This window comes from Myotis nattereri, assembly GCF_964212035.1.
Source record: "Myotis nattereri genome assembly, chromosome: 16".
NCBI classification, from domain to species: Eukaryota; Metazoa; Chordata; class Mammalia; order Chiroptera; family Vespertilionidae; genus Myotis; species Myotis nattereri.
The window spans coordinates 19,037,887-19,159,782 of NC_138091.1; the positions used below are offsets into that span (position 1 = coordinate 19,037,887).

The window sequence follows — 121,896 nt, forward strand, 5'->3', positions numbered from 1 at the left end:
GTGGGCAAACTTTTTGACTTGAGGGCCACAATGGGTTCTTAAACTGGGCCGGAGGGCCGGAACAAAAGCATGGATGGAGTGTTTGTGTGAACTAATATAAATTCAAAGTAAACATCATTACATAAAAGGGTACGGTCTTTTTTTTTTTTTAGTTTTATTCATTTCAAATGGGCCGGATCCGGCCCACGGGCTGTAGTTTGCCCACGGCTGTAAGCAGTGAGAGTGTACAGGTGCGTCTCTCTAGCAGCGTTGTCATAGCTCTAACTATGCTAGTCCATTCCTTGAATGGACATTTGCTGGGCATCTCCTCAGTGTCAGGCCTGTGTGGGAGCTGAGGACAGAGTGAATCCACAAACCCTGGTTCTGGTCTCAGGTGCTTCCTGTTCTCTGGTGGTGGTGGTGGTGGTGATGATGATGGTGAGACAGTTAAGGAAACAACAATGGCAACCGCATGTGCCAATTGCTCGGGCTGCGGGAGCAGACACAGAGGCAGGGCACAGACCCAGGCTGTGGGGGAGGCGGGGAAGGCGCCTAAGGAGAAACACAGACTGCATCCAGGCTGGGGTGTGTGTAAGCGGAGGCTCAGTTACCGCAGTGCCTGGGGTAGCTGGAACTCGGGGTGTGAGTGGGCAAGGAGATGGGGCTGGGGGGTGTGCAGGGCCTGCTCCATCATGGAGGGTCTCCTAAGTTACGCTAAGGCATTGGGGGTTTATCCTGGAGGCAACAGGAGGCTTTTAAACAGCGGGTGGTATGATCAGATTTGCAAAAGAGAAAGAGGGAGCCTCTGTGCCCAGTGATACAATAGGAAGGTCAAATCGAAGATCATCTCCACCATCCAGGCTGGAGGAAGTGTGTCCTGAACAAAGGCAGAGGCCCTGGGGTGAGGGCAGGAGGAGGAAGAGGCCAGAGCCATGGTTGGCAAACTCGCGAGCCACATGCGGCTCTTTGGCCCCTTGAGTGTGGCTCTTTCTAAGCCTTAGGAGTACCCTAATTAAGTTAATAACAATGTACCTACCTATATAGTTTAAGTTTAACAAATGTGGCTCTCAAAAGAAATTTCAGTCGTTGTACTGTTGATATTTGGCTCTGTTGACTAATGAGTTTGCCGAGCACTGGGCCAGAGAATAACGGGCTACAAGCTATAGGTCTTGGGGTTGGTGTAGTAGTTTGGGTTGGAATGAGGGAGAGGGCAGAGTCTGGGTGGGTAATAATGATTCTGATAAAAGTGCTGATGGAACATGAAACCACCTAGGGAGGTGGGCATTATTACCCACGTTTTAACGGGGGGGGGGGGGGGGAGACGGAGGGCGGCTGTGTGCCCAGGCCTCAGGGCTGTCTCTTCAGTTTGCCAGGTGTGCCTACGTCATCATCGTCATGGCCACTTACTGGTGCACAGAAGTCATCCCTCTGGCTGTCACCGCCCTCTTGCCTGCCTTGCTTTTCCCACTCCTCAAGGTTCTGGACTCCAAGCAGGTGAGCGACCCAGGGGAGCCTGGTGGCTTCCTGCTTCTCCCACGGGCTCCTCTCAGAGCCCGTCTCTGAGCAGCCTAGGCCCCAGGGCACCAGATCAGCTCCCTGTGGATTCTCTTGGGCATGGAGACATGCTGCTGGACCCTGCATCCCACTCCAAGCTGACCCTCACGTCAGCATCTGCTCTGCTCGCCTGTCTCTGGGGACTTGGGTGGGCCCCTGAGTTAATCTCCAGGAGAGACCCCAAACAACGTGTGGCCAGGAGGCAGCCCTGACGGGGCCCCCATGCCGCCACCTTCCAGGTGTGTGTCCAGTACATGAAGGACACTAACATGCTGTTCCTGGGAGGCCTCATGGTGGCTGTGGCCGTGGAGCGCTGGAACCTGCACAAGAGAATCGCCCTGCGCACACTCCTCTGGGTGGGGACCAAGCCTGCACAGTAATTACGCCTTCTCTTCTTGCCACGGGCTCCCCGCGGGCCCCAGGGCTGGGGAGGAGCTGTGGCACAGCCCAGTCACCCACTGGCAAGGGCTGCCCATGGGCTTACCTGGGCTTGGCAGGTAGGTGGACCCCTGGGTGGGGTAGGTGACAATCTTAGCTGAGGACACCAGATGCATGGGCAATGGTGGGGTTCTGTGGTGAGTGGCAGTAGGTAAGGGTTCTCTGAATCCAGAGGAGACTGGTCAGCAAGGGCCCCTGCATGTAAAGAGGACTTCCTGGGGGAGGGGCTGCAGGGTTCCACAGGGAATGAGGTGGGTGGAGGCTGGATCCAGCCATGCCTGATAGGGCATTTGTGGGGAAAGCAGGCCAGAGGTGGCTCAACCACCCCACTCAGGAGGAGCAGAAAGGTCATCCTTCCAAAGCTAGCAGCTTCTTACCTCATCTTCCCCATGTCATTTAGAACCTCGGCTTCTCCCCTCTCTCTAAGATCTCCCCTCCAACCACAGGCAGCTTCCAACCAACCCATGGAGTTGACATCATCAGATTCCCCTGGTACTGAGCACCTGCAGCGCCCAGGCACGACTCTGGGAGCTCATTTATCTCCTCAGTTAACCCTCACCACAACTCTGAGAGCTAGGTATTATCCCTCTACCAGAATCTATAGACGCGGCATTTGAGATAGAGAGGGGTTAAATGCTGTGAAATGAGGCCTTGGCCCCTGAGTTAATCTCCAGTAGAGACCCCAGGATGGACCTTCTTTTCAGGCAATGTGCTCCCTAAAAGACAGCGGTGTGCCCAGCCCAGCCCTGGGAAGGCAGCGGTTGGTTACTGCACAGCAAATCCCTCCTGGGATGTCCCTGTGTCAGGGACTGTGCCGGCCCCGCACACACAGAGCCTGGTGCACCCCCAGGAGTTGATGCCTGGCTCCCTTGGCACCTCAGGCTCCGCTGAGCAGAAAGCTTTGGGACTCTCTGGTGTCTGTTACCCTATGTGGTATCGATCCCCCCCCAGTGATTGGTCTACAGGGTCAAATCAAAGGCCATTGCATGTTCTAGAAGTGTGAGACCTCGGTGGCCTCAGAATTCTTGCTCTCAGGATCCTTTGAGCGGCCAGCCTTCCTCCACCAGCAGGTGGTCCTCATTCTGAAAGAGCTGAAGGACACTGGTTCCAATCCCAGGAAGTTCACGCAGGCTTCTCTGCTCCTTCCTGTCTCCGGGCTTCTCCTCTGAGCGTGGTTTCCAGCTCCATGGCACTTGCTTGCCCCGGGGAGACCTTGATGTTGAGGCCTACATGCTGCCTTGAAGCATCAGGTCAAAGCCTCATTCATGAACACTCTGCTCCTCCTTCCAGCCCGGACCCAAGCCTGTGTTCTGTGGGTCTGTGAAGTCAGCCTGCATGGACACCGGCGTGGACCTTGCCTTGGTGCAGTGCAGCTCCCAGATCCCTTCTCCAGGCGCATTAGTGGTCCCGGGGAGAGGCCTGGCCGCAGAGGGGCATGCAGACTGAGAGTGGTTTTATTCCATCCATCCAGCCCTCCCTGAGCTCCTTCTGTTCCTGGCCTTGTGCTGGGTGTGTGGAAGCCATGGAGAGGAACCAGCTTTTCTCCTCCCTGCTCACCACCAAGGGGAGAGCAGTCATGGGCATGGGTCCTCCAAATCCAGCCGTTGATGAGTGTTGGTGGGGCTGGAGGAGGGTGTGTCCACCCCTGCCTGGTGGGCACCGGGAGGAAGGCTACAGAGGAGGGACTTTGATTAGAAGAACCATGAGGGGTGCTCTAGGCAGATGGCAGAGGTGAGACAGTGGTGGAAGGACAGGTGTTATAAAGGAAGGGAACATGTTTCTGAATACTGTTTGATCTGGTCCATGGCAGAGTAGAGGGAGTACAGGTGTGTGCACAGAGAGAGTCGGTGGGGCGGTCAGCCATGAGAGAGGTCCCACTTTCCCAGGCTCACCCTACCCCTCAAGGCTAACTCTGTTATGAGAGGAGAAGCAGGGTCTGGGGTGGGTGGGAATCTTCTAGACAGAAGTGGGGTGTTGGGGCTGCTTGCCCATAGGGCTGCTCCATCACACCCTTAAGACACACTAGGGCCAACCTCCACCCTGGGTTGACACCCTCTGGATGCCTGTGCTTCCCCTGCTGGACAGGAGCTCCTCAGAACCATGACAGGTTCTGAGAAAGGCCTCTTGGTGTCCCCTCAACTCCCCCGCGCCATAGCCAGCGGGGTAGACATCAGTAATGTCTGTGGGAGAGAGGTAGGAGGGAGAACAGAAGGAAGAAAGGGAGGGAGGGAGAAAGGGTGGGAAGGAGGGAGGGACTAAAAGTATAATCCTCTCCTGGACTACCCAGTCTTGAACTGGCATCAGCACCTTGGCCTTGACCCCTGGCATCCCTGCAGGGGACCTAACCCATGTTGCTCCCTGAGGGCTTGGGGCAGTGAGGGTGGGGATTCTCTGCTTCCCTTCCTGCTCCTCCTCTGCAGGCTGATGCTGGGCTTCATGGGCGCCACCGCCTTCCTCTCCATGTGGATCAGCAACACAGCCACCACAGCCATGATGGTGCCCATAGTGGAGGCCGTGCTGCAGCAGATGCAGGCCACGAGCACAGCCAGCGAGGCCGGCCTGGGCGCCCTGGAGCTGGTGGACAAGGGCAAGACCGGTGAGGTGCCAGGTGAGCCGCTGCCAGGGTGTGCTGGGTCCACAGCTTTGGCCACCTCCCTGACTCCTGGAGCCCACATTTAAACAGGCATAAAGAGAAATACTTAGAAACTGCTGGGTTTTTTTTTAACCTTTGGAAATGCAATTATTGCAGGAAAGTTAATTTCGTTAGTACAGTGGGGCCTTGAATTACGAGTTTAATTCGTTCTGAGACCGAGCTCGTTAAGGAGCTTGTTAACTCAAATTACTCTATCAACTCAATGCAAAAAAATCGGCCGAGAGGCAGCTGGTATCTCAAAAAACTTGTTAGTCGGGACACTCGTAAGTCAAGGCCCCACTGTATTGCTTATAGCAAGTTTCAAATCAATAGGTGTTCATTTGATTATGCATTTGAGGATCTTTTGAGCACTCACTGGGGGGCCCTCACCTGTTGGTCTTCCTACTCATCCTCAGGGAGGCCTCCCCTGCACAGATCACACCTCTCGTCTGCTCTCTGCTCCCACAGGCACCGGGGTGGTTGTCCCATGCTGTCCCAGCTCAGGGAACTCAGAGGGTGCCTGTTTTATTATCCGCCTTGTTTGCACCCCGTCCCCAGGGCCCAGCACAGGGGAACTCAGGGCCCATGCTGATGGCCCGATCGCCAGATCCTGGGGCAGGTCCTGGGGCTGCTGAGATGAAGTGGACACACCCATATTTCAGACTCCAGGAGCCGGGTGGGGTGGGGTAATGAGGCCCCTCACACAGTTCCTCTGGCTTGGGGGATGCCATGGGATGCCATAAGCCAGACACCAAAGGAGCTCAGACAGGGGAGGCTTGCTAGGAGGCAGGGACATCTAAGATAGATTTGGACACACCCCCTGGATGGGCAGACCAGCTGGAGCAGCTAGGAAGCAGAGAAGAAAGGCATGTGTCTGAGGCAGTGCATTTGCCCTGGGCATGGAGGAGCCTGGGGAAGCTGTGGGAAGTGACAGGGAAGGCAGACAGGGCCAGACTACACAGTTGGGCTGTGGGCTGAGAGGACCCGAGAAGGGAGCCTGCAGAGCCAGCACGTCCCACCTCAGGTCAGCAGCAGAGCTAGGAGCTGGAGCTGAGCCGCGGGCCCCTGGACTGGCCCTGCTCACGGAGGTGTGTCACTACAGGGAGCCAAGTGGTTTTTGAAGGCCCTGCTATGGGGCCACAGGAGAATTGTGACAGGAAGAGCATGTGCAAGGCCATGACACTGTGCGTGTGCTACGCGGCCAGCATCGGAGGCACTGCCACCCTGACCGGGACAGGACCCAACGTGGTGCTCTTGGGCCAGATGCACGAGTGAGTCACTGGCCATGCCTTCTGGGGACAATGACTTGGGCCCTGGGTTGTTGGATGGACTCAGCCTCGTCTCCCATCTCCTGAGCAGGGCCCTGGCGCTGGGGCCTGGCAGGGGCGGGAGGCTGTGCCCCCATCAGCCTCTGCTGCACCTGCTCAGGTCTCCTCAGGGTGGGAGCTGATGACAGTCCCCAGGCCTGGCTGCTTTCTGTCCTGGGGGCAGGATTTTCACTCAGACAGGTCCTGTGATTGAACTCTGAGCTAAAGTCATGGGAAGTGACAACATTGTTTTAGATGCTGGGTCCTTGTTTAAAACTTGCAGAAAATAGACACCCTTATAAATGCTCTCCTCAAAACTGGCTCACCCACCTTGGTCGTGAATGGTAATGGCCCTATGATATTGGGAATCTGGAGATGCAATTAAGGGCTAGGGGTTGGGCCGCTCATTGCCTCACCAGCTTGTTCACTACAGCTCCTCTCACTGTCCTTGAGATGACGTGTGCCCTTGTGAGGCCCCAGGTGGACCAGAGTGGTGGTCTGGAACTTTCCTTGGCCACAAAGGGACACAGGCCTTGAGGACCCAGTTGTGTGCTGGCCTTGTGCTGGGTGGGGCTGGAATCACAGAAGTGGGGGAGACCTGGGCTCTGTCTGTAGGATACCCATGGTCTGCTGAGGGTAGCAGATGCCTGGAGAGTTCTAGGCAGGACATGTAAATGCATGAAGGAAAGTACAGACGCAGTGAGCGCAGGGAAGGAGAGAAGTATGACATGCCTGTCCTGTGCAGACAAGACAGGTGGGGTGGGAGGGCAGCTAGGAGGTGGGAGGGCAGGCCTGGAGCCTGGCCAAGCAGACTCTTGAGGTGGACAAGCAGACTATTCTGATCCTGTGATGTTTTCTGTAATGATAGCCTCGGGCTCTCCCTGGAGTTCCTGCTGAGTGCAGAAAGCTCTGTGTCTACTTTCATACCCTTGGGCTAAAGTGAGCAAGTCTGGGGGTGGGAGGTGGAGCCTGGTGTGGAAGAGACCCTCTTCCAGTCCCCAGAACCCTCTCTGGTCCCACCCTGGGAGGCCTGGGAGATTTGTTTTCCTAAGGGGGCCTTCCCTTGTAGGAGCCCACAGGGTGAGGGTTCTGGGGCATCTGTGGACCTCCTGATGCTATTGACCGAATTACGTGTGTACAAAGCTGTGTTTCTCTGGAGGGAAGAGCCATGACTCTCATGAGCTTCTTAACAGGGTCTGGACCCCCATGATGGTCAGTTGGTCACCCCTCCGGCTTGTATTGGGCATGACTGTTCTGGGGCCCCAACTGATTAGGGTAATGCCGGGCGGTGGGCATGCATGGCTGGACCTTAGGAGGATGGGACTCTGCTCCAGACCACCTCGCAGGGTCCAGCTACTGGTCAGCTGGTACCCACCCGGCCTGACCTGCTTGCTCTGCGGCTCAGCATCTGGTAGAGGCATGGACCCGTGTTTCTCTCTCCAGGCTGTTTCCTGAGAGCAAAGACACCGTGAACTTCGCCTCCTGGTTTGGATTTGCCTTCCCCAACATGCTGATCATGCTGCTGCTCGCCTGGTTTTGGCTCCAGTGTATTTTTATGGGATTCAAGTAAGTTGAACTGCTTCCAGAATAGTCTAACCTGCCACGCCCTTGCAGAACCACCAATAGGCGAGCCCACAGAGTTCTTCCTGTCTGGCCCCATTTCAACAGCCCCATCATCTGCTGGTCTGCCCTCTCATTTTGGCCACCTCGGGCTGCTCACCGTGCCTTTGCACATGCTGTTCCCTCTTTCTGGAATGCCATTCCCTATCTTCTCACCTTTCAATCTCCTCAGGCTTCAAGGCCAGTTCAAATGCTGCTTCCTTAGGGACATGTTTCCTGACTTCCCCACCCCATTTCCCCACCCCATGCCTGCTCCTCTGGGCTTCCCTGGGCACCCCATGGCCTTGACCCTTGGTACCTGTTGCCATGTTCCAGCACTGCCCCTGTCCCCTGACCCTTGACCTGAGCTCCTTTGGGGCCTGTGGTAAGTCCTCTCTGTCCCCTGCCCCCAGTCCGGCTCCCGGCCAGGGAGAAAGTGTGCCATCAACGTGAGTCAAAGCAATGACAGGGAATCTTGTCCCCATGAGCAAATCGATATTCTGGACCAACTCCCACTTGGCTGTGTGTCCATTGGGTCGGGTCACAGCACACCACCTGCCGATGTCCAGACTCTTCCTGAACACCTGCCACGTTCCCAGCAGCGTGCGCGTTCTGGGAAGTTTACCTTCCTCTTCCCAGTACACCCAACCCAAGTTCACCAGGAGTCAACCTTGACAGCAGCCAGGCTTTGGACAGAAACCATGGTGTGTGGCTGACAAATACCTCAAAAACACTCTTGTGATTTTAAAAGGCACATATCTATCTGTGGAGCTAAGGGGACCCTCTCTCAGTAATGTAGAAAGTGCTTAGCTGTGAGCGTGTGCTCTGTGCCTTAAATCATAGGCAGCTAGAGCCAAAGACAAGGGGCTATCTGGCCACAGGGAGATCTCAGAGCCGAGAGGCAAAAGTGTCCCAAAACCCAGGGAGTTAGCGGGAGAAAATGGGGTTTTTGTAAGTTTTCTTCTGAAGGAGGAACTGATTTGGAAACTGCAGTTAAAAGAAATCTCTATATAATCATAAGTAGTCATAGCAACGACATCATAATAGCAGTGGGCATCCTCATATGCCACCCGTGTGCAGGCCTCACGTGAGAGGGAAGCTGCTCCCATGGGCACTTGGGGCACAGCCTGGCTTGGAGGGAAGCTCTTTGCCCTGCTCTGTACACCTGCTTCAGGACCAGCGGGCCCCGGGAGACCTGCCCCTAACCTGTCACAGGCTGCAGGTGGTGTCCTGCCTCTAATGGGGCCATAGGAATAATAATGACCAACATCTGTTGCGTGTTTACTAAGTCGCTGACACAACTTTAATGACTCTACATATATTAATTAATCTTCACATCAACCTGTGAGGTAGGTGCTCCTATTATTCCCAATTTACAGGTAAGGCAACTGAGGCACGGAGAGGGGAAAGGGCTGCTCAGGGCTGTGTAGCTTGGAAGCCATGGGACTGAGCTTTGAACACAGGCAGTTTGGCACTAGAGAAGCGGTTCTCAACCTGTGGGTCGCGACCCCTTTGGCGGTCGAACGACCCTTTCACAGGGGTCGCCTAAGACCATCCTGCATATCAGATATTTACATTACGATTCATGGGAGCATCTTCCAGTCTGGGCATGTGCTAGCACACATAACAGGTCCTGGGAGGCATGGTGGGCAGGTGACAGACATGGAGTGGGGAAGGGGTGCACCCAGGCACCCTCCACCCCAGACGATGGGCAGCACCATAGGCCTTCCCACCACGCTCTGCTGCCCCACATTCAGGCTTCCATTTGACCAGCCCCTGAGCCAACCAACCTGCACTGCTGTTTTCTTTCTGTGTCTCCTCTAGTTTCTTTTGTTCAATTCTTTATTGTTGAAAGTTTTACATAGGTCTCCTCTTTCCCCCATTGACCTCTCCCTGACCGTTTCCGCCCCCCAGCACATGCCCCCACCCCGCTGTGGTCTGTATCCATTCGTCATGCTCATATGCACAGTTACAAGTCCTATGGTTCATCTCTTACCCCATCCCACCCCCGCCCTCCCGTGCCTTCCCTCTGAGATTTGATGGTCTGTTCCATGCTTCTCTTTCTCTGTATCCTCTAGTTTTAAAAAGGCTTGGGGCTGCGGTCTGGAGAAAAAGAGTAGCGAGAAAGCTGCCTACGAGGTGTTGCAGGAGGAGTACAGGAAGCTGGGACCCTTCTCCTTCGCCGAGGGCAACGTCCTGCTCTGTTTCCTCCTGCTGGTCACCCTGTGGTTCTCCCGGGACCCAGGCTTCATGCCTGGCTGGATGGCGGTCGCCTGGATGGAGGGCGAGACAAAGTAAGTCCCTGGTTCTGCAGCGCCTGCTGTGTCCTTTGTTCTGTAGTTGAGTTCTGTTGGTTTCCCGACTCAGTCATTCCTCACGAATCTTCAGGACAAGCCCACAGATATGCCCCTGTGACTCCTCCTTCCCCAACAGGTTGCGCAGAAAATCCTTGGCCAGGATGGTGGTCAAGAGAGACTTGTTGGGCTGAAGTGAGGCTCCCAGAGCTCTGGGTTCCAAATCTCTCCTCCATCCTCTCCCCAACCCCCACCATCTTTCTTTAGATCTGGGCAGTATCTAAAGACACAGATCCTGGGGTCCAGATGCTTCTTTAGGTAGAGACTTGGCAAAAAGGGGGTATATGTAGTTTCTCTCCAGGCTAAGCTGTTACATGGAAGAAAGGCTGAGAAACGTGCATATTCCTGGAAGTGGGTTGGGAGACAGCTGCCTGTTACTATTGATTCCATTTTTTATTTTTATTTGGTTAATCCTCAATCGAGGATATTTTTCCCATTAATTTTTAGAGAGAGTGGAAGGGAAGGAGGGGGGAGAGAGAAAGGGAGAGAGAGTGAGGAGAGAGAGAAATTTCAATGTGAGAGAGACACATCAATTGGTGGGCTCTGCATGCGCTCCAACCAGGTGGGGATGGAACCTGCAACCCAGGTACATGCCCTTGACCGGGAATTGTACCTGTGACCCTTTGCTGGGTGGACCAATGCTCTAACTACTGTGCAACAGGGGCCAGGGTTACTGATTCCTTTTGGAAGGTCTGCTGGTCATCACCCGGTGAACCCAGATTTCTAGAGAATCTGGCCTAGAAGAGGTCAGACATTCACCCATGGAACAACACAGGATGTGAGAGGAAAGTAAGGTGCCCAGAGTTGCCCAATACTGGTGACAGAGCCAGGCCAAGGATGTGGGGGTGGGGGTGTGTGTGTGGGGGGGTCTTGGTTTCCAGCCAGGATTCAGTCTACCGCACTACTCCTGACCTTGGCCTTTGGGGTTCCAGTTTTCATGCCCAGCTGAGCCTGCCTCTTCATGCAGGAGCACGTAGACGAGGCACAGGTTTGTGGCATGGCTTCCTGCAGCTGAGTTGGCTCATCCATGCCCTCTCCCCACCTAGGTATGTCACCGACGCCACCGTGGCCATCTTCGTGGCCATATTACTATTCATTGTACCGTCGCAGAAGCCCAAGTTCAACTTCTGCAGCCAGACTGAGGAAGGTAATGCTCCTGTCTTGGCCTTGCATTCATCAGGGTTGGGGGCCTGGTAGCAGAATCTCTCCATGGGAGTCCCTGGGCTTAGGGGGCGGGGGGGGGGTGGGGAAGCCCACTCCATCACAGAGGACTGGCAAGATTGCACAGTCTGGGCAGAGGGCATTTTCAGCCCTCCCTTGGTATTGTTAGTGCAACATCTCTTTTGCTTTTTAAACATTTGAAATCGTATTAATATAACATCAGGAACAGAAAAATGTTTTGCATTTCCCACACCACCGTCAGTATTATTTTGGTTTCTTGCTTCCTCCCAGTCTTTACTAATAAGCACGTATATTATATGGCTATAACCAAAACACACCATTTGAATCCTGTTGCTTTGTTGTTTCTGTTTTCATGTTTTTGACCGGGTTACTCTAGAGACATTTCTTGCTCTTGCCCCAGTCTTCAAACGTATCTTCCCTCATAACGACATTGTATTGAGTCAGGGGACTGTAATCATTCTCCTATTATGGGACATTCTGGCTCTTTTGAAATTTCATTATTATAAATTAAGATGTTTCTTCTTCAGGATAAATTTCTAGGGTGTCAAATTGCTTTCCAAAAAGATTGCACCAATTTATAATGCTGCCAGGAGTGTGTGATAGTTCTGCCATATTTTCACCAGCGATGGGTGCAGTAATTATTGTAAATTTTAGCTAATTTGTAGATATGAGATGGTACTCATTGTCCATACAGGCTTTTATTCCCCTGATCAGATGTCTTGGGCTTCATAAGGCTGCTCTGGGTTGTGTATGTGTGTTTTTCTTGTCTCTTCGCAGAAAGGAAGGCTCCGTTTTATCCGCCTGCACTGCTGGATTGGAAGGTGACCCAGGAGAAAGTTCCCTGGGGGATCGTGCTGCTGCTGGGGGGCGGATTCGCTCTGGCTAAAGGATGCGAGGTAACTTCCCCAGCTGTGGGCTGCCCGGGGCCTCCTCCTTTCACCAAGAGGGTGGCCAACGAACTGCTCCACCCCTGCACTCCTGTACCCCTGCTGGTTCTGTGTCAGTCCCCTCCACTAACTGCACATTTCTCAAGAACAGGGACTCTGTCTTGTCATGTAGGAGGAACCCTGGGCCACGATTCGTGCCTAGACTAGAGAGATACTCTTTGAGTGACTGTGGAAGTAGTGAATTTAGGCGACCTTGGGTTAGCCAAGAGAGGCAGAGGATGCTGTGAGGTCTCCTTTGGGATTTGGCAATAGGATCTTTACTCTGATTTCTTCTAGGGAAATCCTCCTTTCAAGTCCGTGTGGAAATCTCCACCATTACCTTTGGTTCTTTTACTCCCTGAACTCTTTGTTGATATGGCTGCCAGTTTAAATTTTTCTCTAGCTAAGTGTATAGCAGTCTAGAAGGAGAGGAACAGCCTTTGGGAAAAACCACCTCAAAAATGTAACCTTCTTACCTCTCCTCCTTCCATAATAGGGAAAAAGTGAGCCAGAGAGATAGATGAGCCAGCTATTCTCCACCCATTCATACATCCATGCACCTGTCCATCTGTCCATCCACCCAGGAATAGAATGTGATGGATAGACTGGGTCTATCCTGTTATTCTGTTTCCTTAGCATTTGGAACAGATCCTGGTGCATGGCAGGCGCATCAATATTTCTGGATGAACAAATCCGTTCATCTTCTCTATCCAGTCATCCATCCATCTAGCATTCATTCCTTTCACCAAATGTTTCTATTATGCCCCTGTTAGTCCAGGCATGGGACTTACAGAGGAGATTGAAATAGGGTCCTTGTTCACAGGACCATCACAGGCTAGAGAGGGGACATATACGGGAGAGTATTTAGGGAAGAAATGACACGTTGGCAAAGGAATAAGTGTGTGGTACCTCGCTGAGGATCAGAAGATGAGGCTGCTGAGGCTAGCAGATACTAGTCCATGAGGGTCTTGAATTCAAGATAGGGAGTGTGGACTTAATTCTGCAGGCACTGAATTCAGGGGGCAGCCACTGAAGGGTTGAGGCCAGAGAGTGACTTCGTCAGAACTCCAATTGGGGAAAATCACTTTGATGTCTGAAGTAGAGACCTAGGCAGGGCTGGGTTGTGGGAGACCATTAGACGCTCTATAGCTTTCATCCAATTCAGGCTTAGTACTGGACTCCATGGACCATTCTCTCCTTGAAACTCCCTCCTCCTTTGGTCCCCAAGATACCATTCTCTCCTGGCTTCCTTCTAACTCTGACTATTCCTGCTCAGGCTTCTTTACTGACTTTTCCTCTGTTCTCCCTTAAATATGAATGTTCCTCTAGGCCAGTGGTTCTCAACCTTCCTAATGCCGCGACCCTTTAATACAGTTTCTCATGTTGTGGTGACCCCCAACCATAAAATTATTTTTGTTGCTACTTCATAACTGTAATTTTGCTACTGTTATGAATTGTTATGTAAATATCTGATATGCAGGATGTATGTTCGTTGTTCGCGACCCACAGGTGGAGAACCGCTGCTCTAGGCTCTGTCCTTGGTATCTTCTCTGTTCATTTTTACATTCTCTCCCCTGGACAATCTCTTCTCAGCCCAAAGCACCAAATCCAGATCCCAGTTTCTGTCTCAGATTTCTCTCCTGAACTTTAAAGACTGTGGGAGACTGAGAGGAGACAGTGGACGTGAGATGTTTGGGGTGACTTGATTGAGTGGAAGGAATGAGGGGGATAGAGATCCCCAGGGTGATTCCTGGTCTTCTAGGACAGCAGGTGGATGGTGACTCCATGCACCAAACTGGGGAGCCAGGGGGGAGCGTAGGCTCTGGGCTAGAGAGGATGAATGCAGGTTGGGGCATGCTGAGTCTGACATGTTCATGGACATCGGGTTGGAAATTTTTAGAAGGAGTATGGATGTTGAAGTCTGGATAGTAGACCAGCTGGGCTAGAAACACAGATTTTGGACCCAGCAGAATGAGGATGGAGATTGAAATTGTGGGCATGGATGAGCTCACCTGTGGAATGTATGCAGAGAGAATATGGAGGAGGGGAGAGGCTGAGCTCCCTAGAGAAAGATGAGGGTCTCTCCTGGCTCTGGAGGCACTGTAGCCATTAGCCCCTCAGTGACTGCCCGCTGGTGCTTTCCAGGCCTCCGGGCTGTCTGAATGGATGGGGAAGCAGATGGAGCCCTTGCACGTTCTGCCCCCAGCAGCCATCTCCTTGGTCTTGTCCTTGCTCATTGCTGTGTTCACTGAGTGTACAAGCAACGTGGCCACCACCACCCTGTTCCTGCCCATCTTTGCCTCCATGGTAAGTAACTCTGCTGGGGGAGGAGGAGGCTCAGCCATTATTTCATAAGAAGCTATCAACCCAGGACTGTGTCCTAAGTTCTTAGCGAGGCTGCGAAATGAGGGGCCAGAGCCCTACCAGGGTTTTGAGCCTCTGATAGGACTTGTGTGCCTTTGGTGACGTGGGCCTACCCTCAATGTTTTGCTGGTTCTTTTTTTGTATCCCCCATGCTGGCCAAAGCACTAAGCATAAGCCAGGTTCTCATAATGTATTTATAAATGTAACCGCTTATTTTTCAAAATGGGTTGTCTGGACTTGGGCCAAGGCGGAGGGACCAGTGCCACGAGGGAGTGATAGAGGGTCTTTGAGAGTGTAGCACAGGTGTGCAGGAGGACTGCAGATCAGAGGGACACCACTGGCTGGGATTTGGGGACACCTCTGGCTGGGAAGGTGGGGCTTGGGGATGGTTTGGGGGAGAGGAAATTCTGGGAAGGTGAAGAGTCCAAATAAAGGAAGTGAGTGCATGACTGAAAACCCCTAAAAAGCCCCGCATTGAGCCCCGGGATCAGGAATCTGTGCACTGTGGTCAAGCATGTTGTTGAGCTGGGACTTAGAAGAAAGCAGAGCCAATAGGAAAATCAGCTGTGATCTTTTCGTGCATTTTCTCCTGTCACTCATGACATGGCAATACTGACCTCAAGGTGGTAAAAGAAGAGCCCTGGGCTTGGAGCCAGGAGACCTGAGTTCAGGTCCTGGGGATCCTAGAACATATGGCTTATGCTCTTTCCTCCTACACTTGTGCTGAAGGTCAAGAAAGATGATGGCTGTGAAAATCCTCTGTGGATTGCAAACAAGCCTGGGAGAGGCTGAGGTTGCCATTCTGGAGTTGGGAGACAGACTTACAAAACCTGAGCACAGGATTGTTGTTGGTAAACTTCACTTTGGCTGCCCAGGTGTCCATGTGTATAAAAAGCAAACCCAAGTGGCTGCTTCTTTCAATCCAAGTGAAGATGAAAGTGTTTGAAATAGCAAGGTGGCTCATCTCCCCCTCCACTAGGCAGGCTGCCCAGACCTATGCCAAGGAGCATTCTTTGTTGCTGGGCGTGGGGTGGTGAGGCCTCCCCTCTCTAGCAAAGGTTTGACTTTGTCACCTCCAGCCCCAGCATTGAGTCCTGAGGGCCCCAGCCCAGACAAACGAAGATCTTAACCCACGGGGTGGCCAGGCCCATCCAAACAAGTCTTCCTAAAGCCAGATGTATGTCACATAAATACTTATTTATAATAAATAAAAGGGATGGATGAAATAAGTTATACACTCATACGATGTACTATTATCAAGCCAAAATTTTAAAAAATCAGAGCTTTGAAGGGCAGTTAGTAAACTGGGAATGTGCATAATTTTTAAAATCTTCACCTGAGAATATGTTTATTGATTTTAGAGAGAGAGGAAGGAAGGGAGAAAGAGAGAAACATTGATCTGCTGCCTCCCACACATGCCCCAACTGGGGATCGAACCTGCAACCTAGGTATGTACCCTGACTGGGAATTAAACCCACAACCTTTTTTTGGTGTGTTGGGATATTGCTCCAACCAACCGTGACATCCAGCTGGGGTTAACACTTTTTTAAGTTGAAAATGTAATACATATACATAGCTTACAGATGTCCAATAATACCAAAGAGTATAGGTCCTACCCTCTAGCTTCCTCCTAGAGATAACTTCTGTTATTAATTTCTTAGGTATCTTTCTGGATGTATTACACACACATACACACATTTTTTTTAAACAAATGGTATCATTCTATGATCCTGTTCTGCACCTTAAATCTTTAAAAATCTAACGATAGGTCTTGGAGATCTTTGCATGCTAGCACATAAAACCAGTCAGTTCTTCCTTACAGCTGCGAACGAGCCATTGTGTGTATACATATTTTATTTAGCCAGCCTGCTGCTGATGGCCACTGAGTCCGTTTCCTGTGTGTTTTGCTGTTATGATGTTGCAATGGACATCTTTGCATATGTGTCTGCACTCGTGTGTTTATAAATCTGCATGCTAGTTATTAATTTTGATAGGCAGTAACTAATATTATATTATGATAGCATTCATTTATTTAGCAAATATTTAATGAGTGTCTCTGCTCTGTGCTGGGTGCTGTTTGCTACATGTGGCTGAATTTTAAGCTGTAGAGTAAAAAAGATGGATACCAAATTCCATATTCAAAATGTACAACAACACATGCAGACACAGATGTATTTATAGGTGAGACGTGGTCCCTGCCCGCTAGGCTCTGGCGGTCTGCGGCAGCACACATAGGTGTGTGCACGGGTGGGCTGCAGTAACACTTCCAGATGCAGTGCAGTCTAAGTGGCCAGCATGGCCTTTGGCACATGGTAGGCGCCCTAGAGCTATGTGTTGAATGAATGGAGGAGGTTCAGAAAGGCCTCCCGGGGAGATGGCTCTGAGCTCAGCCTTTGGGGTCCAGCAGAGTTATCACCAGAGACATGGCAGAGGGCAGAGCCCCCAGAAGGACCGAGGCTTGGAGGTGGGAACTCACACAGTACTTGAGGGGCATGTTTTCAAAGTGATGGTCCCAGGAGTGTTTGTTTTCTGTGTATGTGACACTGCAGTGCTGTGTTTCCCCCCAGTCACGTTCCATTGGCCTCAACCCGCTGTACGTCATGCTCCCCTGCACCCTGAGTGCGTCCTTTGCCTTCATGTTGCCTGTGGCCACCCCACCTAATGCCATCGTGTTTGCCTACGGACACCTCAAGGTTTCTGACATGGTAATGCAGCTGCTTTTATTTACTCCTATCAGCTCTGATGCTTTTGTCATGAGGGACACCCTATTCATTAATGACTTGTGATGTTATGTCATTTGGGAATACCACCCAAAGTCCAGCCCTATTCTCATTATTTGCATTTATGTGCAGTTTTTCTTCCTTTTTGAAATCATCTCGCATTTCATACTGTCCCGTCTCCCAAAGCTGAGAGGAGGGTGATAGGATCTCCCACCTGGAGGTGCCTGAGCAGCCACCAGGGGAGCCTCGCTGAGCACTTGGAAGGGGTGAGGGTGGGGGTGGGGCCCCACATGGCCAAGATGGACTTCACCAACTAGCAAGAACCCTTAAGGACAGGCAGGCGGGACAAGGCTGAGATGGGCGGTAGGGATGGATACTAATGACAGATTGACTGACAGAGGTGTCTGCAAACACAGAAGTGGGGACAGGGAGAGGCAGTGCCTGGGAAAGTTGGGGCGTTGGAAACAGATGCAGCTGGAGGAGGAACTCTCTTCGGTTCTACTTGGGCTCGACTGCCTCTGCCAGGAGAAGGGGCCGGTCTCAGAGGCGGACAGGCAGGAAGGAGGGTCCTCTCTCAGTCCAGTCAGGTGTGAGTGATCTCAGAGCCACCACTGGGTATCTTTGGGAGTCTGTGGAGCATTCTTAATAAGAAACATGGACCAAAACTTCAACTCCGATCCCCAGTGAAAAATCTACACAGGGCTTGAAGCAGTGGGTAGTGAGCGAAAACAATGAACTGGCATCAGGAAGAGCCAGGGAGGTTCTTGAGAAGCCAGCTGGTGCTTCTGGGACACAAATGTTCAGGGTGAGCACAGGCCCTAAAGTCAGACCTGGTCTCCCCCAATATTTCTCAGAGTGGCCTGGGGTGTTGCCTCATGTCCCTCTCTAAGACCCAGTGTGGCACATGTTCAAGCAGGCAGACAACCCGCCATCATGCCTGTTTCCCAGGGATGCTTGAGCACCGATGACACTTACTGGCTCTGAAATTGCTCTGTCTGTGGGGTAGGGTGAGCACAGGGCATGACCCAAGGATGGGGGCCCCGCAAACCAGCCTGCAGCCCCTTCTCCAAGAGCACTAGTTCCCAGGGTCCCTTTCACCTCTCTTCTGAATCCTGCTGACTCTTGGCCCTGATCTTCCCCAGGTGAAAACTGGAATAATGATGAACATAATTGGAGTCTTATGTGTGTTTCTGGCGGTCAACACCTGGGGACGGGTCATGTTTGACCTGGACAATTTCCCTGACTGGGCTAATGTGACTCATATTGAGACTTAGGAAGAGCCTCAAAGAGCATAACACAGCCCCGCCTTCCTGAGGACTCCCGAAGCTTCCGGCACACCGTACAGCAGAGCTTTGGGGTAGACACCCCAAAGTGACCTGATGATGCCCTCACCCCACAGAGACCCCAGGCCCAGGTCCCAGCTGGGGACAGGTGGCGGAGGGCCGGTTTGGAAATTAAGGGAGCGTCCCAAGACCCAGATGGCTTCCATCTTTCTGGGGTCATGCCACGAACTCTGGGACAGGCAGCCTGCACTCTGGGTTCTGGTGTCCACTTGCTTAGTCTCAGGGTCATCTAAATGGGGATCAGATCCCAGCTTGGGAGGTGAAAAACGACCTTCCAGAGCCTGCATCTCCTGCTGCTGAGCTTGTGCTGCCTCTGATCACTCCTGTCACTTGGAAGGGACAACCCAGCCCAGGGACAGAGCGTCTGGTCCCGGGAAGCTTCCTGCTGCTGGAGTTCGAGTGGGACTCAGAGCTCCTGGAACCACCAGGAGGATAATGCCAACACCCAAGGATGAGGAATTTGAACCGATAACTTCTGGATGACATCCCCCATGGTACACCACTGGCCAACCGGCTCCCCTCCTTACCTTGCTCCATTGAACTGACAGTTCAGAGCCCTTTCCCAGCTCTCCAGAGCACCTCCTTCAACTCCTAGGTCCCTTTGTTGTCTGGGCCAACATTCACTGGGATCTGGCTGGGGCCTTCTGGCACCCCCTGTTCTCCCAGGCAGGTCAGCTTGGCTCTTCTGGGAGTTGGTCTTCCTGCCACCCCACACAGCTGGGATCACACTCCAGGGATGGGCACGATGGCTTCTTTGGAACACAGCCGGGTATCTAGGTCCTCCCTCACCTGAAGGCCCAGAGGGGATACAGCCGTGAATTGCCTAGAGCAGCGTCCCTTCAGAGGTTGTCCTAGATCTAGAGTTTGATCTCCCCTGGGGACGGCCTTCCCTTTGCTGACTGGCCTTCACAGCCACGCCTGGTGGGGACGGAGCATCGCTGAGAATGAGCAGTGCTTAGTGGTCCCTGAGCAGACAGTCCCTTGCCCATGAGTGAACCTGCATGAAATTGCTGGAGCAAAGACCCCAGAATGACGGTGGGAACCCTCAGAACCCCTGTGAGAGAGACGTGAGAGACACCACCCCCTTGCCCAACAGCCCCGTTTTCTGTCCTTGTGCTGCTTGGAAGAAAGGCCAAAGCAGATAAGTGAGGCCCACTGACGGCGTTTTTCAGGGCAGGAGAAAGTACGGGAACCCAAGGAAACCCCCTCAAGGGCCGAGCATGTGCCTGGTTCCTTGGTGGGTAGATTCTTGGCCACCACATCTGCCTCCCACAAAAAGGTGCACGGTGCTGCCTGTCTGGCATTCGAGGATGGGGAGGGGCAGGTGGATGAATGAACACTTACTCACCGCCCACCTCCCGTGTCAGCCTCCCTGGTGCAGCCACCACTTATCTCATTTGATCTTACCCACTATTTATCTCATCAGCCCTCTGAGACAGGCAGGTGTTAGTATCCTTGTTTGTCTTTCAAGAGCCCTGAGGCTCTGAGAAACCAGCAAGTCATGTGTCCTGTCACACATCTAGTTAGTTAGTAGCACTTAGGTCTTCAGCCTCCGTGACCACTGCTCCTTCCCCAAGTCATTAAGAGCCTTGGCCTTAGAAGGCCTGGGTAGAAAAGTGAGTGGCCAAGAGCAAGTCCACCCAAGGCCCTGCCTATTCAGGGAAGATCACCCAACAGGAGCCCCTTTCTGCCACCTCCTCAGAGAAGGGCTCAGGACACTGTTGGGGCAGAAAGGGCTGATCTTTGCCCGAAGAAGCAAAGCAGTTCATCCATCCTGTCATTTCTGCTCTCTACACGGCTGCTGCGGACGTGTCTGCCATACCAGTCTGAGGGCTCCTGAGGACTTACCCTGCCTGCTGGTCCAGTGCCAGCTCTGTGACTGACCCAGAGCAGGCCACCATGCGTGTCATTGGTAAATAAACAAGTGATCAGTATGGTCTGTTAGCTGTATGTTTTGTGGTAATGGGCAAGGTCAGTAAAGGCCATCCAAGGTTCGCATTGACAGAGGCGTAGGACTGGCCAGGCTGCTGAGGGCATGTGGTGCGGTGGGTGGAGGGCTCTGCTGGACTCCATGTGCTCCAGCGATGACAAGCAAGCTGTGTGGGGGCTTCAGGACAGCAGATCCCATGACTGGGGAGGCTGACCAAAGGCTGCTTCTATACAACTTCTCTTGCAGTTGGTTGGAGTCACACTAACAGTTATGGCCAGTGCCAATCAGGATTGCTTTTGGCTACAAGTAAGAGAGAAACCCAGCTAACGGCAGCTTAAACCATAAGGGCTTTTAATGTCTACTTAACAAGAAGCCTGGAGGCAGACAGCTGCTGATATTGGTCCGGCTGCGCACTCAGGCCACCAAGGGCTTGGGCTTTGCCGTCCACTCTGCCATTCTAAGGGTGTTTTGCCTTTCTTTACTCTCATGCTTGACCCTCATGCTACATACACATCTGTATTGAAGGCAGGAAGGAAGAGGTGTGGGGTGAGGGCATGACAGTGTCTGCTTCATCTTTCCCTTTTATTAGGAAAGCAAAAACTTTCTCAGAAGCCCCTACAGACTTCCCTTCACGTCCTATTTGCCAGAACTAGGTCATATGCCCACCCGTAGCCAATCACAGACAAAGGTAATTGGAATGCTATTGGAATATCATGAGGCTAATTAGGACTCATCTCTTGGGCTTAGGGAACTGACCTGTTTCCTAACATGAAGAGATTTCCACTCACTACAAAACCTGGGTTCTTCTGGAAAAAAGAGGGGGAGCTCTTGGGTAGGTGATGTCCACAGTCGGGTGCTAGGACCCTTTCAGAGGAGCCCTTACTCCAGGCTGCCTGAGTGGCTCCTTTTCCATGGGACTCAGAGAAACATGTGCCTAGGAGGGAGGAGACTACATGGTTGCCTGGTCAAGGGCTTCGCTTCAGCTCTGCTTCCAGTTCCCAAAGGCCAGGACTCCCCAGGAGACCCACTGGAATGGGAGGCTAGAGCCCGAGTCATGAACTGAGCTTGGTCCTGACACCTGACACCAGTCAGTCCACGCTCTGGGCCTCAGGTTCTTTCAAGACCAGAGGATGTGTAAGTCCTGTCCCCCTTACCCCATCTGCTCCTCCATCTGCTTGGGCCGGATGCAGCCCCCATGCTGTCTCATGGGGATTCTGTTGCACAGCCCGCCCTGTGCCCATCCGGGTCTTAGCCATTTGCTGAAAACCCTTTCAGACCTTTTCCTAAGGACCTGTCTTGCCTCTTACACTTTGTAAAGAGGTCCAACCCAAGTTCTCGCTAAGGCAAGCGTGTCAAACTCAAAGGCAAACAAAGGCCAAATAAACAAGGGAGCTGCGAGTTTGACATGCTTGCTCCAAAGCAGTGGTTCTCAGCCTTCCTAACGCCGCGACCCTTTCATACGGTTCCTCATGTTGTGGGGACCCCCAACCATAAGATTATTTTTGTTGCTACTTCATAACTGTAATTTTGCTACTGTTATGAATCGTAATGTAAGTGTCTGATATGCAGGGTGTATTTTCATTGTTACCAATTGAACATAATTAAAGCATAGCGATTCATCACAAAACAATATGTAAGTATATATGTGTTTTCTGATGGTCTTAGGTGAACCCTGTGAAAGGGTCGTTCGACCCCAAAAGGGGTCGGCGACCCACAGGTTGGCGACCCACAGGTTGAGAACCGCTGCTCTAAGGCATCTGGATCAGGCATTTGGCCCAAGGTAGGCTGAACACACAATCCTAACCAGGACTGATCTCAACTGTGTTGCCAGGAGCCCACACGATCCTATGCCGTCCAAAGATCAGGACCCGGGGTTCCTTCAAGTGGGATCCTTCCCTGACCCTCTGACCTGAGAACTTCCTTAGGGAAAGGCCTGGGCCTCCTCCTGCGGGAGAACCAGGGAGCAGGGCACCTCCTGGGACACATGAAGTTCTCTCTCCTCCCTCTCATCTCACACACCAACAAAAATAATGGATAGCGAGGTGTTTGCTCTGGACTCCAAGCAGGGAATGGTGTCAGTAGCGCACTCCAGTTCTCAAAATCAATACGGACATTCCTGGGTAAGGCCCTCAATGGCACATTCCTATTTGCAGAAATAAAGACCAAATGCTGATCAATTAAAAACCAGACCTTGCATCCTAATCTTACCTAAGAACCCTCTCCCCTAGTCCCACAGGGTCTTAAAAGCTTTGTCCCCCAACCCACCTGGGAAGCGTCTTTTCATATTAAAAAAAAATATTGTATCCAGATGAATCTTCCTCACCATGGGATGGGTTTTCACATTCCTTCACAAAAAGCTTGTCATTTCAGGCTGAAATCCTTGCAATTAGATCTTCCGTTTCTTTCCCCTGGTGTCATGATTCAGGGCTCTCGTTCTCATTTCCCAGCCCAAGGAATGTTCTCCTGGATCTGCTTGTCCAAACACCCCCTCCACCCTCAGAGACACAGGCCGCGACCCCTGGCAGTTCCAGAGCAGCATGTAGCCCCTGCTTACAGCTCCGGAGGGGAGGGGAATACTCCAATTCAATCTCGGAGAACCCTGTTATCCTATCAAGAAAGTTAAACTAACTAATATATATATATATATATATATATATATATATATATATATATATTGATTTTTCAGAGACAGAGGAACAGAGAGAGATAGATAGTAACATTGATGAGAGAGAAACATTATTGATGGGCTGCCTCCTGCACACCCCCTACTGGGGATGGAGCCTGCAACTCGGGCATGTGCCCTGACTGGGATCAAATGGGTGACCTCTTGGTTCCTGGGTCGATGCTCAACCATTAAGCCACACCCTCTGGGCTTAAACTAATTTTTATATTAAAAAAATATGAACAGGGTCAAAGAAATGCTAACAGTACAAGAAGTACTGAGACATGGCCCTCCCACTTCAGGCCTGAGGCCTCCATCCCCCAGAGAGACAGGCACCGTCAGCAGTGCCTTCCGCGTCCTCCCGGAGATGCTACCGTCTGCGAGCTTCTGGAATAGGCGCACATCCTCTGTCACAGACGGAGCACCATGCACATTTCCCGCCCTTGCTTCCACCGCCCACCCCAGGCCCACACCCCAACCCTGCTGCATTTATTCGGGGATCGTTCCATTTCAGGACATGTGAAGTTTGACTAGGGTGTGTTTTGTTTTAATTCAATAAATTTTGTTAAACGGAGCCAGAATTAAATGCAGTTCCTGTGTACGATTCAGTGATGTAGACAACTGTGTCCATTGTGTCAGCAACACCCCATTTCCATCTCCTCCCCCCGCCAACCCCTGAAAGTTCTGCTGCCCCTTCCAGGAATCTGCACCTTCCCCAGGCAACCGCTGTTCTGACTTCTGTTTCCATGGCTTAGTTTTTTTGTGTTTTTTAAAAAAATATATATTTTATTGATTTTTTTACAGAGAGGAAGGGAGAGGGATAGAGAGAGTCAGAAACATCAATGAGAGAAACATCGATCAGCTGCCTCCTGCACACTCCCCACTGGGGATGTGCCCGCAACTGAGGTACATGCCCTTGAGCGGAATCGAACCTGGGACCCTTGAGTCCACAGGCCGACGCTCTATCCACTGAGCCAAACCGGTTAGGGCTCCATGGCTTAGTTTTGCCCATTAAACCTTCTATGAATGGAACCCTACAGTACATACTCTTTTGTGTGTGATTAACAAAATGCTTTTGAAATCCGTCCTGTTGTGGTGTGTATCCACTCATGCCTTTTATTATTGTTGCTAAGGAGTGTTCCATTGTATGGATAAGCCACAATTTGTTTGTTCTCCTTTCATGGGCATTCGGGTTGTTCCAGTTTGGGGCTATTATGAAGAAAGATGTTAATAAATTCTCTGAACAAGTTTCTTTGAGGACATGTTTTTATTTCTCTTGTACATATGCCCATGAATAAGCCTCAGTCTTTTTAAGAGCTGCATAGCATTCCATTGTGTGTCTATACCATATAAGAAACAAGTGCCTACTGATGGGTATTTGGGCCTTTTCCAGCCTTTTGCTAATCTCTACTTATAAAAGCTTAGGTGGCCCTCACACCCTCATGTGACGCCCTCACGTCATCACAAGATGGCTGCTCCCATGTAGTCACAAGATGGCTGGCAGGGGAGGGCAGTTGTGGTTGATCAGGCTGGCAGGGGAGGGCAGCTGGGGGTGATCGGGCTGGCAGGGGAGCAGTTAGGTGTCAATTGGGCTGGCAGGGGAGTGATTAGGGGGCGATCAGGCAGGCAGGCAGACGAGTGATTAGGAGCCAGCAGTCTCAGATTGTGAGAAGGATGTCCAACTGCTGGTTTAGGCCTAATCCGGAGGGGTCCCAGATTGGAGAGGGTGCAGGCGGGGCTGAGGGACACCCCACCAGTGCACGAATTTCGTGCACTGGGCCTCTAGTACTGTAATTAAACACGTCTGTGTTTGCTTCTGTGTGTGCGTATGTGAGGACAATACTTTCCTAGAATGAAGTGCTGGCTCAGGGAGTGTGTGTATTTACATACGGGACAGATATTGCCAAACTGCTCTCCAAAGATGTAGTGCCAGGATATATTCTCAAAAATTGTGCCTGAGAGCTTACTCTCCCACACCCTTAGCGACTCTGTGTGTATCAAACTTCCCAGTCTCTGCTGATAGTTGAAAAATGCCATCTCATGATTTGCAAATAACATTGAACATTTTTCACATATTCATAATCCATTTGTGCATCTTTTTTTGGTAAACTCCCTCTTTTTCTCATTTTTGAGAGTTTTTAAAAGGCCTTTTCTTACTCATTTGTAAGAACTCTTTATATATTAAGGAAATTAGTCATTTGTCTGTCATAGGAAGTTATAGTTTATGTTAAGCTCTGGTGAAGCTAGTTACTGTTTATTCTTTTTAATTTATTCCCCCTACCTTTTCTCACATATTTTTCCATAAGAATTTCTGAATCAGCTTTCTCTAGTTTCAAAAACAACCTGCTTGGCCTTTACCCCTCTGGCGCTCTCTCCTACTACTGTTTCCTTCTCCCTCCAGGATTTCTGACCTCAGCACTATTGGCATTGGGACCTAATAATTCCTTTTTTGTCGGGAGCAGTTCTGTACACTGGGGGGTATTCAGCAGCATCTTGGCTTCTATTCACCAGATGCCAATAGCAACCCTGCACGCCCCACGCCCCCCTCCCCGGTTGTGACAATGCAAAATGTGGGCAGGCAGTGCCAAACGTCTGAGGGACTCGCTCTGATTAGCTGCACGGCTCTCCTCAGCGTTCCTAGAGCGGGCAGAGAACACTCCTGCCTCCTCTAAATCTCTGCTCCAATGTTTCTTCTCAGCCTATTTCAGACCACAGTTCCCCTGCCTGCCCCACACTCTCTATACTGTTCCTGATGTTCCTTTATTGCGCTTTTTACCTTCTAAAATAATATAATTTACTCCTTTAGGCCTTTATTTTGTCTGTCTCTCCCCTTCCTTTAAGAGTGTAAGTCCCACAAAGGCCAAGATTTTTATCTATTTTGTTCTCTCCTGTGCTGAGAACACACCTGGTACATAAGGTGCTCCATAAATATTGAGTGAATGAATGAGTTGAAGAATAGACTTGTGGGTTGGCTTAGGGGAGAGATGACATCTTGGCTCATCCTACACAGTAAAATGGTGTTTTCCAGATATTAAAGCTTACTTTTACGTATGTCTTCCTGTACAATTTTAAAGTTTCTTACAAATAAGAAATTCCAAATGATATTTATAGTAAACTTCTGCCCAGACTGGTTTTTAGTGTTCTTACTAGTGGACTTGGTAAGTGGAACTGCCTGACTTACGTGGAATGGCTGTCAGCAGGGTGCCAGGCCCCAGTGGCCTCTCTGGGAGGGTGACCCTGGGGCCTGCAGTGATGTCTGGGGGCCCCTTGTTCCCCACCACCCAGTCCAGAGCTCTTCCTCAGTCTCCTGGGAGGGCCTCTGCTGTGGCTGATGGAGCCTCCCAAGCATCCATCCCCCTCTTGCTCCCCAAGGGGGCTTACCTGTCCTGGCTGGTTCGCTAATCTGCTGGGAGGGGCTGTGGTAGGCACGGGCTGTTCAGTGGAGTAGGCTGTTGGAGGAGAGATGTCCCTTGGCAGCCTCTGAGAAGACCGAGAACGAGGGCCTTCCTTCCCTGCCTCTGTTTCCCCAGATCCTGGCAGATGGGCCCCTGCTCCCCACCTCGCACTACACTCTCGCCCAGGCCTAAGCTGGGAGTGATGGGGAGACGCAAGGCAGAGGCCAGCTCTGGACCCTCCTCCTGGGAAATGGGCACAACCCTTCGAGGTTCTGAGGACTCTGGGCTGGGCACACACTGGGCACTTTTTGGAGAGGGCTGTCCTTATTTCGTCAGCCATGGATGCCAGTCTCCAGGGTGTCCCTTCCAGCAGTCCCTATGAGGATGCTGGAAGGACCACGTTAGCTGCAGTCCACCCCCAGCCCCCTGACTGTGCCTGAGGCAGCCTCACAAGGGCCTGAAACCGTGACCCAGAGCCACCCGTGCCAGGAGGAAGACCCGTAGAAGCACCCAGCTCCCTCCTCCTGTGTAAGTCAACATAAAACAAGATATGCTGGGGAGGCAAGACCTTAGGTGCTGACTGTTGGTGTACAAAGCACTGTGTCATGTCTGCCTGGGACCATGGGGGCCCCAGTGGCCCTGCTCAGAGCCCAGGCAGGACACGCAGCAGGCAGGTCTGGGCTGTTGGGAGGCTTGGCCGGGGCCCTGCGGCTCCCAGGGCGGCAGGCGGCAGGCCCCATGGGGCCATGGCAGTGTCCTGCGGTTCGCCACTTCACATTTATAGCTGCAGGCTTCTCAGTTTACTGTCCCTGGCGGAGGCCTGGCTCTCTGCGCCGCAGCTGTGGTGAGCTGGGTGCCTGCCTGAGCGCTGAGCTGAGGGAGGCTCCGAAGTTTCCCAGGAACCCCCGCCCAGGGCTGGCCCTGCTCTCTGCCCAGAACCTGGTTTCAGGCTGGAGGAGCTGCTGGATGTGGAGGGTCCCCTGGCACCCCTGCCGCCCGGGCCTCCATGAGCAGCGGGAACCTTGCCAGAGAGCGGGTGAGGGTGAGGGTGAGATAGGAGAGGGGCTGACAGCCAAGGCTGGGTGCCCGGGGGTTGCTACCCAATAAGCACACGGGACACATCCAGCTGCTGTTCTGCAATGTGAACCCTTACCCCGTGGGGTTTCCCATGCAGCCCCTGCCAGGGCAGCCTCCCCATTCTCGTGGTGCTCCTCTCAGCGGATGGATGTGTCTCTGTTCACCCGGAGGGTCCGAGGCTGGGAGAGGTTAGGGAGGGAGGCGAGTTGTCTGAATGCTGGCAGCCCTGGTGGAGCCTGGAGCAGGACCATGAGCCTGACTCCAAAGCCTGTGCCAAGGGGACCCCAACTTTTGTCGAACTGGAGACTGGGGTCCTGCTGGTTTGCCAGAGCCCTGGGAGGAGCGGGGCCTGGCTCCTGGGCACCCAGCGGCAATCTGCCTACTTGGACTCAGTTTTGGGGTGTGGGGGGCCCAGTGCAGATGGACTCCTGCCCTGTCCTCCCCACCTGGGCCCAGGGCCCTGGGTCTGCCTGCTCTTTGGGAACTCTGGGAGTAGGAGGGCAGGTCTGAGAGGGAGGGAATCTGGGGTCAGGCATGAGACAGGCCTCTGGGCGTCTGGAAGCTCACACCCTGCAATCGAGGGAAACCCCAGAGAGCAAACAGGGGAGGGGTGGGGGCAGGTAGGGCCATGATTACTGGGTGGGGTGTGGAGGCACCCATGGGAGGGAGGCTGGGCCCACCTTGGGGAGGTGAGGCAGGAGGGCAGATACCTAAAAACGGAGCCGATGTTCATATAAATAGAATACCTGTTGGGTGTGTTTCCTTTTAAAGCTGGGATTTATTTCAGGGTTCCCTTCCTCAGCAAACACCCAGCGGGCCAGTCCGTGGTGGTTTCAGCCTGGCGACACGGGCGGCTGACCAGTCAGGTCATGGTGCCCTTCCTCTGGTGTCAGATGCAAAGGGCAGTTCTGTCCTTACTGACTGCCCGTGGGGGCCTGGTCTGTGCTGAATGGGCCATGGGAAGAAGCAGGTCCTGTCCCTGCCCCCGAGGGTGAGGCAGGCCTCCTCCAGATTGTGCAGGGGGGACAGGTTAACTCGGCCTTGCCAACCAGGAAAGTATCCAGGGCCTTGTCTATGCAGAGCTTTGAAGGATGAATATGAGTTTTTCAGATTCTCCTTTTTTTCTTATAACAAACAGTAAGCCCCTACTATGTGCTGGGTGTCAAACTCTTAACAGAGAGACAGGACACAGGCCCTGCCCTGAGAAGTCCAGCAGGACAGTCATGTGAGTGGTGACAACAATGTCTTAAATGTTAAAATAGAAGTGAGTGTAAGATGCATCAGGGACTGAGGAGGGACCCATCCATTCTTTGTGGGGACATAAGAATAAGGGTCTGCACAGGACACTGGCTGGCTTGTCCTGGGCGTGGCTGAGGCCAGGGGAGCTGTGTGCAGCAGGAGAATTATGCTAAGAAATACGTACTTGGGCCTGTTCGGACTGGCTCAGTGCTTGAGCAACGACCCATGAACCAAGAGGTCACAGTTTGATTACCAAGAAGTCATGGTTTGATTCCTGGTCAGGGCACATGCCTGGGTTGCAGGCTTGATCCTCAGTGTAGGAACATGCAGGAGGCAGCCAATCAATGATTCTCTCTCATCATTGATGTTTCTCTCTCTCTCCTTCTCACTTCCTCTCTGAAATCAATAAAAAATATATTTTAAAAAAAGAAATAGGTACTTGGATTGGGTTTTCTTAGGTTCAACTGCTTAGCGAGTTGCCCCAGCAGCCAAGAGTGTGGGACTCGTGTTTCAGTCCACTTGTCCGTGGATTAGCCGTGTGCTTTGAACAATGGGATTCCAGCTCCTACTCCTTCACGTACAAGCTGGGTGGCCTTGAGCCCCCTGCTTCACCTCTCTGAGCTCCATGTGCTCATGGTAACAGTGGTCACACCGACTCGGCAGGAGTGATGTGAGTAAAGGAGATGTGTGCACAAGGTCTCCTGCAGTTTGCTGATAAAGTGATGCTGTTCTCTCTCCTCCACAGGAGGCAGGACTGGTCCTGGGAGAGCCCGTGGAGGAAGGGACGGTGGTCTATACACCCAAGCCCACCCTTGCTGTCAGCGGTGTCTTTATGGGGAGGAGAGGTGGCGTTCTCTGGTGGGTCCCTGGACAGGGAGGGGTGCACCCCAATGGGAGGGTTGCCTGCCTTGACTCAGGCCTGGTTGTCACAGGGGCTGTCTGCGTAAGCCTGGCTCCCCTGTCTTTTTCTCTTCTGAATTTGGGCAATGACAGCCTGTCTGTGACAAGTGTACCCCAACAGCCAGGGCTTGGCTCATCTGACTCCGGACCCCAGTTAGTTGGGGAGGAGGCTGAAGCTCTGAGATGGGACTGACCTGAGAGGCTGGCCTGTTCCAGGGTATGGAGCTTCCTCCGATCTCCAGACTCCCACTCCTCAGGGCGAAGCTGCAGCACCCCAATTATTCACAGCACCGGTGGTCTCCTCGAGCGCCGGTGCTGACTTGGCCCTGATGCAGGCTGCCCAGGAGGACCGCCAACAAGATGGGCCTTGCGAAAGGCCCGTTACCTGCCAGTGCTCGGCATCCAAAATAGAATCTCGCGCGGCAAAGCCTTTAATTCCACGTGTCCCAACAGCAGGTCAGTGTAGGGATAACTATGATCTAACTGGTCTCGAGCTATAATTACGGAGTCAGGATAAAAAATTACAGGCATTGTGTGGGCTTGTTTTAAATATAACGTAATCCATACCGTCCTCTCTCTTATTTGCTAGACTTGAGGTGGAGTCTTTGGTGGTTGGCACAGGTTTTGCCTGACGTGTAGCAGATAAACATGGCCCTTGCCAAGTGGAAGGGACACAGCGGGAGGCCTCCCCGGACCCCTGACTGCCCACAGCCCACAGCCCACACGCGTCTGGGAAGTCTCTTTGTTGTTCACATCATCTGCATGTCGTATCTCTCCAACTGGCCGCCCTCTCTCCAGCCTCCCCCGGCCAGTCCACCAAAAACATCTTTGTAAAACACAGCCTTGATGCTCCATGGCGCCCCTCTGCCTACAGGGTAAATCCAAACCCAAGTCCCTTCATCTCTTGGCCCCAAACCACCTTCCAGCACCTATTTGGGGACAGCAGCTCTGAGTACGTGGGACCTGGGGTGGCCCAAATGGGTCACACTCAGACCTCTCGGCTGATGAGCTGAGGGTGGGTCTGGGCAGGTGACCTTGTCCATGTGTTTCAGCTCCTCCACTACGACTACAGGCTGTCGTGAGGGTGGAATGAGGTCACACACTCCTATGGTGACCCTAGGCATGTCCCCTTCCCTCACCAAGTCTCCGTTCACCTGGTAAAAGGAATCAATAGTCTAATTGCCTTTCTAATCGGTAAATGTTTTTAAAGTGGTGTTTTTTTGGTGTAGTTGGTTGTGTTGTAAGGCGGGCAAGCATTATTAGTTCAGCCTCTGGGAAATACACACGCAAAACATGCTTATATCCTAGGAGTAGGAATCGAACCTATCGGAAAAGTCAAACTGTGGACAAAGATGTATGTTTCAAAGATGTTTACTTCAATGTGTGTTTATGCTCTTGAAGAACTGAAAATATAAAATGCCCAATATTTAGGTAACAGTAAGTATTCATGGTGTATCCACTCAAAACACATTTATGCACTCATTAGAAGTGTTTATAAAGAACATTTTTTATGTTGAAAATGCTTATATTTAAAGTGAATAAGACAGATACAAATTGTATGTGTTTTTATGATAATAAAAACATACACGACCACAGGAAAAAAGTTGAGGTGGAAATATAGTAGCAGTTATCTTTGGTGACCTTACAGGGTTATATATTTTCGTCTTGTTTTCTGTATTTCCAAATATTTTAGAATAGGCATGCACTACTTTATAATCATTTTTAAAAAAGATGAGTGTTAAAAATCGTCTAAATAAAATGAGAAGCTAGAACTCGATGTCTGAGTTTCTAGCTTTTAACAGCCTCCAATTGCAAGGTCCGTGGTATCTGAGAGGTGACAGCGGAGACCGCCTGCCTCAGTGACGAGCAGCAGGTCCAGTGCCCAGAGTCAGCAACTCGCCAGCCACAGGCTCCCACGTGCATCTGCGCCGACTTCCCGCAGGGTCAGCTGCCTTTCTGAAGTCTTCCTGAAATCTCCCCAGGTGCCTAGGAACCTTCAACGCCACTGGAAGTGGGCAGTGCGCCAGCCCGATCTGTCTCTGCCGCACCATGGAGTGCTGGTGGCCACGGATCCGTGCATCCACCGGAACAAGTGGGTTCCGCCTGAGAAGGAAGCTCTTTCTGCCACCTCGGGCCAGGGGCTCGGAGCAGGAAGAGAGGCTGAGCTGCGGTCACCACTGTGGGCCCCGCTGCTATCCACATCTGGACTTTGGGGACCCACATCCCCACTGCCAGGACAAGCAGGTCCATTTGTTCTGAAGGTGGAGAGCTGGGAACACTTCACTGGAGGGGGTCACTGAGGGACAGCCTGGTCACTCCCACCATTTCTCGGGAGATCAGCCCAGATGAGGCCACCTGGAGAGATAAAAGGGGTTCTTGAAGAGCCCCCGGAGGAAGAAAGGGGCCCATATGAGATCGGTGGGGGAGAGAGGCCCTCTAGGCCAGGGGTCTAGCCAGCAGCTTGTCAGGGCCTGTCCAGGACCGCCACGAACCAGCCATGTGCCTGCCCAGTTAGAAACCAGAGCAAGTCCCCGAATCAGAAGCTGAAAGACCATGGCAGACAGACAGGCTTAGGGAGAGAGAGCAAGATGGCACGCAGCAAGGGCAGAGGTGGGGAGAGGGACAGGCTGAGGCCCAGTGCGGGCAGGGAGGCCATCCCAGGAGTGAACTCCCAGGAGGAGACCAGCGCCCAGAACACTCATCCTGGCTGCAATCAGGGAATCACAATTAGAGGAGCCGGTGTGCCACTTTACGCCTACTAAATTAGCACCCATTAACCAAATGATACCATCTCAGCTGCCAGGCTGTGGGAAAATCAGCTTAGACACACCGCCCGTGGCCCTGTAAATTAGCTTGGCCTTTTAGGGAAGAAATTGGGCAATACGGCTCCAGGGCTATTAAAATGCTCATCTCTCATTCTGTGGTAATTCCACTTCTTGGAATGTGTTGCGAGGAAATAATTCAACAGAAAAATGACAGGCTTGTACATCAGAGATGATGAGCGCAGTGTTATCCGTTATGGTCAATGGGCACCGGGAATGTTGTTTAAAATAGGGAATATGAAGGCTAAATAATAGCATTTAAGGATCCTTATGATATGTGCAAAAAGCAGAAAATAACACTATCCATATGAAATTAACAATGACACAAAACAGCCGCCTGGATGCCCGGCAGCCCCGCCCTTGCTGGTGACCGGTGGTCCTTGACGCCCGCTGGCCACACAGACACTCCTGTCTTCCCTAGGGGCCTCCCTGCCGCTCCCCGTCTGGAGCTCTCTAACCAAGAGGCCTAACCCACAGACCTCAGACTGGTGGGGAGACAGTCCTGGCCAAGCCTGCCCACCTAGGCAGCTGACGCTGGGGCCCTGGGGCGTCTGGGTGATGTCTGCTGGGTCACTCCAATGTCACACCTCACGGAGCCGAACCAGAACAGACACGGTGGAGTCGGGTCCTCATTTAAGAAAAGGGATGAAGTGATGTTTCAGCTTTGAAATGTCTTGCTATGTGGGAGCACAGCACTCTGTGTAAGCCAGCTGAAGTCTGGGCTCCCAGCTGGGCATCCTGGAGTGAAGGCACTTTAGAACAGACTGCAGGCAAAGGAAGGAGTCGTGGGGCTCCCCTCCTGGCCTGCCCCCGAGGAGGCACAGCTGGGATTCTGAACTTGAACCACCAGTTCTCCCTCTTCCCCTCGTTTCTAGTGGCCGTCCCCGCAGTGGCAGTGACTGAGAACTCACTAACTCGAGGGTGAATGACAAGAAAGGGAAGAGACCATGTAGGGCAGTGGTTCTCAACCTTCTGGCCCTTTAAATACAGTTCCTCATGTTGTGACCCAACCATAAAATTATTTTCGTTGCTACTTCATAACTGTCATGTTGCTACTGTTATGAATCGTAAATATCTGATATGCAGGATGGTCTTAGGCGACCCTGTGCAAGGGTCGTTCGACCGCCAAAGGGGTCACGACCCACAGGTTGAGAACCCATGACGTAGGGCATGAATGAGCATGTGTCACCAAACAATTCTTATTCAAAGCCTGTCTGGCTCTCCAAACGTGCCCTTAATGGCGCTCCAGAGAAACCACGTCCCTGCCTCACAGGGGCGGAGGCCATTCAGTGGCCATGCCTGTGTCCATGCACAGGACTGAACACAGAGCCTTCATCATGGTCCCTGCCCTTGACGTGCTTTCAATCTCAGGGAGAGGCAGGAGTGAACAAGGCAGAATAATTCAAGGAGCGATCACGTGGGTGCTGTGAAGAGGTGGCCGCGGTGGGGAGTGAGAACACCCAGGAAGTGGGCTCAGGATGGGGTGGAGGGCCCAGCAAGGCTCCCTGGGGAGGTAGAAATGGAGCAGGGCCTGGAGAACAGGATTTTACCTGGAAGAAGGAACATCAGGGGCCAGGGGCAAGTGCAGGAGTCCGCCTCAGCCTCCCCAGCTTCTCACCTGGGGGCCTGCCAACGACCCACCCTGCCCAGACCTCTGAGGAGAGTGCAGTGGTGGTCTCAGCCTGATTCAAAGGCTGAGGGTCCTGAAACTGACCGTGACCGTTCATTCATTCCTTAGTTTGCTCGTATCACAAACACTTACTGCACACCTGCTCTGTGCTAGGCACTCCTGCAGGTTCTGGGGATACAGTGACGAGTCGAGGTCTGTGCCCTTCCAGTGGGGAAAATAGACAACAGACAAGTGACAAATAAATTCACACTGGAGAAATATATAAGAAGGGTTAGTGGATAAGTGTGATGAAGGTGGGGGAGGAGGTATTTATTTTTTTTAATTTTTTTATTTTTAAAATATATTTTATTGATTTTTTCCAGAGAGAAAGGGAGAGGGATAGAGAGTTAGAAACATCGATGAGAGAGAAACATCGACCAGCCGCCTCCTGCACACCTCCTACTGGGGATGTGCCCGTAACCAAGGTACATGCCCTTGACCGGAATTGAACCTGGGACCTTTCAGTCCGCAGGCCGACTCTCTATTCACTGAGCCAAACCGGTTTGGCATGGGGGGAGGAGGTATTTAATCAATAAAATCAATATCTGATTTAACACGTAAATGATGTGAAGAGGCAAACATCATTAAAAGAATCTGGGGGGGGGGGAAGAATCTGGGAAAGAGCATTCTAGGCAGCAAACATGGAAAGTGCAAACACAGAGATAAACTTGGCCCATTTAATGATTAGCATGAAGGCCAGCAAGGTGGAGAAGGCATCAGGGGCTGGTGGGGTGGAGGGACAGGAGACTGGGCCGCAGTGCAGGCGCATGGGAACCACCGGAGGAGAACATTTCAAGGAGAGGATGGCTCCCAGTTTCAAATGCTACAGAAGGGTTGGCGAGGACGGGGCTGAGAAGAGGCCATTGGAGTTAAGACTGGGCACCATAGGAATAGACCTTGGGAAGGACAGCTTTGGTGCAGCGAGGCTGCAGGGGTAGACAAGACATCAGGTGGGGAAGCTTAAGCAGCAAGGGCAGACAGCTCTTGGAGGAAGTCTGGGAGAGAATAAAATAAGATGAAGCATGGCTTAGGGGTAGGGTGGGTCGGATGGGGAAGAGGGAGTCCAGGCTGGGAACAGGGGAAATATAGCCAGAGAGGGAGAGGTGCCCCATGGACTTCCCACTTCATTCTTCTTTCCCCGCTCAGACCTCAGGCTTCTTGCGCCCTCCTGCCCAACAGGCATCTCTTCCCTAGTGGTGGCCTGGCCTCCACCTGTCCTTTGCTCAGGGAGACAGCGCACTACTGCACGGCGGGCAGGCAGCCTAGTCCATCCTGGGGCTGGCTCCACAGTTAGAAAAGCTTTCCTTGGAGATCGGACACAGACGTGGCACAGTGTGGGGACTTCAATGGGGCTGGGCTTTCTGTGTTTGGCTATAGATCTCATAATACGTTTAAGCTGAGCCCAAATGCACCTCCTTGTAGCTTTTACCCTTTGATTCTTATCCTGCTCTTGAGGCTTCCTTCAGACAGCGGAGGGCAGCGGGCCCACCTTGTTTTCCTGTCTCAGGCTTTACCATCCCTGCTCTTCTGGGGTCTCCAGGATTTCTCCTGAACACCCTGCAGCCTCACTGGCCTTTAACATAGATACATTACTAGGGGAACAGCTACCTATTCCTCTCCTACCAGCAGACGAGTGGTTAAGAGCCAGCCTGGGTTTGAATCCTGGCTCTGCTCCTCCCTAACAGGTAACCCTGGATAAGACACTTAAGTTCTCTCTGCCCCAAGGTCACGCGGATGCGTGGGTTAAGAATGTAGTGCTTCCAACGGTGTCCAGGGGAAGGTCAGTGCTCAGTGCATGTTTACTGCTCGCAGGTGTCAAAGCTCCTTTAGGAAGTGAATATAAAGCACAGGAGTCCCCCTAAATCAGCGGATCTCAGCCTGTGGGTCGCGACCCCTTTGGGGGTCGAACGACCCTTTCACAGGGGTCGCCTAAGACCATCCTGCATATCAGTTATTTACATTACGATTCATACCAGTAGCAACATTACAGTCATGAAGTAGCAACGAAAATAATTTTATGGTTGGGGGTCACAACATGAGGAACTGTATTAAAGGGTCGCGGCATTAGGAAGGTTGAGAACCACTGCGCCTAAACCGACGTGGGCATGCCACGTGGCGATGCTTCGATTTCCCCAGAGGGACCAGCATGGCCAGGGCCCGCTCCTGAATCAGAGGAAGCTGGTCTGAGAAAAACAAGGCCCGGGAAGCACCCCCAGGGTGTCTGAAAGTCAGAGACCAGAACCTGGTCCCGGATGGAGAATGCAAAGTGGCCGCAGCAAAGCCATCTGGAGAGTCCCCTCAGAAGCTGTCATTCCTGCGGGCAAGTGAGCGGGACCTTCTGTCAACAACTGTCCCCTCGGGCCTCTGTCCTGCTTGGCACTCGGCCTAGGTTTCTGGTCGTCCAAGAATCAGCCTTTACTGCTGTGTGCAAGGGTGGTCTGACCTCTGCTGTCCACTGAGTGTCATGGCACCAACGTGAAGATGGCCATGACTCGGGGCACTGTAGTGGGAGGAGACCTCAGACATGCACTTTCTCCAACTGTTTTGACAGTTGTACTTCAGCTCCAGGCCCAGAAAAGCAACAAAACCAGCCACTGCTGACCTCAGGACCAGCTGCGTGGCGTAATGACCCCCTGGTGCCGGCCCATCAATCAATAGAGACCACAACCCTGAATGGACATACCTGGAAAGCTACTGGGTATTCTATTGAGATCTTCCCCTGGGACCTCCCCTAAAATCTCCACCCTTAAACCCTTAGGACAGAGGACCCAGTGGGCTCTGCCTCGCAGGGGCACGCCCCCACCTTCTCCTTCCCTTCCCCTCCACACCCAGGCACGGCACCACTAGCTCCCTCACTCCCAAGCGCCCTCCTTTACCTCTATCACTTGTTTCCTAAGCCCATTTCTTCCAGGAATTACTTTTTCTACCTCTGTAATTTACCCAATAAATGTTCTCTTGCTGAGAAAAAAAGAAAGAAAAAAGGACTTTGACACGGAGTTATAAATTGTCTTAAGCTTCCCCCCTCCCTCCATTCATTCCATTAAGAGCCCAGCCTGTTTTGTCTTCAAGACGGGAAGTATAGTGTCAGTCACTGGTAACTGACTGGGTGCTTAATGTGTTAATGGTGTGATGTACTCTGATATTTTCTGCTCTGTTCTATTTTATTTTTAAAAATGCTAATTGTGACCCACTAAATTGAGTTCACCAGTATTTAATGGTTTGATTCTTGGTCAGGGCACATACCTAGGTTGCAAGTTCAATCCCCAGTTGGGGTACATGTGGGAGGCAACCGAGTGATCTCTCTCTCTCTCTTTCCCTTCCCCTCTCTCTAGGGTCAATGATGCATACTCAAAGGTGAGGATTTAAAAAAAAGTCTTTGAAGCAGAAGGAAAATGCTACCAGATGAAAATCTGGATCTACACAAAATTAAGAGTACCAAAATTGCTAACTATGTGAATAAAGAGCTTTAAAAAAATTATTTAAATTTCTTTAAAAGCTAATCAACTGTTTAAAGCAAATATGCTAACAGTGTACTGTGAGGTTTATAACATGTATGACAACAATAGCAAAAAGGTCAGGAAAAATGGAAGTATACTTTTGTAAGGTTCTTGTACTATACTAGAGGCCCAGTGCATGAAATCATGCATTGGGGGGTGGGGGGGGGGAGGCCCCTCAGCCTGGCCTGTGCCCTCTCACAGTCTGGGACCCCTGAAGAGGGAGGCCTGAGGCCCTGCCCACCCACCACAGCCCACCGGTTGGTGGCCTGGGCCTCCCTCTGCAGGGCAATCATGGGGCGATGGCCATGTTCCGACCAATCGCATCACACCCACCTTGGCTGGCCTGGCGCCGGTGGGTGTCATAGCATGGTAGTCCGACGGCTGTTCCACTGTTCAGCCATTTGGTTGATTTGCATATTACACTTTTATTATTATAGATGTCAAGTAACATAACATCATGTGAAGGTAGAAGATGATTTTAAAAATGTATACTATAAACCCTACTGAAACTACTAAGATAAAACAAAAAGCGTAAATAAGCCAACAAAGGAGATTAAATAATTACAAAATATTAAATTAACACAAAAGGAAGAAAAGGAAACAAAGACTAGAGTGAACAAATAGAAAACAAACAGCTAAATTTAAACCCAACTATGTCAATAATTACAGAAAACATAAATTGTATAAAGATTCCCATATTAGCAAAAATTACTAGGTTGGATTTAAAAAGCACCAAGATCCAACTATATAATACAACAAATCCATTTTAAATATAAAGATATAAGTAGGCTGAAAGCAAAAGGGCGGGGAAAGGTGCACCACCCTAACAATAATAGAAAGAAAGCTAGATGGGGCGGGGCAGAAACCAGGTGGAGGGGGGCAATGGGGGAAATAGGAGAACATCTGTAATACTCTCAACAATAAAGATTTTTTTTTTTAAATATTTTTATTGATTTTTTACAGAGAGGAAGAGAGAGAGACAGAGAGCCAGAAACATCGATGAGAGAGAAACATCGATCAGCTGCCTCCTGCACATCTCCCACTGGGGATGTGCCCGCAACCCAGGCACATGCCCCTGACCGGAATCGAACCCGGGACCCCTCAGTCCGCAGGCCGACGCTCTATCCACTGAGCCAAACCGGTTTCGGCAACAATAAAGATTTTTTAAAAAGGAAACTGGAGTTCCTATGTTAATATCAAATAGAATAGACTTCAGAGTAAAGAATATTATCGGGAAACAAGAAAGTCACTTCAGCCATGGCCAGATTGCTCAGTCGTTAGAGTGTCAGCCCTCAGACCGAAGGGTCCTGGGTTTGATTCCCAGTTAAGGGATTAAGAGCATGTACCTTGGTTGCTGGGAGACAACCAATCGATGTGTCTCTTTCATGTCGATGTTTTGTGGGGGCTTTTTTTTTTCTCTCTCTCCTCCTCCTTCCCCCTTTCCACTCTCTAAAAATCAATGGAGCTCTAGCTGGTTTGGCTCAGTGGATAGAGCGTCAGCCTGGGGACTGAAGGGTCCTGAGTTCGATTCTGATCGAGGGCACATGCCCAGGGTTGCAGGCTCGATCCTCAGTAGGGGGCATGCAGAAGGCAGCTCATCAATGATTCTCTCTCATCATTGATGTTTCTATCTCTCTCTCTACTCCCCCTTCCTCTGTGAAATAAAAAAATATATTTTTAAAAATCTCTATATATAAAAGCCTAAGTGACCATCACAACCAAACAGACGACCGAACAGGCTGTGTGGGGAGAATAGGCTGGCAGGGGGGTTAGTGAGGGATGACCAAATGACTGAGCAGCAGGCTGTGTGGGGCGACCAGGCCCTCAGGGGGGCAGTTGAGGGAGACCAGGCTGGCAGAGGGGGGCAATGAGGGGTGACCAGGCCGGTGGGGGAGCGAAATGGGGGTGACCAGGCTGGCATGTGGGGCAGTAAAAGGCGACGAGGCCGGCGGGGAGCCAGTTAGGGGCGACCAGGCTGGCGGGGGGGGGGGGGGCAGTAAGGGGCGACCAGGCTGGCAGGGGGGCGGGCAGTTGGGGGCGACTAGGCTGGCAAGGGGTGGGCAGTTGGGGGTGACCTGGCCAGCAGCGGGGGCAGTTAGGGGGGATCAGGCAGGCAGGCAGGCAGGCAGGTAAGTGAGCAGTTAGGAGCCAGTGGTCCTGGATTGTGAGAGGGATGTCCGACTGCTGGTTTAAGTCCAATCCTGGCAGTCGGACAGCCCCTGAGGGGTCCCGGATTGGAGAGGGTGCAGGCTGGGCTGAGTGGGGACCCTCCCCCCCCCCCCCCCGCATGAATTTCATGCACCGGGCCTCTAGTAAAATAATAAAAATCAATGGAAAAGTATCCTCAGAGGAGGATACAAAAAAAGTCATTTTGCAGAGGCCGGTTTGGCTCAGTGGATGGAGCGTCGGCTTGTGGACTGGGGGGTCCTGGGTTTGATTCCGGTCGGGGGCATATGCCTGGGTTGTGGGCGCATCCCCAGTGGGAGATGTGCGGGAGGCAGCTGATCGATGTTTCTCTCTCATCGATGTTTCTGACTCTCTGTCTCTCTCCCTTCCTCTCTGTAAAAAAATCAATGAAATATATTTTTAAAAAAGTCATTTTATAATGATAAAGGGGCCAATTTATCAAGCAGAAATGATGATGCTAAATGTTTATGCACCTGATAACAGATCTTCCAAATACTAATGAGGTGTTTTTGGGGCCTCATAGGAAAGACAGTGCTTTGTAGGATTCCATATAAATAGAGTCTCTATTTCTTCTTTTTCTATTTTCAGTCTCATCTATTATGCTCACTGTAAATTAAACGTAAGGACACTATACCTACCTTCATATGGTTATCAAAAGAAGCCATCCTGAGAGGCAGTAAATAGTGGCTGCAAGAGGATAGTGGTGGTAAGTTATTTTGGCTTCTCTGGACTTCAGTTTTTCCATCTGTACCATGAAGGTCAACTGTTTTGGAAAAAAAAAAAGTTTAAACAGTGACTTTTCCCCCAGCCTATTAACATGTTGAACCCATATAAGCACGTGGAACCATGGAGGCTGGGTCAACTATCCAGGGCTTGGGCACTGGTACTAGCCATCCTGGGATGGGAGCAATAGCAAGGATGGAGGACCCAGAATCCTAGGAGATCTAAATGAGAACTTGAGCCAAATGCCTTGCTGGTCAGGCTCTTAATTCTTCCCCTGACTTGTGTGATCTGGGGAAAGAGTATTCTATTAACAACAGTCTTTCACTTGAAGCATTTTCAACAACTGACAGCAAATATAGATGTGAATTTTGTAAGCTGCCCTCAGCTTATATGTAAATGAACGGATTATGGGGAGAATGACAGGTGCTGACTTGTACTTATTTAATTTTTCCAAGTGACCTGATTGGCAACAACCGAAGGCAAATGACAGCTATTGCCTAGCTCAACACATCCGAGGGATTAGCAGATGGAGCCATTAGCGGCTTTCTTAGCGGGCAATGGAGGGGACAGCATTGCTCTCTGCTCTTCTTCGCACACAAGTGCTCAGCATTATATACCAGGTCACAGGCACCACAGCACCTGGGCTCCTTTGAAGCTTCCGAGAGAGGACGCTGTGGGGAGGATGCTGGCACACAATATGCGCAGCACACGCTTATCATATGCAGCAGCTACATAAAACTGTGACAGATATAAGCTGCTTTAACATACAGGATCATCTCGAGCTGTGGGATCTGATGTGTAAACCAGTGTGTATGGCAAATATCTTGTCAACATCCTTTTCTTCATGTCTCTTGTCTTTTTGCTTTGAAACATGGATAAATGAAATTTGGAGGGAGAAACCTAGGTAACAAGGATAACAGAAAGAAAGAAGGTACCATAGTTCTGTATCCTCCCAGGAGAATCAATCACCTAGAAACCCAGCGTTTGGCTTTTTCACGGAAACCTTCCAACCGGTCTTACAGGTACTATTAAGAAGGGGGGCCGAAACTGGTTTGGCTCAGTGGATAGAGCGTCGGCCTGCAGACTGAAAGGTCCCAGGTTCGATTCCGGTCAAGGGCATGTACCTTGGTTGCGGGCACATCCCCAGTGGGGGGTGTGCAGGAGGCGGCTGATCGATGTTTCTCTCTCATCGATGTTTCTAACTCTCTATCTCTCTCCCTTCCTCTCTGTAAAAAATCAATAAAATATATTTAAAAAAAAAAAAAAAAAAAAGAAGGGGGAATCAAAGCAGTTAACACAGTAAAGTCTAGAAGGATATACTCCAGGTTGCTGACACTCTTTCCAAAGGATGAAAATGCAAAGGGATGATGACAAATTATTAAATTTTCTTTACACATCTTTGAATTATTTCATCTGTTACATTAAGCACATATCACTTCTGTAATATACATTAATAAAGAACATTGATACAGAAAGCAACTACCTTATTCATTTAAAACACACACACACACAAACACTGATCAAGAGAGTGTTTGTATATAATGTACATGGTCTGTCATATTTACAAGAAGCAGTAAGCTCACCAAAGACTAAAATGCCAAAGTCTAATTATTAGTTTATAGCAGAAGTTTTACGAGGCAGGAGCATGAGGGGAGCCTCTGGGTTTGTAACTTTCCTCTTGCCTGAGCCCCTATTCTACTGGGCAGCCCTGTGCCCACCCCTGTAATTAAATGAAGTCATGTGGGTGATGACTTAGCAACAGTGTCTGGAACCAGCTAGTACTCTACCTCACAAAAAGGTCCCACAGAATCAAGGTCACTTACCTCCTGTTAGATGGGATCAGCTTCCTCCTGGGGTAAATATCACATCAATTATTGAAAGCAGAGATGTATGATCTCCTCAAAGGGCAACATATCCCTCTCCTCTGAGAGCTCCTGCCTGAGATGTGACATAGGTCACTACCTCTAAACCAGTCCCACAGCATAATCCTATGATTAGTGGGGTGCTTCCTCAATGGATCATGCTTTAGAATCTTCAGGGTTTTTCAACCTTGGTCCTATAGAGATTTCGGACCCAGTGTTTCTTTGTTGTCAGGGGCTGGGTAGGGGGTAACCTGTGCATTGTAGGATGTTTGGTGGTATAATACAACATATACCAAACTGCTCAAGCCAAAACTTTACCCACTAGATGCCAGCAGTATCCAACCCCCACAGTTGTGGCAAAAATATCTCCAGACATTGCTAAGTATCCACTGTGGGGCAAAACTGTCCCCATTTCAGAACCACTGTCATAGATCAATTTCGTTGTTCTTCAGCTATCCCATAAGAACCTGGGGCTAGGACTACACATTAATGTCCATGTGCCCCACCTCCACCACCAAAAACCCCCCAACAAAACGTGAACTTTTAAACTTTGTTTTAAGACGCGTGAAAGTCAAGTTTCCTGAAGCATTTATCTAACATTTTAGTGCAAATGTTCTCACTTATAGGTGGCTGCCAAAGGACAATAGGCAAGGAAAAATTAGGTAGGTCAAGCCAGGCCCTGTGGGGATGAGAGGGAGGGATGAGGTGTTCAGTTTTTCCTGATGAACAAGATCTCAAATTCACTCGGGCAGCATAAAATGAGTGAGACAGGCTGGCAGACGATAGCTGCTTAGTTGTACGGCTTTAAATACCATCTTCGTACTGATGACCCCACATTTTATATTTCTTTGTTGTTGCTAATCCTCATCTGCCCTTTACCAGGAATTGAACCCGTGATTCCCCAGTGCTCCAGCCAACACTCCAACCACTAAGCCACACCAGCCATGGCCCACATTTTATATTTCCAATCCTCACCTCCCTCATGGTAGCCCGCTTCTTGCACTCAACTGCCATTCAATGTCTCTATTTGGGTCTTATACAGGAATCTCAAACTCAGCACGGCCAAAACGGAACTGATTTTCCCTCCTAAACCTGGTCCTCCTCCGGCATTTCTCATAAATGGCCAGACCACCGCACAACAAATTGCTCAAGCCCAAACTGAAGTCATCCTTGATTCTTCTATTCCTCTTTCCCTCACCTCCATATCCACCGGTCATGTCAGCTCTGTCTCCAAACCCATCCCTAGTCTGCCTCTTTTCTTTAGCTCAGTGATGGCGAACCTTTTGAGCTCGGCGTGTCAGCATTTTGAAAAACCCTAACTTAACTCTGGTGCCGTGTCACATAGAGAAATTTTTTGATATTTGCAACCATAGTAAAACAAAGACTTATATTTTTGATATTTATTTTATATGTTTAAATGCCATTTAACAAAGAAAAATCAACCAAAAAAATGAGTTCGCGTGTCATAGGTTCGCCATCACTGCTCTAGCTCCACTCCTGCCACCCTAGTATGAGCCACTATCATATCTTACTAAACCACGGCATTAGCTTCCTAACTAGTTCTTGTTTTCTTGCTTGTCCCCTACATCAGGTTTTCTCAATATCACACTATTGATATATTGGGCTAAGTCTTTGTTTGGTGTATATGGTGGGGAGGGGCTGTCTCATGAACTGTAGGATGTTTAGCAGCATCCCTTGCCTCCAACCACCAGATGCCAGTAGCAAAACTCTCCCCCATCCCCCGCCCAAACTGTGACAAACAAAAATGTCTTTAGACATTGTGAGGGGACAGAACCACCCCCCGAGCTGAGAACCACGGTCCTGCATCCTACACACAGAAGGCAGGGTATTTTAAAAATATAAATTGCATCATGTCACTCCCGGGCTGAAAACCCTCCAACGTCTCTCCACTGACCTTACAGTAAAACCCCTCCTTGCCTGGCTTACAAGACCTCTATGAACTGGCTCCTGCCTACTTCTCTAACATCCTCTCTTCCCTACCATGACTCTCCCTCGTTAAACTCCAGCCACATGGGTTTTTCTGGTCCTTAAACATTCCAAGCTTGCACCCATCCACTCTTCGCACTTGCTGTTCCCTCTGCCTAGAATACACTCTTTCCAGGTCTTTGCATGGCTCACTGTTCATGCACAGAAATCTCAGCTCCAACGGTGCTTAGTCAGCGAGGCCACCCCTGACCATCCTATCTGAAGAGCCACTGACCTCCACTCTCTACCACATTACTGGTTCGTTTCCTCCACGGTGCTAATCACAACAGGGAACTGTCCTGTTCTCCTGGAGAGCCAGACCCTGTCTATCTGGCCCTCTGCTATAGCTCTAGTGAGAGAATACCATCCGGGATAGAGTGGGTACTCAAATGTCCTCCCCTCCACCTCCTCATATTTCAGGTCAAGTTTCCCTTCTATATATTTCAATGCCATTTAACAAAGAAAAATCAACCAAAAAAAATGAGTTCACGTGTCACCTCTGACACGCGTGTCATAGGTTCGCCATCACTGCTCTAGCTCCACTCCTGCACACATCCCAACGAAGGATCGAACCGGCAACCTGGGCATGTGCCCTGATTGGGAATCGAACCAGAGACCCTTTGATGCTCAACCCACTGAGCCACGCCAGCCAAGGCTCTAAGACAGCGGTTCTCAACCTGTGGGTCGCCAACCTGTGGGTCACGACCTCTTTGGGGGTTGAACGACCCTTTCACAGGGGTCGCCTAAGACCATTGGAAAACACATATATAATTACATATTGTTTTTGTGATGAATCACTATGCTTTAATTATGTTCAATTTGTAACAATGAAAATACATCCTGCATATCAGATATTTATATTATGATTTATAACAGTAGCAACATTACAGTTATGAAGTGGCAACGAAAATAATTTTATGGTTGGGGGTCGCCACAACATGAGGAACTGTATTAAAGGGTCGCGGCATTAGGAAGGTTGAGAACCACTGCTCTAAGTTTATTCTTTTTTTTTTTTTTTTAAAGAAAATATCTTACTTTGTTAATTTTAATTTAATTGGCTTCAGAAAGGGAGGGAGAGGGAGAGATAGAAACATCAATGAGAGAGAATCATTGATCGGCTGCCTCCTGCACGCCCCCTATTGGGGTTCGAGCCTGCAACCCAGGCATGTGCTCCTGGACTGGAATCCAACCCGGGACCCTTCAGTCTACAGGCCGATGCTTTAGCCACTGAGCCAAACCAGCTAGGGCTCTAAGATTATTCTTGACTGGTGACCTTCATTTCTAACTATACTAGAACTATGTTAAAAAGTACAGCTGGGGTTACCATGTACAGGGCTTAGTACAAAAAAAAACAAACCCCAAACCTGCTTATTTTGAAACAAACAAAGGCCAATTACTGAATGAGTGAAAGTCTGTTCCACGCCCCTCAGGTTTTTAGCAGGCATAGAATCATCCTACCGGCATCATTTCTGGTTGCATCCTGTCCCTAGGCAGTGAAGGGACTATGAATCTCAAACTCACCTGGTTCAGAGGTTCAAACAGCCTCTTATCCATCAACTCAGTTTCTACAGGAGAAAGGACCTGGACACTTGTGCTGGCTTCCCGTTAAAACAGTTGCCTGGGTCAAAGGCAGGAGGGTCCAAGGTGCAGCGTGCGCAGTAAATGTTGGCTGAGTCCGGAAACTGCAGATTGGCCTTTCTTAGGCTGATGTACAGGCGGGTGCTCTGATCGGTCCACCTGGCATTGGTGGCTGCAAACTGGAGGCAATGTGGTCCTGGCCGAGGGCCATGGCCCTTCCGTGGCCTTTGGGAAGTGTTTCATCGGGACATTTTTACATTCTGGCTGGCTGCCGTCTTGTCCCTCCGGGGAGGGCTCTCCACGCGGTGCAGAGACGTCTCCACGCGCAAGGACGAGGCCCTGACGTGGCGGGAGGACGTTTCTGTGCGCTGCGAGGAGGTCTCCACGTGCTGGGAGGACACCTCGAGGATGCGAGGAAGCCGCTTCCCAGAGGGGGCCTGGGAGGTCTCCATCTCCACCTGCCGGGAAGACGTGTGCACCCGCCGGGAGGAGGTTTCCACGCGGTGGGACGAGGTCTCCACGCGGACCGTCGATGTCTCCTTGTAGCGGGTGGTTTCCACCAGGGGCGAAGCGGCCTTTCCCCGCAGGGGTGAGGCCATTCTACGGGTGGAAAGGGGGTGGGAGGCCACGGGACCCGGGGAGGCCCCACAGCCTAACACTCCCCGCGAGTCTCGCCCCTGGGTTACATCACAAGGGAAGGGATGATGTCACAATGGCGTGTCACGTCACCGCAGGCACAAGGGTGGACGAGAGTGCCCCAACACCATGGCATGCAGGCACCGGGTTCTGTCGGGCTTTTCTCTCCCTTGCAAATACCGGACCCCGCCCCGCGCCCTCGCCTTTAGGGGTCCGCGCAGGCGTGTCGGCGGCTGAGCCCGGGCGAGCCTGGGCGGGCCCGGGATGGGCGGAGCCTCCCGCTCCCACGCTAGGCTGTGCCCGCCCCCACATCCCACACTGCCCCGCGACAGGAAGGCGGAGCCGCGGCTTCCGGAACCTCCTCCTCCACTCCTGGCGGTGGCTGTGTGGGGCTGGAGGCAGCTGAGCTTTTTAGCCGGTGATGGCCGCGGCTGTCGCTATGGAGACAGGTCAGTAGCGCTCGGAGCCGCGAGTCTCCGCGGACAGACGGGTCCCGGGCCGGGACGCCTGCTCCAGCTCCCGGGACGCCGTGCAGGCCTCATCTCCGCGGGGTGACAGTGCGGACCCGGGGGCGCGAGGGCTCTTGTCGCGGCTGGAAAAGCTAAGGGAGTTTGGCCTTTCCAGAGGCTGATTTGTTCGCAGGCCTTTTCCCTCACTTGCTGGTCAAACACCCACCCCGTGGGCTTTCTGGCGCGGGCGAGACTAACCCGGAGAAGTTCGATTTGTTTTCTGCGTCTCAGATGAACTTGTCTACGTTTGAAATGTCGCGGACACACGTGTGAAGTTTTCTGCCACTGACGCTCCTCACATACCCACGCGCTCCCTGGTCTTGCACACGTTCCGTCTCTTTTTCAGCTTGAATTCTAAGCTTTCTTTTCTGATTGACTTAGCATTCGCGTAGCTTTTGTTAATTTAACCCCACTAACATTTTAACGCAGGATTCGTATAGGGGAAGGCACAGTTATTAGCACGTACCCCTGTGGTCACCGTCAACATCTCTACATAGTGGCTCACAAGTGATAATGCCCTGCCCCCTGTGTGTTCCTGTTTTCTTTGAAGACTTTAGACTTTAGAGAAATAATCACTTTAATCAGGGCTTTTCTTACCCTTGTGAATGTTTATCCCCTCTTAGAAAAACAATCATCACCTGCCCTTCATGTAGAAATACGTATCAGCATTAGTCGGGCTTCTTTACTGCTGTTTTCTTTCCACAAGTTAACATTATATAAAGTGACCTTTATTTTGGGTGATTTTCGTTATCTTCTCTCCTAGATGATGCTGGAAATCGACTTCGGTTTCAGTTGGAGTTGGAATTTGTGCAGTGTTTAGCTAACCCAAATTATCTTAATTGTAAGTTGTTGAGCACCTCATTGAATGAATGGTTTCTGACAGATGAGTTGCAATTCATTAGTGTCTGCTTTTATACATTCTCAATTGAACGGAATTATTGCTGCACTTATACTGGTGTATATACTATATATAATTGAGCAAACTGGGACTTGTTTTATGAATTCAGTGTGTGTTGGTGGTGGGGATGTTATGTGTGTAAATTCTTTGTTAGAAGTCACAAATCAGTGGTTCAAGGATTGGTTTGCTCTACAGATGCATTTTTTTTTTTTTATGCCTTTCAGTTCTTGCCCAAAGAGGTTACTTCAAAGACAAAGCTTTTGTTAATTATCTTAAGTACTTGCTTTACTGGAAAGAACCAGAATATGCCAAGTATCTAAAGTAAGTTTAATTTTAATAGTCCTAAATATGTATATACTTGATTATACTCGAAAACACTGATATTTAACAGACTTCTTGGTTTTACCCATCTCTCCACTTTTAGTTGCCACCACCTTACAAGACACACTTATCTCGGATTATTGCAGTGATCTGCCCACGGGTTATCTTTGCTTCCACTCTTACCTTTTTTTCTCCACCCCACCCTCTCACCCCCAGCCAAACAAAGCAAAACAATTCTTTATGCAGAAGCCAAATTGACCTCTTGAAAATGTAAATCACAACGTGTTACTTTCTTGCTTAGAATCTTTCAATGGCTTCCCAATGCATCCAGAATAAAATTCAGTCTCTTGAGCTGAAGTTCTATATGATCTGCCTCTGTCTTATCTGACCTTATCTTGTACTATTCACCCCATCTCACTGGTTTTCTGACCCCAAGGAACCCACATTCTATAAATGCAGGAACGTAGCTATAGGCTAAAAGTTTAAGAATGTAGAAAGGAGTACTTGTAAGGACGGTTTTCTGGAGGAGGTAACCTTACCAGAGTCTTAATAGCTACTGGTTTTTTAGGGCCTCCTATGTGCTGTACTGTGCCCATTTTAAAAATAAATGAACACCCCCCCCCCCCACACACACACACACATACACATAATTTAGGTTGTGCAAAAGATGTTGTCATTTTAATGGTTACTAAATTGCAAAAAGCATATTATAATCACAAGCATTCCTTTTTACTGGTAAAAAGTAAACTTTGAATTCACACCTCTTTGTCTTAACTAGGCAGTAAAAAAAAGCAGTAATGAAACTTTGTTTCTTTCTAAGCAAAGTTTGAGAGGAAAATGTTTCAAACTTGCACTTGTTATCCAAGTCACTTTTCTGATCTATGTCTAATGCAGTGGCTCCCAACCTTTTTTTGGCCATGCCCCACCTAAGCATCTCTAAAATCCTAATGCTGCCCCCCCCACTCCCCCCCATATAATTCTTACTATTCAAAAAGTGAACTTCTATGGAGGAAGCCTAAAGACCATTAAGTCTAGATAAGCTTCCAAAGAACATGGCGTCCATGAAAGAGAAAAATAAAAGGACAGTTGAATACTGAGGAAGAAGTCACTAAGAAATTGTTAAAAAAATAATGTGAAGTGATATGAAAGAATAGCAAATAGTTTCAAAATATATAATAGAGAACTGAAATGCATAAATATGTCACAATATATATTTATATACTGTGAGGCCCCTAGAACCATAAGAAATGCAAAAAATTCACTGTTAATAACTCCATTCTTGAATTGTTCTCCTTAATCAAAGGGGCATGTGCTTCATGTTGGGAACCACTGGTCTAATAGTTGATTCATGAAGCTGCCTGCAGGATCCTCTGTACCCTTCCTGGCTCTTTATAAACAACCACTTATTCATTTAATAATTCACAGAAAATACTTTTTTATTAGATATGAACATGTATTTATGTGGATTAGAGACTCAGTGATGGACACTGAATTAGACACCACAAGTTTAATTTCAGTCACCACACTGCTGAGATGGTCATCTAAACTATGGCTCGAGGTTCCCCGTGAGCACTGCAGGAGTATACTGTTTCCCAAACGTGTCATTTCTACCGCTTGTCCAGTTTTGGCTCTGTGTACTCCCTATATGATTTACTTTTTAAAAATATATATTTTTATTTATTTCAGAGAGGAATGGAGAGGGAGAGAGAGAGAAACATCAATGATGAGAGAGAATCCTGCACAACCCCTACTGGGGACTGAGCCCGCAACCCCGGTATGTGCTCTTGACCAGAATCGAACACGGGACCCTTCAGTCCACAGGCTGATGCTCTATCCACTGAGCCAAAACTGGCTAGGACTGATTTAGTGTTTTTTAATTTACTCATTTAAACTTTATCTCTTTTCTATTTGAAATAATTTTACTTACAAAACAGATTGGAAAAATAGTATAGAGCATCCCTATATATTCTTCACCCATATATTCTAAATATTAAAAATCTTATGTAACCACAGTACAATGATCAAAATTAGAACATTAACAATATACTGTCTAACCTTATCTAATCTACAGACTTCAGATTTCACAGGCTGTGTTACTAATGCCCTATGTCTGGTACAGTATCCAGTGGAGGCTCATATGTTGCATTTTGTCATCTCTTAGTCTCCTCCCACCTGAGTTCGTCAGTCTTTTTTTTCCCTCCATGACTGTGACACAGAAGTCAATTTACCCGCCACTGATGATATTATTTTTGATCACTCGGTTGAGGTGGTAGCTGCCAGTTTTCTCTATATCAAGTTACTATTTTTTCTTTTTAATATGTTGTGAGGAAATACTTTGAAACTATGTTTCACACTTTTACCCACTAATTATCTATTGAAGATACTTGCCTCAAAGAATTTTTACTGTGGTGATTTTCTAATTCCAATTCCATCATAATTTCTACATTTAGTGGTTGGAATTCAGTTGTAAAGAACATTCCCTTGTTCCCAACTTATTCATTCATTTTTAAAAGTTACATCACTGTGGACTCTTGGCATCTTAATTTTTATCTTGTGGATTATTATTATGTATGTCCTTGCTCTAGTGATTCCAGCTATAGCCACTAGGAGCCCCTTCACATGGTCTCTGGAGTACTTCTGACATAATTTTTGAGCACTTTTCTTTGGCACTACACACTATCCCAGGCTCATCTTGTATTTTCCTTGCCGTAGCCCGGAATCAGCCATTTCTCCAAGGAACTCTGGAAAATGCTATTTAAAACCCACAAGTTGGGCACTAAACTGCTTGCTAGTACCACATGTCATTGTTCCTACGCCTTGTCAGCACACAAACTGAGAACACATATCTGTGTCTGGCTCTATGTTTCTGTCTAAAAAGTCCTGAGTTCATACTGCTGTTTTCAGTTCCTGCTCAAAAATAGGGTTCATTCTTGCCTTCTCCCTTTCCTCATGTTTCTTTTTATGATAGCCAGAAATTTGACTCTTTATCCACAGTACATTTACTTAGGTCTTTGCTCAGTCTTAGAGTATATATAATTTCAGAATTCCATATCCCCATGGAAAACTAGAGTATAATATTTGTGCATAGTTCCTTCTGAAATTGACCCTGACTTTTTATCATTATTGATGGAAAATCAATAGTTATCAAACACATTAATTACTAAAAATTAAGTGTTCCTACTCCTCACTTTGGAAACCACCAGAGTAGATTAACTCGATTTGCCCCCAAATGTTGACTCTGCTTACCAGTTATTGTGTGATCTTGGGCAAGTTACTTAATCTTTCTGATCTTAAGTTTTCTCACTTGTGAAAATTTTGCTTAATTCTCACTTTTGATCACTAGTTTCTTTGAGCAAGAAAAAAAAGAACTATGCTACCAAAGTGTTCTAAGTTAATGTTACAGAAACTGTAGCTGCAAGATCATTTGTACATGAGTAACTGAATTAGAGCTTGGAGTTATTGACTTAAATGATGCCAGTCATTAATTGATAAACTTAAACCCAGGTACCCTCAGTGTTTGCACATGTTAGAACTACTCCAGTACGAGCACTTCCGCAAGGAGCTGGTGAATGCTCAGTGTGCGAAATTTATTGACGAGCAGCAAATTCTGCACTGGCAGCACTATTCCCGGAAGCGGATGCGCCTTCAGCAAGCCCTGGCAGAGCAGCAACAGCAAAATAACACCTCAGGAAAATGAAAAGCTGGATCCAGACCAGGCTCCTAAGACTGTATATGTTGCTTCTGTACAGTGAAGACCAAAAAAAAAAAAAGGACTCATCTTACCTACTTTCTTGTGCTAGCACTGAGTACCTTTGGTGTGCTATTTAATCCAACTAACTTTTCATTGTCAGTAGATTATTTCTGTTAAGCCAAAAGTGTTCTTTGATTTTCCTCTGGATTTGTAAATTTTTATTAGTATTTAACACACTCAACTAAGGACAGAAACATTTGGTGCTTTAGACCAGTTTAAGGAGGCAGTGAGGATGGGGCAGGGGGAGGGCCGCCAAACATCCTGAACTCAGCCAGGCTCTGTTCCTGATGTACAGTGGGGACTGGGGCAAGTCCATCTCCTGGAACCTTACTGTCCCTCAGGTCAGCTACCCCACCCTTCTTATCTACATAGTAGTCACTGACTATTCCTTATCCACATAAGAAATAGAGTCAATGACCTCTTTAAATCCCAGAGCAGGAACGGCATAAGATTTTTTACATTCTGCAGGAGAAGAGGACATACCTGTCTCACTACTTGCTTTGCAAAGAGCTTTAATGGAAGAATCATTGCTATGTTGCTGACCTAGTGATGGCAGGGAGATAGATAGTTAACTAATTGGACTCTTGACCTTAGACTAGAACAAGATGAGGAATTCCAAATACTTGTGCTCATTTGGCAAAGCTAACGTTTATTTGGCAGACACCACAAACCAGGCACCGTGTTAGTGCTTAGCTGCATTTTCATGTCAGTCTTAGAACAATCTTTGTTCAAAAGGGGGAGACTTAGGCTTAGACAGCTTAAGTAACTTGCCTATGGTTACACTGCTAGTAAGTGGTAATCAGAGTGTGACTGACTCAGGGGGAATCCTTCCTCCCGCTTGGCTGTATCGGCTCCAGCCTCTGCTCCCTGCCTCATCCCAAGTAGTGAGGTACGTTCAGACTGTGAAACAAAGCTGCCTGTATGAAGTGGGGCTGGATTAGCTGTGCTGTGCTGTGGTTAGCTTAAGTTCTGCATTCTAAAGCCAAAAAGGCATTTTAGGAACAATAGTTCTATGTAAATTCATGGGATTTAAATTTAAAGATCCTAAAATTCATTCAGAGATTTGGAAGCAAATTCACTATTAGGGGCTTTCAGATATTCCTATTATCTCCAATAACACATTCCTTTATGCTATTACTACCACTCCTGAAGACTTATTTTACCTATATTTTAAAGATATCCATATATTACAAACAAACAGGGTTCATGAGCATTTGTATAGCACTCCAATGTTTAGACATGCCATTTTTTAAAATCATCATTTATTTATGCCTAACATGAATTCAAAGCAAGCATGCAATTTCTTTTATACTAGAATAAATCAGGAAATCAAGACACAACTGTCATAATCAAATCTTAATCTTCAGTGAACAACATCTCCACGAGGTTGGCCTGAAGACATTCAGATTCTACCAGTTTTTGAGGCTGTAAGAGAAGAACAGTCAAATCGTAACCCACAGCTATAAAAATGTTATTAGGAGGGGATAGAGTTGTTCAGCCTTGAATGACACAAATATTTAAACAGAAAGTACGCCATTCAGAAACTATTAACTAGTTTTAACAAGTTTTATGAAACAAGATATTTGCTCTAAGTTCAGTCATTAAAATACTTGACTCAAAACTTAGACTAAAACAGGAGACAGCAAGTCCAGTGCCACCCCCTTGCCCTCTATTCTTTAGTTTAGAATCCCAGGGCTATGACTAGAAGTTCCTTTTCAACCAGAATTATGGGTTAACTGGCAAGCAGCCACTGATGCCACTGTTTAAGAAACCATGTGTAAATCAACTTTCTTGAGCAGTGCTTATAGAATTTTAAATTAATAACTTTTAAAAAGCATAAAAAGATGTAATACTTAGCTATTTACATTACTAACAGTTTATTGGGATTGTCCATAGGGGATGGACAGATGCACTCTGAACAGCACTGTGATGTTTGGATGAAATGTCAAGACCTTTCCATATCTGAATCCAGAATGAGTTAAAAGAGTTGTGACAGGGTGAACTGTAGCCCCAACATAGTTGAAGAAAGATACTCACTGTTCCATATTTAAGGAGTGTAGGCACTGCAGTTATCTTCAAGTTTGTTCTGAAGTCATTATTTGGATCTTTCCAACTATTTTGAGAAGAAAAAGTGATCATGAAAAACATTTTACTATGTTTCTTATATTTTGTTTAATATTTGATATATTCCTACATTTAGTTTTTTAGTAATCATTTTGTTGTAAACATTTTAAAAACCTTAAGAACTGTGACTTACCTATTCCCCTGTGTAAGTTTCCTTTAAAGTGTGATTAAGATATGTATGTAAAGACAATTAAGTTCTGAACTAACACCAGACTAAATTTATTGAATTACCCTTCTAATACAAGCGGCTGAACATTCAGAATTTTGATCTGTATTTATATCTTCTAATTGCTTGACTCATCCACTGTACCTTAGACATAGAACCTGAGTCCGGGGGCCCTTCCCACCTGTTTGGCAGAGTGCAGTGCATGTCTGGGGGAGAGAGTATATATTGCCACTTACTAAGGTTTTTCTCCTACTTGGCAGTAGATGAACACACATTCTTCACTAATATGCTTCAGGCCTTCTCGTACGACTGGTTCAGCTTTAAAAAAAGTTGATATAAAATAATCAACTCTACATCCAGGCCCTGATAAACAGCATCCCTCTCCCCTCCCCTCATGTTGCTAACAACTCAGACCTAACCTGCAGTTAACTGAGGTTAACAGAAGGCAGGTGTTCTCTGATTTGAAAGCCACTTTATGGGTAACTACGTCCCGGTCCAGACGCCCAGAAGAATGAAAGGCATATTTGCTGACCTATGCAAAGGACATCACCTCCCGTCCTCACCAGGACGCTAATCATACCGAGGAAGTGAAAAATTGTAAAGGACTAGCTGTCAAGATGATATGGGTCGAATGGTAGAAGGCACTCTTGGGGCGGGGGCGCACTTAACGGGAGAGAAGGGAACAAGGTGGGACAAAGAGGCAAAATGCCAGCTTAGACAGCCCTGCGGATCCTCCAGGAGTAAGACTCCTCCCTCTGTCATGAACTCCGCTCTCCGGCCAGAACCTCGGCCTTGCCTTCCTCCACTCCCTTTGGGCAGCAGCCCCGAACCCCGGCCTCACCCAGCACGCAGTCGGGGCACCAGCTTTTCCCTTCGGCGTCCTTAGAACCGGTAAAGTAGGCGAAAATGGTCTTGCCTTTGTGCTGCTCCACAGCCCGGGTGAAGTCCTCGAAGCCGGACACACTCACCTCCTCGTAAGGGGCCATGGGGAACGCGCTCCGGGAACCGAGGATAGTCCAGGGAAGATAGTCCGGGTGGTACTGCCCAGAGGCGGGGCCCACGTGAGGCGGGGCGAACCTGCTTCCGGGTGGGCTGAGCACCAGGTGACTGCAGGAGCCCAAAAGCTTGGGGAGATGGGGGGCTACGGGGGCCTCTGAGGGCCATAACTCATCCGTACCGCCTTTCTGCTCTCGCTTCTCCGACCTTCCCGTTCTGGCTCCATTCCGAAACCCAGGCTTCTTTCCTAATTTGGTCTCGGCCCCAGCCCCATAGACAATGGCTGCAAAACCTGCTGCCGCGCAGACCTGGAACCCTTACGTGGCTCTCGAGCTCTAACGGCTCCCAAGCCGCCCTGCGCCTGTTGCCATGGCGACCGAGCGAGCGGCCGGAAACCAGGCCTAATTGAGGTCCCCCCAGCCTGCTTCCCAGTAGCCGTGCCGTGCCTCGCCGCCTCAGGCCGGGTGGGCACCCGCGGTGTTGGGTGGTCCTGGGGAGCTGCGTTAGGAGTCATGGACCTGGGGGAGAGGAGAGCTTGGCCCAGGGCAGATACTGCCGCTCATCGCCCCTTTTAAACTATTTTCCTGCCTAGGCTTTAGGGTGGGGCCAGGACTGAAGGGAGGGCGAGCGGGGGCGCGGGGTGGGGGGCTGGGAGGAAGTCAGGCTGCGCGGTTGGAGCTGGTGTGAGTGCGAGTGTGGAGCAGCCGGGGGCCCGGTGCCCTGGGCCTGCGTGGGGTGGGGGGGCGGGGGGGAGATGGGAGTTGCCCTCGAGCCCTGAGCCCGGCGGGCGCTGGGGCGAGCGAGCACTGAGATGCCGGGCCGCTGTGTGGGGCCCAGCAGGTCCGGGCGCGGAGCCCGGCGGCCCGGGGGGAGGAAATGGACGGGGGCGCCCCGAGGCCAAGGGGGGAGGCGCCGGGCGAGGTCCTCGGGGTGGGGGACCCGCTGTGTGAGTGCAGGGAAGCCGCCGGGCTGTCGGCAGCCGCGGGGGGGGAGACGCGCGGCGGAGACCGCCGAGGGCCCCGGGGCGAGCGAGGCTTCGGGGACGCCGGGCACTGCAGGCTCCATGGAGGCTGCGAAGGCCCCCGGGGCTGTGCTGGTGAACGGGGCGGCGGGGGAGCCCCAGCTGGTGGGGCCCGCGGGGTCGGTGTGGGTGACTGGCACCGGGGACGAGGAGCAGGCCGCGTGCAGGAGCCCGCGGGGCGGGGAGCGGAAAGGCCGCCCGGGGTCCACGGGGCACGAGAGCATCCTGGAGCTGTGGCTGAAGGTGCAGGCCATGCGGGCAGCCTCGGGCGGTGGGGAAGGGAGCCGAGTGGAGCTCCACCCCGTCCCTGCGGGAGAAGGGCCGGTGGAACGGGGCGTGCCCGGCCGAGCTTCGTGGGTAGAGACCAGCCGCCGAGGTCTCACGGGGCCGTGGGTGGAAGGGCAGGTCAGGGCGGCGCCCCAGGCCCTGGGAGCACCCGCAGCTGCCGGCCCCGGGGCGGGATGTGCGCGGCCCCCGGGCTGGCGGGGCCGGGGCCAGGCGGCGAGCTTGCCTCCGGAGGGTGTGCCCGGGGCTGTGGCCGCAGGTTCTGGGCTTGCCCCACTCCTGCTGGGGAGAGGGCCAGCTCCGGGGGTGCCGGGGGCTGTGGAGGAGATAGGCTACGAGGTTGCCCCAGGCCCGTGGGGAAGAGGGCCGGTGATGGGGGTGCCTGGGGCCGCGGGGTGGCCTGAGGCTGTGGAGGTAGCCAGAGCTGTGGAGGGAGAGGTGGGCTGTGGGGGTGCCCCAGCTGTGGTGCAGGAGGCAGTCTATGGGGACACCTTGTGGGGGAGGGGCCAGGCTGTGGAGGTACCCAGAGCTGCAGAGGAGACGCCCTCTGTGGGTGCCCCAGGCATGTGGCAGAGGAGAGGAGCCCTGGAGGAGGTAGGCCCTGGGGGTGTCCCTGACCTGTGGGTCTCCAGGCAGCCTGTCGGGGTGCCTTGTGCTGTGGAAGAGGAAGCTAGATGCGGCGGGGACCCAGGGTTCAGGGAGATGGGACAGGCTGTGTGGGCAGAGACGGGCTCTGCAGGTGACCCGGGGCCATGGGAAGTAGCCCAGACCACGGAGGTGTCTGGCCCCGAGGAGCAGGAGGCAGGCCCCGGGGGTGCGCCAGGCCTCTGGGGTGTAGGACAGGCCATGGGCGCGCCTCGGGCTTTGGGGCAGGAGGCAGGCGGAGGGAGTGTGCCGGGTCTGTGGGGACCAGCCCAGCCCGTGGGTGTGTCCCAGGCTGGGGGGGTACCAGGGGCCATAGGAGAGCAGACATGTTACGGTGGCATCCCAGGCCTGTGGGCCAGGCAGCAGGCTCTGGGGGTGCCTCTGGCTGAGGCAGGGCCGGGGGTGGTCAGGGAGGAGACGTGCTGTGAGGATGTCCCGAGTCTGTGGGAGAGGAGGCAGGCGGTGGGGGAGCAGGGGGCTCTGGTGCCCACAGCGTTAGGGGTCCCTGGGTCCGTGGACCAGGAGGCTGGCTACAGGGATGTTGCATGTCTGTGCAGGAGGAGACAGGCCGTGGGCGTGTCTGAGGCGGTGGGGATGCCCGAGGCATCAGGCGTGACCAAGCACAGGTGCGCCCCCGCGGGGGTCCCCGCAGCTCTGGGTGCGCCTGGCTCTGGGAGGGTGCCTGCCGCTGTGTGGGTGTCGGGCCCTGCATGTCCGGAAGTCAGCTCCAGAGGGGTCTTGAACCCGTGGGAAGGCAATCTCAGTACCGGAACGCCCCCGGCTGCTGGGGTCCCTGTGGCTTCGGAGGAGCTGGTGGCTGTGAGAGAGAATGCGGGGCCTGCGGCTTTGCCAAGGCTGTGGGGACGGAGGCTGGTGCCCGGCCTTCCGGTGACTGACAAGGTTGCTGTAGCTCCCGAGGTTCCTGGGCTTGTCGGGGAAGAGACTGGCTCTGGGGGTGTCCCCAGATCTTGGGGAAGGAGGCAGAGTGCCAGGGTTCCTGTGGCCGTGGAGGTGCCCGCTGCTCCCAGGGTGCCTTGCCCTCTGGGGGTGGAGACCGGCTCTGGGGGCTTCTCACACTTGCCAGGGAGGAGACAGACTGCAGGGGTACCTGGGCCTGGAGAGGAGGAGACACTCTCTGGGGATCTCTTGGGCTCATCGGGAAGAAGACAGACGGCGGAGATGCCCGTGGCTGCCAGAGTCGCCATGGCTGTGGGAGTGCCCACAGCTGCTGGCGCTCCTGGGCTGGTGGTGGGTGACACCAGCGCTGGGGATGTCGCTGGTGCGTGGGGAAGGAGACTGGCGACGGAGGGGCCCGCTGCTGCCCGGGCTTCGGGACCTGTGGGCAGGGAGACGGGCTCTGAAGGTGGGCCAGGCCTGTGGCGGAGACCCACTACGGTAGTCCCCGAGGCTGTGAGGGTACCTCTGTCTTTGGGGGTGCTTGCAGGTGTGGGAGTTCCCGTGGCGGGGCACGTGCCTGCTGCGGTGTGGGTGTCTGGGTCTTCAGGAGAAGAAACCACTGCTGCTGGCTCAGGCCTCACCGTGGTGACCAGACGGTCTGCAAGGGGCCCGGGGGCTTCTGGGGCGGAGGCAGGAGGCGGGAGTATCCTGGGGCTGGCAGGGAGGAGCCAGGCAGCGGGGGTGTCTTACACCCATGGGCGCGGGACCAGGCCCTGGAGCTGCCCAGGGTCTGTGGGGGAAGGAACCGACTGGGAGAATGTGCCAGGAGTGTCAGGGACAGGAGCGACTGGGGGCGGGAATGAAGCTGTGGCAGTGTCCGCAGTTTCAAGGGAGGAAATGGGCATTGGCCGTTTCAGAGATCACCCACAGCGGAGAGGGAGCAGCCAGACTGGAGGAGTGTCTGGAATGAGAGTGAGGGGGGACAATTTGGGAGAAAATTGTGTGGGGGAGGACAGATGGAGGGGGGCATTCCTGTAGTAAGAGTAGGGCACAAGTTGAGGGGTCCTGGGACTCTGGGAGGGAACAGTGTGGGGGAGATTTGTCCTGGCTTGTGGATGAAGGCGCAGGATGTAGAGGTGTCTCAGGATGGGGGAGGGGGGATATTGTGTGGAGAAGGCCCATGGTATGTGGGGTAACGCATTGGGAGGTTTCCTGGAGCAATTGGAAAGGGACAGATTGCGAGGAGAAAGGTGTCCCAGGACTTTGTACAGGGGAACAGTCTGTGTGTGTGTGTGTGTGTGTGTGTGTGTGTGTGTGTGTGTTTGGCATCACTCGGGGTATCGGGAAACTGTGGACATCGCCTGGTTTTTTCCTGTAGAGAAAGGATCATTAGGCCTCATGCAGCCCGGGGGAAGGTGTTGACCACATAAAAGTTGCAGTCACCCTGGCCCCCAATTCTGCAGACTCCTTCATTGTGCGGCTCCAGCCCCTGAACGGTGGTGATACCAAGCCAGCTGGGATTGCCTTGCCCCTGTACCTCCTCCCATCTTCGTTTTTTATCTTGTCTCTACAGCCTTAGGAATCTTGGACAGCTGCCTTTATGTTCCTTCAGATGTATCTGTCTTTAACAAATCCAGTCTACAGATGTTGGGTTTATTCAGAAGCTTACATTAGGGATTTTTTTTTAAACCTGCATTTCCCAGTTGATTTACCATGGGATTCTTTGAGAGAACAAATTCTCCATTTAACACAAGTCAGTTCATGGAAAATCAGCTTAATTCAACAAATGAGTTAAATTGTCTACTATGCTCAAAGCACTGTATTGTGGGAAATATCAGAGAAGAGCAAGACAAGGCCCTTACCCTCAAGGAACCTTGTCTAGCTGGGAAGATGAGACATGTGCCTGTGAAATAGGTAAATAACAACGTGAGACAAGTGTGAAATCAGCACGTGGCGAGCGCAGGGATAGTGCCGTGTCTATCAGGAGGACTTCAGAATAGGGAGAGGCAGCGATAATGAGTAGAGCCCATAACAGCTTAGCACTTTCATATCGTTTATCTCCACTGTGTGTGCATAGAGGGGGGAGATGGAGAAATGGAAGGTGTGGAGAGGTCATTCAGTGGTTAATAGCAGATCCTGGCATAAATCTAGATATTCTGACCCTGAGGTTTACTTAGAGTCATTCAGTTGTGTCGTTTTGAGCCACCTCATAGGGCAAGCGGGACTACTTTCTGACGAGTGGTTGGGATTTATTAATGTAGAACGTGTCCGTAAAATGCCCTGCTGGCAAGTGCTTGTTGACCATAGCGGAGCTCTGTTTGTAGTAATATCTTACTAGAGACCCTTGAGATTTGAAATTTGGAATGAAAAGGGCTCAATAGATTGTCATTAAAGTAGTGTCTCCCTATTCTCTTGGGAAGTCTAATTTCAGTGCTTTTGTAAATGGAAGAAGCTATCCTATACCTATCCTCATATGTCATTGGCTCTAGTATGAGGTTGCTATGGGCTGCTAGAACATTGTTATAAGAGCATGATGTTGTGTTTCACTTATTCTTTCCCTTTGAAGACTGTCGGTCTGAAAGTAGCTTTCTTTTATTTTAGGCAATGGTTTGGGGAAGAACTGTTGGCTGGTAACTAGGCTTTCACAATTGTTCTGCACTATCTGACATGATGGGACCAGGCAGACCAGCTTCAGCTTGTGTTAATCACGCGTCTAGTGTCCAGCTAGATGGGAGGAGTGACCCCTGGAGACTTCAGACCCAGGTAGTTGTGGTTTTCTTCCCCCTTCATATTTTTATTATGAAACATTTCAAGCAGAAAAGCTGAAAGAAAAGGGCAAGAACACCTTTTTTAATCCTTCTAGCGTCAGCAGTTGTAACAATTTGTCCTACCTGTTTTTCTGTCTCACCATCTCTAAAATGGTTGCAGAACCACTTCAGAGTAAGTTGCAGATACGACATTTTGCTTCTAAATATTTTAGAATACTGATCCTAAAAATAAGCTCTTCTACTTAACCATGATACCATTATCAAACCTAAGAAATTGACCAAAAAATTTCCTAAAATTACCTAATAACCAGTCTTTATTGAACTTCACCCAGTTGTACCCAAAATGTCTTTACTTCCAACGTTGTGTTACAAAAATCTTCAAATATACAGCAAAGTTGAGTTTCACAGTGAACATCAAGATTCTATTACTATTTCACTGTACTTTTCAATTGCATATCTTTCCTTCAGTCCATCCCTCTAGGATCCATTCATTAACCCAACTTATTGTTTGACATGTCAAAGTAAATTTCAGACACCGGTACCCTAACTAATTCAGCATGCATATCATACCTAGTACTAGAATTCCTTCTTCACCATTTTTTCTCTTCATGTAAATTTTACATCTGAAATGAATATATTCATTCACATTTGCTGAGTTTGACAGATGTGTACACCAGTGTGACCCATGCCTCTTTCAAGATACAGATCATGTCCACTACCCAGAGGGTTCTCTATGCCCCTTCCTGGTCAGTCCCGCCCTTCCCTCCAGAGGCAACCACTATGCAGATTTTTTTCCACCACTGTTCGTTTGGTCAGTGAAGTTTTAGAACTTCATATAAGGGGAATCCTATGCTATGCACTCTTTTGTGGAAGAATTTTTTTCACTGGGTGCAATGTATTGAAGATTCATCTATGTGTTGCATGTGTCAGTTTGTTCCTTTTTAATACTGAGTATTCCAGAGCAGGAGTGTGCCAGTTTGTTTATCCAGTCTGCAACTGGTGGTACGTGATGGATTCAGGGTGTAAGAGAGCAGATGATTCTATCATTACAAAATAAAAATACCTCTTAGCACTAATAATTGTGTAAAATTTTAGAAACTTGGTGTGGACATATACCAACTATACAACGTATTATTTTTCTAATGATTGCTTACTTTTACTTTTTTTAAAGAACCAGCTGCAGTTTAATAAGAATGTTCCTACACATTCAAGCAACTTGGCAATCCGGTATTCTTACCCACATGCAATTAAAATAGAAAAACTGAAGCACTCGCACACTGAGTCGGACCACTGTAAAGATTTGGATTTTGGAGATGGTCCTGATCTAAGCAGTTCTGTTTCATTTTCTGTTGTATCAGAAGAGAGACTTAGCTACGCTGTCCACCTTGCCAAAAGAGATATGAAACGAAGACACTTTGAAGAACATGTAAAAAAACATCATCTCACAAGTCAATCCCAAATCTCTCCGAAATGTGGATGCACCAAGCATAAAAAATCTGACCTTGGGATGGAAAGGAAGGAAATGAAGAGTCAAGAAGCTTTTCATTGCAGCCACCAGCCATCCAAAGTAGAAATTTCCAGCTCAGGTGCCAAAGTATACGTATACACATCTCATGCAGGACAGTCAGATTTGACCATGCCAAATTCACCACCCACCCATGACCCAGGACTGCGGCCTCATGGCAGGACAGGTGACCACAAAAGCCTATGTGAACACAGAAGACTGCTAGAAGTTCAGCGACTCCAGAAAATATTGAGCAATTGTATCCATAAAATCGAAGAAGTAACAAAAGGTGAGGAAAATTGGTGAGGGTGGAATAGTTCATACACGTTCATTCTTTTGGGACCCCCACCCCTATCAAACTCCACTCCCTCCTCCTGTCACTGGAGCAAGCACTCCTGACCAGACAGGTGGACTTTGAGTTTGACCAGTGTCTTTTTTCTGAAGAGTTTTTCCTGCCCTCACCTCCCTCCAGCAGAGGCAGGTGACACAGCTCCTTTCCTGAAGCTGCACTTGGTTATCCACTGACCAAGGGCCCAGCCTAGGGGTTAGGGTACCTGTTACCAGAACCTGTGCGCACCCCCAGTGGGACCGCGGTACACGGGAGCAAAGAATTTTCAGTAACCACCAGAGGCTCACCCCAATGACAGTGATTGGCACCCCGCCTTGGTCAGGCACCCCCGCTCACCAGTACCACCATCCTGCCACGGCCGATGCCCGCCGTGTTCTGTGCACACCCCCGGTGGTCAGTGCACATCATAGCGACTGGTTGTTTGGTTGTTCAGTTGTTCTGCCATTTGGTCTATTTGCATATTAGGGATATATATATATATATATAGATACACACACACACACACACACACACACTAGAGGCCCGGTGCACAAAAATTTGTGCACTCGGGGGAGGGGGGTTCCTCAGCCCGGCCTGTGCCCTCTCGCAGTCTGGGACCCCTCGGGAGATAGTGACCTGCTGGCTTAGGCCTGCTCCCGGGTGGCAGAGGGCAGGCCCAATCCCTAGGTGCAGCCCCTGGTCGGGCTCAGAGCAGGGCTGATTGGGGAGTTGGGGCGCCGCCCCCTGTCATGCACAGAGCAGGGCGGATCAGGAGGTTGCGATGCCACCCTCAGTCACGCTCAGGGTAGGGCCGATTGGAGGGGTTGGGCACCGCCCCCTGTCACACTCAAGGCAGGGTCAATGGGGAGGTTGCGGCGCCACCCCCTGTCACACACACAGCATATCCAATCAGGGAGTTGGGGCGCTGCCCCGTCACTCACAGAGCAGGGCCCATCAAGGGGGTTGGGGCTCCGTGCCTTATCACGCACAGAGCAGGGCCGATCAGGGCGTTGAGGAGCTCCCCCCTGTCACACACACAGTAGGGCGGATCAGGGGGTTGGGGTGCCACACCCTGTCACAGGGCAGGGCTGATGGGGAGGTTATGGCTCTACCCTGTCACACACAGCAGGGCCTGTGGGGGGTGGTTGGAGTGTTGCCCTCTATCACCCACAGAGCAGGGCTGATCAGGGAGTTGGGGAGCCGCCACTGTCACACTCGGCAGGGCCGATGGGGAGGTTATGGCTCTACCCCATCACACACAGAGCAGGGCCCGTAGTCGGGGGGTGGGGGTTGGGGCGCCACCCTCTATCAGCCACAGAGCAGGGCCGGTCAGGGGTTGGGGTGCCACCACTGTCATACTCAGGGCAGGGCCGATGGGGAGGTTATGGCTCTACCCCGTCACACACAGAGCAGGGCCTGTGGGGGTGCGGGGGTTGGGGCACCGCACCCTGTCACACACAGAGCCACAGGGCGATCAGGGGGTTGGGGAGCTCCCCCCTATCAGGCACAGGGCTGATCAGGGGGTTGGGGCGCCTTCCCCTGTCATGAACAGAGCAGGGTGGATAGGGAGGTTGTGGCCCCACCCCCTGTCACACACAGAGCCGCAGAGCGATCAGCGGGTTTGGGCGCTGCCCCCTGTCACACTGATCCCGGTGCTGGGAGGCCTCGCGGCTCTGCTGATCCCGGTGCTGGGAGGCATATTACCCTTTTACTATATAGGATAGAGGCCTGGTGCACGGGTGGGGGCCGGCTGGTTTGCCCTGAAGGGTGTCCCAGATCAGGGTGGGGGTCCCCACTGGGGTGCCTGGCCAGCCTGGGTGAGGGGATGATGGCTGTTTGCAGCTGGTCAAACACCCTTCAGGGTGGGGGTCCCCACTGGGGTGCCTGGCCAGTCTGGGTGAGGGGCTGAGGGCTGTTTTCAGGCTGGCGGGTGACTGAATCTCCCAACTGCTCCTTTTTTTCTTTTTCTTTTTTTATTCTGGGCCAGCTTTAGCTGTGAGGCTTGGCTCCAGCTCTTAGGCCTTGGCTGCTGAAAGCAGGTATCTGGTTTGTTTGGGTTCTATAATCGAAACACTATTTCAACTCCAGCTCTGAGATCCCGGCTGGCTGAAAGCAGGTTTCTGGGGTTTGTTTAGCTTCTATAATTGCAACATTGTTTCTTAGAATGCAGCTCAGAGGCCGGCAGCGGCAGGCAGGGAACGTTGGAGTCCTCCGTCACTGGAGCAAGCAAGCCTCCTGTTTGCTTCAGCTGCCTGTCTGCCGGCCGCCATCTTGATTGGCAGTTAATTTGCATATCACCCTGATTAGCCAATGGGAAGCGTGTCAGAGGTACGGTTAATAAGCATGTTTGTCTATTATTAGATCGGATGTATATGTAGATGTCACCCAAATAAATTCAATAAAAAAGAAAAAAAGAGAATCATCTGTAAGAGGAACAGTTAAAAACTGTACCCGAGCCAGTTACCATTGACATCTGTATATATAAAAGCCTAACCGATGGGCTGACCAGCCAGTAGCTATGATGCGCACTGACCACCAGGGGGCAGGTGCTCAATGCAGGAGCTGCTGAGCGACAGCAACTTTGCAGAATGCCCAGTCGCACTCTGGGACCCCTCGGGGGGTATCGGACTGCCGGTTTCAGCTCAATCCTGCAGGCCAGGCCGAGGGACCCCACCTGCTGGAGGAACCCCACTCACTCCACAGACGCCGTCCCAGGTGCGGCTGGCCAGGGAGGGACCGTGGGAGGTGGCTCCAGGGTGTGTCCGGCCCATCTCACCTAGTCCCGCCCCACCGGCCACCTTCTCATTTCCTTTCAGTGTGCACGAATCCATGCACTGGGCCCCTAGTATATGAACCCAGTTTCTCCACACTGTGTAGCCCAACTGAGAGAAACAGTTTGGCTTGTAAGCACAGAGACTGTATCTGTATCTACAACTCCTTGATTTCAAATTTTCAAGTTCTTCAAAAGTACTTTCACTAGTTTGTTTGTTTTTTAATGAGTAAATATGAAAAATTTGAATTGATAAAATACACTTAAGAAGCACTGCTTCTCTCTGATGGTTTGATGGAATTTTGCATAAGAATTTGTGTTGTAGACATATTTGAAAACCACTGACTGGAAAGGAATGGGTGAGTTGTACATCCCTTAGTCAGTCTTCCAGAATCACTTTCTTTGAACTAACTTTTTGAAAGTGTGGAACACAGTGTATGCGAGGCTGTGCTTCCTAACAAATGTGAAGGCTTCGGACAGTCATGTAATCTTCATATGTTGGAGAAAGAAAGAAATCTTGCAAAACATAAAAATGGGCCAGTCAAGGGTTTTTGAAAAAGTAGAAAGCATTATAGATTTTGGCTCAATATAAAGAATTTTAAAATAGTAAAAGGTACCTCACAGTGGAGTAGGCTGTCCAGTGGAGCTTGGTTCAGGGAATCCCTGCTTGGAGGGGAGCTTGACCTTGGTAATGTCATCATGGCCCTTCCATCTCTGTCGGTACCTAGGCCCCCTTATTCCTGACTTCTTGGCTGGTGGAAAATGACATTTGCTGTTGCTACAGCTTCATTTTTCTTCTTAAAATAGAGATCTTCAACTTTATTATCTCTGAGTAATCGAAATTTTCTAAAGTTCTTATGTTTGGTTTGTAATCCACTTTGGGGGGGTGGGATATTTTCAGATAAAATGGAAGAAGCCTTGGATCCAGATGAAGAACGACGCATCCGGGTCAGGAGGCAGGAGCAGGCTGTGCGCTCTGCCCGGATGCTCTACGTCCTCCAGCAGCAGGTGAGGGCAGGGAGGAGTGGGACCTTCAGCCTGTGTTACCTTCTCAGAGTTTGTTTCCCTTTCGTCTCAGGAATATTAGCACCTCAGTATCCTCCATGAATTCTAAAGCGTTTGTGAGACTAAATTTCCTGAACACAGGGACAAATAATCCGTCTTCTCTTTGCCACCTGCCTTTATGTGCATTTGTGTGTTATGTGTAAATAGCCAAACTCCTTAAGTAGTGGTTTTTGACTTTTTAGTGTCATAGACTCTTGAGAATCTACTAAAAGCCATGGGTCTTTTCCCCAGAAAAAATGCTTTTACAGCACATACATGATGAAGTCAAGGGGATTAGTTACCCCGAAACCCTTTGTCTTTAGTTATGAATCCTAATCCCATCTGTCTCATGTTTATTATCTACTAGACTAGCTTAGCAAGTAGTAAATACTTTGATCATCTTTATTGAGTAGTAAAGAATGAAGACCATGTTAAATATCTTTCAGGACACATTTAATGGCTGATAAATGGGCATTTTTATTGTTTATGGGTAGATTTTAAAAAATGTGTGTTTTAACTTTAAGGCCTTACTCATTAATAAGTCTTTAATTCATTTCTGGTCACTTAAGTCACATGTTGGCCTTATTGCTTGAACCAAAACCTGGACCTTTTTATTTAAAAGAAAATGTGTGAGTTAGATTTTGTTCTGTATTCCTTTTGGGTTCTATTTTGGTCCTTACTCTATATTGCTATCATAGAGATTGTTTTAAAACATGAATGCTACCCTGTCAGACCTCTGCTGTAAAGACTCCCAGGGCTCTGTAACAGGACCCGCTGAAGACTGTGAGCTGGCCTCCTACCTTTCAGAGTCACCTGCACCTTCCCTCCTTCATGTTTAGTTCCTTTTACACTGGGGACCAAGTGGTGGAAAACCAATTATCTATTTTGGGGGTACATGAATGAAGAGCCTTGTCTGATTTTCAAGTGACTTGAAATAATAATGGTTATATTTGGACAAGACAAGCTGTTTTCTATAAAAAAAATCAGTGGAAAGGTACAAAGTTTTCATTTTTTTCCCCCCTTTACAAAACAGGTTAGAGAAATCCAGGAAGAATTGGATAAATTGAGTCCACATAATATTAAACACACTAAGAAGGTATGATGCAACTTAATTATGATTAATACTTACTATTTCTAAATTGGATTTCCAGTGTGTTGTTAGTATCATGTGTGTTCTCTGCATAATACCATTTTCAGTGCTTGTAGAAACCTGTACGTGAGGGCATTAGCACCTTAAATATTCTGAATTTGTGGTTGCCTTCCAAGGAACAGTTTTTGAAAATAGATTGCTGTTGTTGCTGCTGCTGTAAGAAATGAAGAATAGGGAGAAAAAGACTTTGTCATTAGAAATCTGTAAACGTTACAATTCCCTTTACTATGAAAACGTTTTCCCCTTAGAAATAGTTCAATATAGAAAGAAGGTAGACTAAATATTCTTAAGGGTGGGGTTAATGTCAGGAACTTCTGAATATGGAAATAACTTCTCATATTTCACTTATTGCCAGTCATGGGCAATGTCCAGGCTGGCATCTGCCTATCGAGGAGCCATTCAGGCCTTACAGATGTTTGTCACGCAGTTTACTGACCGAGGGGAGCACCCACTTCCTGCTCAGTATCGGGAACTGGGCAGTCTCATCCGCCAGCTTTCGCTCTGTTCTGCCAAGGTGGATGCTGATTCTTCCGTTTCTGATGTGGTGATAGATATCCTGCAACAAATTGAGGTATGAAATTGACTTATTGTTGTTAAAAATGCATTGTTTCTTGGTTTGTTTTTTAATCTTCACCCAAGGATATGTTGTGTGTGTTTTTTCATTTTTATTTTTTTTTCCCTTCATTGATTAAGATATTACAAATGTGTCCTTATCCCCTCAATGTCCCCTCATCCCCCCAATCTTGCTCTCATCTTCACCCCCTGTTGTCCACATCCATCACCTATGCTTAAGCCAAGGATATGTTTTTATAGAGAGGAGGGGGGAAAGGAGAAAAGAGAGAGAGAGAGAAAGAGAAACATCTATGTGAGAAAGGAACAGCCATAGGTTACCTCCCATATGTGCTCTGACTGGGAATTGAACCCAACCCACAACCTTTCGGTGTATGAGATGACGCAAAAGTATGTTTTTTTCTAAGCAGGGAAATAATGTTTATCATCTCCAAGTTTCATTGAGGTTTATGCAGAATACCAGACAAAACTGCTACAACTAGTAAATTAAAGTTTTACTGAGGGCAGTAAAAGGACTTCATTTTTTTTTTAAACTAGAAATAGGAACTTTTTCTTTTCTTTTTTAAATATATTGTTACTGATTTCACAGAGGAAGGGAGCGGGAGAGAGAGAGAGAAACGTCAATGATAAGAGAGAATCATTGATAGGCTGCCTCCTGCATATTTCTACTGGGGATTGAGCCTGCAACCTAGGCATGTGCCCTTGACCAGAATCGAACTCAGGACCCGTCAGTCCGCAGGCTGACACTCTATCCACTGAGAAAAACCAGCTAGGCTGGGCTTCATTTTTATTTTTTTATTCATTTTTTTTTTATTTTTGTTTTTATAGTCTAGTCCAGCAGTCGCCAACCTTTCAGACCTCACGGACCACCAGTGGTTGGCAGACCACTGGTTGGCGACTGCTGGTCTAGTCTATTATATTGTATTTCACTTCTTTGAGAATTGGTTATTTGAATCTAGAACATATAAAAACCCTTAACCAGGTCCATTGATTAAAAAGAATTTTCCATTTCCTGGCTCTGCCATTTAATAAAGAACTTATTAGCATAGAAAAGGAAAACAGTAAAGCAATCTTAAACTGGTGCTTTAATTAGAATATTAGCATGTAATCTAGAGAGATTTGTGGGAAAAGACGTTTCAAGATATATAGAAGCAGAGCCTCAAGTCTTGTGATATGGCTAGGAACTTCGGGAAATCACAGTTGGCATGTACTAGTAAGGAATGAATAGCGTTCTTTCTTCTTACTGGTCACAGAGACGACAAGGACAACATGGCCTTAAATCTTGATAGCTCTCCAAAGTTCACAGAGTGCTACCACATAATTTTGCCATTTTATCTTTACTGCAGTGCTGTGATTTGCAGTATGTCTTATTTTACAGATAAAATTTTTATAAAAGCTAAGGTTAGATAGATGACACAATTACTTCCCTTGAGAGCTGGGAATCAAATTCCTATCTTCTTATTTCATGCCACTGTTATTTCCACTACACCACATATTTTCATCTACAAATCAAAGGACGACCTGTCTGTCAGTGCGACACAGTGAGCTGTGGGCTGTAGAGGAGAGGTGCTGTAGCGGGGAGCCTGGTGGGCTAATAGCAGACCAGTGTCACCATTAACTAGCGTGGAAGTCCTTAAGGCTCCTCTACCTTTACAAGTCCCTTATCCAGCATGTGTTTGTGAACGCATTGGTGATGTTTGGGTAGTTAGAACTCTCTATCAAGAAGGTTATTGTCCAGTGTGGACCTTCAGACAGTATATCAAATCATGTGATGTTTTCTAAACTTACCCATAAGAAACATTTATTGGTCACAATTATTTCATTTAGAGAATAGATCTTTATAACCCTAGAAAAGATCTCAAGAGTTTATCTAGTTACTTTCCCAGATTTTAAGCAAGAGTGCCTTAACATAATGTTTCTTAAACGCAATGTTTATCTCTCCCACGTTTGAAAGTATTCCATAGTGCACGCAGTTTATTCTTGTTGATGTACCATCCCACAGCTTACCTTGTCATTGCCTTACTGTCATCTGAACTAAACCTCCCTGGCTACTTCAATTGTCTTTAATTTGTATTTGCCAGATGGACACCAGGCCCTTACTGGTCATGAGTGAGGGAGTACTTTGTTTTAGGAGGTGCCTCTGTTAGAAAGGGGGACAGAGATCTACCATTGTGGTAATGAGTGACCAGAGCCACGGGACACATAGAGTTTCCTTTAGTTTATGAAAATGTATATAAAGTGTTTGCCTACTTAAAATTATTTGAGTTTATGAGTTTTTTATTGAGAATTAAAATGCTTTAAAAGCATGTAGGTTTATATTCTGAAAACTGTGGTTAGTATTTAAAGTGGTAATGCTTAATTTTAGGACTTGAATGCCTTTAAAAGTATTCATATTGCCCTGGCCAGTTGCTCAGTAGTTAGAGTCTTGACCTGCGCACCAAAGGGTCACAGGTTCGATTCCTGGTTAAGGGCAGATACCTGGGTTGCAGGTTCGATCCCCTCCTTCTTGGGTTGCGTGTAGGAGGCAACCAATCGATGTGTCACTCTCACTCTCTCCTTCTCTTCCCTCCCTTTCACTCAATAAAAATCAATGGAAAAAATATCATCAGGTGAGGATTAACAACAAAAAAAGTACTCATATTCTCTATATTTTTTGCTATGGTTTTAGTGAGCTTCACATGTAAAAGAACATGCAGAATTGCTTTTATTAACTTGATGTCCTAAATAATAAAGTTTTAAAATTAAGTTGAATAGTATTTTCTTAATCATTAGAAATAGCCATTTAATAACACGTTTCTCTGGAGTCTTCATTTTCAGTCTTGTGGTTAAAAGTCAGACTTTTTAATCACTAGGAGGTAAACAAAGAGAATAATTGACTGTTTCATGGCAGGCTTTGGAATCCCTCTTGGAAAAGAAACTGTCACCAAAAAAGGTGAAGAAAAATTTTACTGAAATTAGCAGCAAATTTCCTGTTGATAGCCCACGGCCCTTAGAGAGATCGCAAAGTACATTGCCAAAGAGCGAGAGGAGACCCTTTGTAACAAAGAAGATATTTCCAAAGGAAACAAGACAACCTTCAGTGGCAAAGAAGGTTCTTGCTGGTAAGTGTCCTAAAGTGTTCATTGCAAGGTATTTTATTCTTTGGAATTGTCTGGACTGTAACATTTTCCTACATTGAGGGGAAAGTTAGGATTTAAAACCTAGTTCTCAATAGGTATACTTGAACTAGGCTGGAGACTGGAATATTCTTCCATAGGGACCATGGAAAAGTAGAATTCCCTTTTCCTACATACAGCATTTGGGCTACCCAAAGTAAATTCCACAGAGCTGGAAGGTAGAGCCCTACTTTAAATTTTCATTTTAACGATGATAGATGATAGATAGATAGATAGATAGATAGATTCATATACACATGCACATTGGATATATATATGTATCTTTTTATATACATACTAGAGGCCGGGTGCATGACATTTGTGCACTGGAGGCAGGGGTGTTGTGGGGCGGTCCCTTAGCCCGGCCTGCGCCCTTTAGCAGTCCGGGAGCCCTTGGGGATGTCCAACTGATGCGGAGATGGAAGAGGCTCCTGCCACCACCACTGCTCTTGCCAGCCGTCAGCCTGGCTTGTGGCTGAGCAGCACTACCCCTGTGGGAGTACACTGACCACCAGGGGGCAGCTCCTGCATTGAGCGTCTGCCCCCTGGTGGTTAGTGCGCATCATAGCGACCGGTCATTCTGCCGTTCTGTCGATTTGCATATTACCCTTTTATTATATAGGATAAGTATATCTACTTATATAGTAGTAAATTTCTAGAAAGTGGAATTGCTAACTTACGTGGTATGCACAATTAGACATATATTGGCAACTTGTCCTTGAAAATGGGCATCCTATCTAATAAAAGAGAAACATGGTAATTGGCGTACGACTGCTACCCTTCCCATTGGCTAATCAGCGAGATATGCAAATTAACTGCCAGCCAAGATGGTGGCCGGCAGCCAGGCAGCTTGAAACTAACATGAGGCTTGCTTGCTTCAGTGACGGAGGAAACCAACGTTCCCCACCTGCCTTGCCAGCCTCTGAGCCTGCAGTTTAAGAAACATTGTAACAAATATAGAAGCTAAACAAAACCCCAGAAACCTGCTTTCAGCAAGCCCGGGATCTCAGAGCTGGAGTTATACATTGTTTCGATTATAGAACCGAAACAAACCAGATACCTTCTTTCAGCAGCAGAAGCCTCAGAGCTGGAGCCAGAGCTAAAGCTGGCCCAGAATAAAAAAGAAAAAGAAAAAAAGGAGCAGTTGGGAGATTCAGTTGGCCTGAAAACAGCCCTCAGCCCCTCACCCAGACTGGCCAGGCACCCCAGTGGGGACCCCCACCCTGAAGGGTGTGTGACCAGCTGCAAACAGCCATCATCCCCTCACCCAGGCTGGCCAGGCACCCCAGTGGGGACCCCCACCCTGATCCAGGACACCCTTCAGGGCAAACCAGCCGGCCCCCACCCATGCACCAGGCCTCTATCCTATATAGTAAAAGGGTAATATGCCTCCCGGCACCGGGATCAGTGTGACAGGGGGCAGTGCCCAAACCCGCTGATCGCCCTGCGGCTCTGTGTGTGACGGGGTGGGGCCACAACCTCCCTATCCGCCCTGCTCTGTTCATGACAGGGGAAGGTGCCCCAATCCCCTGATCAGCCCTGCTCTGTGCCTGATAGGGGGGAGCTCCCCAAACCCCTAATCGCCCTGTGGCTCTGTGTGTGACGGTGCGGTGCCCCAACCCACTGATCGGCCCTGCTCTGTGTGTGACAGGGTGCGGCGCCCCAACCCCCCCGCCCCACGGGCCCTGCTCTGTGTGTGACGGGGTAGAGCCATAACCTCCCCATCGGCCCTGCCCTGAGTGTGACAGTGGCGGCGCCCCAACCTCATGATCGGCCCTGCTCTGTGGGTGATAGAGGGCAATGCCCCAACCGCCCCCCACGGGATCTGCTCTGTGTGTGATGGGGTAGAGCCATAACCTCCCCATCGGCCCTGCCCTGAGTGTGACAGGGTGCGGCACCCCAACCCCCTGATCCGCCCTACTCTGTGTGTGACAGGAGACGGTGCCCCAACTCCCCTATTGGCCCTACTCTGTGAGTGACAGCGGGGAGCTCACCAACCCCCTGATTGGCCCTGCTCTGTGTGTGACAGGGGGTGGTGCCGCAACCTCCCCAACGACCCTGCCTTGAGTGTGACTGGGGGTGGTGCCCCAACCCCCCAATCAGCCCTACCCTGAGCGTGACTGAGGGTGGCATCGCAACCTCCCAATCCACCCTGCTCTGTGCATGACAGGTGCGGCGCCCCAACTCCCCAATCGGCCCTGCTCTGAGCCCGACCAGGGGCTGCACCTAGGGATTGGGCCTGCCTTCTGCCACCTGGGAGCAGGCCTAAGCCAGCAGGTCTTTATCTCCCGAGGGGTCCCAGACTGCGAGAGGGCACAGGCTGGGCTGAGGGACCCCCCCTTCCCCCCGAGTGCACAAATTTTTGTGCACCGGGCCTCTAGTACAATTATGTTTTGACTAGCAGTGATCATCAGTATATATTTCCCCATGTCCTTGCCAAGTTCTTTATATAATGAGATTAAATTTTTTCCCAGTCTCTCAGTGGAAAATGGTATCTTACTATTTTATAATGTATCTCCCTGATTCCTCGTGAGGAAGATTATTGTTTCTTTTCATGTCTATTTCCTTTTCTGTGATTTGTCTGTTAATATCCTTTGCCATCTTCCTGCTGGGGTCTATGTCTTTTATTTATGGATGTATAGAAATTCTTTATATAATCAGGATCTTAATCCTTTTATGGTATACGTATATTACAGATACTTTCTCTTAGTCACTTGCTTTTACAATTTGCTTATGATGTCTTTTCTGCTACAGAAAATTTTAATATTTCATGAGGCAACTTTTTCTTCTTTTTCAAAATTTTGCTGATGGTGATTGCTTATCTTCAGAGGAATTTAAAATGAGCTTGTCAAGTCCCATGAAAAATGCTGTCAGGATCTGGATTAGTATTACATTGAGTTCATAGATTATTTAGGGGAAAAATGACATCTTTACTATATGAAGTTGGCTCATCAATTTATCCATGTTCTTTTTCCATCTCTTTAGTTGAATTTTATAATTTTCTGCATACAAGAATTCCTGAATAGGAATACATATGCATGCCTAAATTCCTTGTTAGGTTTATTTCCAGTTATTATTGCTCTTGTGAATGGAACCTTCTTTTTTATTAATTTTGAAATTGGTTATTGCTCCTTATAGGAGAACTGTTGGATATGTACATTGCTCTTATGTCTGGTTCTTGGCTGAAATCTTTAATTTGCTATGATAAGGTATACATTTGAACATTTCTGAAATTGGGATACATTCTTAAATTTGGTGATATCATAATTAATTGGCAATATTTTAGAATTTGCTATTATGCATAAAATAATGATGTTTATACTTAGTGTTTTAGATTTGATGAAATAAGAGATTTTGTTAGTTAACTCTTTTGTATTTTTCCAGGTAGATGATATCTCCTACAAATAAAGTTTTGCCTTTCTCTTTACAATTTTTATACCTTTCCTTTTTTCTCTTTCTGCTTTCAGTGGGTTTTAATTCAGTAATAATTCGAATGGTAGACATTATTTTGCCTTCCAGATTTAGTGGGAATGCTTCTCCTTTTTTTTACTTTGTAAACTATGTTTAATTTCAGCATGTATCTGTTTATATATGTTCTATTGAATATTATTGCTTATTTGCTATAATCATCAACACAAATTTAAAAAATCAGAATTGCATGGACTGTACTTGCACAGTTGATTAATGTTTATACTATGTTAGAGATTAATGGGTAAAAATTATTGTAGCACTTGAATGACATCATTGTTCTCTGTACTTTTTTCCATAAGATTCTATTTTGGTGCTTTTTAAAAATTTATTTTTAAATTACAGTTTACATTCAATATTATTTTGTATTTGTTTCAGGTGTACAGCATAGTGGTTAGAGAATCATATACTTTACAGAATGTCCCTCTGATATTTCCAGTACCCGCCTGGCACCATACATAGTTATTAAAATATTATTGACTGTATTCTTTATGCTGTACTTTACATCCCCTTGACTGTTTTGTCTCTATTCCTTTTTCACTCAGTCCCCCGGCTCCCTCTCTTCTGGCAGCCATCTGTCTGTTGTCTGTATATATGAGTCTGTTTCAATTTAGTTTGTCCATTTATTTTGTTCACTTATAAGTGAAATCATATGATATTTGTCTTTCTCTGACTGACCTGAAGATTTTATTCTTTTTTATGGCTGAATAATATTCCATTGTAGATATGTGCCTCCCCTTTTTACCCATGCATTTACTGATGGGCACTTGGGTTGCTTTCATATCGTGGCTATTGTAAATAACACTACGATGAACATAGGGGTGCATATATTCTTTTGAGTTAGTGTTTTGGATTTCTTTGTAAGTAAGTCTTAAAGAGGAATTACTGGGTCATAAGGCAGTTTCATTTTTAATTTTTTGATGAACCTCCCCACTGGGAGTCTTCCCTTCTCTCGAAGTTTTTGGGATAGTTTGAGAAAGGATAGGTGTTAGTTCTTTGAATAATTGGTAAAATTCCCCATGTGAAGCTATGGTCTAAAACTTTTGTTTGTTGGCCGATTTTTGATTCCTGCTTTGATTTTGTTGGTTGTAATCGGTCTGTTGAAATTTTCTGTTCTTCTTGACTCAGTTTTGAAAAATTGTATGTTTCTATGAATTTATCCATTTCTTCCATATTGTACAGTTTGTTGGCATGTAATTGTTCATAGTATTTTCTTACAATACTTTGTATTTTTGTGGTGTCAGTTGTTACTTCTCTTTCATTTCTAATTTTACTTATTTGGGTCCTCTCTATTTTTCTTGAGTCTGGTTAAAGGTTTATCAATCTTGTTTATCTTTTCAAAGAAATAGCTCTTGGTTTTATTGATCTTTCATATTGATATTTTTGGGCTCTATTTTATTTTTGCTATGATCTTTATTGTTTCCTTCCTTCTACTCACTTTGAGCTATTCTTTTTCTAGTTCCTTTAGGTAAAAATTAGATTATTTGTTTTAGGTTTTTCTTGTTTCTTGAGGTACACCTGTATTGCAGTGAATTTCCCTCTCAGGACTGCTTTCTCTGTGTCTGATAGATTTGGGGTTTTTTTGTTTTCATTTTCATTTGTCTTAGGTATCTTTTGAATCTTCCTTGATCTCATTATTAACCTATTCATTATTTAGTAATATGTTATTTAGCCTCAGTATGTTTGTGTGTTTTTAAAGGTGTTTTTTTCTTGTAATTGGTTTCTACTCTGATACCCTTGTGTTTGAAGAAAATGCTTGACATGATTTCAATCTTCTTAAATATATTGAGACTTGTTTTGTATATATCTATCCTGGAAAATGCTCCATATACTCTTGAAAAGAATGTATATTCTCCTGCTGTGGGGTGAAAGGCTCTGAAAATATCAATTAAATTCATATCGTCTCCTGAGTCATTTAAGGTCCCTCTTTCCTTGTTGATTTTGTCTGGAAAGATCTATTTACTGATGTCAATGTTTTGTTAACATCCCCTACTATGATTATATTACTGTCAGTCTCTCCCTTTATGTCCATCGGTATTTGCTTTATATATGTAGGTGCTCCTATGTTAGGTACATAAGTGTTTACAACGGTTATATCCTCTTGTTAGATGAGATGGATCCCTTTATCATTATGTAATAGCCTTCTTTGTCTCATTTTTACCCTTTGTTTTAAAATCTGTTTTGTCTGATATGTTTTGCTGTTCCAGATTTTTTTGTTTCCATTTGCATTAAATATCTTTTTCCATCCCTTTACTTTCAGTCTGTGCGTGTCTTGTATTCTGACATGGGTCTCTCGTAGATAGCATATATATGGGTCTTGTTTTCTTATCGGTTTAGCTACGCTGTGTCTTTCTAATGGGATATTTAATCCATTTACATCTAAAGTAATTATTGATAGGCACATATTTATTGCCATTTTATTATTTGTAATTATGTTTCTCTTTTTTCTTTCTTCTTAAAGAAATCCCTTTAACATTTATTGTAGTACTGGTATGGTGGTTATGAACTCCTTCAGTTTTTTCCTGTCTGGGAAGCTCTTAATTTCTTCAATTATAAATGATACCCTGGCTGGATAGAGTAGTCTTTGTTTTAGGTCTTTGCTTTTTATCACTCTGAATATTTTGTGCCAGTCCCTTCTGACATGAAATGTTTCTTTGAGAAATCAGCTGGCAGTCTTCTGGGAGCTCCCTTGTAAGTATCTGTCTTTCTCTTGCTGCTTTTAAGATTTTTTTCTTTGTCTTTAACCTTTGGCATTTTAATTATGATGTGTCTTGGTGTGGACCTCTTTGGATTCATCTTTTTTGGGATTCTCTGTACTTTCTGGACTTGTGTGTCTTTTTCTTTCACCAGGTTAAGGAAATGTTCCATCATTATTTCTTCACATAGGTTCTTAATCCCTTGATATCTCTCTCTCTCTCTCTCTCTCTCTCTCTCTCTCTCTCTCTCCCCCCCCCCCCTTTCTGGTAACCCTAGGATGTGGATGTTTTACGTTTGTGTTGTGCTAGAGGCCCCTTCCAGGGGTGGGCAAACTTTTTGACTCAAGGGCCACAATGGGTTCTTAAACTGGACCGGAGGGCCAGAACAAAAGTATGTTATGTGAACTAATATAAATTCAAAGTAAACATCATTACATAAAAGGGTACGGTCTTTTTTTTTTTTTTTTTTTTTTTTAGTTTTATTCATTTCAAACGGGCGGATCCGGCCCCGTGGGCCATACTTTGCCCACGGCTGCCTTAGACTGTCCTCATTCTAAAATTTATTTATTTGTTTTTGCTCCTCTGATTGGGTGTTTTCTGCTACCTTGTCTTCCAATTTGCTGATTTGATCCTCTGCTTCATCTAACCTACTATTTATTCCTTCCAGTATATTCTTCATTTCTGACTGGTTCTTTTTTATGGTTTCTATGTCCCTTTTTATGCTTACTATCTCTTTGTTGAGGTTCTCACTGAGTTGATCCATTCTTCCCCTAAGTTCCTTGAGCATCCTTATAGCCATTGTTTTGTACTCTATATCTGGTAGATTGCTTGCCTTTGTTTCATTTACTGTTTGTTTTCTGGGGATTTTTTTCCTGTTCTTTCATTTGGGGCATGTTTCTTTGTGTCCCCATTTTGTTTCTGTATATTGGGTAGATCTGCTGTGTCTCCCAGTCTTGGTATGGTGGCCTCATGTACTAGATATGCTGTGGGTCTCAGTGTAACCTGATCACCTGAGCTAGGTGGTCCAGGAGTGTCCCTTGTGTGAGTTCTGTGAGCCTTCTTGTAATTCAGCCTTGACTGCTGTTGAGATATCTGTGAGTGGGGCTGACCTTCAGGCTTACTATAATGGTTGACCCCAGTGACAGTGTACAAGCTGTTGTATGGGGAGGCTGACCCCATGAAATGGAATTTGTCCCAGGGGGTCTGGAGCCTGCTGAAATCTCCTTTTGGGTGTGCCCCTTGTGGCAGTAATTGGGGCATGATCTCATGTGGTCTGATGTTGGGCCTCTTCGGAGGGACTCTGCTGCAGGTCAATGTCAAACACTGCCTGTGACCAGCCCTAGGCCACCAATTTAGAGCTACAAAGTGATCCACAGTGTGGCTGCTTCTGCTGGGTCTGGGTGCATGAGGGAGAGGCCATGCTGCTAACCAAAGCTGTTGTTTTAATTATTGAGTTCTTTCCAGATTTGGATGATTATAAAGAAAATTACTATGATTGTTCTTGTCTCTTAGTACATGTGTTTCTCTTGGGTATATTCCTGTAAATACGATTGTTACATTATAGGTTATATGTTTATCCAACTGTAGAAGATAAAGATTTTTTTCAAAGTAGTTTCATCATTTTATATTCTAGTCTCCTGTCTTGTCAGCACTTATTAGTTTTTAAAAATGTAGGCACCTGATTGGTGTGTAAGGCTGTCATTGTGATTTTAATTTACATTTTCTGGATGAGTAATTGTGTGAGTACTTTCTTGTATATTTATAGACCATTTATATGTCTTAAAATTCCAGTTCAAGTCTCTTGCCTAATCCTCCCTCCCTTTCCTTCTGTGTCTTTCACTTCCTCTTTTTCTCTTCCTCCCTCCTTTATTTTTTAATGATTTTTAATTCTTCGTAGGAGTGTTCTGCATATGGAACCTTTCTCAGTTATCTGTATTGTACATATCTTCTTAGAAATAAGACATGGCTTGCTTTTAAATTTTGCAGTGGTGTCTTTTGATGAACAGAATTCTTAATTTTACTATAGTCCAATGTTGCAATCTTTTCTTGAATTTTTGTTTTTTATATCCTGTTTAAGAAGCTTTTCTCTGTGCCAAATTAAGAAGACATTTTTTGTTATTTCCTAGAAAAAAGTTTCGCTTTCTTCCCAATGGATATCCAATTGTGCTAGCACTATTTGTTTAAAGAATTATTTTTACCCCCAAAAGTGGCATACTGCCACTTTTGTCATAAAATAACTGTCTGCATAGGTGTGGGTCAGTTTCTTGGCCCCTTGTTATCTTCCATTGATCTAATATTGGTTCTTATGCTCCTATACACTGTCTTAATTATTCTAAGTCTTGATACCCAGTAGAATAGCTTTGCCATCTGTTCTTCCAGAATGTCTTGGCTAATCTTGACCTTTAGTATTTCCATAGAAATTTTAGGTTCAGAACTTGTCAATTTCCACCAATCCTCCTGTTCCTCTGAAAACAGAAATAAAAAGCAACCTAATGGAATTTTGATGAGGAATTGATATCTTTATAATATTGAATTTTCCAATCAACAAACAATGTATATCCCTCCATCTATATATATAAAAGCCTAAGTGACCAGTCTATCATTCAATCGGTCGACCGGTAGCTATGACGTGCACTGACCACCAGGGGGCAGATGCTCAATGCAGGAGTTGCCCCCTGGTGGTCAGAGTGCTCCCACAGCGGGAGCACCGCTCAGCTGACCAATGGGCGCCAGAGCCAGGCTCATGGCTGGCAAGTGCATCTGCGGCAGCGTGAGCTTCTCCCACGGACACTCCCCCTGCATGTCCCTCCCCCATCCAGACTGGGACCAGGATCGGGACCAGCACTGGGGCTGACTGGGCTCCGCTTCTCAATCGTGGGTGCGCCAGTATTGCCCTAGGACTGGCGGCGGTAGAGAGCTTACCGAGCCGTGGCAATGGCAGGCGCAGTGGGGCTGGGATGAGCGGAAGCAGTGCAGTGCCCAGCCTGGGCTCGGGCTGCCTGCCGCTTCAGCACTACTACATCCCTTGGGGGGTGTAGGACTGCAGGTCGGCTGACCCCCGCAGGCCAGGCCGGGGGACCCCACCGGTGCACAAATCCGTGCACCTGGTTTATTTATATTGTTTTTAAATGCTCTCAGGAATTTATAGTGTGTGTGTGTGTGTGTGTGTGTGTATGTATGTGTGTGTATGGTTTTGTTTAGCATTCATTATATTTCCTGGTATTGCTATTTTCAATTCGATTATAGATGATGTCTTTTTTAATTTCTAATGTATATTGCTGATATATAGACATAGAATTGATTTTATGTATTGCTCTTGTATCTAGCAATATTTCTAAGCTAACTAATTTATTTTTAATAACTTATCTGTAGATTATTTGTGTTTTCCAGTGTAAGAATTCATATCATCTATGAATAAAAACTATTGGATTATTTCCTCTTTTCCATCTATATTTCTTTTTTTTTGTATAATTTTCTTGTTTTATTTACTGATTTTTAAATGACTGATATAAAAGGTATGTTAAAGTCTCTTGATACATGAAACTTTCTTATTTTCTTATATTTTTATTCATTTTTGTTTTGTATATTTTGAAATTGTGCTGTTAGATGCATAAGAGTTCCTGGCTGTTAAATCTTTTTGGTGGATTTTATATGTTATTATTAGTAAATATTTCTCTTTGTCTTCTTTAATGTTATTCACTTTGGATTCTGTTCTGTTTTGTTTCATCTACCTGACTTGTTTGGCATTTACTTAGAATAACATTTTTTATTCCTTTATGTTCCATCTTCCTTTGATGTTTTATTTTAAGAAAGTTGCTTGTAAATAGTTTGTACAGTTCTATATTTAACCTACTTACATTTACTGACTAATGATGCATTTGAACTTTTTTTATTTTATTTTATGTTTTTTACTTGTCAAAGCTTCCCCCCCCTTTGTTGTAATTGATTACATTAATAAAGATTTTCTTGTTTCATTGTGTTCCCTCTACTGATTTGAAAGTTATATGTCAGTTCGGTTTTCATTTGATTTATTTAGTAGCTTATTGTACTACCTCTAACATGAATGTAACATGAATGCTGCATTATTATTACGCATTTATTCACTATAATGTGATATTCTCTTCATTGTCAGGCAGTTGGAACTAATGTAGATCTGCCTTTGCCAGCCTTTTCCCTTCAGGAGAAGTATCATGTCTGTTTGCCATTGTGTCCTTTATGACCAGCCCAGTGTCTGACACACAGTTAGGCACTTGGAGCGTGAAATGGTGCCTCACTGTTTTAATTTGGATTTCTCTGATTCCCAGTCACCATATTTTCATGTTTTTATTGACAGTTAAGCTTTTTCTATCTATTGCTAGTTTCTATCCTTAGTCTATTTCTCTATAGGATTGCTTATTTTTCTCATAGATTTGTGGATGTTCTTTATATATTCTGCATATTTATCCTATGTTAATTATTTGCATTACAGATCTCTACTTCCAGACTCTAACTTATCTGTTAACTTTATGGTGTGTTTTTGTCAAAAGGAAATTGTAGCTTAGTATAATTAAATTTAAATATCTTAATATTATATTTGAGTTTAAGAAAGCCTTTTCTGTACTGATATCATAATCATATTCTTCCTATATTTTCTTCTAAAAGCTATAAAGTTTTCCTTTTACATTAGGCCTTTCTTCCATTTAGGACTTAAGTGTTGTTCAGTGTGAGGCAAGGATCCTATTTCATTTTGTTACCCGTGGACATGGATAGTCTTAGCACTACTGAGCACAGTTCATATTCACTGATGCTCATGTTGCCTTTGTCATAGCCATGTTGCTCACTGGTTTCTGCCTGACCCTGCTTCACTCCCACACTGCCTTGATTATTACAGCTTTATCATGAACACTGCATCTCTAGTGGAATAAGCCACCCACTCCTTCCCCACTCCACACTTTGTTATTGTGCTTCACAATTATTTGGACTATCTTGGGATTTTCCTCTTCATAAGAATATTGGGGTCAGCCTGGTTAGATCCCCGCAAAAAAATCTGTTAGAATTTTAATTGGATTTGCATTGAAAATTATAGATTACTTTGGGGAGAATTGACATCTTTACAGTATTCTTTCCATTCATGAAAATAATTTATTCCTATCTTCTTTTTTCACATCCTTTAAAAATACCTTTAATTTAAAAAAAAAATATTTTTATTGATTTCAGAGAGGAAGGGAGAGGGAGAGAGAAAGATAGAAACATCAATGATGAGAGATAATCACTGATCAGCTGCCTCCTGCATGCCCCCTACTGGGGATTGAGCCCGCAACCCAGGCATGTGCCCTTGACTGGAATCGAACCCAGGACTTTTCAGTCCACAGGCCGATGCTCTATCCACTGAGCCAAACCAGCTAGGGCAAAAAATACCTTTAATTTTTTTTCTGTAAAAGTGTTGTATATCTTTTCTTAGTTTTCTTCCTAAGTGCCTTATAGTTTTTGTTGCTAATGTTAATAGTATTTATTTCTGTTATATTTTCTCATATTATTTTGAAATGTGGGAATGATACTGGTTTTTGTATGTTTTTCTTCTTTTATATAGAAAACTTTTTAGTTGTAATTGTTGCCTGTAGATACTCTTGATTTTCTATATAGAAACCATTATCTTATCCTCAAAAAAGGCAGTTTTATTTCCTTTCCAGTTGCAAGGTGTATGTCATGTATGGAGTTCAGACTCTGTTCTGTATCAAATTAGGAGCCATCAAAGGTTTCAACAAGTGACATTTAAATATTTACTTTTTCTATTTTTAATCCCCACCCCAGGATATGGTTACTGATTTTAGAGAGCAGGGAAGATTGAAAAAGAGAGAGAGAAACATCCATGTGAGAGAGAACATCGATTGGTTGCCTCTGCATGTGACCCGACTGGGGATCAAACGCGCAGCCTGGGCCACAGTGGCCAGGGCAATATATTTACGTGTTAGAAAAAACAATGTTGGTAGCCAGGTGAAGGTGTGATTGAAGGTAAAGAGGGGTTACTTAGGAGATGCTGTCACCACAGTCACAAGGTATTGCAAGCCTGACCTTGGGTAGTCGCAGAAGGGGAGGAAGGGCAGAGATAAGTAGGAGATATTTTAGAATTAGGGACAAAGGGACCAGGTGAATGAGTAAATGTGGGAGGTAAAATTCAGGGCGTCAACCATGGCAGGGTTCCTGCTTGTAGAAGTGCAGTAGGAGTCATAGGCGGAGGAGTAACTTTGGCAACAAGGAACATACCTGACTATAGATAATCATTCTCTCCCACTTGATTTGAATACCTTGTCCCTCAGTTTGTCCTTTCGAAATCTCCATATAGATAAGTATCCCCCTGATGTAGAGCTTCCGAGGACCCCGAGGTTGGAGAATGAGCTGGAGGCATTAGATGCGAATATCCTTCCAGAAGAGGCTCTGGCTATTCTAGACCAAAACGCAAGCTTCAAAGAAGAGGCATTGGCCCCGGCAAAAACAAAAGCAGGGGGGAAGAGGCCTGTGACTGACAACGTGCCGTGCAGGAGGAAAGATGCTCTGGCACCGGCCAGATCCCAGCAAGTATGAAATCACTCCTTTCTTTTGGCCCATTGAATTCACCTCACACTGTCCAGCCTCACAAGGGCTGGTAAGGTGGAGCCAGGATTTGAGTTCTTAGACATTAAATGCCAGAGCCCTTGAGTCCAACTACCTAAAATAAGCTGACTTAGCTGAGCTCTAGGTTGTTTTTATTTTTTACCCAAAATAGCAGTTTTTAATATTGTTGCTCGGACAGGATATTCTCTCTTGTCCTGGTTTGCTAATATCCTAACTTACTTGATACCAAGGTCCTAATCAGACAGGCTGTTTTACCATTCAGGTTTTTCTGCTTCTGATTTGGAAGTGTGAACTTTGAGGAGATTAAGATTTGGTTCCTGCTAAAGATAGATATTGGTAAATAAGAACTACTCAGTATTAAAGGCATCCTAGGGTGAGTTCTTTTTAATATGGCTTTGGAAGCCAGCTGGCTTGAAACTAGATTATATTTTAAGCTTCTCGTTAAAATTTAACTTAAGGCCCTACCAGTGGGGAGTGGCCAGAAGACCTCCTCATAGTCTAAATATTCTTAATGTGGTGCCTACCATTTAATGGTGCTGTCCAGGGGCTTCTGTAGCAAACCTGTATTATCTGGTGGCCGCAGGAAAAGGAATGAGCAGTTACCACCAGTTACCGACGGATCATGGATTTGAATCGTCTCTATTCCTTTCCAGTCAGACTCTCTGGGGGTCGTTGGGAAGGCAGAACTGAGCCTGTGAGATGAGCTTGGTGCTCTTCTTCAGAGACACCTCCTTTTCTGTAAGGTGGTAACAGCCTGAGTCATTCTGTGTAGATGAACAAGCCTTTCTACTTTGGTCGTCATACTCTTCTTATATTAGCTCATTTAACCTTCTAGAAACTTGCGAAGAAATGATCTGCTTCTATGCCCTTCCTTGTTTCACTGCCCTAAGTATATTTTTGCTACAGTCAATAAATTCCTTAAGCCAGTTGGAGAAAGACAATTATCATATGATCTCACTCATATGTGAATCTAAAGAACAAAATAAACTGATGAACAAAATAGATCCAGCGACATAGAAACATGGAACAGGCTGATGAATTGCAGCAGGAAGGTAGGGGTGGGTGGGAAGAGATCAACCAGATAATTTATATGCAGATATGTATATCCCATGGACACAGACATTCGTGTGGGGTGGGGGATGGGCTAGAAGGGGTCAGTGGGGGGAAAAGGAGGACATCTGTAATACTTTCAACAATAAAGATAGAACAAACAAAAAAAGACATTATCTCCCATTTTACAGACGAGAAACCTGAGGCTCAGAGAAGTTAACCAAGAATGTTTTACAGTTTAACCCCCTTTTTTTGGTTTGTTTAATTATGAAAACATATATCAAAAGATGGCAAAGCTGTGGATTCCTGTTTTGCATCTCCCCTCCCCCCTTACCAACATTGTTTCTGTGTCATTTACACCCTCCCCTAAATTTCCACCTCAGGGCTTCCCAGCTAGATCTTTGCTGAATGGATGCATGAATAGCACGGGGACACTTGTAGCTTCAGTAAGTCAGAGTTCCTTTGATATCCATTTGGTTTGATAATTCATATTTCTCTCTTACAGGGACTTCACAAAGCTGAAAAAAATAGACCAACCCAATCTCAGGGCAAAAGCAGGTTGCATCAGACAACAGTTTCATCCAGATTAAAAATAAACCAGCAGCCTCTGAAAGACACTAGGGCCCCTTGGATACCTCCAAACCCCACGTCCCCACAAGCGTCTCCTAAATGGTATGTAAAAATTCAGGGGACCATTTGGGTATGTGACTTTATTTTTCCTCCAAAAGATGACCTATTGTTCAGTACAAATAAAGCAGCAGCCTTAGTTCCCATTATGAAGTTTTTCCTACCTGACGATGGGTAGTGTAGCCTCCATGGGCCACCCCAACACCTCGTGGACATGTGTCATTGTATGGAGGCTCATCAACTTTCCTCACTCATCTCTTCACCTAATACCTTCTAGTTACTTGAGGCCAGGAACTGTGCCTCCCCTGTATCTGAATGTTCAATGCCTAGCACAGTGCCTGACACTTAGTAAATTTTAGCAGGAATTCAGTACATCTTTGCTGGATGGATGAGTGAATATTTTAAAGTGATTCTAATTCCAGATAATTATGACTTACAAAACCATAACAATCTCACAGACACTGTCTGACTGCAGGGGACAGTTGGGATAATGCTGACATTATTGCTGTGTCACCTCATTCCACGGAGCTAGAGAGAAGGTACTGTCCTCCAGGGGCATTGGGGTCCAGTTAGGTGGAAGCAGTCTTTGTGGAGTTGGTTAGAGGGGAACTTGTTTACCATGTGACAGTAATTCTTGAAGGCACAATGGGAAGTACAGCAGGTAGGACAGTAAAAGGAAGGCAGCAAAAAGCAGTAATGTGGAGAGCAAACAAGTGAGAGGTTTGGTGACTGAAGGGGTCTGCCTTTTGGGGGCTGCAAAAGACAGGCTAAGAAGCCTGGTAGAATGGATTTCCCTTAAGATTGAATGATTCTAAATGAATGGTTCTGCTTATCCATCAACTCTCACTTTAAAGGTGAAGAAGCAATGTCTAGAGAATATACTGTCTTCCTTATATAGCAGAGCTGGGACTCATAACAGGTCTTCTGATTGCTTGATGTGCTTCTTTCATTTTTATTTCTCTCCTCTAAAGTCTGTTAGTATAGAGATATGAATTCAGTTGGTAAACATCAATTAGCCGAAGTTTATATTGCAGCTGAGTGTATGTGTGGCGGGTAGGGAGGGGAGTGGATAATAAGGCCTGCAGGCTCAAAGTGCTGTATTAGGCCTATAAAGGTAAAGGGTTGCTTCATAATATGGAATGAAATCAGTGACCCAAGTCTATATATTATTACAGGTTCTATAATTGACTTTTTTCCCCCCATTTAAAATAGTGATTGGCCATGAGTGGTGGTGCTCAATGGTTAGAGTGTTGGCTCCCCACAGTGAAGGGTCGCGGGTTCAACCCTTCAAGGGCACGTAACTGGGCTGTAGGTCGATCCCCGGCCAAGGGCATGTGCAGGAGACAACCAATCAATGCGTCTCTCTCAAGTTGATGGTTTTTTTCTCTCTCCCCTCCTGCCCCCTTTCCACTCTCTCTGGAAATCCGTGGAGAAAATACCCTCGGTGAGGGTTAACAAAATAAAATAGTGATTGCTTCTTTGGAGCAAAAGGAGGACTTCTCTCTTGATACTGAGCCTGAGTCCTGGGGGATCTCACCCTTGTTCACATTCAGCTCCCCGTTAGGGCCCCGTGCTGGAGATCACTGTTCCTAAATGCTTTATCTTCTCTGAGTGTCACCTTGCAGTGAGCCATTGGCTGTGGAGGGAAGGGTTGCAGAGATTTACTTTCCATTTCTTGCAGTGCTGCGTGGCTGAAGGTGAAACCTAGCCCCAAAGACGCCACGAAAGAGCAGTCTGTGGAGCAGGAAAGTGCTCAAGAGGAAAGCCAGCCAGGAGGTGCTGTTGAGCATGAAGCAGTTAGGTTTGTGCTGGTGTTTTCAAATCTTTGACAGAGTAAGGGCCCCTTTCACATAGATTCTAAACGAACTTTCTCCTCTTCCCGTGTATAAAGTGGTTATTTAAAATGTAAATTATTAACATTTTCTGTCAAACTATTCAGCTTAGACAGTGAATCCCTTTTTTATTCCTTATTTAATTCATTCAGAAATTATATGAGTGTCAAGTGCTTTACATGTGTTAGCTCTGAATCATTATAACCTTATAAAGGAGGTACTGTGGTTATCACTCCCATTTTTCAAATGAAGCAAGACACGTTCAGTCAGTTACCCATGGTCACACTTTTAGCCAGTGACCAAAGCTGGGATTTGAACCCAGGCAGTCTGCCCTGGATGGTGTGTTATTCTGGTTGCTCAGCACAGCAGGGTGTTTAAGATCTAGGATAGAGGTTGGAGAAAGAAAGGTTAGGAGAGGTAGAGCTGGGCAGTGTTTGAATTAGGCAGGCAGGTAGGTGATATTTACAGGGAAGAAGTAGGAAACAGAATTTAGTTGTGGGTCAAGGATTGAGCTTTGGATTAGCTCCCCGGGAGCAGGAATAGGAAGGGAAACCAGTGGAAGAGCATCAAACAGGAAGGAAGAACAGAGCAAGGTAAGATGAGTAAGCCAGGACAAGAGGGCTCCAGCAAGGGGTCATGATTATCAATGAGCCTTTAAGCTTGCTTGTGCCATGGACTTCTTTGACAGTTTGGTGGCACCTTTGGACTTTGTCCAACAAGAATATTTGTAAATGCATAAATAAAATGTACATTTAATGAAATATTTTTAAAAAGTTATATGTGTGTTAGTTGGCTGCCAGTTGCTTGTTTTGTATATTGTATAGTGGTGAGCGCTATGGAGACTTAAAAAGGGGCAAAAAAGACCAAATCCTAGCCCCTGCTTGTTTGCCATCAGTAGGAAGGACTTGTCATTAGCTGTAATTTCAGATGGAACATGGTGGTTACCCTAAGAAGCAAAGGGTTAAGAACAGAGGTTTTAGAAGGGAAAATTAAGTAGGATTAAAGAGTAGGCCCTAAACAGGGGATGATGGAGCGAGAACATTCCCGATGAGGACAGCAGTGAAACAGGTCTCTGCATTGGTTTGGCTGAAATTGTTCTTGAAATTATGGGAAAGCAAAAATGAATATGGACCATTAAATAATTTAATAATATTTACATATCCTAAACCGAAAGAATCAGAGCCCATCCACATAAAGTTAGCCTTTCCCTTCTCTTTTATTTGACTTCACTGTGCCTTTCGGGTTCTCCGGGAGTCCGTTTCTTTGTCTAGCCGTATAGCTACAGCAGCAGCTTTATTTTACAGCTGAGCAGGAAATCTAAGTCCAGTGATGGATAGTATTCTGGAGAACATTCGGGCGCAGTTTTTGTTGCTCTGCACACCAGGAGTGCTTGTGCCCGGAAGTGTCTTACCCGGAACGTTACCTGGAGAGCTTACAGGGTCCAGAGAGGTTGTGTTACCTTCTGCGTCCTTCCTGGAGGCAGGATGGGCACTCTGGTATCCCAGTCTGTGTCTGTGGTATTGGCACCTGCAGACCGAGGCAGAAGTGGTCTGACTCTGTGTGTTCTGTCTGCTAGACTTGCTTGGCTTGATGCAGAAACTTCCAAAAGATTGAAGGAACTCGGAGAATTAAAAGGTGAAGAAATGGACAAAATGCAAAATCAGAGGTAAATATCTGTTTCTGGGGTAAAATAGGCTTGATCTATATCATCTAACTATTTTAACAGCTAGCTAATTGAAATTGTTTAAAGGTGTAGTCACACTTAGGTTTATTGGCTGCCTGCCTGCTCAAAAGATTTTGAAATTGCCTCAGAAGGCTGCAGTGGAGCCAGAATTGGAGCGCAGGGGTGTCCTGGCGGCCGTGAGGAGAGCTGGGTGGCTGTTCTGTACTGTCCTGTAGGCTACATTGGCTTGATACTGAAAGGATTCTTGAACTTGAGCTTTCCTCTGCAGTGGTCGGCAAACTCATTAGTCAACAGAGCCAAATATCAACAGTACAATGATTGAAATTTCTTTTGAGGTCCAAATTTTTTAAACTTAAACTATATAGGTAGGTACATTGTTATTAACATAATTAGGGTACTCCTAAGGCTTAGGAAGAGCCACACTCAAGGGGCCAAAGCGCCGCATGTGGCTCTCTAGCCGCAGTTTGCCGACCACGGCCTAGGGCAGTTGATGGCGAACCTTTTGAGCTCGGTGTGTCAGCATTTTGAAAAACCCTAACTTAACTCTGGTGCCATGTCACATATAGAAATTTTTTGATATTTGCAGCCATAGTAAAACAAAGACTTATATTTTTGATATTTATATTATATATTTAAATGCCATTTAACAAAGAAAAATCAACCAAAAATAATGAGTTCGCGTGTCACCTCTGACATGCGTGTCATAGGTTTGCCATCACTGGCCTAGGGTCATCTGGGTGGACTGTTTGCTGTAATTAGCTGTAATTCATGCTGGTCTTTAGGTCTCTCCTTGGTGGGGGAAGGGGGGTGTCAGGCTGTCCAGAGTAGAGTCTTCGGATGTTTCGCCTGGAGGGTAGGGATCTGGATGCCAGTGTCCTAGGGGCTGGGTTGGGGAGGAGGGTTGTAATTCCTACCACTCAGCATTCAGCGTGCATACATGGTCCCCTCCTTTGGGCAGTGTGCCTACAGCCTCAGCTGGGATTGGCATTCCTTAGTCAAGAGACCCTTCCAGAGACTGAGCAGCCAGACTGCTCACAGGGTTGAAGAGAAGTCTAACTTCTCGAACATCATTTGATGCTTGTCTTCCATATTTAAGCTACGCCCCCCAGCTCACCCCCAGGCCAGACATGCCCGGCCCTGCCAGTCTTGCTCCTGTGCCAGTCAGTGGTGCACAGTGTGTGGGTGTCCAGTGTTCCCACGCGGGCTAATTATCCCGCTTTCTCGGGTCAGCTACGTTATTGCCTGTGGCCTTCTGCCTCCAGCACCTTTCCCCTTCCCTTCGTGGGTGTGTGTCTAACTCTGTTACTGTGGCGCTTCGGGAGGGAGCAAAATTAGTTTCATTTGTCCAGTCGTCTACCATCTTTAGTTGTTTAGAGGCAGCCATTGTTCTTTTAAAATGTACTCAGAGCCTCACGTACTTCATTAGATGTTTGATGCAGGACCAGCAGTGTTGCAGCCACCTGGAAGCTTGTTAGAAATGCAGAATCTCAAGTCTCAGTCAGACCAACCAAATCAGAGTATGCATTCTAGTTTTTATTTTTTATTAATTCTCACCCAAGGATATTCTCCCATTGATTTTTTAGAGAGACTGTAAAGAAGGGAGGGAGGGAGGGAGGAGAGAGAGAGAGAAACATCGATATGAGAGGAAGCATTGATCGCTTGCCTCCTGCGTGTGCCTGGACTGGGACTGGGGAGCAAACCCACAACCCAGGTATGGGACTTGACTGGGAATCAAACCCATGACCCTTTGGTCTGCAGGCCATTGCTCTAACCACTGAGAAATACTGGCCAGGGCTCAGAGTCTTATTTTAACAAGACCCTAGGAGACTCGTATGGCCCTTAATATTACGGAAGCATTGCCCTGGCCAGTGTGGCTCAGTTGGGGCATCGTCTCATATACCAAAAAGTGGCTGGTTTGATTCCTGATCAGGGCAGTACTCGGGTTACAGGTTTGATCCCTTCACATCGATGTTTTTCTCTCTCCCTTTGCCTCTGTCTAAAATCAATGTGAAAAAAAATTTAGGGAAGCATTGTGGGTTTATAAACATTAGATTTTCGTTCACCTGGAATGGTAAATAAATATGTAAAATAGAATATTTTCTTGCTTTTGATTTTAATTCTCTATTTTATTTCTGAATAGTGTTTCTGCTACCCAGCTAGCAGACAAGGTAGAGAAGGCAGTCCTGGAGCGGTTGAAGCCTCTGCTGGCGCAGGCTCAGGTAACCCGTTTCACCTCATTTGCTTGCCGTTGGGAAGTTCCAGAATAGAAGGAGTTGCTACAGAGGTCCCACTGACTGCTCGTCGGGCTGCGTGTCTGGCAGCTGGAGGGTGCAGCGCTGAGCCGTGCTGCACGGTGCGGTGCAGTGCTGGCTGCAAGGGCCTTCCATTGTGGGCTGGTGACGAAGACAAGGGGGAGAGAGAAAGTCCCACTTTTTAGGAGGTGAGATTTTAGTTTGGGGAATGAGTTTAGATTGCATTTTCATAAAATACATGTTTTTATTAATTTCAGAGAGAGGAAGGGAGAGGGAGAGAGGGATAGAGACATCAATAATGGGAGAGAATCATTGATTGGCTGCCTCCTGCATGGCTCCCACTCTGCCCCCCACCACGGATCAGGCCTACAACCTGGGCATGTGCCCCGACCGGAATTCAAACCTCGACCTCCTGGTTCATGGATCAGCACTCAATCACTGACCATACCAACCAGGCACAATTTCCATTCTTAGTCAAATGTGTATCGGTGGTCATGTGTTTAGCTAACTAACTGCTTCTGCTCTTTCACTTCAGTGGTTTGAGATGATTGACTATTTTTCCAAAGGAGAGAGATTTCGGGGTACAGACCAGGGCTTTTTTGAAGGTGGCATTGCATACAGCATCAGCAGCAGGTTGTGCATCCTCTTAGGCTGAATGTTGTGGCCAGACCCTGTGGATCCACCTGTAAATAGGAACAGTCTGTGTGTGTGAACGGATGAGGCCACAGAAGAATATTAGCATCTTAAATGGAGCAATTGGCATTCTGGGCCCCTGAAAAGGTCACTGAGTTTCTGTAGCTCAAGCTTAAGAAATGTTGAGTTATTATTAGAGTCCATGGGAAGCTCAGACTATAGAACTGGTAGGGGTCCTAGAGACCATGTCATCCAACTTCTTCATTTTATCAATGAGTTAACTGGAATAGAGAAGTGGAGTAGTTGCATAAAAACACACAGCTACTCTGACAATGTTTACAAACTGAGGGAGGAAAGGGGCAGAAAGCCAAGATCAACACATGACGTTTATTTTCACAAAGACAGAGTGCTTCGAATTGCTACAAAAAGCCTCCTGCAGCTAAAGCTGATGAACAGTCCACACAGAAGTTACTCCATTACAGGATTCATTTGTACTAATATGGGTTGTAAATTTTTATAATTCATGAGCTTGCTTGTCTGTTTTAATAGAGAGTCAATTCTTCTGTGGGAGCAGATACTCATTTGAAGGATCGCCCATCGGCAAACACAGGGACAGCCCAGCCTGCAGAGGAGGTGCGTGTGGTATTATTATGTGATAATGTCTCCGGTTGTAAGGAAAATGAGGCGCACATTGCAAACACTAGATTATCTTACGCAAGAAGTGGAAGTTATTTTTCATGTGTGGCTTGTTCATGCTTACAGTGTGTATTTAGCATGAGGAGTTAGATCCGCCTTGCAAACAGCTCTGGAGCCACCGGTTCCTGTTAGCGGCTCTTTTGCACTCCTCGTGATGACAGAATGTGGGTGCACTGCGTGACCCTGAATGCTGATGGCCTCCGGCAGGAGAATGGCTGTCCTCATTTCCTTTCATTCAGCCTGGTTTTGCTCATTACTGGCCTAATTTCCTTTATACTCGGGGCCAGCATATTTTGAGTGTCCAGTAATGACCAGTATCTGGCCGCACAGAGAAAAAAGACAGCCCAAGGAAAAGTGATCACATCTGAGGGAAGAACAACGGGCTTTGTAGTTGTCCAGCCTCTGGAGGACCGCGGGCATGCTCCCACCGGCCTAGGCTGGTAGAGTATGGTGCCGACTGCACCACTGACCCCGTGTGCAGGGTGGAAACAAGGTAACGGTGTCTGCGCAGAGCAGGTGTGCAGCTTTCAGGGTCAGGAGGGAGTTGGAAGGAAGCGCCATCAGTCCAGCCGCCTTAGGAACAGGAAGGAAGGTAGCAGGTTTCCAGAATGTATCCCTATTGTAATTATTAATCAGAGTTTTCTTTATAACTGCACCATGATTAAATCTCAATGTGTCTCTCTTGCATTGATGTTCCTAATCTTTGTGATTATAAGTTTATTGTACAATATTTTATGACAGAATCTCATGTGAGGTGAGGCTTCTGAGACTGGAAACTGAAAGCCTGCATTTAGCTCTTACAAATCGGGGATGCTATGTTCTGGTGCTCTGTGCAGATAGCCACCAAGTGGTACTTTTATCCTAGTAAAATAACGAGGCTAGGGAGGCACCTGCACAAATGAAGTGATTATAAATGCTGTCTGTGAAGTGGACATGTTTGAATATTATTAAGAATAGTCAGTCTTGCCGAAACCGGTTTGGCTTAGTGGATAGAGCGTCGGCCTGCGGACTGAGAGGTCCCGGGTTCGATTCCGGTCAAGGGCATGTACCTGGGTTGCGGGCATATCCCCAGTGGGAGATGTGCAGGAGGCAGCTGATCGATGATTCTCTCTCATCGATGTTTCTAACTCTCTATCTCCCTTCCTCTCTGTAAAAAATCAATAAAATATATTTAAAAAAAAAAAAAGAATAGTCTTGGGAATGATGAGGGGCATGGGGGTTAATGTGGGGATAAGGACGGGGGGGGGGGGTAATGTGGGGATAAGGACACATATGTAATAAAAAATATATAAAATAAAATGCTTCATCCAGGTGTCAAAAAAAAAAAAAAAAGAATAGTCAGTCTTCGCCCTGGCCAGTGGTTAGAATGTCAGCCCACACACCAAAGGGTTATGGGTTGCAGGCTCAATCCCTGGCCCGGTCAGGGCATGTGCAAGAGGCAACCAATCAATGTGTCTCTCTTGCATTGATCTCTCTCTCTCTCTCTCTCTCTCTCTCTCTCTCTCTCTCTCTCTCTTATCCCACCCTTCCACATTCTCTAAAATCAGTGGGAGAAAGTATCCTCGGATGAGGATTAACAACAAAAAGAATGATTAGCTTTCTATGTAAGAATTACACAGATAAGTTTGCATTAAATGGTCTTTACTATAACTTATGGAAGAAGAAAAGTATTTAGTGTTATGGCCGCTGTTAAATGTCAGGATTGTTGTAAAGAGTTTCATACACAGCACCATCAAGAGTCAATGCTTTTAGCCCTGGCGGTTGGTTGGGTGTCATCTGAAACATTGATGTGAGTGTGAAACATCAATTGGCCGCCTTTTGCATGCCTCCCACCAGGGATTGAGCTGGCAACCTGGGCATGTACCCTGATTGGGATTCAAACCAGCAACCTTTCGGTGCATGGGACCATGCTCACCAGCTAGGGCATAATTTTTATTTCTTAAACTTTGATTAAGATTGGATACTTGTTCATATCTTTACTGGCCATTAATTATATATTCTGTGAACTATTATTGTGATATTGTACACAGACAATACTAGTATTACTTGGTTAATGCTACTGTTTAAATGACTGGTGAAAATTGTACTGATATTAATGATTTTGATATTTACTAACTCAGAGGAGGTAAAAACTGCCAGTTGGATCACCATATGATGGGTTATGATCAGCATTAATCTTTAGGTTCCTCTGCTGGCTTTGGATTGCCTTCCCATCCTCCTCCCTTGTTTCGTAGGCTACTGCTCTTGATTGTAAATCCAACAACAGTCCTCAGCTGGATGATATTTTGGACGATACCACTCATGAGCTCCCGGCTGTGACTCATTCTAAGATCTTGGAGCCTGACGCCTTAGCCACCTCGGGGGATGGCCTGTGTCTGGAGACCATGCTGCTCCGAATGGAGGAAATGGAAGTAAGGTCTGGGCTGCAGGCTCTGGTTGGCCATGGTGGTGGTGGTGGGGGTGGCAGCGCCTGGCCCCTGCTGAGCACAGGTGCTCCGCGTGCGTTTCTGTAGATGAGCAGGACTTCAGAATCACATCACTGGTTTTAAATCCTAGTTCAACTGCCAACCAGGTGTCTTACCTTGATAAAGCCACTTATCCTCTCTAATAAGTAGGGTGCTTTTAAAGATAAAACATGGCGTGAAGCCTCATCATGCTGATAGTCGCTTACTACCTGACACATACCTCAGGAAGCAACCCTTATCGTTACCCCCTGGTATCGCTGATGTGGTTCAGAAATTACCAGGACATGGGCTTCCTCATGCCTCAGCGCGTAAATGCTGCTCATCTGCGTCTGCTGCCCAGCTGGCCTGGGATCCTGACATATCACAGACACGTTTGCTGCCTGTAATTTCCACCATATGACTTTAGAATCCTTCTCTCAGAATCTTCAGTCTCAGACATCACCCAACCCAATCCCAGGACTGCTCAGAGCAGGAAATTGAGACCAATAGGGAGTAAGTGATGTGGCTAAAGGTCACAAAAATTCCCGCCAGAGCTGGGATGAGACTCCGTCCAGGTCTCCTAACACCAATTCAGCATTTTCTTTATAACTGCACCATGATTAAATCTCATCGTGGCTTTGCTGCTAAACAGAGACATTCGTGGGAAGACAATTTTTTGTTGCTTTTTGAAAATTTAAAGATGTGTAGTTTATCCTAGTCTTTTAACTGATTTCCCTGTCTTGGGAATAACTGTCTAGATCTGGTGTCCAATGGTAGTCTCTAGCCAAATGTGGCTATTTAAATATAAATTAATTAAGATTAAACACACTACTCATATTTCGAATGGTCAGTAGTTTGTGGTTACTGTATTGGGCATGACAACTATAGAACACGAGTGACCCGGTGCTTGAAATTCGTGCACATTAAAAGGGAATTAATTAGAGGAAATATTTTAATATTGCTATTTGCCCTTTCTCTATAATAGAAGTGTCAGAGATGAAAGAAAATTAGTAAAATATATATGAAAATCTTCTTCCTGTCAGAGTCTGGGGCGTGCCAGGGGAACCAGAGTCAAGTCCCTGCCCACCCACATGCACCTCAAAATCGCACAAGACCCAGACCCAGCCAGCCCCACCCCCATTGGGCTAGATGCAGACCTGTCTGTCCCTACCCCCATCGAGCCCTACAGAGTGGGGGCCGTGGCCTCAGGTCGCCTGGCCTGGGTCAGGGGGTGCGGCCTGAGTCCCCCATCAAGCCCTGCCAGGCAGGGGGCGCAGCCTCAGGTCCCCTGGCCCAATGCCAGGGCAAGGGGGCGTGGCCTGAGGTGCCCCAGGCCGGGGTAGGGGGCACACCTTGATGTCCCTGTCAAGCCCCGCTGGGTGGGGGCACATCCTCAGGTCCCCTGCCCCTGCCCAGCACCACGCAGCCTCAGGTCCCTGCTGATTGCTTGTTAAGGCTTGTTACGGGAACTTGTACTCCGCTGTGGGTGCAGCCATCTTGTGTTATGGGAATCCCACCTCTGCTGTGGGCACAGCCATCTTTGTGATGGCATGACGGTCAATTTGCATATTCCCTCTTTATTAGATAGGATTTCCATCCTCACAGCAAGCTCCAGTGGGCAGCGTTGGTCTAGATTAGATTAATTAGATTAATGGCTTCAATTTTAGACTTCATCTCATAAGCTAATCACTTCCTGGCCTGGCAGATGCTCATTTCTGGCAACATGTCTGTATCAAATGTATCTGCTGAGCTATGACATTCTTGCTAGCTCTGGTTTGTAATGAAACTAATTTATTCTCATCAATTAAACTTTTTTTTTTTTTTAAAGAAATACCAGGAGACAGTTCGCCAAAGATATAATAAAATTGTATATTCTGATCCTCAATTTTGGATGCAGGAAGCAAAAAATGGTGAGTGCTCCCCTCACTTTTCCCCCACCATTATATTCTGAAAATTTTGAACATACAGAAAAAATTCTACAGTGAACACCCATACACCAACCTCATAGATTCTACAATTAACATGTTGCTATATTTGCTTGCTTTATTTATATTCTGTCCATCCATCAATTCACCTTATTTTTTATACGTTTCAACTTGTGTATCAGCAACTAGAGTTTAATATTTATGGCTCTTTTTCCTTTTGAGGTAAAATTTACTTATAATAAAATGCACAAATCTTAACTGTCATTTCATGGGTTTTGATAAATGGACATATCTTTGTTATCCAAATACCTATCAAAATATAGACCAGTGGTTCTCAACCTTCCTAATGCCGCAACCCTTTAATACAGTTCCTCATGTTGTGGTGACCCCCAATTTCATTGTTATAAATTGAACATAATTAAAGCATAGTGATTAATCACAAAAACAATATGTAATTATATATGTGTTTTCGGATGGTCTTAGGCGACCCCTGTGAAAGGGTCGTTCGACCCCCAAAGGTTGAGAACTGCTGATATAGACTCTGTCACCTCCAGAAGTTCTCTTATGCTCCTTCCCAGTCAGTTCCCATGACCTAAGCAATAATTGTGCTTTTTTGCTCACTGTAAATTAGTTCCCTGTTCTAGACTCTCGCATAAATGGAATCATGCCTACATATGTTCTTTGTCTAAGACTTCTTTCATTCAGCGTGATGTTTTAGATTTATCTATGTTGCTCATTTCCTGTTGCCACTGTAACAAACTTAATTTTATAACAAAGCACAGTTTCAGTATTTAAAACACACATTATCTTTCACTTCTGGAGGTCAGAGTTTGAATCAAGCCTTAAAAGCCTGAAGGCAAGGTGTAGGCAGCTTCTAAGGCTGCCTGCGCTTTTTCACTTAGGACCACACTACTCCAGACGTTGTTTCTGTGGTTAAATCTTCCTGTGACTGCCTATTATAGGGCACTTGGGTTACATTTAGGGACAACCCCGATCCTCTAGGACGGGTCCTCAAACTGCGGCCCGCGGGCCACATGCAAATACAAATATTGTATTTGTTCCCGTTTTGTTTTTTTACTTCAAAATAAGATATGTGCAGTGTGCATAGGAATTTGTTCATAGTTTTTTTTTTAACTATGGTCCGGCCCTCCAACGGTCTGAGGGACAGTGAACTGGCCCCCCGTTTAAAACGTTTGAGGACCCCTTCTCTAAGATACTCTCCTATCTCAAGAACCTTAAAGTCCCTCTTGCCATAGAGGGGAACATTGACAGGTTCCAGGGATTAGAATGTGGACACCTTGAGAAGCCATTATTCAGCCCACCACACTTGGGTCAGTTCATTCCTTTTCATCGCTGAGTAGTATTTCATTTTATGCATGTGCCATATCTAGTTTATCCATTTGTTTGTGCATCTACATTTGCTTGTTTCTAGTTTTGAGCTATTAGAAATAAATCTGGTATTAATATAGCATGTCCCAAAAAATGTATACACACTTTAATAGCTCATAACTCACTTAATTTTCACTCCTTTTCAGGTTTAACTGATTTGATATAATGAATGAAGCCAGACTAAGCTTTGAATAAAGAAAATTTATCCTAAAGTGCCACTAGACTTTTTTTTTATGGGGATACATAAAAGATAAAGTTTGCCCTGGCTGCCATGGCTCAGTGGTTAGAAGTCAGCCCTTGAACCCAAGGGTCATGGGTTCAATTCCAATCAAGGGCACATACCTGGGTTGAAGGCTCCCTGTCCCAATGGGGGCACACATGGGAGGCAACCAATTGTTGTGGCTCTCGCACATCAATGTTTCTTTCTCTCTCCTCCTTCTCCCCTCCCTGCTCCCTTCCACTCTCTCTAAAATCAATAAGAAAAATATCCTCCCGTGAGGATTAACACACAAAAAAGATGAAGTTTACTATATAAAACCAGCAACAGTCTACAAATTGAAGGCGCACAAATACTGAACTGAAATGATTTTTTTCTTCTATTTTTATTGATTTCAGAGGGGAAGGGAGAGGAAGAGAGAGAAACATCAATGATGAGAGAGAATCATTGATCGGCTGCCTCCTGCACATCCCACACTGGGGATTGAGCCCACAGCCTGGGCATGTGCCCTGACCTGGAATTGGACTGTGACCTCCTGGTTCACAGTTTGACGTTTAACCACTGAGCCACGCCGGTGGGCTGAAATCATTCTTGATGTTTGTGATTCCATTGCTTTGTGTTATCAGCAGTCCCTGGACCAGAACAGTCATCAATTTGAAAACAGGCACTGATAAAAAAATTATTCATATCTGTAAATTCTTTTACATTTTGAAAATGAATTGTATGTTAATAAACACTGACTTTCTAATTATTCAAAGTGCATATACATTTTTTTGAAACACCCTGTATATTCATGCATAGCCTGTGTGGACATACTGTAAGTTTTTATTCTTCCTGGATAAACACCCAAGAGTAGGTTTGCCAGGTCATGGGATAGGTGTATGCTTAACTATAAAAAACTATCAAACCAGAGAACCGGTTTGGCTCAGTGGATAGAGTGTCAGCCTGCGGACTAAAAGGTCCCAGGTTCGATTCCAGTCAAGGGCATGTACCTTGGTTGCGGGCACATCCCCAGTGGGGGGCGTGCGGGAGGCAGCTGATCGATATCTCTCATCGATGTTTCTAGCTCTCTGTCCCTCTCCCTTCTTCTCTGTGAAAAATCAATAAAATATTTTTAAAAAATTAAAATAAATAAAATAAAAAATTGTTTTAAAAAAACAAAACAAAGAACTATCAAACCTTTCCCCAAAGTGTCTGTACCAATTTACACTCCCATCTAATTGAGTCTCTATTGCTCTATATCCTTGTGAACATTTGATGTTGCCAGTCTTTAATTGTAACCATGCTGGCGGGCATGTGGTGATATCTCATTGTCGTTTAAATTTCATTTCCATGGTGAATACTGACGTTTAGAACATTTTCAAGTGACTATTAGCCATTTTTATATCTTCCCTGGTGAAGTATTCAAATCTTTTGTACATTTTTCTAATGAGTTGTCTTACTTTTGAGTTATAGGAATTCTTTATGCATTCTGGGTATACATTCTTTGCCATATATAGTTATTTTTAATAACAACTTTATTAAGATACTAGAGGCCCGCACTTGGGGGGTCCCTCAGCCTGGCCTGCACCCTCTTGCAGTCCAGGATCCCTCTCGCAGTCTGGGAACCCTCACTCCTTACCGCCTGCCTGCAGCAGAGGCAAGAGAGGCTCCCGCCACCGCTGCTGCACTCGCTAGCTGGCTTCTGGCTGAGCGGCACTCCCCTTTTGGGGGCGCACTAACCACTAGGGGGCAGCTCCTGCGTTGAGTGTCTGCCCCCTGGTGGTCTGCACATCATAGTGACCAGTCATTCAGCCATTCGGTCGATTTGCATATTAGGGTTTTATTTAATAGGATAATTTACATACCATAAAATGCATTCTTTTAGTAGTTTTTAGTATATTTACTAAGTTGTGCAAACATCACTGCTCTCTAATTCTATAACTTTTTTACACAAAAGAATCACCCTAAAAAGAAACCCTGTACCTATTGCAGGCCCTCCCCACTGTCCCTCTCTTCCCCCAGCAGCCACTGATCTACTTACTGTTTGCAAATATTTTGTTCCATCTGTGGCTCACATATTTATTTTCTCAAATGTGTTTTATTATAGGAAGATACTTTTACTTTTGACAAAGTCGAACTTCCCATTTTTTGTGTGTCATTTTTGCTTTCTTTGATTTAAGAAACCTTTACCTACTCCCAATTTGAGAAGAGTGTCTTGTTTTCTTCTAGAAACTTTATGGTTTTAGCTTTCATGTGTAGTCTGATTCATCTTGAATAAATTTGGCCTGTGGTTTGAAGTAGAGGTTGGCTCATTTTTCCTCCTTAATGGATATCCATTTGTTCTCATACCATTTGTTGAAAAGACCTTTCCTTTTCTCCTCTACTTGTAAAAATTCATTCAGACGAATTTTGGCTGCAGTTGCTAGGCTACTATCACAGTTTTAGCCGGGAAGTGTTACTTCAATTCTGTTTTATGCAGGCTTATCATTTACTACCTTCCTCAATGAAAGGAGGTGAATAAAAGGTGGTTAAACATTACCTCTGAAGGAATTTAAGTATGATGATTACTAAGGGCTATAAAGGAAATTGTGGGTGTAGGTGGTTTACAACAGTAGCCTATGTCACATATAATTTTTTTTAATCCTCACCCGAGGATATGTTTTTATTGATTTGCGAGAGAGAGGAAGAGGGAGAGAAACATTGATGTGAGAAACATTGATCTGTTGCCTCCATAGGTGCCCTGACTGGGGACTGAACCTGCAACCTAGGTATGCGCCCTGACCGGGAATCAAACCCGCAGACTTTTGGTGTACGGGACAGCGCTCCAACCAACTGAGCCACCCGCCAGGGCTTCACATATAATATTTTTAAAATATGGGTTTGGGGTGGGTGTCATTTTAGAAAAAGTGTTCTCCATGTCAAATTTTGACAGAAGGATGAGTCATCAAAGCACAGTACTGCCTTGTTCCTTTTATGTTTTCTGCCATTTTCAATTGCTCTATTCTTTGCTCCTGTTGGTTCTCCCTTCACCCCAACCCTAATCCCGCTCCCATTTTCATCCTCGTAAAACAGTCGACGCCACCCTTGGGGCCCAACTCACATGACCCCCATGGACCAAGCGTGCAGTGCTCCGCCTGGGATGCCTGGACTGGAACCTGGCTCCCTGGAAGGCCTGTGAGCGCCCATGGGCTCCGACCTGTCAGCCATTGTAGAGCTGTTTGTTCAGAGGTCTCCTCTCCCAGCTTGGCCACAGGTTCTCTGAGGCCGGCAAGTTGGTCAGATTCAGTTGTGCTTCCCCTGCACCCGGCACAGGCCTGGCCCAGGAGGACCCCGCTCAGTGAATGGGGGGGGCACTTCGGCGCCTTTTTGTGTGGAACCAGAGGGAAGCATGCTTTGTTTCACAGGTGGGTTGGCCATTGGCCCCAGAGTTGGGTTGCATCGTGCAAAAGGCAGTCTTACCTAGGACTCCGTGTCCTCCTTTTCCCAGGGCAACTTGAATTATTAATCACTGTCTATGACTCTGCATAAAGTCTAGGGATACAGTGAAGAGGAGCTCCGTAGAGCACAAGCACTAAAATGAGTTTTCAGACACTTGAATTCCAGAATCACAGACTCATAGAAAGAACCCTGTTTCCCGTTGTCAGATGGTATGTTCAGCGGCGTCACACATCTACAGTGACTCTTGAGTTGTGCAGGGTCTAAGTGTATGGCCTCTCTTCTGTGAACAATTAAAAATTGATTGTACTCAGCATTATTTTTACAAAAACAGACTTGCAGTATTTCTGACAGTGAGAAATCACAAGCATATAAATGAGTTAGAGAAAGTTCTTTGACTTAGAGAGTCTCCTTACCTAAGGGAAGGACAAATCTTCCTACACTTGAAATACATTTAAAATTATAAATAATCCAGAACTCAGAAGAGCTGTCAAGCCTGCAGGGTCTAGTTACTAAGTTAATGTTCGATCGCTTTATGCAGATTTTCCAGCAATGCCACAAATTAAGTCAGCTAATTAAGTGCTCAGGTGTAAGTGGATTTTTCCCTCGCCCTAATCAAACCATTTAAAGGTTAAAAAACAAATCCAACTGCTGAAGACCCTGGAATGAGCGTCTCGGTCCCGGAACCCGCGAGCCTGGGGCTGGGCACAGACTTCCTTGCGCCGTCTCGGAGCTAGCAGAGGCTTCCAGCAGCTCGCTGTTCAACAGCGACTCCTCCTCAGCTTGTGTCTCAGTAACTTCTGAATTCCCCTCTTCTCTCTTCATCGCGCTGCCTGCTAAACCCATTATGCTTAAGGCGGTGCCTGTGACTTCTCACAGGTGGTTGGCCACGGAGACAGCTCTGGCCTGTGCACGGACTCTCCTTTATATGAAGTCATTTGATGCCTCTCCTTTTCTAGACCAAAAACTCGCAGCAGTAAGTGAAGGACCCCTTTCCCCTCATCCAATCAGGATCACAAAGACAGTAGCCAGGAAGGACCCAGATGTGCACATCCTGTTGGAAAGGCCCTGGAATGGCAAGTAAGTGCTAACGAGACTGACCTCATTGCAGTTGGTTGCCTTCGATGTTGATGAGTTTCATATTCCTTCAGTTCCCACAAGACACAGGGAAATTCTTTGAGCAAGATCTTGCCAAACTCTAAGATGGCTCAGTAAAGTAGCGTGTTTATAAGATGGGCATAGAAACTGTTGCATCTTGTCCTAGCCGATGGGCTCAGTGGATAGAGTGTTGGCCTGGGGACTGAAGGGTCCCGGGTTCGATTCTGGTCAAGGGCATGTACCTCAGTTGGAGGCTTCTCCCTGGCCTGGGCCCTGGTCAGGGTGCGTGCAGGAGGCAACCAATCGATGTGTTTCTTCAATGTTTCTATCTTTCCCTCTCTCTTCCACTCTAAAAATCAATTGAAAAATATCCTTGGGTGAGGATTAAATATATATATATTAAAAAAAGAAGAAAAATGTTGCATGTTAAAGAGCCTGGATTTTTCTGTTAAAAGCATCATGAAGGCGCGGTGGTTACACTGAAAATTACTGCAGGACAGGAACTCCTGCCCTGTGGAGGGTTATTCCGGGGGAGAGGGTAAACAGTGAGTGGTGATAACGCCGAGGTCTGTTCATTGTGAGAAAGAGAAATGAAAGTAAGCCTTTTTGGCAAACCATGAGGGTGGGTGAACAGTTTGCCCTTGCTTACAGGTGATTTGAATGTTGTCATCATTTTCATTTGTTCTCAGTTCCCTGGATGATAGTGTGGGAACAGAGGAGAAATCGGAGAAAAGAGAGGCTCCCCTTCTCTTTCCTTCAGAAGATTCTGAGCAGAGAAAGGGTCGGACTGCCCTCCTGGTCCCCCCCGGAATGCGACGCAGCATCGGAGACTACTGCAGCCGCTATGACCAGTACCTCCGGATGGTCTCCCATGAGGCCGTGGGCTCCTTCAATCCGTGGCTGATTGCTGAAAGGTCAGTAAATGTTCCGTGCCACGTGCCAAATGTTATCCGACAGACAGGCTGGGGAAGGACTGGCCACGGTCTCATGCTTTCGGCCTTGGAGTTCCAGTGGTTGCTTTTGGGCTAGTGGCCAGGCTTCTCTGCGAACGTCCTCTTCCCAGAGAGAAGAGACCGTGGAGCAGCCTGGGTGATGTCGCCACGGGAGCGTGCTGCAGCCTCCCCTCCTTAGGCAGAGCGGGGCTTTCCTGTGGCCGGAGGGAGGGCTCGTCCACCAGAGAACACAGTCCTGAGTCAGAAGCAGTGTGGTCGCGAAGCCTTCAGGGTTGGACGGACGGACGGACGGTCCTGTAGCCACAGGCCTTCGGACTTTGCAACATGCTCTTTAGCCCTTCTCCTTCCGAGGTTGTTTCGTGGAGTCCGGAAACATAGTCCTGCTGCTGCTAAATTTTTGAAGAACAGATTAGGTTTTTTTTTAATGTAAATAGTTAATTGAAATCCATTCTTTTAAAATTGGGCCCAAATTTAAATTCCTCTTGAATATCACTTTATTATAAACATGAAAATATTTTTTCATCATCAAGTCAAGCAGTATACTATGATTTCTGTCTTGAACAAGCTTGACACATATTTCAGGAGTTAACAGTTGCCTCTTTTTGATTTGCTTATTTTTTTAGATATTTATGAACTTTAACCCACCCACTAGCCAAAAGCTCAGCGTCCTTTTCCCCAGTGATAAGATGTAGCAGTTGATCTCTGTTTCTCGCCTCCACCCCACTCTCTCTCCTGAGGCCCTCTCCCTCCCACCCAGCCTGGTTGGCTGCCTCTAAGTCGGCCCTGTGGCTCCTGCTCCGGGACTTCCTCCTTCATGGCCCTGCGTGTTCGGTCGCCTCCCTCCCAGGTCAGAGGCTTTATGTCCAGTGCCCTCCTCGCCCTCTTTCTGGTTCTCTCTCACTCGGAGGGAGCATATCCTGCTTTGTCTGCCGGAGGAACGTTCTTGAGATTTGCCAGCTTGAAAGTGTCTTTATTCTGTGGAGACGTGCTTGAGTGATGACTTGGCTGAGTTTAAAATTACGGGTTTGTTTTTCCCAAAGAATCTACACCTTCATTTGTGGGGGTGACGGAGGGATTGTCACTTAGCTGCCGGGAGCAGGGGTGGACACCTGTCAGTCTCGCTGCTCATCCTGCAGAATGTCAACCCAGGCCCTCATTTTCCACCCCAGACCTCCCTCCGCCTGCAGGGTCCTCAGCACTCTTATCCCCGATTCCCGAGTCCTGAGTCCTGAGTCTGTTTTGTGAGACAACCAGCTTGCTTCCCTTGGCATCTCCCTGGACTCACTCCTGCGTTTCAGCTTCCTGTGCTCCCACTGTCCTGCTGAGTCAGTCAGGATTCCTCCATGTGCATTTTCCTTCCTGAAAACCTTGGCCATTTCTCATGTACTGTTGTTTCTTCTTCTCCTTGTAGGGTGATGTATTTGTGTATGTCCTTTTATTCTAGTGGAGTTCTGGGCGGGATCAGAGATAATCACTTACGTTCAGTCCCTCAGGTTTAACTGAAGTCCTAAAGCTTCTCTTTGACAGTGCCCTTCCAAGTACCTGTGCCTTTGGTGCTGGTAGAGATGCCGTGTCTTTTGTGGGGAGGAGAGTAGGCAAACCTCACTTGCTTCTGTGTGAACACAGTCCTGCAGATGCTCTCTTGTTCTCGCAGAGCCTGTGTGGGTGGTGAGGCTAACTGCTATATTGGGAAATCCAAAAACAAGCCAGGGAAGATAGACTCCCGTGTGTGTTCTTCTCACCTGATAAATGATACACTTTGTTCATAGTTGTCTTGTTGCTGTAGGGAAAGCTCTCAGCCTGTAGGGAATGATAGGTTAACAGGTAGAGGCCAGAGCTGTTAAAATATGGCTGGATCTTTACAGATGTTCTCTGCTGCAGTCTTTGGCCCTTACATGACAGTGCATCCGAATTTTCTAGATCCATTTCAGTCTTGGTTTTGTTTCTGATTTGAGTGTTCCAAAGTGAGAGATCTTGAAAAATTATCCTAAGACAGTTGACTTCACTTAATAGCTTCTTATGTGAGGGAATCTTAGATGTTTTTTCTGTAATATCTCCATTTCTCCTTACACTGAGGAGAAATGTAACCTGGATGTAAAGAGGAGTGGCTGTGCAGGAGAGGCTTAGGTGATGTGATGCTTTTGATGAAAGCAAACTCTCAAGGGTTCCTGGTTTAAAAAAAAATCGGGAGACCTCTGGGTGAAAAGGACAGACTGAGCATGTGTATTCCTCTTTATCCCCTGTGTCTGTACCGACTGTATGTCACTAAGAGAATAGACAAAAGGCATGAACCTTTAAATGGGAACAAACAAGAAATAGCAATAAAAATTTGGAAGCCAGAAAGCAGTTAGACAAATAAGATGACTTAGCAGACCAGGGAGAGCCAAGAACCAAGCTGATTGATGCAGAAACACCTGGGAAAGCGCAGGAACGGGGAGCACTGCGTGCTGGTAAGGCATAGGTACAATTAAGTCAGGAAACAGGAGGCGTGGTTCAAACGCTCCTTCCTGAAGATAGCAGACATTTGATGAAAGCCAGGAAAGATGCACAGCCTCTTACACATAAAAAGCTCTGAAGAAGCCAAAAAGTGCAGGAAGAAGAATAAAGCATTGAAAACAAAATTAATATTCCCAGAGAAGTAAGTGGAGCTATTACATCATGAAACAAGAACAGTAATTTTTAAAATATGTTTTTATTGATTTGAGAGAGAGAGGAAGAGGGAGAGAGAGACAGACAGACAGACAGACAGACAAACATTGACTGGCTGCCTCCTGCACACACTTTGACCTGGGACCAGACCTGCAACCTGGGCATGTGCCCTGACCGGGAATAGAATCAGTGACTTTTTGATGCATGGGACAATGCTTAACCAACTGAGCCACACCTGCTGGATCAGAACAGGATATTATTATTTTTTTAAAAAAAATATATTTTATTGATTTTTTACAGAGAGGAAGGGAGAGAGATAGAGAGTTAGAAACATCGATGAAAGAGAAACATCAATCAGCTGCCTCCTGCACATCTCCCACTGGGGATGTGCCCGCAACCCAGGTACATGCCCTTGACCGGAATCGAACCTGGGACCTTTCAGTCCGCAGGCCGACGCTCTATCCACTGAGCCAAACCGGTTTTGCCAGAACAGGATATTATTAAAAAATAAACTTTCAAAGAATGAAACAAAAGCTTTTAGAAATAAAAAATATGGCTGAAATAAATTCACTAGAAGGATTCAAAGAAAAAGTCAGATCTCTCAGGAAGTAGAGTTGAAAAAACACACCAAGAATGGATAATAGGGAAGAAGATATTTTAAAAGTTAGAGGATTATTCCGTCAATGTCTTAGCTCTGGCTGCCATAGCAAATGCCTTAGCAAATGCCATAGCAAAGGCTGAGTGGCTTAAACAACAAAATTAACACCTTACAGTTCTGGAGACTGGGAAGTCCAAGATCAAGGGCCTGCTTCCTGCTTTGCAGACAGCCCCTCTCTCGCTGTATTCTCACTTGGCCAACAGCGAGGTCCTCTCTCTCGTGTCTCTTTCATAAGGGCACTAATCCCATTCGTGAGGGCTCCACCCTTAGGACCTACTTACCTTCCAAAGGTTCCACCTTCAGATGCCATCACCTTGAGGATTGGGCTGTTAGATATGAATGGGGTGGAGGGCACACTGATTTTCAGTTTATAGTGTCCAACATCTGTGTAATTGGAGTTCCCGAATGTGAGAACGGGAAACAGAGGGATGGGGAGTGGGACAGTTCAGAGAAATACTATAAGAAAACTTCTCAGAAGACTGTTAATCTCTAGATTGGAAGAGTTTATCATTTGTCCACTGCAAGTTAGTGAATGAGTGAATACATAAATGAATAAATGAATAGAACAGAACACACCATGACACATCATTTTGCAAAGGAAATTTGAACATCCCAGTGTGCAGAAATAATGATAAAAGGTTCCCGAGATTTAAAACTGGGCCTGTCCCAACAGTCAGAACTGAGGCTGGCTCCTTGCTTTCAGGAGCAGCACTGCTGGCAGGTGTTAGAGCGTGCTTCCGGAATTCAGCCTCAAGTCTGTGCTCAGCTAAATCGGCAGCTAAATGTAAGGGTAAAATAAAGACGCGTCAGGGGTGCGCGGTGACCAGAAATCTAGTTCCCGCGCCCTTTTCCACGAAGCTGCTGGAGGGTGCGTGCCGCAGTCCCGGTGCCCGTTGAAAAGGAGGAAGGCGGGACGTAAGAGACTTAGGCTACAACAGGGACCTCCCAGGAAAATGGCCAACGCTGTTCCCAAGAGAACTTCCCAGTGAGCATAGAAAGCACCCAGTCCAGATTGGAGTAGGAGGACAGAGCGCCAGGAGGAGTGGCTCCCAGAGTGGGCGGCGGGTGAGGGAGGTTAAAAGGAAGAAGAAAACAACCTGGCTGGTGTGGCTCAGTGGTTGAGCGTCAACCTATGAACCAGGAGGTTTAGGTTCGATTGCCGGTCAGGGCACATGCCCCGGTTGCAGGCTCGATCCCCAGTGTGGGGCATGCAGAAGGCAGACGATCTTTCTCATCGTTGATGTTTGTATCTCTCCCTCTCGCTTCCTCTCTGAAGTCAATAAAGATTTTTTATTTTTTTTACAAAAAGAAGAAAACAGATACTTTATTTAATGTGTTTGAATGGATTCGGAGTAGCTTGGTATTTCTTAATATGATGATTTCATAATATAGAAGAATTCACGGTAGGAATATGGAAAGCAAAACAAATACAAAAACAAGTGACCACTTGATGACGCACCTGGTAATTGGGACCACTTCTCCCCTGAGGATAACTCTTAATAGAAACGCTAGGTTAAAAATAAAGCGGACTTGCTGGAAGGCACCAGAAGGTAACCAGGTGACGCGGAATAACTGGGGCAGCGCGTGGAGCAGCAGCCCTGGAGGTTAGCCCTGTCTGGCGCTGCAGTCAGTCCTGGGGCATGTGGGTGGCATTTCCAGGTCAGAGGACAGAGGTGGGACTCAGCCTTGCCGTATGGGGGAGTACTTGCCTCACTTGAGAGGACCCTGAAGTGGGGGTGACCTGGGTGCCAGGAGGCCCTCTCAGGACTCTGCGTGGCTCCAGATTATCTTCATTCCTCGGATTGTATCGAGGTGGTTCCGGTTATTGCCCCCCAGGCACCAGGCAGAAGCTAACGTGAATTTTCTCTGAATGTGTAGGACAGCATCGTAGGACTTATGTTATTGTTAGAACTTTCAAGCACAGTGCCTGGTATATGGTGGTGAACAACCAGGCAGCAGAGAGATGACACTAACAAGAGCAGTCCTACAGCAGCTCCCAACAGTAGACCCATCAGACACAGAATCAAAGACATCAGGCCACACATGCAGGAAGTTCTAAAAGGCCCAAGCTAGAGAAGGAGGTAAATCTATACGTAGTAATGTTGAAAAGTCAAAGATAAAGAGAGTGCGGAATCTCGGAGGGAAGGCGGGGGAGGAAGAGGAAATCTTAAAATCAGCTTAAGGAAGAAAAAAAACAGACCATGGAAGCTGGGAGATCTAGTATATCTTTTTTTAAAAAATATATTTCTTTATTGATTTCAGAGAGGAAGGAAGAGGGAGAGAGAGAGAAAAAAACATCAATGATGAGAGAGAATCATTGATTGGCTGCCTCCTGCACGCCCCCTACTGGGGATTGAGCCCGCAACCCAGGTATGTGCCCTTGGCTGGAATCGAACCTGGGACCCTTCAGTCCGAAGGCTGACACTCTATCCACTGAGCCAAACTGGCTAGGGCTTTTAAATTTCTAAAACAGGAGAACTCGCCACCCAGAGTTCTAAGCCCAGTGAAATACATTTCAAGAAGTAAGGTAAGGAGGCTCCAACACAGCTGAAAAGTGTATTGCCAGTAGACCTTCACAGTAGGAAACATTAAAACAGCGGTTCTCAACTTGTGGGTCGCGACCCCTTTGGGGGTCGAACGACCCTTTCACAGGGGTCGCCTAAGACCATCTGCATATCAGATATTTACATTAAAATTCATAACAGTAGCAAAATTACAGTTATGAAGTAGCAACGAAAATAATTTTATGGTTGGGGGTCACAACATGAGGAACTGTATTTAAAGGGCCAGAAGGTTGAGACCCACTGCATTAAAAGGATATTTTTTAGTCAGAGCAAAATAGTCACAGATGAAAGGTCAAAAATATAAGAAAGTGTGAATTGTTAAAAAGGTCAGTGTGTAGGTAAATGAATATTGACTGTATAAAACAATAAACTGCTGTCTTAGGGTGTGTGCATACATTTAAAACACACAGTAACAATAGCACATAAGCCAGGGAGATGATAGCGATGGTGTTGTAAGGTATCTTTCATTTTCTGGGAAAATGGCAAACATATCAATTAGTGTTAGACTTTAAGTCAGGGATTCTCATTGTAATCTAGGGTGACCACTAAGAGAATAATACAAGTTCATAGCGAGAAAAGAATGTAATGAGAAATTACAATATCTGAAAGAGGGCAAGGAAGAATGGAGAACAAATAGACAACTAGAAAATATTTAGTGTTTTCATAGTAGAACCTCAAATATTGGGTGTCCCCAAAAATGTATACACACTTTAACACAGGGGTGGGCAAACTGTTTGACTCGAGGGCCACAATGGGTTCTTAAACTGGACCGGAGGGCCGGAACAAAAGCATGGATGGAGTGTTTGTGTGAACTAATATAAATTCAAAGTAAACATCATTACATAAAAGGGTATGGTTTTTTATTTCAATAGTTTTATTCATTTCAAACGGGCCGGATCCGGCCCGCGGGCCGTAGTTTGCCCACGGCTGCTTTAACAGCTGGTAACTCACTTAATTTTCACTCCTCTTCAGGTTTAACTGATTTGAAATAATGGGTAAAGCCAGACTAAGCTTTAAACAAAGAAAATTTATCCTAAAGTGCCACTAGACTTTTTTTTATGGGGATTAATAAAAGATCATTTTATGGTACAAAACCGACAACAGCGGATGGATTGAGGGCACACATATACCAAACGAAATGATTCTTGATGTTTGCGATTCCATTGCTTTGAGTTATCAGCAGTGCCTGGACCACAACGCTTATCAGTTTGAAAACAGGTGTTGACAAAAAAATTATTCATTTCTGTAGATTCTTTGAAATTTTGAAATTGAACTACGTGTTAATAAACACTGATTTTATAATTCAAAGTGACTATACATTTTGGGGGCACCCTGTATATCAGAATTACATTAAATGAAAGAGAACTAAACATGCCAATTGAAAGGCAAAAGATGGTTAAAGTAAGCAAACGGCTGGCATGGGACTGGGTAACAGGAGAGGGTGAGTGACACTTGTCTGCATTTACCTTTTTTTGTGTAATTCCAACTCTGGGAACTATGTTGATGTTTCCTATATATCCATCCAAATTAACAGTAATGGGGGCCTGACTTGGATACAAACAGTAAATAACAAGACCATGCTGAAGGGGGCAGGACGGAGAAGAACGAGTCTGAGTGACTCTGAACATGGTCTTTTGACTCTGCCTCTGGTTAAAGATGAAAAGTCTGTAAGCACACACTAGATCCTGGGGAGTCGGTTTCTATACACAGTGCATGGGTTAACAGTTCTAAAACGACTTCTCTGTATTTTAGGATTGATCAGATCAGTAAGTATATTGTGAATAGTGAGAGCCAGGTTTCCAGGGGAAGGCTAGAATGAACCAGCTGGTGAACTGGGATTGGAGGTATTGAGTTTGCAGTTTTGATAGATACAGACTATCACATGGAGTCTGTGTGTCTGTCTGCCTGAGTCTGTCTGGCTGTGGCACCAGTAGCAGTGAGCACACTTATACCAGATCTTTGTTTCTAAATACTATTTTCCATGAAAAGGTGCCAGGGTTCCTCAGAGAAATGGCTGATTCCGGGCCTGGGGCTGGGAAATGAAGGAGCAGCCTAGAACATCGTGCACCAGGGGAAGTGTTCAGAGCAGAGAGTGCTGCTCCTGTCAGGCGCACCCAGGAGCCAGCTGGAAGGGGCCCCCACTGGCCAACCTGGGACATTCTGAGTGTCAAAATAAGCAATAATGGTAATGAGTTACAAACTACTGAATGAGAATCTACCAGGCCAAGCCTATACGAATGAATGAATACATCCATCCATCCATCCATACATACATACATAAACAAAGGAGAAGGAAAGCCTTTTATTACAGTGGAATGCCAACTGCTAAATGGAGAAGGGATGATGAGATTAGAAATTCAGTGTTGGCAGCCCTGTAATAATTGATTCAGATAAGTTGGATGAGAAACAAGAGATTTACATAATCACACAGATCTCCCCACAATATACTTATTAATTGCAAAGGGGAAACAGTACTGCACAGGGGAGACACCTGGCAGACATCACTGTCACCAAGGGTAACAGTTAACTCAGCACTGAGAGGGTGACAGGAGCCCTCAGGGAACATGATCCCTTCTGTGGCTTCCGTTCCAAAAACGTCACCCGAGTCTCCCCGTGTGGAAGCATCAAACAAACTCAGGTTGAGGGACCTTCTACCTAAAAAGGCCTCACTCTGTAGAAAGTAAGGTCCTGAAAGACAAAGGCCGGAGAGCGGTTCTAGGCTAAAGGAGAGTGAAGAGACGTGACCGCCAAATCCAGCGTGGCCTCCTGGCTGGGAGTTTTCTTTTAAAGGACATTATTTGGACAGTTGGCAAGCTTTGGAAAAGGTCTGTAGATGAGATTAGAAAATAGTGTTAATGTTGTGATTTTTATAATTATGGTCATTTAAGAGAATTATGGTTATTTAGGAAATATACATGAAGCACTTGAGGGATGTCAAGTCTGTAACTTACTCTGAAACAGTTTGGAAAAAACTGTGTGTGCGTGTACGAGTGTGAGTGTGTGTGTGAGTGTGTAAGGAGAAAGAACACAAATTTGAGTGTCCTGCCCCATCCCATCCCGTAGAGAAGGCAGGCCCAGTCTCTGTCCGTGGGTCTGGGTTGACTGGGTTGCAGCTGATTGGTTTCTGGTCACCACTGGCTTCACCCATCTGAGGGTGAGGCCATCGGTTGTAGTTCAGGCCCCTCCCTCCAGCCGGACTCTGGTCTCTAAGAGCCATCGTCTTAATATCTAGGAAAGCAAGGCTCACCTTGTCTTTCTCGTTCAGAAGTATCTTGGCTGTTCTTGGCCTTTTGCATTTCCGTTTAAATCTTAGAATTGACTTGGTGAGTTCCCCAGCCGAGTGAAGAAAGGCTCCCATCTCTGGCTGCACGCCTTCAGCTGCGTTGTTTGTCTTCAGCTTTTCAGAGGAGCTGGTGGACGAGGCTCTGGGGTCCGTGACTGCTGAACTTCGGGACGTGTACGAAGGCTACGCGGAAGCTGTGTTCACCTCGGAATTCTTAGAGGCTGCCACCTGAAGGCCCTCCACCACGGGGCTCCGCGCCCTGCAGGAGCGGCGGCACCACCCTTGGCGTTAGGCACGGCCAGTCTTTACCCAGGCTGTCCATCCAGGCCCAGGCGCTGCCCAAGGAGAGGAAGGATGCGCCAGTGAGGTCATCATCATGGCAATGGTTCTGGTAGTTTACGGTGGAACGTGTTACATTGATTAGTACCCAGGAAACGTGAATTGATTATGACAATATATTTTCTGAATGTATAATTTTCCTGTAGCTACATTCCTCCACTGGCTCAGTTTGGTGATCAGAATGTTTTGAAAAGTAACAGATCGGTGTATTTCATACAGGGATTCAAGCTGCTTCAGAACCCACAGGTGGATCAGTGCCCACAAAAGTGCAATGACTGTCCGGTCCCCTCACCTGGCTTACATTTCCATGTCGAGCGATTTCCCAACAGGACCGGTTCCCACGGGTTACGGACTCGAGGCGAGCCGGGTCAGGTTTCCTGCCAGACCTCTGCCATGTGCAGCTCAGTGAGAATAGGAGCCCCCAGTTGTCAGTCACAACAATCAACACATCTCTCCATGTGCAGTTCCTAGCGGCTTCTCACATGTTGAGTTCGTCAAAGTCTTCTCTTGCTATCAGTGGACATATTCGGACACACAGAGCTTTCTCTGAATTCAGAGGAAATCTGAGCACATCGGAGTGGGCCTGGCCTCTTGTGCCCGGTCAGAGGTGCAGAACTCACTTCCATCGCTGGTGAGGCAGATGCGTCGGTGTTAGGCCTGGTGGGAGGAGAGAACCGATGTGAATGCCATGAAGACCTCTGGGTCCGGGTCTCCAGAGAAAGGAAGAAACTTCGGAACCACAATAGCTTGGTCATCGAACGTCTCGTAAGTCCTATTTTACCAAGAGAAAAGCTGTGTTTTCAGAAGCTCTGAATTCAGAAAAAGGAACGTGTATGGAAAGAAGGCCACTGCCTGGGAAAAGGTTCCCTCAGTTTCTTGCCTGAGGCTTGTGAAAAAAAAAAAATGTGAAGAGTGAGTGATGTAGACGTTCCCATGGAATAATGTGAATCTTCTTTGTAGCATATAGAGTGTTGTCACCTGGGTTTTTCTCTGAAGTGCAAGTGTTCCAGGTGATGGTTTAAGCTGCTTGATTCCACTTATTTGTACAAAATTGATTTTTGTTTAATGTTAATGTTTTCTTGATTAATCTTATATAACCTCAGAATTAAAAAGGCTTCAAGGGAAATTAAAGGGTTTAATTTGAGGAGTTAATGTGTACACTTGAATTGATAGGATTGTCTGTCTTCATCATTGATTGTTTAAAGTTACTTGTGTGGCAGTTTTACTGTGCTGATCTTTTAAATAAACTCAGTATTTTAAAGTATATGCGTGTCTGTTTGAAATAATTTACATCTCTGTTCCACGGGCAGAGTGAAACGTGACATGTACATTAGAACCACTGAGTCTGCTTTTCTGCTTGATCTGAGCAGAGCGGATTGTTTGCCACTCCTTCCCACCCGAAAGAAAGAAATGAAAATGAAAGCTAACACTTACTGAGCACATACTACGCTCCAGGCATTGCTCCAAGTGCTTCCCACGTATTAATTTCACTAATCCCCATATCTGTGTGAGGCAGACACCATTATTCTGATTTTATAGATGAATAAAGTGAGGCACAGGAAGGGAAAATGATGCCAGCACACACGCCTGTGTTCAGTGATGCCCTGATCCTGGATCACTTGTTCCCTAAAGACCTCTGTCACAGTCTTGAGAGTCCACACGAGTGCATTCTCCTGTACTCGTTCCCACTCAGCACGTCCTACGCTGTCGCAGGAGCCGTCCCTTCCTAAGCACATCCTGTCCGAGGAAGGGTCAAGCCCAGACTCCTTTGCTTTGATTCAGGATCTTGCCAGCCTCTCCTGGCCCTCCCCCCAGGTGGGTCTCCCGTCTCTGATTCAAGGCGAGGCTTACTCCTGCCTCGTGTCGGGGTCCGTTCATTGCCCCAAGGATGCAGGCAGTTGGACCCTTCAGGTGTGAATATCCCTGTGGTAGCCTTGACTGTCCCAGTCCTCTAGGATTTTTGTTCTTCATGAACAAAGGCCACGTGTGTAGGTCATTCTCTAATCCCCTTCCGCTCCCTCATGAACTATTCACGGATTAGTTTCAGAAACGGACATGGGTGAACGCCGCGTGTCTGGGTTACTTAGGCTGTCCCAAGTCACAGAGATGACGACATTCAGAAGTGTGTTCTTCATCCTCCCCCTCTGATCTGTCCAGCTTTCCAGCCCGGGTCCTATGTTTACATGCTTGCCTTGTGTCTGTAGCTCAAGCATGTCAAACTCACGGCCAGCGGGCCGCATGCCTCATTTGGCCGTGAGGTTGACATGCTTGGCTAGCTCTTCAAGGGCAAGGTCTCTACCGAGCAAGTAGTTGGTGCTCAGTAAACCAACTACTTTTTTTAAATATATATTTGTATTGCTTTCAGAGAGGAAGGGAGAGGGAGAGATAGATGATGAGAGAGAATCATTGATTGGCTGCTTCCTGAATGCCCCACATCAGGGATTGAGCCTGCAACCTGGGCATGTGCCCTGACCGGGATTCGAACTGTGACCTCCTGGTTCATAGGTCAATGCTCAACCCCTGAGCCACATCCGGCCTGAGAACAAGGAAGGCACTTTCTCTTGGGGTGGTTTGTACAGGGGTCTGTCCCAGCTCTGTAATCTGTAAGCGTGTTATCTTTTGTGAGCTGACGTAGAACGCCAGCCACGAAGAACTGCAGGTCGGGTCTCCCAGGTGCTGATGCATTTGGAATTCACGCTCAGAACCTCAGGAGCCTGCCTCCCTGCTAAACAAGGGGCTGTGCCTCCGGGGCCGTGCTGCTCCTGGCCCTGGTCAGCAAACAGCAAGGCGTGTGGGCCATCGGGGCTGGGGGTGGCCCGGGCCTTGAGAGGAGGACAGAGAGGTGCTGTGGTCCCTTCTCCCTCTGCCCGTTGGTGCTGGAGGCAGGGAAGCGATGGGACCCGGGGGAGAGATGCTGATGGAGAGCCTCTCCTCACCTCCCTTCTGGAGGGAGTGCCTGGAGGAGGCGCCGACTCCGCACTGGGTATTGCCGGGTCGGCAAGGCAGGAGTGGGTCTGAGTGATGCCCTTGGGACCACAGGAGAGGAGCCACGCCAAGCCGCGGTCTCCAGGGTTCTCTTCCTTAACTAAGGGGACTCTTATTTTAGCAGCTTTCGAGAGCGATGAGAGTTCGCTGAGCATCAGGAGTGTCGGCCCACATCACCACGGTCACCATCGCCCTCGGAAGGGCCGGCTGCTGAGAGCGCGTGGTTCTTGGGGCTCTTGGAACACAGCAGAAAGGCGGTGGCCGGCCTGCCTTCTTACTAGACAGTGGCCTGCTCGTTCACCTCTGTCGGTTCCAGAGCAGAGATCTGGATGCTTCGACTCTGAGCATGTTTATTAGGTGGTTGAGCCCAACAGTGTGGGCTGGGTTGGAAGGGCTTCCGCTAGACATCCCGAGTGCTTCTGTCGGTCTTCGGTGAGGCCTAGGAAACCCCAGATGGCGACCCCAGGACCCGCCGCCAGGCCCAAGTGAGCTCAGCCAACACCCATCAGTGTGGGTCCCTCTCTGACTTGGAGCCCCTCCTCGGGGGCTCCTCCTGCCAGCCTCCCGGGGTTCCCACCCGGGCCCTGCTCGCTCTCACCAGTCTTCCAGGGCCTGAGGTGCGGCTTCTCACCCTCGGCTGGGGATGGGGACCCCTAGACCAACCCCCGCCCTGGATGATCCCCCTTTATCTGCTGCTCTTCCTGCTGCTAACCCTCATCCATTTTCCTTGAACCAAGCCTGCTGCCTCTCCCATTTTTCCTGCTGGCTTTCCAGTAATCCGGCCTGACTGCGGTGGCTGCTGCAAAGTCAGTCATCCGGTCCTGCCACCATGTCTGCCCCCAGCCCAGCACCCCAGCGGGGTGTCTGTCCCCAAGCCCAGCCCAGAACCCCAGCGGGGTGTCTGTCCCCAAGCCCAGCCCAGCACCCCAGCGGGTGTCTGTCCCCAAGCCCAGCCCAGCACCCCAGCGGGTGTCTGTCCCCAAGCCCAGCCCAGCACCCCAGCGGGTGTCTGTCCCCAAGCCCAGCCCAGCACCCCAGCGGGTGTCTGTCCCCAAGCCCAGCCCAGCACCCCAGCGGGTGTCTGTCCCCAAGCCCAGCCCAGCACCCCAGCGGGTGTCAGTCCCCATACCCAGCCCAGCACCCCAGCGGGGTGTCTGTCCCCAAGCCCAGCCCAGCACCCCAGCGGGTGTCTGTCCCCAAGCCCAGCCCAGCACCCCAGTGGGTGTCTGTCCCCAAGCCCAGCCCAGCACCCCAGCGGGGTGTCTGTCCCCAAGCCCAGCCCAGCACCCCAGCGGGTGTCTGTCCCCAAGCCCAGCCCAGAACCCCAGCGGGTGTCAGTCACCATGCCCAGCCCAGCACCCCAGCGGGTGTCTGTCCCCAAGCCCAGCCCAGCACCCCAGCGGGTGTCTGGAGGGTAGGCTCCCACCACCTCATCCTGCTGCCTTGCAATAACACCTTTGCTCCCACCTTCCCCGAGGCCTGGCCCTCAGTGGGTTGGGCCATGGGCCTGCCCCCCCCCATTCCTCTGCACCCGGAGAAGCCATCCATCTCTCCCGCCTCCGTTGTCTCCTCCTGGCACTGCCCTCTCCCCGTCCAGGGCGGTCTCTCCCCTTGGGAACGCCAAGCCGTCGTATATGCCATCTCTGGTGATGCCCTTCACTCCCATGAGACCCCTGGGTCTCTCCCTCCACCCATTCCAATACCTTAAAATCCCTGCTAGAAACCCTTTAAAAGCCTAGCAGTTTCTGGAGCATTCATCTAGCAAAAGCTGTTCACTCAGCTCCCCCATCTCAGCGCCCAGCCATAGTGTGCCCCTGGGAACCAGGCATCACCCAGCCGCCGCGGGGCCTCCCTCCTGGCACTGCCTTGTCTTCCCCAGGTGGCCCTGTGCTTTCCTTGCAACCCTCCACATGCCTCTTTGCTCCCTCTCTTGGGGTCTCTTTGCCTGGCTTTCCTCCCGGCCTCCCGCAGCCCAGCTTCCTCGCTGCTGCCTGCCTCCTGGGACCTGGTCGCCTTTCTCTCCTGCTTGCGTGGCTCCCCAGAACCTCCCACCCACACAGCCTTCCTCTCTCTTCCCCCCTCCATCTTGGTGAGGTCAGCCTCAGCCCTCCCACCTGTGGGCTGCAGATCTGGTGGGCGGTTGCTGGGCTGAGCTGAGAAGCCAGGCCACAGGGCTGCCATCCACTGGGTGGGGCCCTCAGGACCCGAGTCCGACTCCATCCATGCCGGGCGACCCTCCTGGGAATGGAAGAAGCCCAGGGAGCCTCTGGCCCTGAGATGCTGCGATCGAGTGGCAGGAACATTGAGACCCTGGACGGACGTGTAGGCTCAGCCATCTAGCCCACAGCCCCAGGGTTCCCTAAGCCTGGCCTGAACTTGACCCAGGAAGCCCCCAGCCATTCCCACCACCTGATCCTTGGGAGGAAGCAGGAGGCTAAGGCAGGAGAGCTGGGAGGGGAAACTGGCCCGGGAGCCTGTGCAGCCACTGTCCCTTCCAGCCCCTAGAGACCTTCTGGGAGAGAGTCCAGCCTCCAGGCCCAGGCCCAGGAGGAGAGCTGGTTCTCCTTGACCCCATTGTTCACCACACTGTGCTGGGAGCGTTACCTAGAGACCAGGAGAGACTGTGTCAACAACACCACCACTGTCCCACATCCACTCAGCACTTACAACTCAAAAATGCCTTTAAGTACATTCTTTTCTCTCTCTAGGTCATTGTCACCTCCTGCTTTGTGTGCTAGCAGGAACTCGGACCAATTAACACCTTGCTGACCAGTCACGAGATACCTCGTGTCTGCACTTACATGAATTTAAGTAATTTTAAACCTCTACATTGCTTTCAGACCTTACAATGAAGATCCCTTGTGACCCCCATGCCTCAGTTTCCGCATCTGTGAAAGGGGTCACGACAGTACTGCTCTCCAGGGTTATTGCGAGGAGTAAGGGAAGTCATCCCTGCAAACACCGAGCATGGCACCTGGCAGGCAGCAAGTGCTCAGCAGATGTCACTCCAGGTGTGCCCCTGTGCCCCTTGCAAGGGAACCCTGGGGCTTGTTTTCACAGCCTTCGTTCTCAAGTGCTGTCTTTGTCTTCTGCTTCCTGTTGTGTTCTCTCCTGTTTATAATCCCGTCTCTCCTTGCCTTGCCCTTCCGACCAGGCACTTGGCAGCGCTGTTCTGAGCCAGGCCACTGGCTGCCCTGCCAACAGATCGCATCTGGTTCCCCGTCCAGCCGGGCCGCCCGCGGAAACGGCGCCGCGGACAGTGCTGCAGGCTTGCTCCGGGCTTGCCGTCCGCCAGGCCTTTCGGAACTGGACCACATCCTAGGGGGCGGGCGGACAAAGTATTAATAGCCCTCTTTTACGGGTGAATTTTATAAATTGGGCCTTATAGGCATTAAGGGACATGCTCGGGTCGTACAGAACACACAGTGATGGAACCAAAGCTCCCTCTGCGCCTCTTGACTTCACAGCTTTCCATGCGGTGACACGATTTTGTCTCTCAACGAGGTGGTTCTGAGATGGTCTAGAAAACCTTAGCAGATGTCAACTGCAAGTCCAATCTCCATTTTTAAATATTTGTATGGTCCTGCTCTATGCCAAGCACTGGGCTTGGTTCTGGGCATACAAAGATGACTAAGATGTATTTGCTACTTTCCTAGCAGGGTCCAGCCCAGCAGCCCAGCGGCCAGGAGCCACGCTGCTGCCTCCGTTTCCAAGCGCTCCCATCACCTGCTGCCTCACCCTGCACTCCTGCCAGGGCCCAGCCCTGCCCAGGACCCAGCCACAGGGGAGCGATAATCACTCACTATGAGAGCTTTATTGATGTGCTCTCATTCGACTCTGACACTAACACTGAAACAGAGATTATTAACCCACTCGACAGGTGACATGGAAGCCCAGTGGGATGGGAATTTTCCCAAATGGAAAGTGGTGCCCCCATGTCTGACTACATAGTTCTCAGTGCCCTGCAGTGGCTTCCCAGGGCTCTGGCCTCCAGCCGGTTGACAGCCAGGCTCTTCCTCCCAGAACCTCCTGTCAGGGGCCAGTCTCCACTCTGATGGCACAGCCACACACTCCTCTGGGGGCTCACCGTGTCCTCGCCTCCTGGGCCAGCGCCATGCGCTGAACGGGACATGCTCACACCAGCCCTGTTTGGCGGGCACCTGGGTGGGCTGTGCCTGTCCAGCACTGTTTTGCAGATGGCTTCCTGCTCCGTCCGGGCCAACCTTGCTGGGGAAGCCGTGTCCCCAGCCCTCCAGTCTAGGATCCCCCTGTCTCCCAAAGGCATTATAGCCTGGCAGCCCCTCCCCACGTGGTGGCACACTGGCCCAGCAGCCCCCGTGGGCAGTGGACATTTAGCAAACAGCAGAAAGAAGCCCCTCACTCCCAGGAGGGCCAGCGAATGCCACTGGGTGATGCTCACTGGTCTTATTATTGGCTCAGTTTGGGAAACAAGCCTGTCCCTGTTCTAATCCCTGTGCTCTGACTGGTCAGATCTGAGACACGTGCCCACCCCGGATAAGGAGGTTAGGTCAGCAGCATCTCATCCACATGGACTGAACGTGGAAAATCGGGCCCTGCTACCTGAAGTGGAGGGAGTGGATGCTGGACAGGCAAGACCTGCCCGTGTGCACCGCACGAAGTAGCATGTCTCCTGAAGACTGGGCGATGCCAGACCGGTGTGGCTCAGTGGTTGAGCGTCGACCTATGAACCAGGAGGTCACTGTTCGATTCCCGGTCAGGGCACATGCCCAGGTTGCGGGCTTGATCCCCAGTGTGGGGCGTGCAGGAGGCAGCCGACCAATGATTCTCTCTCATCATTGATATTTCTATCTCCCTCTCCTTTCCTCTCTGAAATCAATAAAAGTATATTTTTAAAAAGATTGGGCAATAAGACACATTTTAATTTGCACCAACATCCCTTTTAGGTTCATGACATGCTATGCAAATGAAGGGATAATTAAGCAGCAGACCCTCCTAAGGCAG

General features: G+C 47.8%; 6 protein-coding genes across 9 annotated transcripts in view; 4 read left to right on the forward strand and 2 right to left on the reverse strand.

The window, feature by feature from the left end:
- The window catches only part of SLC13A5 (solute carrier family 13 member 5), a gene marked incomplete at its 3' end in the record, with an annotated part of 22,013 nt that extends 3,684 nt beyond the window's left edge, over window positions 1-18,329 (forward strand). Inside the window, exons 2-12 of the mRNA XM_081110568.1 lie at window positions 1,345-1,473; window positions 1,773-1,909; window positions 4,392-4,579; window positions 5,706-5,874; window positions 7,354-7,476; window positions 9,588-9,803; window positions 10,910-11,010; window positions 11,823-11,941; window positions 14,117-14,278; window positions 16,903-17,040; window positions 18,198-18,329. Coding sequence (XP_080966694.1) covers window positions 1,345-1,473; window positions 1,773-1,909; window positions 4,392-4,579; window positions 5,706-5,874; window positions 7,354-7,476; window positions 9,588-9,803; window positions 10,910-11,010; window positions 11,823-11,941; window positions 14,117-14,278; window positions 16,903-17,040; window positions 18,198-18,329 — 1,614 coding nt within the window. The remainder of the gene's footprint in view (window positions 1-1,344; window positions 1,474-1,772; window positions 1,910-4,391; window positions 4,580-5,705; window positions 5,875-7,353; window positions 7,477-9,587; window positions 9,804-10,909; window positions 11,011-11,822; window positions 11,942-14,116; window positions 14,279-16,902; window positions 17,041-18,197) is intronic.
- Window positions 18,330-46,153: 27,824 nt separating this feature from the next.
- Window positions 46,154-46,601, reverse strand: LOC308532898 (uncharacterized protein C17orf100). The gene has a single exon (XM_081110569.1). The coding sequence runs from the start codon at window positions 46,522-46,524 to the stop codon at window positions 46,165-46,167; it is 360 nt and encodes a 119-aa protein (XP_080966695.1). The 5' UTR covers window positions 46,525-46,601; the 3' UTR covers window positions 46,154-46,164.
- A 324-nt stretch (window positions 46,602-46,925) lies between these two features.
- MED31 (mediator complex subunit 31) lies at window positions 46,926-52,185 on the forward strand. The gene is made up of 4 exons (XM_081109016.1): window positions 46,926-47,010; window positions 47,834-47,911; window positions 48,193-48,289; window positions 51,794-52,185. Exons 1-4 carry the CDS (start codon window positions 46,983-46,985, stop codon window positions 51,984-51,986), a joined length of 396 nt encoding a protein of 131 aa, XP_080965142.1. The 5' UTR covers window positions 46,926-46,982; the 3' UTR covers window positions 51,987-52,185.
- Window positions 52,186-52,635: 450 nt separating this feature from the next.
- On the reverse strand, window positions 52,636-55,916 carry TXNDC17 (thioredoxin domain containing 17). 3 transcript variants are annotated; one of them, XM_081109014.1, is made up of 4 exons: window positions 55,172-55,916; window positions 54,567-54,648; window positions 54,078-54,153; window positions 52,636-53,465 (listed from the first exon to the last, which is right to left on the reverse strand). In XM_081109014.1, the coding sequence occupies exons 1-4, from the start codon at window positions 55,314-55,316 to the stop codon at window positions 53,397-53,399; spliced, it is 372 nt and encodes a 123-aa protein (XP_080965140.1). In that variant the 5' UTR covers window positions 55,317-55,916; the 3' UTR covers window positions 52,636-53,396. The 3 variants fall into 3 exon arrangements, with proteins under 3 accessions (XP_080965140.1, XP_080965139.1, XP_080965141.1); XM_081109013.1 differs by having other exon boundaries at window positions 55,299-55,697; XM_081109015.1 differs by having other exon boundaries at window positions 55,247-55,636.
- A 221-nt stretch (window positions 55,917-56,137) lies between these two features.
- LOC308531819 (uncharacterized protein) lies at window positions 56,138-59,753 on the forward strand (the record flags this gene model as incomplete). Its single annotated transcript, XM_081108927.1, has 2 exons — window positions 56,138-58,934; window positions 59,638-59,753. 2 exons carry the CDS (start codon window positions 56,138-56,140, stop codon window positions 59,751-59,753), a joined length of 2,913 nt encoding a protein of 970 aa, XP_080965053.1.
- On the forward strand, window positions 58,456-115,192 carry KIAA0753. Of its 2 annotated transcripts, XM_081109009.1 has the most exons (18): window positions 58,456-60,088; window positions 60,776-60,937; window positions 62,114-62,735; window positions 66,446-66,552; window positions 67,622-67,684; window positions 68,094-68,309; window positions 71,199-71,409; window positions 83,950-84,182; window positions 85,774-85,940; window positions 87,577-87,696; window positions 89,304-89,393; window positions 91,552-91,630; window positions 92,846-92,929; window positions 95,227-95,403; window positions 97,265-97,346; window positions 103,344-103,464; window positions 104,172-104,396; window positions 113,704-115,192. In XM_081109009.1, exons 2-18 carry the CDS (start codon window positions 60,842-60,844, stop codon window positions 113,819-113,821), a joined length of 2,811 nt encoding a protein of 936 aa, XP_080965135.1. In that variant the 5' UTR covers window positions 58,456-60,088; window positions 60,776-60,841; the 3' UTR covers window positions 113,822-115,192. The 2 variants fall into 2 exon arrangements, with proteins under 2 accessions (XP_080965135.1, XP_080965136.1); XM_081109010.1 differs by lacking the exons at window positions 103,344-103,464; window positions 104,172-104,396; window positions 113,704-115,192 and adding an exon at window positions 98,897-98,965.
- The last annotated feature ends 6,704 nt before the right edge of the window (window positions 115,193-121,896 follow it).

Coding starts and splice junctions, on each gene's coding strand:
- LOC308532898 (XM_081110569.1), bottom strand. CDS start 46,524: ATGGCCTCACCCCTGCGGGGAAAGGCCGCTTCGCCCCTGGTGGAAACC.
- MED31 (XM_081109016.1), top strand. CDS start 46,983: ATGGCCGCGGCTGTCGCTATGGAGACAG. Junction 47,912..48,192: donor TAACCCAAATTATCTTAATT/GTAAGTTGTTGA, acceptor TATGCCTTTCAG/TTCTTGCCCAAAGAGGTTAC. Junction 48,290..51,793: donor GAATATGCCAAGTATCTAAA/GTAAGTTTAATT, acceptor ACTTAAACCCAG/GTACCCTCAGTGTTTGCACA.
- TXNDC17 (XM_081109013.1), bottom strand. CDS start 55,494: ATGGCCCTCAGAGGCCCCCGTAGCCCCCCATCTCCCCAAGCTTTTGGG. Junction 54,649..55,298: donor CCATGGCCCCTTACGAGGAG/GTGAGTGTGTCC, acceptor CTTTTTTTAAAG/CTGAACCAGTCGTACGAGAA. Junction 54,154..54,566: donor CAAGTAGGAGAAAAACCTTA/GTAAGTGGCAAT, acceptor TTCTCAAAATAG/TTGGAAAGATCCAAATAATG.
- KIAA0753 (XM_081109009.1), top strand. CDS start 60,842: ATGATGGGACCAGGCAGACCAGCTTCAGCTTGTGTTAATCACGCGTCT. Junction 84,183..85,773: donor CACCGGCCAGATCCCAGCAA/GTATGAAATCAC, acceptor TCTCTCTTACAG/GGACTTCACAAAGCTGAAAA. Junction 89,394..91,551: donor GACAAAATGCAAAATCAGAG/GTAAATATCTGT, acceptor ATTTCTGAATAG/TGTTTCTGCTACCCAGCTAG.